The sequence below is a fragment of the Micrasema longulum genome, unplaced genomic scaffold (assembly GCF_059751315.1).
Source record: "Micrasema longulum isolate JH-2025_06_02 unplaced genomic scaffold, ASM5975131v1 h1tg000144l, whole genome shotgun sequence".
Taxonomy (NCBI): Eukaryota; Metazoa; Arthropoda; class Insecta; order Trichoptera; family Brachycentridae; genus Micrasema; species Micrasema longulum.
The window spans coordinates 10,809-154,987 of NW_028277350.1; the positions used below are offsets into that span (position 1 = coordinate 10,809).

At 31.8% G+C, this 144,179-nt stretch overlaps 2 protein-coding genes and 1 long non-coding RNA gene across 4 annotated transcripts; 1 reads left to right on the forward strand and 2 right to left on the reverse strand.

The window, feature by feature from the left end:
- Nucleotides 1-15,140: 15,140 nt before the first annotated feature.
- Nucleotides 15,141-35,665, reverse strand: LOC148284160 (spliceosome-associated protein CWC27 homolog). 2 transcript variants are annotated; one of them, XM_088242572.1, is made up of 10 exons: nt 35,426-35,665; nt 35,182-35,290; nt 32,977-33,077; nt 32,453-32,603; nt 30,531-30,723; nt 28,924-29,054; nt 27,693-27,918; nt 25,132-25,323; nt 18,401-18,544; nt 15,141-15,370 (listed from the first exon to the last, which is right to left on the reverse strand). In XM_088242572.1, exons 1-10 carry the CDS (start codon nt 35,465-35,467, stop codon nt 15,205-15,207), a joined length of 1,455 nt encoding a protein of 484 aa, XP_088098698.1. In that variant the 5' UTR covers nt 35,468-35,665; the 3' UTR covers nt 15,141-15,204. The 2 variants fall into 2 exon arrangements, with proteins under 2 accessions (XP_088098698.1, XP_088098697.1); XM_088242571.1 differs by lacking the exons at nt 15,141-15,370; nt 18,401-18,544 and adding an exon at nt 21,727-23,679.
- Nucleotides 35,666-45,346: 9,681 nt separating this feature from the next.
- Nucleotides 45,347-106,827, reverse strand: LOC148284161 (homeobox protein orthopedia-like). Its single transcript, XM_088242569.1, has 5 exons — nt 106,743-106,827; nt 100,316-100,572; nt 51,672-51,834; nt 50,835-50,990; nt 45,347-45,677 (listed from the first exon to the last, which is right to left on the reverse strand). Exons 1-5 carry the CDS (start codon nt 106,825-106,827, stop codon nt 45,472-45,474), a joined length of 867 nt encoding a protein of 288 aa, XP_088098695.1. The 3' UTR covers nt 45,347-45,471.
- On the forward strand, nt 61,042-61,833 carry LOC148284162 (uncharacterized). The gene is made up of 2 exons (XR_015825391.1): nt 61,042-61,139; nt 61,297-61,833. It is a non-coding gene; the product is annotated as an uncharacterized LOC148284162 (long non-coding RNA).
- Nucleotides 106,828-144,179: the final 37,352 nt, after the last annotated feature.

Here is a 144,179-nt window from a genome sequence, read left to right on the forward strand (position 1 = left end):
ATGAAAATATGCTAACAAACATTTTACTGTATCGTCGCTTCAGTTCGTTTTTGTCCAACAGAGCAAAACAGAAATGTACAGAAAAAGAGGTTTAAAGTTTTTTTTACGAAGTATGCATAAATAATAACCACAACATAAGACAAAATTCGTTAAAAATTAAAATTTCAAAAAATATTTTTTAAATTTGAATTTTATCAATAAAGGCTTTTTTTAAGAACTCTTGTACGCTTAACTCAATTTCGTTGAAAATGGTAAAAAAAGTCATACACGAATTGTAAAAGAACAAATAAAATAAAACATATTTAACGAAATGCAGTATCTTTAACTATGGCGCCTTATAACTTTGAAGTATAGACGCATACGGTAGTAACAACAGATTTTCTAGTATAAAGATTGTTGTAATTTCACATAAGTGCATTCAAATGTTTTTTTTTTTACGAAATTGCATGTCCCTCCTGAACATTTTGAGAAATGGTTCTTTGGCGGTATTGAAATTATATTGATGATATTTAAAAGCTTGAAGAGGCAGACAAAATGTTTTAAAAAAATCTATACCGGTTTTGAAGCAATGGAGATTCCCTCTTCTCGTCTCAATCTAGTATTATATGAAATTTACAAATAAAACCTATTGAAACGTCTATTGTTGTAACCAGTAGCTCAATCACAAATAACTATCGACATGCTTAAAAAGATGTGAGCGATCGCAACGAACAATAATGAACGTGCTTAAGTTATCGCAGTCATAAGTCAACGCGTGTGTAATCTCTAAATCAACGCTCGTGTCGGTTTATTTTTTGTTTTTCTCGTAAATAAATATAGTTAATTGGCGAAAAATCGGCGTTTACTAAAAAAAAATACAATATATTGCATTTGCAAAATAGTAAGGAGTATCTTTTACAAAAAAGTGAAAATTAAATTACAATTATTACAGCGACTGCTTTTTTTGACATTTGGCTTGCCGACCGCCGGGTTAATACAATAAATAGCATGATATATAATAAATAAACAAATTAAAATAGCAGTTTTGGAATATTTTCCATATTTACACCGGTGAAATTCAAATACGTGATTGCGCAGCAGGATTATACGTCGCGAAACGTAAATATTTTGTCATTTGATATTAGGTGTTCACGGATGTTCTATTGCGATCGCGAATGCGATAAACACCATGGTGAGAAATTGTTATCACGTCGCTTATTAGCACGTCGATAGTTATTTGTGATTGAGCTACAGCTTGATAACCTGCATGACCCGAACTGTCACCCAAAAATAATGAACTGTTTCTTACGTGAGTAAATTTAAAATCAATGCTCAACGCAACGTTGTATTTTTTTTGTAACAATAAAACGGTTAATCAGTACATTTTTTATATGCAAACATTGAACTGTGAAGATTTGTATACTGGCACAATTTTTTTATTAAATTTAAACTTATAATTACGTCACAACTGTGTCATAATTCAACGTACAGAAATAATAAAATACTAATATAAGTTTTTTTTAAATTAGGGTTTGTAGAGCCGGCTCTTAAAAAATATCAAACAAAAAAGTTCTTACGTAATCTTAGCCAATTTATAATAGAGCCGCTATTTATTTTTATATTGTGTGGTGGTTGAAGTGAGTTATTTATTTTATTTTTGGTCGAAAATTTGTTTCTTAAAAAATGCCGCAGCTTACTGCGGCATTTTAATTATGACTTATAGCTGAAGATGAAACAAAACTGACTGTTAATATAATGTACGTCATTTTAGATATTTTAATCGTATTTTATATTTTAAGAGATTGAGTGATTTTTTATGCAAATCGTACTTAATATTAATAAAAAAACATTGTTATTGTAAATTGCTTTAAAAAAAGTAATAATAATAAAAATACTTAATAGTTTTTAATTGTTATTCCACTTTTATTTAGAAATTTTTTACTATTTTTTTTACCAGTGACTGGGTTTCTTCGTGACCGACATCGTCAGACTGGTAGAAGACTAAACAAATTTCTATGTTATATACAAGTGCAAGCAGGGGTTGTAAATCATGATTTTATATAATTATGTAAATAAAAGAATTGAAATTAAAATCATTTAAGTATAAGGTAATAACAATTATAAGAATATAAGTTTCAAGTAACACACGTGCATTCTCCATTATTGTATCCATTAAAATACAAACAATGAAACTAATCGATAGGAATAAGCTGCCGGGAATTTTTGCTTTCGGAGAATCACTAAATTATCCCCCGGGCCCGGAGACATAGCTGTCGATGGAACTACCAACCAGCGGCCCCTGTTATAGTTTTAATTAAATTTAAATACATGTAATCCAAATACATTTTAATTTTAAAACATCATAAAATTATATATTTGACACCATTTTTTATTATATACATTCAAACAAAACTTATATTCTTATAATTGTTAAATGACTTAAATGATTTTAATTTTAATTCTTTTATTTACATAATTATAGAAAATCATGATTTAGAAATTTGTTTAGTCTCCCACCAGTCTGATGATGTCGGTCACGACGAAACCCGGTCACTGGTAAAAAAATTATTTAAAAAAAAATATATATAAATAAAAGTGGAATAAAACTATAAAGTATTTTTATTATTATAATTAAAATGCAGTTCCACCAAGAAATGTCAGTAGAAAAACTCAATATATTATAAAAAAATGTAAATTGTAACTTTATCAAATCGCATCTGAGGTATAATAACGACACAAGTCCAAAATTGTCGTTTTTAAATTAAGTATCCAGGAATATTATTACTTTATTCGTTATTAGTGACAGAATCCTAATAACGCCATTGTTATTTCTGAAAACATTTGATGCCAGATGGCACTTGTGTATTTTTACAACTCTAACTTGTTGGCAATTTGTTTTTGCGAATGAATGTTAGTTTGTTGATAGCGCGGGTTTATGTATAATTTTACTTCTCTCCTGTGAAAATGTTTTTTTTTTTAGATGTGTCGCTATTATTCCTAGAGTGCGAAATAAACGTTATAATAAATCGTAGAGTTTCATATTTCCCCCTATTTTACATAATCGATAAAGTTTAAACACTTTTTTTCACGCAACCGGATTTGTACAGTAATTATGATGTATGACGACAAGTAATAACACATATTTCATACTGGCGTCGTTGGAAATCAAACCCGGAACATCATACATACACGCCAATCTGAAATATTGACGATAGCCACACAATGAAAGCAGTCGAAATGCGATCTCTTAGACAAATGTGTGGAAAATCAATGTATCACAGGGTTACGAATGATGAAATCACGCGAGAGTGTGAATTTGAGGCAGGTATAATTGTCGGCCTCGTGGTGAATGGCCAGTGCGTTTGTTTTCCATGAAAGAGGTCTCAGGCTCGATTCCTGACATGGTTGATAAAAAATATTAGTTTTAAAGGGTGTTTTCACTCTAGAATATTTAATAGTCCCGGACCTGAAGCGTAAGACTGATCATCTTACCTTCATGTAACAAAAATGAACAAGATACACTGCGATTGGTGCACCAATGCAAACAAAGAGTCGCTAGGATAGTTTGATAATGTAGAACGAATGGATGACGAAATAATGATAAAACAGATATATATGGCGAGAATGAACGGTGACGTAGGACGAGGACGATCAAGGAAGACGTGGCATGATCAGATAAACAAAAATCTTCAGTCTGGTCATGCCAAAAGCAGACAGAACCGAGGGGCATGTATGACAAGGTGTATTTATGTGGACAAAGCTAGAAATGCATGCCAGGATAGACGTGTGTGGTGGTCCATTCTCTCTGCTAACCCCTACAGGGAAATGGGCGTGATGTTAATAGTAAAAGTAGTAACCATACAAAAATGTAATAAATACACATGTACATTCTTTTTTACTGAATTTAAAAGTAAGAAAATGCGTTTGGGGAATTCGGAAACTATACGATTAAAATAAAATGTATGCCAAATATTCTGTGTTATTAGATTACAATATTTTATAATGTAGAATGCTATGTTTATGTTATTATTCTGAGATTTACGTTATCAATAAAGTTTTCGATTATGAAACATGTCTTTTATTTAAAAACCCAATTTAAAGTTTTTTTATTAACTTATGTTAGTTTTAAGTTTGTTATTGTTGATATATATACAAAATATTGTCGATAAATCCACCTGGGGTGATATTCCAAACGCTCTCGTGGCCGTAGAAAACACTTTTATCTCGCGGATTAATCTATTTCATCTGCCAGCAGTTCGTACGAACTATGCCCAGAACTCTCCACTTATACGTTTTGTTAGTGAATATAATTTGAACTTTCCCCTTATTGATCCATTTGATTGTAAAAAAATAACATTTAAAATGCGCGTCTTAAAACATACTTTTTTGTCTTATACTTAGTTTCAATAATAAAGTCTTATTTTATCTTATTTTATTTTATTCTATTATATTTTATCTCTAATTCTTAATATCTTAAATACATTTACATTTTCGACACTTGACACTTGTGCAATATTTACACACATGTCCACCCTCATTCCAATATAACACCCACCCTCTCACTTACTTACACTCACACAAACACACTAGTATGTATTGTACGTGTATTTAATGTATTTCTGTGGATATCTGTCATTGGTTTTATTCTCTGTATATTTATGTGTTGTATTTTTGTTAAATGTATTACTGTTGATATCCCCAATAAATAAATAAAAAATAAAAAAAGTGTTTTTTTACGGTTGCGAGAGCGGTCCAGAATAGCACCGCTCTGAGGTGGTATTCTGGATCCTTTCTACCCCCTAGACAGTGATTAATTTGAAGCTTTTTATATTTTTCATGCGACGACACTTTGCTTCATATAATGGCCACACTGATGTTTAAATTTAAAATGCTGTACTAAACTGCTTCAAAAGCGGAAATAAAACTAATTCGGTTTGGTCAATTCAAACTAATTAAGTGTTTTGGGTAATGATTAAAGGCGCAATAATGTTCTAAATGAAAATCATCATGTTTGATCTCACGGGTTAAATTTTTTTGATGTTAAATCATTAGTGAGGCCATATATGAAGAAAAAATTAGCCGCATGGATAAAATAAATATCCCCCAAATTCACCATTCTTTGGGGCTCTAGGGGTTATAGAAGATTCATAATTGAACGTAGCTATGTAGAATGCAGCCAGTCCACAATAAAAAAAAGAGATATTGGTGGCGATATCAAGTTCAAGAAGGTCACTTCTATGTTTTTTTTAAAACAGCCAGGCCGCTTTCATACAAAAAGCCGTACATAATAATCACTAAACATTTGAACTAAATATTTCAATAACCATTTTTAAAAGTATTACCGTAAAATTTTACGAAGAAATAAAGGAAAATGTCACAAAAATTTATGTGATTTAATATTCTTGTATTTCTTTTTAAAAACGAAAAATTAAAGTTTCGCTTCAGCCACTTTCATGTTCAATTTATTATCTTTAACTCATTGCAACATATTAGTTCACGACTTAGTTTTTATATGAGAACCGTCGCCCCAAAGTTTAGTCTAAATTTGAAATAGCGTAAGCTGCCGGGCAAAAAAAAACTATATTTTAGTTACATAAAACTTATAAGTATATTTTTTAACAGAAATTAAATGAAAAAAATTATGATCGATTTTTAAAAAACATTCGTTTTAAAATGGCAAAATCGTACGATTTCCTCATTTTGCGTACGTTTTACCTAACTCCAGCCTTAATTTTTACCGTGTCTAAGAAAATATTTATTACGTACAATTTCCCGTAGTACTTCTTCATTTAATTAAATTTACGTTGTAAATTAATAATTTTGGTAATTAATCTAGTAGAAAAATAAATCTTTTTTTTTTCTTCTAAGATCATTTTATCGGTGTAAAATTGACACCATAGTGACGTTGCAAGCAGAAATAAACAGCTGAAAGTTATCAAATGAAAAACGTAAATTTATTTTATCATATTAAATTTGAAGACACCCTTTTCTAAGAAGAAAAAAACTTTTGATCCTGAAAGCAAATAGCCCTAATATCCTTGACAAAAACAACCGAGTTTAGTCCTTAATTTCTCGCTTATCAAGGGATTAAAAATTGCTCTTCCAGCGAATAAAATTACGCCCGCTATTTTCACACCCTTACAATGACTTTTCCTTATTTTATTTTATAACAAGATTTTAGAACAAGTTCAATTACACGTTGAAATAGTATACAGCGTACCTAGTACCGGATTCAATTTTTTTAATCAAATGATTTAAACAGTCACCCCATGGTGTAGTGGTCAGCACATTTGCCTGCCCTGCAAGAAAGAGGTCAGGTCTTTAACTTCACAAACATCAACAGACGAAAGAATTGAAGGAATATAAATGTTCAAATATGGGCAGAATGGTGAATATTACAGTGTGAAGCGGCCACTTAAACCAGCTTTTGACAGGTCATAAGCCCTGTAGATGCCTATGCCAATATTATGTATTGTTAACATATTACAACAGAAATGAAGAACATTTTAGAGAAGGTAATATAGAATTCCAGGCATCCACAGGGCTTATGACCTGTTATTGGCTGGTTTAAGTGGCCACTTTACACACTGTGTAACATTCACCATTCTGCCTATTTTTAATTTTAATTTTTGTTTATTCAGAAAAACAACAGCAATACAAAAAAATATACATAAAGCCAAATCAGTTTTCCACATAAATTCAATTGTAAAAATCCAGTTCAGTTAGATATAATTCATAGAAGTGCATGTGTGAGGGTTTTTTTTGTGTGAGGATGCGTGTGTAAAAAAGTGGAGTGTGGTTTTGGTAGGTATGTGAATATGAACATCTATATTTGAACATCTATATTCTTTGAATTCTATCATCTGTTGATGTTTGTAAGTTAAATAAATAAAACCCGCATAAATAAAGGTTTCAGCTTTTTAGCTTCACAAACATCAACAGATGACAGAATTGGAGGAATAAAGATGTTCACATATAGGCAGAATGGTGAATGTTACACAGTGTGTAAAGTGGCCACTTAAACCAGCCATTGACAGGTCATAAGCCCTGTAGATTCCTAGACTTCTGCATTTCCTTCTCTCATCTCTGTTGTTATATGTTAATATTATTTATGCCATTCTCAGACTAAATTTGTAATATACATAGGGCGTTGAGATATACTACACGCGAAGGTATAAGGCGGGTATAGTGGTACTGCTGCCGACTTGACTGTGCTAACACCTAGTCAATATAACAGAATAAGGGGAGTTTCTCTTAAGCCCCTTGCACCTAAATTACAAAAAACTTAAAAAGAAAGTACGAAAATCGTGAAAAGTTCACGGGTTTTGTATTTTTCTACAGGAAAAACTGGAAGAAAAAAACCGTTTTTGAGTTTTGTGCTATGCTAGTACAAATGACGAAACGTTTTTTTAATTATTGCAAATATTGAAAGTATTAACTTTGTCGTCAAACATTTTACTAAGTGTTATCAGATATTTCGTGGGCATAAAAGAGAAATTGACCAAGCGACAAAATCAATAATGTTCAGGAGAGCCATTTTAGAGTTTTCTATAGTTCACTAGATTCTCAAAGATCAGATTTTTCAAGTAGGGGGTTAGTAATTTTACATTATATGTATGTACGGTACTTTTAACGTTAATGTAAAGTAAAAACATGTTAAAAAAACTCTATTACTTTTGTATAAAAATAATAAATTGAAAAGCTTAGTCAATTTTACCTGTAAAATTTGGCATGAAATTTGGCAGATAATCATTTTTGTTTCGTTCATTGAGGGAGATAGTATTTTATTTTATTTTATTTTATAACTATAAATTATATTTTTGAGATTTTTTTATTTCAATAATCCATTTTTTTATATGTATGAAGGTTAAATAAACACAGAAATACACAATAAATAAAAAATAACAAATAGTTAAGAAATGTTACGTAATAATCTAAAGAATAAATTTTATTAATGAATATTTATTAATGGTTTTCCGTATCTGTCAAATACAAAACGTAAATTTACTTACTAACTACTAACTAAATCTAACTAACTCTTCACTGTGATATCACCTACAAGTAAAATTGACCAACTGTTACTTGGTCAATTCTTTGGATCTTAAATTTCCTGTTAAAAGTCACCATGTTTGTTGGTCAGTTTTACTTGTCAAAAATCTGTGAGCTTCTATCAAATGGTCACATATTTTACAAATTAAATTCTTTGTAGAGTGTCGGATCGACTTGGCATTTTTACCAGTCAAGCATTATGCTAATACAATGTCAATAAGTCAATAATCTCAATTTCGTCATTTTTGCAAATGGTCACTTTTACTTGTATAACCACGATTTGTATATAATCACTTAACGAACACTATAGTAAGAGTTCGCTCAACCCTTTATAAATGAGGGATTGGAAGCAAAGATGGCAAACTCCCGTTTTGGTGCTTTCGAGAAAAATAACAAAAACTGCTACACCAATGCCAAAGAAAGTCTTCGTGTTAGAAATGTTATTTTCACTGAACTTAAACTTTAAGATACTAATAAATTAGCCTTAATAGAAACACGAACTAAAAAAACTTTCTTTATATTTGTATGGCACGGCCATTTTGAAAATTTAAATCTCCAGCCTGTCATTGGTCGAATAAAATGGCTGATGGATATTGCTATGTTTGCTTGCAAATACTATTTTCAAACCATCATAAGTATGATTTCAAACTACATTTGCAACTCAACTCATGATTTTTATAAAAATAAAGTTGATAAACTAAAGAATGACATCATAACCAAAAAAATATTTTTTTTCGAGGTTGCTATCTTTGCTAATGCCCTCAAATCATGCATTTAAATAGATCTAAGATGATTTATTTATGTTAAGTTAATTCAATGTACTCGTATTATATATCATTAATGCCTATCCATTGGGGCTTTCATAATCTTGTTGATTGGCTTAAAAAAATATTTTAAAAAGCATTTTTTTTAGTTGTTGGCACAAAAAAAAAACGTTTTTCTGCAGGGTCTACTGATCATTAAAAACACACATATTTACCTTGGGTACTGTTACTTATATATTATGTTCTTCACATTCTTTAAAAAATTAAAATTAATCAGAATGAAAAATAAATGCATACTGCAAATATATACGGAATATCAGCATTATATAAGTTAGGTTTTTCTTTTCTTTTTCTTTTCTCTTCTTTTCTTTTCATGTCATATCATATTAATATGCTATAAACTTTTTAATAGTTAAAAAAGGAATGGCCCACGCTCAGACGCTGAAGTCTTTGTGGGCATTTTTTCCAATTTATGTTATAGCTTAATTTTAAGATGTATTTTTCTAAAGTGTATTTTTGTAATTATATTTCTATGTAAATAATATATGTATGGAAAAATAAACAAATAAAAAAAATAAACATCTATTTTACAATGAGGAAGTTCAGTATTTTTTGAAATTATTTTTATTTTTTAATAGACTATCAAACTAAGCCTTTTTTCTTTATATGTCGTTTTATCATCGCTATGATTATTTAAAGTTTTTAATTACTCCGGCCGTTTTGTAATTACGAGTTGTCGTCCGTGAGTTGAGCTGACATTTAAAAAGAGAACCCCAGACGTATGAAACACGTTAAATATGGTTTCACGGAAACCGGAAAACTATTTAAACACAATTGATTGGTTATTTTAAAAAGTTGTTGACCAGAACCTATGACGTTTTAAGAAAGTTCATTTTTATCAAAACTTTAAAAAAAAAACATTTTCGAGAAACTTCGCCGCATTGAATGCTCTAGTTTTTACCGCGTGTAAGAACACATTTTTGGTTTTTTTTTTCCCGTAGCACTGAAATTATTATTTTATTTTCTGGCTGCTCATTTTTATTGTCACGATTTTTTGTTCGTCCCAACGAAATTTTCTAAAAAATGCATATTTAAATTCTAAAGACTTTCACCAGCCTGGTAGAAACTTTGAAAATTACTTTTAGTAGTTACTCGTATTATGTCCAGGTGGATGAAGAATACAGTTGAGCGAGTGAAATAGAAGCAGAATCCATAGTGGTAAAATCCAGAAAAAAGAAATCGAGTGGATACAAGTCCGCCTCGTAGTTTAGAGGTTGACGCGTTCGAAGACAACTTTTGAGGTCCCGGGTCCGATTCGGCAAGGTCAAGATGAAATATTGGCTTTAAAGGTAGCTCTAGGTAAAACGTAATATTTTATTAGCTCTGAATTGAGACCCGAAGCGCTAGACTGATCACCTTATCTTAGGTAACAAATGATCGCATTTAATGTAACAATTTAGTGCCCTACGCACCATCGTGTTCGAATAGGAATATTATGATAATGGTGATTTAGATAATACAAATACGTAAGTTGTATTTTATTTTGTCGGCCTCGTGGTGTAAGGGTCAGCGCGTTTGCCTACCATGCAAAGGGTCTCGGGTTCGATTCCCGACATGGTTGATATGAAATATTTATTTAAAAGGGTGTTTTCACACAAAAATATTTTCTGACTGGTACCTGAAGCGTAAGACTGATCACCATGATTCATGTAACAAAATTGATCGAGATATGCTGCGATCAGTGTACCAATCCAGTGCCCTATGCACCATTAGGTGCGGAAATGTAATGATGACGATTTCGATAGGAGCCGGTAGAGTTTTTATTTTAATGTGTTCGTTGCCTGTCGGTGAACTGAAAAAAAAAACATTTTTGCTTGTGTAAGCTTGCACATTTTAATGATTTATATGAAAACTTTTTGTTACGCACACAAAAGCAAAGTTTATTTAAGATTTGCATGGAAACCTATCTTCGTAAATATTTTACATGTGATAAATATAACAATAAAATATTTGAGTTCGTGTACGCGAAAGGGTTAGGGGGGCGGAATAATGCGACACGAGTGGCGCACGCTGATAACAGCAGTTTCGTTAGCTTAACACCCTCTCCTCATTTCTCTCTCCCTTCGCGTTATTACCTATATCTACCATTATTCTACAGCCTCATAGCTGGGCTGGGAAAATACCTTACCCCTAGTGATGAAAATAATCAATATTATGACAGTCGAATATTTTTGCAACCGAATAATTTTTCATAATCGATTATTAGAGATATATTAAAAGTTTGTTTAGGGTAAGTTCAGACACGGCGGAAACCGCGCGATTTTCAACTGCTGCGTTTCTTATTTACACGTAACCGCGCAGTTTCCGTCGTGTCTGAACAGAGTATGTTTGGGTCTCTGAGTTTCAAACCGTGCGGTCGTAACCGCGCAGACCGAGAAAGTGGAATTTGTTGATTTAAAGAAATAACTACATTTTCCTTTACTTTTGAAGTAAATAATGCATTTTACTAAATGTTATTAAATATTTGTATCTAATCACTTACCGACTTTTCTATGTCTACCGGTTTCGAGAACGGTAAAGGTGTATAGTGGGTTTTGCATGTTGGCTTGCATGATGGTTTAATTGGTGTCCTGACGAAGAGACGGGTGCGTCTCGAAACCGGTAGACATAGAAAAGTCGGTAAGTGGTTATAAACAAACATTTAATAACATTTATTAAGCGTTTGACCACAAAGTTAAAGCTTTAAATATTAATAATAAATAATGCGTTATTTAGAAATACAAATACAAAAAAAACTTTACTTTTACACAAATAAAAACTTATAATTCTTACGCGAATGTGATCAATACGTTGTTATTTTACGCTACTTAATTCGAAATATTTATGTGCTTATTGATTCAAATAGCTGTCGATTGCTAAATTAAATTTTTGAAAATGAATAAGTCCCGGTATGCAAAAAGGCAAGTACTTATATGAATCGTGTATATTGCCAGAGACGACATATAGACTAGAAAGCACATCTGTGATACAGAAAAGTAGTTAGAAACTAAAATGCACGAAATGATTCATGGAAAAACAATTGCTCGGTGTATGTCCAAGAGACAGAAAAAGATATGATGAAATTGGCGCCGAGCCGGAGTCGTAAATATTATGTATTATCATGTATTAAACAGCAAAATTAAAATGGCGGCGGGCAGGACACTCGGCCAGAAAAAATGATGACAGGTTGGAAACCCAGATTAATGATGTGGAGACCACGGGCAAATAAGACGTGTTGGAAGGCCACAACTTTTTGTGGCCTTCTTTATGGGCCGACGACATTGCCTCGATAGCCAGTAGAATATGGATGATAAAAGTGTGGGATAGAAAAGAGTGGAAACGTTTGGAAGATGCCTTTATACAGCAGTGGAGAGAAGAAGGCTGAAGAAAAGGAAAGAAGATTGAATCAAAAGCCTTTTTTTGCATATATAAAAAAAAAAAACTAAAAACAAGATGCAGTACCTAATATCACGATCTTTATCATTCGAGAATTTTATTTTAATATTCAATTAGTAACAAGGTTATTTTGATAATAATTAACAATCTAAACCGTTCTCCATTTAATTAAAGAAACAAATAAATTATTGACAAAATTATTTTTTTCGGAATTTAAAAAAATCAGATTTTCAGCATTGCCATAATCGAATATGGAACTAGCCATTACAGATATAACAATTCGATTTTCATAATCGATAATTCTGTTCGGAAAAAAATATTCTTGTGTGAAGTATCGCAAAAGTTGCCTGTGAAATAATATTTTATTTACTAAATGTTATTAAATAGACTTTTCTATGTCTACCGGTTTCGAGACGTACCCGTCTCTTCGTCAGGACACCAATTAAACCATAGTTGTTGCACGAAAATATAAAACCAACACATGCATTTTAATAAGCACATGCACCGAGGACAAACATGCACTGATTAGATTATGAAAATATTTTATGTTGTTTGAGAAATAGTTGAAGAAAACGTTGGAAGGAGGAGCAGGAGTTTAATAGGTTTAGGGTGACCATTACAATGTAACATAGTAAAATGGGCTATATTGAAAGGCTGTTTGATTATTGATCAAAGGAACATTATTTATTAAAGCTTTCCTAATGCGATTTTATAAATATTTTGTTTAATTATTGTATTTATTTTTAAATGTTGGCAATACAGAAATTAGTACCTACCTACTTTTATATCATTTTTTTTTAGCACATACAGTGTTGCCTTTATTTTAGTTTTTCATAGTTTTAATTCATGGGATCGGTTTGCAGCAAAGAATCACAGTAGCATCAGAGATAATGTAGAACTATTGAGTAGCATTGCCAACTCTACCGTTTTGGAAGCAATCATTCGATCTACCTAATAAGACCCTCGGCGGCTCTTTTCAATTGACTATTTGATGCCTGTAAGTGACGTGCGTGCCTTTCGACTGACTGTTTGATGAAAAATACAGTTCTGTGAGTGAAATGTAACTATAGTGCTTAAAATATAACTTGATTAGAATGACAGCTGTCAAACTAATTTCATTACTGATGGGAAATTACTGATCACTGATCAAATCGATTTTATCAGTTATTTCATGCAATCATGAAACTCTGTTTCCGAAAATTCATATAAAAAACGCAAAAACAAGCCTATTATAGTGTGTTTAACACAATCATTCACCAAAAATGAGACATTTATACTTTTTTCATGAACAACGTCAAATGAATTATTTTTTTATTCAATCAATTTACATTGCTCAACTTGTCCCATCTCTTACATTTTTGCAAAGTGATGTAACCTTGTAAAAACGTCGTTAATAATTAGGTTTATTTTAGTTTTAATGCTGATTTTATATATTAATATTGATTTATGTTTCAAGCATTGTATAAAAAAAAAAAATTAACACGCCAGATACAAATGATTTTTCATGTCAATATAAATAACTTCTTTGACGTTACTACAAAGTTATGTCGTCACTTTTTCTGACAACTGTCATTATAATCATGTTACATTTTAAGGACTATAAAAATATATGTACTTAACAATAGGGCTGGGTTTCTAGAGAGCGTTGACTGAGCAGGACGTCAAACAGTAGTGCCGTCATTTACTAGTTGGTCTATGGCCGTACAAACAGTTCAGGAATGTTTTTTCTTACATAGGGGTGAACGTTTTTGAGTCTGCAGATGAGCACATATGTGATTTGGACTATAAAAAATGAACGAACATATATGAACGAAAAAATGTTCGATATAGCGAACATTGAAAAGCACACTAAGATGATTTTTAAACAACTCTCTTCTCCAAATGATAAATTTCACCTTTTGATGATTTCTAATCTTCCAAATATCATCATCGTCATCATTCCATGTCCGCTCCCTAGCTGGAGCATATGGTATCCACAAAGAACCTCCATGCATCTCTGTCGGCCGCCAACTCCTTTGCGTTCTCGTCCTGAAGTTCTAACACAAACTGCCGGTAAGCTGTCAACAGTGGACATCTAGGACGTCGAGAACCTGATGCCTTGTAAAGTAGGTAAGCTCGGTTAAGGCTCTCAGGAGGCATCCACAGTATATGGCCTAGCCAACCGTATCGCCTCCGCTTGACGACAGTTGTCACCGGAGTTTGCTGCGTCCGTTCTCTTATTACCATATTCCTCACAAAGCCAAACCATCACACACCCAAGATTCTTCCGAGACACCTATTCTCAAAACTCAGAATTTTGGGCCCTAGTGAGGTGCCACGATTCGCATCCGTAGAGGAGAATAGGTGTTATGCAGGCGTTATATAGGCGGGATTTGGTTTTCACACAGTGAATATCCAATCTCCAGACAGCCTCTATACTGTTGAATGTGGCGCATGCTACTCCTATCCTCACTCCCAGTTATTTTTGAAAGCTGCCATTTTCTGTAACATATACTCCCAGGTATTTGAAACTCTCGACCCTTTCGATGATTTGGTTGGTCTGGGGATTTTAAGCACTAAGCCACAAAGTATATCTTCCAAATATACCTAGTCCATTTTCCACAGCAGAATGTCCGTTTTAAATGAGGTCATTACAGCCGCAAGATTACAACACCGTTCTCTTTTCTTGACACCTCTGGGCTGGAATTCTAAAAGACTTCTCTACCCCATCGAATCGCACTGCTGGTCACCGTTAAGATGGCCGTCTTGTTACGTCCACCGCATCACGGCTGATAGATAACAGCACCGTTTTATTAGGAAACCATAGCTTTACTGGCTGGAGTATTTTTTTTTAGATGGAAGTTGCTTTATTTTTTGCCTTGTTTATTATGTAAAACCTAGAATAGAGTAAAAGACCCAGTAAAAAAGATAAAGTGTTGAATAAATTGTCAGTTTTATTTTCAAAAATCATACAAAATCGGACAGTAATTGACAAAAGCTATTTCTTTTTAGTTTTGGTGGACATAATGGCTTGGCTCTGTTCCCTTTTGCGTTTGTTAATGGGATTTCGTGGATCGTATATATCAAACCAGTCGTCTCCTTTAGTCGACGCGTCCTTAGCCAAAACTGCGCCCTTGTTCTCAAAATGTAACTCATGGGCCAACCTGCAAATTAAATAGAAATATGTGTAAATTGTTAAAGGGAAGAAAGAGAGAGGAAATTAGGAGAGTTAAGGAAGAAAAAGGAGATGGTTCCTTCGGGCGTGATTTCAACAAAAATACTGTGGAAACATCTTTGATAGTAGATGGGAGATGATTCCACAGTCGAGCCAAATGACGCTATGAGTTAGAGAAGGAGGAACTGTGGTTGGGAATTAAGAGGATGCTATGATAGTAAGAACGAAGAGGTAAACTGATAAGCGTTGAAATTTTTCACAAAGGCTAAATGTCGGTATCTGCTGAATTGCAAATTTTACAGGAGAATATTGTGTTATGCTTTGCTGATCAGATTTATTTTTTGTTTACAAGAAAATATCTCATATTTGAGAATCAGAAATGACTTGTTGGCTTATCAAATATGTGAGACTATTGAAAATCTATTACAAAAAAGAAAACACAATGATTTTTTTTCAGTTATGACATTTAGGCTTAGCTGGGCAGTATAGGAGCGTTAAGACTATCAAGTACAGTGAACAAAAGTAAGAACATTATACATAAAGGAAGTTCAATATTTCTGCAACTCCCATATAAAATAAAATAATACAAAAGCTGAAATACATTTTATGGTCAATTTTGTTTACTGGAATCTACTGACAGTTTACCAAAAATGTTACTTATACTGCCATCTGTTGTTGAATGTTAATACCTTTTGACATATCAGAATAGATTTATGTTTTGATGACAATAATTCTCCAGGCTTCAGTAAAATTAAAAAAATTAGTTGGAATAAATATTATTGGCACATTATTATAATATGTATTTTATTAGATTAAGATATATTTGGGGGCACTAGACGCACAATCAAATATTCCCACTAGGGAGTTAAAGAAATATTTGCAATCCAAATTTGCTTCTTATTATTATTTTTTATTTATTTAATTATAAAAGTACAGATTAATTAAAATTAAGATACATAAAAAAGAAGTACATCTAACAAATAAAAAAACCTCACCAAGCCACTTTTTGTGGCTTGTTGGTGAAGTTTACCTATTTAAATATTAATCCTACTTCAAAATAAATACCTTTACATAAACAACGAGGAATTTCAGTGTATTTTTTTATTTGTTAATAGAATATTAAACTAAGCCAATTTTTTTTTTAAACATCGTATTATCAGCGCTATGATTTTTTAAAGTTTTGTATTTCTGAAATAACTCCGCGTGCGACGTCAGAGGTTATTCTATGACAGTTCTTCCGATTGGTTCGTTTACGGTGATCAAACTGGATATCCTTCAATGCTCTCATATCATTGGATGATTCATATGAACCAGTGACGTCATTCAAAGTAGTGCGTTTTTATAAAAAAATATTTTTTTTTTTCGTACATTTTTAAGAAATTTTACCATACAAATTAATGCTCTAATTTTTACCGCGCGCAAGAAAACATTCTTTGTATCCAATTTCCCGTAGAGCTGAAGTTCCTCATTACAGTCAAAATAAGGAACTGTAGTTAGACTGTATCATTAGTAAAACACCACCATATCTGACTTAATAAATACTGTGCTGATAGTGAGATTTATTATATGCAGACTTAATGGAAACTGCTAACTTAGCAGTGTCAAGTATAATCTTAATCTGTTTTTATATAATATAAGGACGCCTTTGAAGCACACTGTCATTAACCGCTCGAATGCCAGAGTGAAGACCTCAGCTCTCAATTTTGGTACCTAATGAGTAATGAGTGCCGGAGCTAAGATCTGCGCTTCAAAATCTTCAAGTGGAATTCACATTGTTTTCCTCGTTATTGTGGACTTTAGGGCCTAAAACTAATTTTTCGTAGTACTTTTAGAATCAGCAAATCAATATCAGTCATCAAAAAATGTTGTCGATGTCATAACAGTGCCAAAAACCGCATTCAACGAGCGATTTGAAGGTTAAGTGTTTTTAAATTTAGAGAAATAAAAGTGTTTTTTTCAGAAAGATAATGATAAATGTAAGTATTTGTTCACTTTTGATGTATGATTGTTGTACATTGTTGTACATATATACATTGTTTATGCCAGTTATTAGCAAAATTTTATAAAGATTTTAGAAATATATGTAATATGATAGAATAAAATTACCATTTTTACAAACAAATTAGCACAGCGAGCAAGTAGATTGGTTCGGAAATGAACACAATAGACTAAAGATATTAATGGTGTCCAATTTATCTAGCATTTGTATAAATACCATACTGTTTTACCTCGGCCTCGTGGTGTATTGGTCAGCGCATTTGCCTGCCATGCGAGAGGTCTCGGGTTCGATTCCCGACATGGTTGATATGAAATATTTATTTAAAAGGGTGTTTTCACACCAGAATATTACATTGTCCCTGAAATGGTACCTGAACGTAAGACTGATCATCTTACCTTTATTTAACAAAAATGATCAAGATACGCTGCGATTGGTGTACCAATGCAGTGCCCTATGCACCATTAGATGTGGAAAGGAATGATGATGATGTTTTACTATATTTTCGATAGCCTGTATATCCTACATTGGTTTTTATTGAAAAAAAGTGCACAATTTTGTAATGCAGTCTTTGTTTTTTTAGTTTTTTTTTAAGACCAAGTACAACATTTTAGTTATCACTCTAAGAATGTCGTGTCACAATCTTATATAGATGTTATTGCAGAGTAAAAATCACATAAATATTCAGTTTATATAGAAGTCAACCAAAAATTGCAATCCATCAGCGATTATGTTCCGTTTTCATACAAAAATTATGATAGCAAAAAAGGCTAAAAATCAGTGCACAAGAGCAAAATGCTCGGCAGTCTGTGGTACATTTTGTGTTCCACTAGTTCAGCATTTGAGCGGTTAAGGTAGGTAGATTTTTATGTAAACTTTATTTTAGCATCAATAATTCTTTCTTCAGTATCCTCAAATACGAACCATTTATTAAAATCATAGATCTTATTTTTGAATTTTGTCATTTTAAAAACATTGGAAATGATAGCTTCCTCTTGGATAGCTCAATCATTATCAACGTACCAATTATCACTGTTGAGTTCAGCCAAATCATCCTTTTTATCATCTTCACTAGATTTTTCATCTTCCTTTAGTTCAGACCTCTTCTCTTTAGCTGTAGATAACTTCTTTTGAAATTTACTCAGTAACGCTAATGTGAATGCCTCTCTAAAATTCAAACAAACATAATTGGTCAAATAAATAAGTGAAAGTGTACAAAGTATTTTTAATTGGTAACTTTTATTGTATTATTATTTATAAGTTATTATATTATTAAAATGGAATTCCACCAAGGATTGTCAATAAATAACTTAAATTTCATTATGTATATACTCAACAATACAAATACTTTTATTTAAATGTCACGAGACTGATGGCTGATATGTAATAGGGCTTTGTATTAATACTAATTTTCTGTATACTAATTTATGGGTTCAATTTTTATCTTTACTTAATTTTAAAACACTTTCATACAATGTCATAAATATGTACATATATCATCTAGCTTTTAATAATGTCCACATTGTTATTTAAATTTATACAACTACTTTTTACGAAATTCTTTGTAAAGGAAAAAATAAACCTGCTGACACGCTGGTTTTTGCGTTTTAGCGAGTTCTTTTATTAATTAATCATGTACTTAAATATTTTGTCATTTATTTTATTTTTAATTTTAAAAAGCTGAAAATGATTTGTTTCAAGGTAAGTCATTTGTTTAAACTCAATTAACTGGAGATAACTTTGCTACATATACTATAATGTGCATCCCAAAGATTACAAGAAATTATCTAACTCTGAATATCTATGTTTATAAGGTTCTCTCTACATTTTTATAAAATTTAACTATATATAACTGATTTAAGAAACTATTCATTTTTTAGCTCATTCTACTAAATATTCTAACATTAATATTTTTATTAGCAGTTAAACTGTTAAATTCAAATGACTGCAAAGTGGTCGTATTGTACATAAATATGTTGTAGTAGCTAGTTGCACCACAATAAATCAATTTAATTGCGTGTTTATCAAAATGGGCAAAATGAGTTTTATTATCTTACATTTTTTTGATACTACATACTTTATCCATATTACCGAAAACGTGGCAATTATTTATCTTTAAAATTTATTGAATTATTTTTTCTAGTTCAACGGGCTCTTAGTCTCTCATTCGGGTAAACAAAAAAAAAACTAAATATTAATTTGAAAGACACATAATTTATTTCACATTACAAAAATACCATATTCATAACAAATTTCTTAAACCTAGGAGGTAGTACAAAACAAAAAATACAGTCTCTAATAAATTAAACTATAATGCATTCAAATAAAGCAATAGAAAAGGGTATTTTCATAAACTGGGGATATGATTTTGAATGTATTGAGTATTTAAAGAATATTTTTATGATTGCGAGCATTTTACTTTAAACATCTGAAACTAATGTTTTCATTTATAATTTCCTATTTGATGTTTGATAGCAATAAAACGGCCCGTAATTGGCCAAAAGGTTGATGACGTCACGCGTGACTTATAGATTCTACGTTCACTCAAACCCTATATTGAGATTGCCTGACGCGGGGGGCTTGTAGTGTTTTATTTGTTTTTTATAGTTAAATTTCGCCTTTTCTTTGATTTTTTTTTGTTTCCATTTATAGACTTCCATAGCATTATGACTGACATTGGTTTTTTACAAGGAAAATCCGATAACTTGCCCAAAATAGATATAATCATGGGTATTTTTTTATCATCCAATACAAACTTTTTAAGTTCCGAGTATAGAAATGTAAAGGCCGCTAAGTAAGGAAATATATAATGTTTGCTTCCAGAATGTATTCATATAAAATACATATGAATAATTGTGTTATTTGCAGGTACTATAAACATATTGTTTTGCGTACATTTAATGCAAAAGGGAAGTAACATGACTTTGACACAACATAACCAATAAAATACCATTGTTTGTAAACATCTCTGTTGCGCGAGTGCGTGTTAATGCCTTTATAAAAATTACATGTGATTTACATATTAACATATCAGCTAGGGAAAATTACGGAGACAATGCCATAGGCTACATTAAAGTAAAACGGACGGGTGATATTTGAATGGTAAAAGGTCGAGTCACCCCAGAACATAAAGTTAGAACCAAAGCGTACTCGGTGATGTCGATTTGCGATGAAGTCCAGAAAATAGTAGATTCCTGCAAGTGTGAAGAATGTCCAGCATCTCGAAACCAGTTGCCATTTTGTAAATGCAATAAATTTCACAATGCATGCAGCAATTTTTTAGTAATTTTATTAATTATTTATTTAGAAAACCAACAGTTCTACATATTTAAAAAAATATTGGGTAGGCTCAGAACCAATAATAGGTTTCCACAAATTAAAATTAGTAACAAAAGTACAGAAATATAATACAAATATAAACAATAATATTAACGTTCAAAGAATAAACTATCTGTAGTACCTGTCAAGCCGAATAAGTGCTAATTTCAGTGCTGATAGTATATTTGTATAGTCTACAATGTACATCATTAAATTTAGTATGGTGTACTGAACAAGACCTACGGAAAAAAGTACACTGGTTTGTTTTTTTTAACATCTCGTTTCATAACGTTCAAATGCGTTCAACCATTTTTTCATTAGGTACTAGGAATGGCCAAAAAAAGCATTATTTGGCGTCTTCACCATAGTGTTTGTGCACATCGGAACTAAACAGTACTTGTATCTTATAACTAAAGACATTTTATGCGCGTTAATTAGTTAAAACAGTGTAAAACAACCGATTACAATAAAAACAACACGCAGGCTATACAAATTCGTATGAACTTGTTTGAACAGTCAGTCGGAATCATAACGCGTGACGTCACAAGCCCATTCGGCATCCGAATGGTCGTTTTGGTGCCAATTCAAAGTATACGTTTTTAAATCGCTCTGAAAAATCGTGCTCGTGGACATAAAATAAAAAAAATCCTGCAGTTACCATCGTAATTTTTTTCTTTATATTTATTCTACACCCGTTTAACATATGCATATTTAGAATTAGATGAAAATGACATGTTCGCACCCTAAGACACAAACAGTACATATTTGCGTTACCACGGCATACTTGTGCCCAATGTTAGTTAAAAGCGCACTCGCCGGGCATAACGTGTGACGTTAACTGCGAGCCGTTTTATATGTACTCGTTTTTAATCCCAAAAATTATAAATGAAAACATGTTTTAATACATTGATAAGTATACCTTAAGAATTGTACAAATCCGCTCTAAATATTATATATATTTTCAACATTAATTCCGATATGTGAAAAAACCCCCTTTGTCAAGAGTCACAGACATTTTTTAATTTGGAATGTTTATTTAGAAAGATTACAAAACATGTAAGAAAATATAGAAAATTACATATACGTAATGGCATTGTTAATATTAAGTGACTAGAAGTTAAAAATATCTTGATGCATATAATATTATGATGATGGTAATTTTTTTGCAATATTATTTATGGTTTTACACATTTTTTAGTTAATTATAATATTATATCATCAATTAGCTAACAACACGGCAGAAGGCGTTTTTGCTATTTTTACAGAATGACAAAAAAACTGCTTATTTTATCAAATTGAAGAAAAATTAGACTCAAGAGTTTTTAATAGGCGATAGTTTATGGATAAACATTTAATTTTAATATATTTAAAGCAATAATTTAGTTGAGCTTTCAATAAAATAAGCAGTTTTTTCAAAATGACTCACACGGTGTTTACTTAGATAATATTTCAAATGAAAATACTTGTAAATCATCTTACCATATAATTAATATGAATGGCAAAAATATGATTTAAATGGGATAGTACAGGTTTTATTAAAGAAGTGAATAAAAATGTTGTATTTTTATTGTTATTATTACTTCTCATGGTTACAACATGCTTTTGTTATTTTTGCTCTTATGTAAGATTCTGCAAAAAGTAGACAGAAACATAACAGATATATTATATTATATCACAGTAAAATTGTTTAATTTTTACAGTAAAATTATCAAGCTCAATTATATAACGACCATATATAAGCAATAATTATGAATTTTCTGATAAAATGATTTTAAATAAGTCATTTCATGAATCAAGAAGCATCATATACAGGTTTTCGCCAGTGAAACTGATGTCATTTACTCAAATTACTTTTAATACCGATACATTCTTCAATATCATCTGAATCGTGTACCACGGCTTCATCCCACGGTCCGTAAATATTTTCTTTATATTTCTGCCAGTGGACGAACAAAAACGGGCAATGGACATTCAAGAACACAACGGAACATAGAAAAATACAAAACATTGTTTTGGAGACACTCCAGAGAGAGACAAAAGCGCACACTGTTGTGAGAGCAAATATAACGAGAGCGAATTTCGTATTCAAGACTTTGGTTATTAATATGGGGAACAGTACAAAGCACTGTACGGCCACTGTTATAAGGACGAATGCATGGTTGGATGTTCCGAGTCTCGACGCCAGACATATAGAACCAAATATAGCGGCATTTATAGAAAGTGAGTTTGAAACTACAGCTACGGATACGCCGTAATCTGAAAATATTAAATGAATAACCATCATTACAGCAGTTGTAGCAAATATTGTGTCCGTACTAACAGTGTCTGTTAATGTATGCAGAATAGGCGAAACGATGTACCCAAAAACAAGGAAAATTAAAACAGTTTTTAAATCACTCAATATTTGGTACATCACTGATCCATGTGCGTGTTTTTTCTTTTTTATTTCTTCTTTTTTAAAGCTGAATTTCTTAAGTTTTATTTCAGATACATCGTCTTTTTTTGTATGCTTCTTTAAGTATTTTTCCATAGATATTTCTAATTTTTCGTTGATGAAAGTCTCTTCGATTTTGGAGTAAAAGTAATTTTCCCCAGATCCCTTTTCTGGATTGACTTTGGGTAATTTTCCGAGTTCCACTTTATCTTTTTGCAATATTTTCTTTCTAATGGTACGGATGCGTACACACACGTAAATTAAATATCCTATGGCTGTTATTGCGCTCGACAGTGCAAACACTTGTTTCGAAGATAGCCATTGGTTGTAGAGATACGTGAACAGTACTGAGAACAGAACACAGGTTGAAAGTTTCTGCGTCACTCTAAAAGATCCGACGAAACTTTCAGCAAACGTAATATTTTGCGGGTGGACGTTTTTTCTCATTTGCTCCAAAAATTTTACATCCGTGTAGTTATCAGGATAGTGTCCAGTGTTTTCGTATAAATTCTTAACCCACGGCCTTTTTTCATTCTCCGAATGGTTTTCTCTGCAAAAGACAGTGGGTTCTTAGAATGGTTATAGCAATCAGAATACTCGGGAAATTAGAAAAGTCGCTATTTTCATTAGAAAGTTTTTTCTATTTAGCGCAACAGCAGCCACAGATATGATTTGTTGCAGTAAAAATATAAATTTCCATCGACAGACATTTGGGTCGCCCATTTCCAAAATACATCTTGACCAGTTTTTATCAAAAATAAACTTAGTTTGCTATTTTATGGCTTATCAAAGAAAACACATATCTCCAGCAAAATTTTCAAAAACCAGTCTTTTGCAGTCAGAATAATAGCTGAAAAACATCATCGAATTCCAAAACGCATCTTGTCTGTTTGCTCTCCATTTCTAAATACCCAAATCAACATCTTGTCCAAAGTTATTGAAAACATGCACGAAAGCGGTGTACTGTAAAGGAGGACTTTGCCCCACTCCGTTTTATTGAAATATTATGTATTGTTAACATATTACAACAGAGATGAACAACATTTTAGAGAGGGTAATATAGAAGGCCAGGCATCCACAGGGCTTATGACCTGTCAGTGGCTGGTTTAAGTGGTCACTTTACACACTGTGTAACATTCACCATTCTGCCTATATTTAAACATTTATATTATACTAATGTTAGAGATCCCTTCTTTATTTACATTTAAGTCAAGATTGAAATGTCACTATCTAAATATTTAAATTGTTCCTTTATCCTTCTTCTTTCCTTCCCATCCCCTCTCCTCTTTTCATAGTGTAGTGTTAATTTTTTAAAAATATATTTTTATTATGTTAATCTTTGTTTTAAAATTTTTGTATAAAATTGTAAGATTCAATATGTCCATGTATTTAAACTTTTAACGGTTTGGGTAGGTAAGAAGAAATGTCAAATAAAAATAAATAAAATATATTTCTTCAATTCTATCATCTGTTGATGTTTGTGAAGTTAAACAAATAAAACCCGCATAAATAAAGGTTTCAGATTTTTAACTTCACAAACATCAACAGATGATAGAATTGAAGGAATAAAGATGTTCAAATACAGGCAGAAAGAATGGTGAATGTTACACAGTGTGTAAAGTGGCCACTTAAACCAGCCAATGACAGGTCATAAGCCCTGTGGATGCCTGGACTTCTATATTACTTTCTCTAAAATGTTCTTCATCTCTGTTGTACTATGTCAAAAATTTGGACAAACTCAAAATATTATTTGTTATGTATTGTATCTCTTTCGATTTATTTTTGAAATGTACCTACAACTAAGATAATATTTAGTTTTATATAAATGATCCTTCACTGAATAATATTTACCAGTCTGAAAGCGCTAATTGGTCGAGTAAATAAGTGGAAATGGACCAAGTATTTTAATTGGTAACTTGTATTTAAATATAAGTTATTACATCATCATCATAAAGGTTATTTTTACACACTTTTATTAATATATATTTTTTAATGTACTCACCTTGATTGACCTTTTTTGGGTAACTCTTCATTCTTCTTTCTGTATTTTTCTTGTTCTTGTTCATAATCTTTCACCATGTCGTTCTCTGTTTCTGGTTTTGCTATACTTTCCTTTATTTCCGAAGATAATTCTTTCCCTTTTTTCCCGGACATCTCCCGTTTTAAATCTTTAATTTGTTCACGAATCTTCTCACTGTAATCATTAACATTATTTTTTTATTTGCACGTGGCTAAATTGAACTACCTTCTAAATCTATATTAAAAACGAAGAAAAGAAACATTTATTTGCGTGTTTTTTGCATGTCGCAAAAACAATTCCAAAACAGTAAGTCGTAGGAAAGTTAAATTTGGATACATCATTTCTGGCGGCAATTTTTAAGCTAACCGCGCTATTTTTAAGCCGAACACTTCTTAGTCCTCTTCACTTTAAAAACCAAACTCATTATCAGTGTGTTGTATCGACGTAAAATTTAGAAAAAAACATTTAAAATGCTATTGGCTAGTATTCTGAACGGAATTGCGCGCGAAGAGATCGCTCTGTTTGCGTTTTCTACGCGCGCTTTTGCTATCAGAATACCAACCCAGGTCAACTGTGCTGTTTTCAAGCCAAACTTGTCCCGTTGACCTTTGGTATAAAATCAAACTCATTAATGGTATGTTGAGTGACATAAAAACTAGATACAATATTTGAGATGCTACATTTAGATCGAGAATGTTATTTTTAAGTTACAATTTTCTCAGCCTTCTTCGGTATAAAATTAAAGCCACTAACTGTGAGTCACAATAACATGAAATTAAAAAGTTTTTATTAATTTTCACAATTCCTGGTTGAAATTCCATAGCAAAGTATTTTATAAAACAAAAATATCGGGACAATTTTTTTTTTAAAAGGATTAAAAATTGATCCCGAGGAAAGCCAGGTTAAAAGGCTAGTTGTACATAAAAAGTACTTTATTTAATATTTATTTATAGTTTAATGGATTAACACTAATGATGCATAATTAAAAGTTCATAAATTATTTTTGGTTAATTATGTAAATAATCAATGTAGGAATAATATCCTCTAAACACCAAATATGTTCATAAATTCTAATACTAATGTTTTCGAAGCATAATTTCCTACATAATTTAAAAGTGATAATAAATGGTTAAGTAAGATCGTAATTTCTATAATCTACTACATTTTTGTGGTAATTGTGATAATTGTTTATAAAGACACTTTTGGTCACAAAAACAAAACATCACTCATCATCACCCATTCTAAAGGCACTAGACCTAAAACAGAAGGCAAAATAAACATTCCATATGTAAAAACTTCTTTTGCCCAAAGGCATTCAATTTTTATAGGCCCTCATACATATTATATACATATAATTATGCTATAATGATTATGTTTAGCTAAAAATAAATTTAAAATTCATACGGCTTTTAAAATGGAAAGAGGGCCAGTTGGACCAGCAATAGAGTTTGCGTGTGATTCGTTATCATTTTTTTTGTCAGTGTGTCGTATTTAAAATTATTTCATTTTGTTAAATTTCATTTATTATTATATTTCACTAGATTCTACTGCTTTTCCAATTAGTTTGTACCTTCCTGGAGTTTTTTAAAAATTTATTTTTATCAGTTTCATACACATAGAATTTTTATTTTTTAGTTTCATAATTTTTGTAAGATTTCATATTTTTAAATATTATTTCATCTTTTGTAAGATTTCCATATAACATTATATGTTTCCAAAAACAAATAAATGCTCTCAACCCCAGAACAGATATTCAATATACCTATTGAGGATAGACAGCCTAATATGTTTGCTTATAATTAAATTTTACATAATTGTATTATACCTAATTTTAGTTAATTTGTACCCCTTTCACTGTTTTGCAAAAATAACATATTGTATAATTTAGTATAATAAATGCTGATTTTTGGCACTGAATTGAATAGATTTCTCTGGATTGTGTGTTCTGCGTAACTAAGTACAACCAGTTTTAAGATAGACAATTTTATATGCAGTGCAAAATCAGAATCGGGTTGTGGTCCCGTGGCTAATGTCTCAGACTCACGGCTCAAAGGTCCGAGGTTCGAATCCCACTCTACCCTAAGTTGATTCCCATCCTCTAATAGTGAGTTATTTACAACTCGTTGAAAATGGCCCTCAAAATGAAATATTTCACAAATATTTTTTTTTTACTTCATACAAAAAAAAGGAAGTTAATTCTTCTGACTTGTTTTTACCCAAACCCACTAACCATTTTATTACAAATTGAATCGGGGTAATGGTTTTAAAATGTTCAGGCAATGCAAGTAAGTTCGGGCAATAAAATGTAACAACATTAGTACAGGTACATATTAAAAAAGATAGGACTCAAAATACAATGTCACAAAAAATACAATATTTTTATTGTATTTTGTTTACATTAAGTTTTAACAGCGAATTTGATAAGAAATAATTTGAAAAAAATTTAATAAGCCGAAGTATAAAATAATTACATATTTACGGAAAAAAAAAGTGATTTCAAAGCTATTAAGCTGTATGAAATAAGACAATTATTGAAAACTTACGCTTCTTTCTTTCTCGCCTCTATTCTATCCTTTCCCAAGTAATATTCTTCAATTTCCTCATCACTTTGAACATCTTCATCTTTCTTTTCTTTATCTTTATTACTTTTACTGTCCTTTTTAGTTTTTGATTGAAGTTTGTCTCTAATACTGCTAACGGCCGCTTTAGTGCTTTCGCTCGGTTCTTCGTTTTGTTTAGAAGTTGATGCTTCATCTTCAGGGGACATATCTAAAGACAAGGTAAAATTTCAGATTTATATAACACTTTGCCTCACCACTAACTTTGTTAAACAAAATTAAATATAAGTGTTAAGCACAAAAAACATTAGGCTTATCTTTCATTAAAAGGTGTTATTTAGAAAAAATTGTTTTGGTCAAAATTCACATATTTCTCAAACAAAATATATATTTAAATGTTACAAAACTGTAAAAAACACACAAAGCATTAATTAAGAATAACATAACAGAGCAAAACAATTTTTATTTCAATAAAAGAAGCACTTACACACTTCTGGTCGAACAATGAGGAAAGGTCTCAGAAAAATGTCCATACGAGATTTTCCCAGAGCACGAATTATGTCATACCCAAAACCCGTACGACTTTTGCTCAGAGACATCTCTCATTAATCGCACCGAGAGTGTTCAATATTTTGGAAAAGCGTATTAAGCTCTCAAGGAAAAAAACTATTTTCAAGAGAGGAGTTAAGGACCGGATTTTCCTTAGTGGGAGGGATTTGCGTGGGAAACTCTTTGATGATTATCTGAATGTTTGAGTTTACTGTTTACCATATTGATGTGCCATAGATGTTTCTTTGAATTGTTACTTGTGTTTCTGATCCTATATTTGTGGGGATACAAATGGTGGCAACAATTTATAAGAAATAGTAATTATTTGTTTGTTTTTCTGTAAATAAAGTTACCGTAAAACATTATTATGGATAGTCAAATATAACGGTAAGCTCGTAATGATTGCTTCTATACACGGTTCGTCCCTGGTGATCAGTGCAATATGCAAAACTGGGTGCAAATAGGGAAATGATATGATTTTTATGGTATATCAGATATTAAGGCAATCAAATATTTATAAGAAAACATGTAATGTTTTTCGAAATGGTTTTCCATCTGAAACTTACTCTTTGGACATCATAATAACTAATGATACTCAAAGATTTTTAAATCGCTTATTAACAATTCATTCACTAGTTCTAGATACTTTTCTATATCATAGCAATACCTTTTGCAGTCATTTTACTCAATTTGGGATCGTCAAGTAGGTCGTGGGTGGATTTTGGTTTCCCTCGGAATTCTGTGGACTGATCTTCCTCCTCTTCGGCCTCCATGCCAAATGAAAGGAGTCCGAAATTTCTAAAGAATAACATTCATTCAAACAAGAGAAGAATTTGATCAAATACACAATACAATATATCGGTAGTCAGATGGCAGAAGGGACCATCTGTATGTTTGTCTATGTTGAAGTTTTCAAAAGTTTGAATTAATATTTCAGTAAATACACGCAGAAAAAAAAAAATCAGCATCATTTAGAATGGTAATTTATTATTGGAAAGCAACACTGAAATATTTTAGTTTGTGGATTAAAGTCTTGAAATTGAGACGTATTTCAGCTCTCCTAAACATTTTTGAAAATTACAAATGGTCCCTTCTGCCATCTGACTACCGATATATATATATTTTTTATGATTCCGGGTAAGTTGGATTTGTTCCGATGTTTCGCTACCATTGCAGGAGCCATCTTCAGGGTAATCTGTGTGTTTTGTAGAAAAAAAATTGTGTTTATGGGTTATTAATTTGTCCCGTGTCTCAGCCGACAGCAGGCACATTCCGTGTCATTTTTATGGTGTGTTCTGCCGGTAACCACATTGAGTTTAATTTCAGCCTGTCATCTTTGTTTATGTTATTCGGGTGTTTGTGTACTTCTTTTATTTTGCTTCTTTTATTGCTTCTTTTATTACTTTGCATAAACCTTGAAATTACGGTGCATGAATAATAAAAGAGGCAATTGAACAAACACCCAAATAACGTAAACAATGATGACGGGCCGAAATTAAACTCAACATGGTTCCCGGCACTATACTCTACAAAAATGACACGGAATGTGCCTGCTGCCGACTGCGACACGGTACAAACTACTAGTACAAAAAAACATTTCTTTTCAACAAAACACACAGTTTACTCTGAAGATTGCTGTGAAAACCTAAAAACTGTGAAAACGAACGCACTTACATGCATACTATTTTTTATTCATGATGCATAATTAACTACACACATTACAAGCGCAATGGAAACGACATTTTAACTTCTGTGCTTCCATTCTCTAATGGCCTTTCATTATGACCAGACATGATACTACGCAGAAATATGTCACGGGTGATTAAAAAATGCTTCAATAATACTGCCACCTTAAAAAAACAGAATAGATATATCGTTTCATTTGTCTACCTAATCTTTTTTTAAATTTATTAATCAAAATTGTGTAAGAAAATAACAATTAAATTACATAGGGTATGCAGATACATAATTAGTAATAACGTTTCTAATTCTCTAATAGAGTAAAAACTCGTGTTTAAAGAGGGAGTTTGTTTTACATTATTTTTATTTTCTAAACAAGTTCCTCGAAATTAGACACATATTAAATACTAATTATTACTGACGTAACTGCATAATTTCTAATACTGACGGCACTGCGACCTTTGTAGATCTATTGTGACAGGAATGTAAAAATTACACGACAGAATAAAAAAAAAAAACTAAAACGATACAGTTTGTTAAACATACTATGTGATTAACGTGTCAATAAATTGTCATTTTAAAATGTTTTCTTACTTGACTCCTGTTCGTTCTTTCTTCTTCTTTTTATCACCTTCTCCTTTATCAGTGGGAGGTTTGACTCTAGGGACAATGTCTCCAAACGGATCAACAAGAACTTGAGATTCCAGAATAGAACTGGGGTACATTGGTCGGTCATCTTTACCTGTTAATCCCTCAGCTAATTTCAGCATATTGAATATAGTTTCACCTGATAAAGAAAGAATAATAAATTGAAACAACGATGATAAGAACAAACATTTTATTCCAGAAAGCAAATAGGGGAGTGCAATACTAAACTAAAAATACTAAAATAACAGTGTACAAAACTCTGATTAAACCCATCCTGACATATACCTCCAAAGCCTGGATCATGACAAAGAATATCGAGGGAACCATTGCAGCTTTGGAAAGAAGAATCCTCAGAGTTATCTATGGCTCTGTGAGAGAAAACAACCATTGGCGTCATCGCTAGAATAGAGAGCAATAAGATATCTACCGAGCGCCCGATGTGATCAACTTTATCAAGGTGGGACGCTTGAGGTGGGCTGGCCATATAATTAGAATAAACGACAAAAACCCCATAAAACGCCTAACTCTCTCTGTGCCACAAGGACGACAAAGACCAGGAAAGCCCAAAATGAGATGGACGGACTGCATCAGCGCAGATATGACAATGTTGGAAGTAAGCAACTGGAGAGGAAGGGCAGCAGACCGGCGAGAGTGGAGGAGACTCCTGGATTCAGCCGAGGAACACCCAGGGCTGTCGAGCTTTTGATGATGAATACTATACTAAATCTTATGTTTTAAGTGTTGTGCAACAGAATTCTTTCATAAATAAATTAGCAGCAAAAAAGTTTAGGGTCCGTTTTTTTGATCATTTGCCAGCCTTGTAGTAGTGGTCGTCACATTCCCCGACCATGCTTGAGGTCCTATAATATTGGTTTTAAAGGTGGCTCTACAGAGCAATATTTTATTATTCCTGGAACTGGCACCGAAGTGAAAGACTTGTCATCTTACAAAATCGTGTAATTATTGTAAATAAAATAAAATAAATTCAGTGCTTATATACTAAACACAAACCGTAACCGTTTCACGGTAACGGTAGGCAGAGAGAATAGAACGCCACTTTAGTCTGTCTTTGCATACAGACTTTATACTTCTACATTCATACATCTTCTCATGCACGCACAATGATTATTCTAACTTGAAATGTCCATCTTCAAATATTCGTTGAATTTAATGCCATGTCTTTCTCAGTCTTTTTTGTTTTCTGCATCCACCAATGTTCCCATTGTAGATCTTTTTAGCTGATCTTTCGCTGCCCATTCACTCTATATGTGTAGGGTTCATAGTCCATAATCGATGAAACACACAAGCTAAAACATCCCACCGAAAATAGTGCAATGACCGAAGAAAGCAATGTCATAATTTTTTATAGAATCTAATACAACATATAATGCAACTCTAACGGTAGGGCACATAAAATCGGGAGCATCATTCTGCAGTACATTTACATCGTTCCTAGCATGAAGAAATGAACTACAAAGGAACGTGGCCTATAAAGAGACCACAGAACGCAATCAACGTCAGTCAGCCCAATAAGTTCAGTTCAGTCAGTCAGTCCAGCTCGACGAAGTCATTCAGTTCCAGAATGTAGTTCAGGTGCAGTTACTTCAACTCCTAATCGCCGTAACACTCGTCCGACACAATTCATTATTTAATCGCCACGTAATAAATAAATATCAAACAGCAACCTCGTGTATTCTGTCAATCTCTTACTGGGGTAGGAGCTCTAACGCTCAACAACCTAAATCCTACATATGTCTGAACCAACGAAGCACTCCTTTTTTGATATTGTTGATAATGTTGTCTCAGCCTTACACAGATCTCGACATTTGTCAATAAGTTTTCAATACAAAAAATATAATTTTACAGACCTGTGACTTTTCCAAATATGGTGTGTTTATTTTGTAGTTCTGGTGTGGCATTGAGGGTGAAAAAAAACTGCGATCCATTATCATCTTTACCTGCGTTGGCCATTGCAACCAAACCTCTTCTGTTAAAGCGAAGCCTCGAATGGAATTCATCCTAAAATGTTAACAGCTTTTATTGATTTAAAAGAAATACTAATTTATATACAAATAAATAATCCTTTCACTCAAATAGCGAATGCAGTATCAGAATAAACAATGTTGTCTCAGATTGGTTTGCTACTGCTATGCTGAAGAACATCGCTCTGGATATTGATCTGTTGCATGTATCCGAAGGGGTTTTCCGGAGCAGGATTCTCCTACTACTTGACATGAGTCTCTTTCGTGTATTTTTTTCTTTTTTATAATATGTACGTATTGAATATATGTTTGTAATGTATATGTTATATTTAAATAAATTAATTGAATCGAAAGGAGTGCAGCTAGGAATACCAGAAAAATGCTTAATTCATTAAAAATATAATGCTTACTTTAAACGTGGTGCCATATATAGATTCACCGCCTGTCCCATCTCCTTTAGGATCCCCTCCCTGTACAATAAAGTCAGGAACAACTCTGTGAAATATAGTGCCTAAAAGAATATAAAAAAAGCCAATTAGATTTGATATGAATTTATAAAACCACGCAGATTATTAATTTATTCATTTGATTATAAGAAGTTAACATCATCTTAACAAAAATTTAATTACACTTATTTGTTTATAAATTTGTATAAACCACTTAATTTTTTTAATTACACTTCGACCGGTTTCGAGGTTACAACCTCATCGTCAGGAATTTAACTAACTTATAATTACACGCGTTGCTATTTATATAATAAAATATTGTATAAAAGAGACAGAAAATTGAAAGAAAGAGAGAGAAAGAAGATAAAATAAATCATAACGGGAATAGTTTTAAAAGAGGACTCGAAGTTAAATTTAATTGATTATTTATTATTTGAAGTTTTTAAAAATGATTTTTAAAAATTCCAAGCTTTGTGAACTTAGTAAGTGCCGGTTTGGCACGTTGCTACAATTTACAGCTGCTTTAGTAGTTTATAAATGACATGCTTGTTTTGGGGGTTTCTTTAGATTTTTTTAATGTTCTATGTTTATTTCAATACACAATAAACATTACAAGTGGGTGATGTCAAATGAGTTCTAGACCAGATCAGTTAAAACTTAACCCGTGAATTATAAACATGTCTACTAACAAGAGGAAGCGTCTCTCAATTCGTGAAAAAGTGGCAATTATTCGTGAAATCAAACGTGGCGCGAAACATGTGGAATTGTGTACAAAATTTTCTCTATCTTCATCCACAGTTTCAACATTGTGGAAAAATAAGGATATTTATTTGTCTGCATTTGAAAAGAATATTACAGTCACAAAAAAATTTAGAAAGTGCGATTGCTCCAATGGTTTTGTACCCAAAGAAATGCTGGATTTTCCATCAATGTACCATATTTACTTGTTTACTTAGTGACAATGTGCAATAGCGATTGTATAAAAAAAACATTTCTCTGGTATAACGAGTAACGCTTATAACGAGCAAATTCAATCGGTCCCATCTTCCTCGTAATAACCAAGTTCAACTGTATTTGTTATCGGGTATAGTTAGGTCAATTCTATGTTCTGCTAAAAACAGCCAGACCGCTTTCATACAAAAAACTGTATTAATGATCATCATTCCCTATCCGCACCTAATGGTGCATAGGGCACTGCATTGGTACACCAATCGCAGCGTGTCTTGATCATTTTTGTTACATGAAGGTAAGATGATCAGTCTTAAACTTCAGGTACCAGTCCCGGGACAATGAAATATTCTAGTGTGAAAACACCCTTTCAAATAAATATTTCATATCAACCATGTCAGGAATCGAACCCGAGACCTCTTGCATGGCAGGGAAACGCCCCGACCATTACACCACGAGGCCGACAATTAATCACCTCCCGAAAATAGTGTCGATCACAAAAACGGTATTTCTCAATTTGCAGAAAACACTTAGAATACTATAAAAATCTTACGGTACTTTAAAAATCATTAAAACTGGTAAAATACATAATTAGATTATTGTTTCTAATACAAAAAACTCATATATTCATTGTTTTTCATTTGTTAAAGTCAAAAACATTCCAACTTTTGTGGAAAAGTGATAATTCACTCTTTTCACTAAAGTGCTATTATCTCAGTTTCACCTTTCTATGGCTGGGTGCTTTCTACATAACTACGTTTAATTATGATTCTATTTTATGTCAATTGCTATAATACTAGATGTACTTGTTAACTACACATTGTAAGAGCTTCATGGGCATTTATAAAATAAATAAATAAATTCAATTTGTAATACATAATTCTAAGTGCTTTGCTGAATTGAATACCATCAAACTGCGGTGCTGTGAAGGCCTGAAGAAGCCACTTACTCATGGTGGAAAGAATACAGAAGAAGTTTCTTCATTACCTGTAAATGAGAGTATCGATACTACCCATTGCAGAATCCATAATTGTTCCTTTTAGGTATGATCGGTATCACAAGCTTGCGGATCACGAGGATTGTCTCGCTTACGGTGTCCTTCAAACTTCTGAACGGGTTAATTTATAATAATAACATTTTGGAATTTTGCAATGCGTAGCACTCAGTACTCATTAATTCAAATAGTTAAAAGTTTTAATAGCCAAAATATAAACGTCTTACCATTGTAATAACCTTCCATACACAACTGAATAAAATTTCTGCAAGCTTTAGGTGCTTCTTTTGTCCATAATTCTAAATCAATATCACCTACGGTAGTTTTAAGCAGAACCTACAACAAAATACGGGTGTTAATTCTAAAAGATAACCCATTTTGTGCAATGACTTTGACACTATTTTAAACACAAAACGATATCGAGGGAAATATTATGTAATATTAACATGAAGAAAAACAAGTATTAGTGACCTTTCCTAAGGCCGGTGGCTCCTGAATATAAATATTACTCATGTTTTAGAAATATTTTCTCTTCCAATTTAACGTTCTAAGATTTGACAGGAAAAGAAACGCCAAAACACAATACCATAACATAAATCATAGACTAAAAACCAAATTTGGTGTGTAGACTAAGTAGACATAGTTTTTTTCACCATAGAGAACACGCACGACAGAAAAGATACGCGAGTGAGTAATTTTATCAGCTAACACAAGTTTTGATTCATTTCGCTAGATGGCATTAAACGTTGCTAATAAAACATTAACTTTTATTTTCTTTTATTCTGTGTCCCTCTACAAGAGCATCGGACATGAAATTCATTGCTATTTTTTTACCTATGTGAACATCTTTACCATAATACACTTTAAGTGCCCGGTCAAGACGTCAAGAACCATAAAATATAATTACTTTGTCGGGAATAGAACTAGTCTCACGCCTGATGCGCTATTTACTACACTACCTCCATCTATTCAATATAATATATTCATGCACATCCGCACTGTGTGCCTATATACCTACTCGATGGTGGTGTATAGGTCACTGCATTGGTATGGTACCTATACTAACTTGATTATTACAATAAAGTGTAGGTAATAATTACGTTCTAGAGGGTGTAACATATTATTTTAGATTATGGAGGTAGTGAAAAAAAACATTTATGACGACTTTGTCGGGAATCGAATGCTGTAATTTTATATATATGGCAGCAATGTTCTTTAACCTACATACCATAATGTGGGATTTTTCATAATATAGCCAAAATAAAAAAAATATTCTGCACATAATCAAACCATAGATATACTACCTACTCGTAGATATACATTGAATTACGGGAATAGGGAATAAATGACACACACACAGAACATCATTTTGTTTATTTATACGTACACATAAATTGCTTTACATTATACTATTAAAGTAGGTACCTAAAGCAAAAGTTTATGAATTATTTGTATACATTCTTATTAATTAGGTTCATCTATTAATAATGAATACATACTTAGTAAATACATACAGACATTAGAAATACTTAAGTTACTATTAATTTATTTCTATATAATACACAATAATTATAAATACATATTATATTAAATACATACATAGTACGGATACAAAATATAACGTAAAATGCCCGAAAAATTTTAATTTATGTTTTAGATTTTCGTATACAATGCTCGTATATTTTTGGTTATAGGCCAAATATTTTGGAAATAAAATGGCTACCTATTGGGTATGTAGGTATTTTTGGTTAAAATGATATACATATATGTAAATATTTCAAACGAGAATAATCTATTTTTGCTTGGTTGTAAAAATAATAAAAAAGAAGGATAATTAAAAAAAATAAAAAAATGAAGAGATAAGTTTTCGTTATTTACTTATTTAATGTTTAGTTATGGGATAATAATTATTATTGTTTGTTAATGTAATATTAAAAAGAAAATTAAAAGTGAGATTGAATTTCTGAAATAACTCCGCGTGTGACGTCAGAGGTTCTGTCCATTGGTCCATTGACGGGAAGCAAACCGGAAATCTTCCAAGACTCTCTTATCATTGGTTGATTCATATGAACTAATGACGTCGTTCAAAGTAGTTCGTTTTTATTATTATATTTTTCGTACATTTTAAGGAAACTTTGCCGTACATTTTAATACTCCAATGTTTAACGCGCGCAAGAAAACATTTATTGTTTCCAATTTCCCGTAGGGCTGAAGTTTCCCCATAATAGGCGGAAACATATGTAAAAATAATTGAAATGATAGATAAATTGTAGGTAGGGATTTTAAATTGTTTGAGTGTGGACTCTTTGCGAAACAAAATAATGGCAGGTGGACACCCAGAATAATAAAGTGGAGACCATGGGCAAACAAAAAAAGTGTTGAAAGGCCACAGAAAAGATGGGTCGACAACATTGCCTCTATTGCCGGTAAAACGTGGATGATGGAAGCGGGTGATAGGAAGGAATGGAGACGTTTGGAAGAGGCCTTTATCCAGCAGTGGAGAGAACTAGGCTGAAGAAGAAGAAATACAACCCCTACAACATATTGCGAGCGTTAATTGCATAAGAAAACTAGCACTGTAATGATCACACTTAGAAATTTATACACATATTAATTTACATTATAATATTAGTATTATTTTTAAGCCAATTCCACAATTACGTAGAAACCGTTTTATCAATGTAATAAAAAAAAATAGCGAATATCTCTGAACGTTTTTAATTGTGTTCAAAATTCGATATTCAATATTGTTCTTTGAATCCTTCAATTTAAAAAGCTGAATTAATCCAAGTTGCTTCTTCTTCAAACCTGCGGGCTGGAAGGCCGTCGATAACGATCTTTCGGCTTTATTGAAATAGGATCTCCTGGAGGCGTCTGATGATGTACACATGCTCCACTTACAAGCGGATGCGGAAAAAAGAGAATAATTAAATGAATTTCGTTGACCCAATTGAAAAAGATGTGCTGTGGCGTAGGTGTATCAACTATGTCTTAAAAATAAAATCAAACACAACTCGCATTGTTTTAAATGTAGATATGATTAATACATGATTTCAACGACCAGTTGTGCCACAAAAAAATAAGTTTAAAAAGTTTAGAGTTAAACAACTGTTGCTTTTTGGTTAAAACAGGTTGTTTTATAATATTTTTTTTGCAGCTCATTTTGCCCATTAAGCTTTTTTGGTGCAACTGGCTCAAATTGCAAATTATTTATTGTTAAGCTGATGAATGTAGTAACAATTTTCAACGCTCTATTTAACAATCTTCGGTTATGAACTGCAAACTGCTATTCAGCAGTGCGATTCTAAACGCTCTCTACTCCGTAGAACGCGTTCAGAATCGCACTGCAGGTAACATGTGCTGTGCAGTCATGAGAGAACAAATAATAATATAACGTATTGGCTTTAATATTGTATGTATTTTTTGTATACAAGAAAATGTTAATGAATTTTGCTCCTATAATAAATAATGGACAGTTATAATATTTTTGTGTAACATGAGAAAGAGAAAATAAAATATTCTGTAAAAGATTATATGGTATTTTTTTTAGTAATTAAAAAAGGAAAATAAAAAAATATTAAAAAGAACATAAAAATATTCAACAAAGGGCAACAAAATATAACATAGAAAAAAAGAGTTCATATCTTTAGTTTGAATCCAGGATAGTACGTGTTTTTTAAAAGAAGGAACATTTTGAAAGTTTGAAATCAATAAAATAGTATCAGTAAAAAAAATAAAAATTTTGGGCCTATAAAATATGTAAGTCTCTGTGCGAGCCTCGTTTAACAATGTGGTATTTCTAACACACGATTCCTTCTTTGACTTGATCTATTTGAATTACTTGTAAATAAATTTTGGTTCTTAAATATTTATTTTAAACATTGAAAACAATATATTTGTCTTAGGTCTAAAAGTTTAGCTTCTTGGAACAATTGGAAAGAGGGAAAAGTGCGATTTTTGTGAAGCATTATTTTTGATATAAATTTTTGAACAGTTTCTAATGGTTTGTTGTAAGTTCCCCCCATTCAATTATTATATAAAAGGAAACAAAATATATATCCACGGATTTGACGACCCTTTAACAAGTTTTTACATGAAGTTTAATATTTAAAACGAGTAAAAAAAAGTTTAATAATTGATTAAATTAACTCCGGTAAATCTCATCTACATGATATAGGTTTTAGCTTTCTTACTTCACAAAAGTCAACAGATTGAAGAGTTGAGGAAATATGGATGTTCAAACATAGGCAAAATGATGAATGTTACACAGGGTGTTCAGTGGTCACTTAAACCAGCCAATGACAGGTCATAAGCTCTGTAAATGCCTAGACTTCCATATTCCCTTCTCGAAATGTTTTCCCTCTCTGTTGCAATAAATTTTGATAAAAAATGGGAACTTTACAGAGATTACGCACAGAATACAGTGACGCATGTTGTAGGCAAACCAGCTAAAAGCTACCGGTCGATTAATTCGTAATCATAACGACAACTTTTTAATTTGACATCTTTAAATTAAAAATAAAACGTTTTAGAAATAACGATTTGTTTAAATTAATATTAAATACAATATATTCATCAAAGAATTATAATAGTCAAGAAAGCGCGTACGCGCATCAAACTGAAGCCGACTAAACTAATCAAAAGTGAGTAGTTTTACGTTTTGGCCATTAGTACTCTTAGTACGAAACTGCCGATTTGAACTCAATTATGCCGTGTTGTGTCGTTTGTAAGTGTAAAAATACTGCCGGGATTAAAAGGGAATAGAGTGGAATCACATTTCACGTGTGAGCAGCGAATTCACAAATAATTTTAAATAAGATTTCGATTATTTTACCGTCTGTCAGATTGTTAAATAAATCAAAGTAGACATTTTGTTTGTATTGCCAGGGTTGTCGGTTTTTTACCCGGCTTTCTATTGATAAACTTTAGTATAATATTAAATAGTATTAATTTACTTTATTAATAAATGTTTTTTTTTTCACGTTCGCCTAATAAAAGTTTTTTTATTTTATAGTCCAGTTAGAAAAATATTTTTTGTGGTAAAACATAACATAACGTTACACAAAATTATCCAATTCGGTCGTTATTATCATTATTGTTCGCGGTCTGGTAACATTACGCGGCCACTTCACGCATGCGCGCATACGGGATGTCAGACTTTTGGACACAGTGCGATGTACGCAAATATGATTCCACGCGCCTTCTGGTATATTATAATTCTATGATATTCACAATAAAATTACATTCATATTGGGTTTAACGTTATTAAAAATCCTTTTTAATGACAAAGGACTTCTACTATAAAATTAATATTCATTCCACAATTTATTACACGCTTTACACAACCTACAAAATGCAGTCTTTCTCTTTCTAACCCCTCCATCTTTACAACCAGCTCATTAAAATAAGCCGTATGATTTTTATAAGCAAGTTATGGTATAAATTAATGATAGTTTCAATAAAAAGTTTTTCACTCAGAGTAATAATGTGGAACCTATAGAGAAGCCCTATCACTATGGTTCATAGAACGCAAGCGATGTCGGTTTGTTGCTTAGCAACAAATTAGTGGCCATTTTGTTTTGTTTGACAACATTAACATAACGGTTTGGTCGGATGCTTTTGTAGCTGTGCTTGGCTTTGTTTGTAAATAACTTGAATATTTACGTTATTATAAATAATAATCCACTATGGTGAATTGCATTATGTTTGGTTGCAGCAGTAGGAGCGTCAAAGATGTTAAAGGAGACAGTTTTCACAGGTAATTGATTTAGAATATTTTCCCATGATTTACATTATTTTTGGCATTTATTGTCCCGACACGTGTATTATGTTGCTTAAAAGCTTTCCTTATATCAACATATTTACTTCAGATACTATTTTTTCTCAATTTAGGAGATACATTTGTGAATTAAAGTATGCCTACTGTTGATAATGACAGTTGATTACGGGCAATATGTCGGGGCCGCACTAGGCATTCACATAGAGTTAGAGTTTTTATCGAGTAGAGGTCGATTAAAATTTTCCTCGAAAATGGCAATGTTAACATTGAAATCGCATTTGAAATGACGTGTCTAAATTTCAGGCCGCTACGACTCGCCGTTTCGGAGATGTGACGGACAAACAAACAAACTCAACACAGTACTTTGGTTCCATGGAGTTGGGCTTTATGTCGCAATAAATGTAACATAAGTATATTGTGAATAAAATGAATAAATAAAAAAATAAAAAAATAAAAATACACACATGTATTTTCAGTTTTATAAAATAAATATAGGCGGATTATATAAACATAAATTGGAATAACCCTGCAATAATAAATACACAGGTACATATTTAAAAGTATTTACAATGCAAATTAATATCCATTTAGCAATTCTCGACCTGAGTACGGCCCGTTGTTTTGCTGCGAACTGTAGCTAACGTAATACCCAATTGTCATAGAATGGTTTTCCTACGTTTGGGCTCCTCTCTAGGTTACGCATTATTACTCTGAGGTTTTTCACCAATAAATACGTTATGTTTTCATTTCAGTACCATATCGAATGTCTTAATTTGTTTTGAGTTTAAAAACTGTTTCAAAATTTGAATACTGCACCGTCAAATAAATTCGCAGAATATCCCAAGAGATAGGAAAAAATATATGTCTAGATTTTTAACAGGGCTGTTTAACATTCACTATTCTGTCGATGTTTGAACGTCAATTTCTCTAATATTTAAAACTTTTTTGTAATATTTATGTATTGTTGAGTCCTCACGATGTCCCTTAAAACTCGTGTAGTGAGAGTGAATTATAATGAGGAAGTTCGGTGCTACGGGTAATTGGATATTAAAAATGTTTTCTTACGCGCCGTAAAAATTAAAGCACTTAAGCGTACGGCGAAGTTTCTCGAAAACGTACGAAAAAATATTATAAAATTGTTTTAATAAAAACGAATTACTTTGAATGACGTCGCGAGTGCTTGTGAATCAACCAATGATAGTGTTGTAATGGATTTCCGGTTTACGGGAAACCAATACATCAATCAGCAGAACTCACCGTAAGGATAACAGTTATCACTAAATAGAACTGTTGATGTGTTCCTACAGCAAATGCAAGCATTCAAGAAGCATGCGGTGTTATCAATTCTGACTTGAGATGACACACTTGCCACGTCTGCCTAGATCGTGCCATGACTGTATCTATTGTACATTTAAATAGATCATTATTAAGACCAATCTGTAAAGGCCAGTCCAGGGTAGAGGTTTAGCGTTGTAGCGACAGCGGACGCTAATTTCAAACTTACAAAAACGTATGGAAAACGCCTCACATGGCCATAGTGCGAGGCCTGTGGCGGGCGCGACAAATACATGTTCGAGGCCTTGTTGATTGGCATAAAAAATAAAGAACTGGTGACGTCACAGGTGGAGTAATTTTAAAATATCAAAGTGCTTATAACATGACTGGCTAAGTTTGATAGTCTATTAATAATTAAAAAATAAATAAAAAACCTCTGAACTTCTTTATAATTTTAGAAGAAATCTTCAGACGGTTGAATTACCGTATTAAAGTCTAAGATTTGGAGACACTTAACATGCATTTTCTGTTAGTTTTAAGTCTACTTTGACGCGACATCTTGAATCGAAACTACCAAGATTGAGATGGGTCGGACATGTACAGCGAATGCCTAATTCACGCGTCCTTAAAATACTAATGAGCGCCCTGGTGGACGGAGATTAGTAGAAAGACCCAGGACCCACCCCTGAGATGGGAGGATGAAACGAGAAAGAATGCAGTGCAGCTTCTCCAGGGGTGGTATTCTGAATCTTCTCTACCCCCTAGAGAGCGGTAAATTTGGTAATTTTGTTTTTTTTTATGCGACGACACTCTGCTTCATGTAATGGCCACACTGATGATGAAACGTTAAATAATGTATAAAACCGTTAAGAAACGAAAAAAAGGAACGCGGTTTGGTCAATTCAACGTAATTAAGTGTTTTAATTAACGCTTACGGTCGCAATAATGTTCTAAATGAAAATCATCACGTTTGGTTTTTAAACGTCATTTATTTGACGTTTAATTATCAGTGTGGCCAGAAATAAAGGAAAGTGTAAACGCTAGCAAAAAATAAAAATCCCCAAATTAATCACTCTTTAGGGGGTAGGGAAGATTCAGAATACCATCACAGGTGGCGAATTGGAAGACAGCGGCTGAGGACAGAGGGAGTTGGAGTCGAAAGTTGGAGGAGGCGAAAGCTCGATATGGGCTGTAGCGCCATCGGAAAGAGAAAAAATATTTTTTATGTTCATAACTATGGATTCATTTATCTTCAGACATACGCGGAATGGTGAATGTTACACAGGACATAAAACGACGAGTTATATAGTATTTGCAGTGTACCTCAGTGCCCTTTTGATTCTCAATTCTCAATGTTTGTTGGAATATTTTGATAAAAGTCTAATAATTTATCTGCCAAAAAATCATTAAATTAAAAATAGCATTAAATAATCTGTTTTAAAAGCCCATAAAATTATTGGTTGGTAAATTTCAAGCATTTTTAACTTCCCTAAATAAAAAAGAAACATCGGTAAAAATACAACGTTATTATAAATTTATATCTATTACCCCGTTATTGTTAATTTAAATATAAATAAATCTGTTTTTTTATAAATAAAATCACATTAAACATATTAAATAGCATACATCCTTACGGTATCTTATTTTATAGCTAAGAGAATTATTGTTATGACGTATACAGGAGTTAATAAGTTCTACTTTTATTATACTTATATATAATAATTAATTTAAGTACGTTAATAAAAATAATAAGTATTTTACTGATTCGATAAAGAAAATTACCCCTGAAAGTTTTATAAAAACATTTTTTCAAAAACAAAATAGGCATTTTCCAAAAAAAAGCATTTAAAATTATACAAATTCTCAATTCTTTTAATTAAAATGTAAATACCGCTTCTGAAAAATAATTAAGAATTTAATTAAATGATATGAAAACTAACATTACTAAGGAACGATCATCGGATTATTTAAAAACACTTAATGTTTATTAATAAAAGTTCTGCTGATTTCTGATTATCTTTAGACTCATCTTTCGATCTTGGCGAAATCTGAGAACTCCGTTTTCAAATAAAATTACAAGATTCAGTCTATAACATAAAACGAAGAATTCATTAATTTTTATTTGTGTCCGCCACTTATTACATTTTTATACGTTAAAAACCTCCTTCACAACTTAATTTATATCGAAACATATTATGATTACGAATATGTATTTTAAAAATGGCTCCTTATTACACTTATCCCTTTTAATTATTGGAAACGATAAACGTTTTAGTATTTTGTACATTAACATCTTTAAAAATGCACACGATTATTATTTTATTTTAGTTTTATTGCGATCAAGACATTTACTACGAAAAATCGTATCTACAGACGAATAATATTAAACTGGCTCAGTGAATTATTGATTAGCCGATGAAGAAAAACATACATTATTGATTATGTTTAATTTGAGTCATTGTTTCATGATAATAATATTATATATTAATTATTGTTTCAATGTTCTCCACTCAGTTTTATAACACTTCTTTTTATTTCTTAAATGATATTCTGTTCATATTAGCACGATTTTTAATTAACAATTTGTAATGACTTTATTAAGTTTACAAAGAGATCCAGCAGATTGCGTTAGAAATTTGCACATGAAAGTTGTCTTTCTAATTAACAAATGACTTTCGAAAATCAAAGAATATTAATGTTCAACCCTGGTAATAGTGAAGTGATCACTTAAACACCCTATGACAGGTCACAATTCTTGTAACTAGCAAATACCCAATATCCCATATTATGTTTAGCTTCAAAATTTGCCGACGATTAGATTATCGTTTGTTGTTTATTTTCTCTGGCCATTCGATTTATCGTTTGCGACAAAAACTTAAAGGGAATCAATCAAACTAGCCAGATCATAAGAATTGTAAAGATTACAAGATCTTCAAAAGTTCGGTAAATTTCTAGGTGTTCAAAAATCTTTACATAGTGACCATTCATCTCGGTATATCATCCATCCCGGCCTTCAAAAATGTTTTAATGTTTTTATCACTCGACAATTTTTTCTTTTGACGATTTCTGTTTCAGCACTTGTTACACTTAGTTTAATGTTAGCACTAAAACCAGCCATTGACAAACCGGAAAATTTAGATAGATCAAAAAATTTATGACGAAGATCTGTAAATATCATTACACTTGTATCTAGGATGTCTTTTGGGATCCGTAGACCATGTCAAAAATGTATTTAAACTATCTATCTTATCTGTGTTTGTATTTGTATCAATTTTGATCCAATCTCGTCACCAAAACGTCTATTTGTTTACAAATTTGTCACTCAGTTGCATTTTGCTCCGGTGGTTCTTGCTTTAGCACTAGTCCACAGACAGATAACAAATTGTACCTAGCAATCATCATTGTATTCGTTGCTTCTTCTTTCGAAGCAGTCTCCAAAGTTTCCTCAGGAGTACCGCTGCGGTCAGTAGACAGGGCTGTTGTGGGCGTCACAAGGAAGTTGGAGGTATGGCGGAGGCTGGGAGCTCAGCTCGGAAGCTCGTCTCCTGAGGGCGGCGATGCTGTGGCCTCGCCAGAGATCACCTTCGCCAGGAGAGTTTCCATCCCTACTCGGGGAGTTTGGAGCCTCGTTGTTGGACATGTTGTTGCAGTAAGTCATCATTGTGTCACCTGGAAAAAGCAAAAATGAAAAATGAATGGATTAAGATTTTCGGAAAAAAAAAATCGAGATATTTCTTGATGAATTACAATAACTGTCTTCAGTACCTTTTTATATACAATTGCTTAACTTCATGAAAATACCTCCCAGGTTAATGCCACCTGTTTTTGGTTAGATTTTTCCAAAGAGCTTTGTAGAAAAACAAACGCTGCATTTCACTCTTTGGGGATTCTATTTATAGATAGGATATGAGGTAGAATGTTTGGCGAACACGCTGACCAGTACATAATACGAAGCCGACATAATAATAAATAAAACCAATGAATAAAAAAGTAAATAAAATAAATAAATAAAATAAGTATTACAATAATGCTGTTTTTGATATGAGTCCCGTCCCATTGCTAATAAAAAACATTTCTCAAATGTTTATCGGTTTAAAAAGTTTTGTAAGCGCAGCCTTTTTTGTGTTCTACTCATCTACGCTTAGCGCATTCTCATCTTGACCCATACGTTTGGAGTTAGGTTTCGCGGTAAAAGCCAAATTTTGGCCACCATTAATTAGCACAGATCTGTCAGCGCCTCGCAGCACCGCTGGTCATCTGCAAGACTATTGACTCAGCAAACAGTAGCCAACTCTAGAGACAAACACAAGACAGCTTGTTTAAACTCGATCTATCGCGCTAATGGCCGTGGACGATAATTAAAAGCTTTTAAAAATGGTCTGAAATAGAGGGGAATTTGTCTCAATATCGGAAAAATGCCGCGACGTTTTGTTTGCTATTTCAATTGACGGCTCTAATGGTAATGTGCAGAGTATTGACCAACAACAAGAACTGGAAACGGTATTACATAAATATACGAGGCATAATATAGGTATTACATGAATATACGAGGCGTTTTATCTGAGAAAAAAATGGTTATCCTGAAAGTAGGAGCACGGTTTGGTTCTCGTGCTGTAAGATTTTTTTTTCCAAAAGTTGGCAACACCGGTTGGTAGTGGGGGGTCTCTTGAACACAACGAGCACCAGCGGCCTTCGTTAGTACCAAAACTTGACTTGTAGTGTTTGATTCTCTGAAAGGTGTCAATAAGAAATCCCGCCAAGTGCGAGGTGCGCGCTGTCATAAAAGCCCCGCCTCACTATGCTCCTTGCGCTGCTCATCACTATGCTCCTCGCGCTGCCACCCTCTCACCCGATGTTGCCCTCTCTACCCACAGACTGCTCTACTCACGCAATTAATCGCGACGCTCCGCACTTGTCATTTGTCTTTGAAATATAATGGACGATGAAACTGTAGCAGCGTGCGCGCTATGCGTTTTTAGTATGGCTAATTATATATATTTTTTTTATTTAAATTTCATTGATAAACCCTTACGGGTTACATACATTTAACAAAATATTTTCGCTTTTAAAATTCACATTCTACTGTGAATAATAATATTTTAAACATATTTAGTAAAGGTTGTCTGAGTCTTTTGTTTAGTTTTGTCTGGTAGTTTATTGTGTAATTTCAGTCCATGGTTTATTAGTCTCGATTGTCCTTTTCTCGTTTTAAAAGATTGTATATGATATTTTTCTGATATTCTCGTATTGTGTTCATGTTTACTACAGTTTTTTTCAAGTTTTAATTCTTCGTCTAAAATTACACCAGTGGCTAATTTATGAATAAATTTTAAAGATTCTAGTTTAAAGAGTTCAGTTACATTTAATTGTTTAGTTTGTTCAAAAAGTTCTTTAGTTGCTGTTAAATAGGGAAGGTCATATACTAACTTTAATATTTTATTTTGCTGTTTTTGTAGTCTGTTTATGTCATTTTGATTTCCTGTTCCCCATAGTAGTTGCATATAACATATTTTAGTTTTTACATAGACTTCATACACTACATTTTTTCCTTTATTGGAACAAAGTTTTTGATTTAAAAAAATAGACTCGATAAAGTCGCCACTTTGCTAATTAAATTGTTGATATGAATTGTCCATGTCAATTGTCTGTCTATTGTTAGTCCTAAGTATTGAACATGTTCGATTTCAGTTAGTCGTTCATTATTTATGTAAGCATCTACTTTGTGACATTTTTTTCTAGATTCAAAATGGATAATACTGCATTTTTTTTCATTAAGTGTAAGTAAGTTTGTGTTTGTCCATTTAGTCAACATAGTAAGGTTTTCGTTTATATCATTGTTTGTTAATACGTCTGTTTGATTTTTATAGAAAAGTCCAATGTCGTCGGCATACATAATAATTTTCCCTTTAAAATATGAATGTCATATAAAGAAATATACATTATTCACAATTGACGCATGCTTTTTGTGTGAGCGCTCGATGTGTATTGCGACCGCGCGATTGTGTGGCCGTCCACTCGCACTCATATTGCCGGTCCTTTGACTGGCGCTAAAAAAAACAAAAAATTGGAAGCGGTGGGCACGACGAGGAGTATGACGACATTTAGTTGTGGGGTTCCATAATCCACGCCTAACAACTGCTGTAATATTTTACTGCCTACCTACTACTGCCGGGTTAGTACAGAAAACATTTCAATCATATTTTTTTATTTGATATGAATTTGAGGTATCAAATATTTGAGATAATATCTGATGAACCCACCCATTCCCGTGATGTAATCGGCGTTACAAATTCCAATAAATTAATAAATATCTCGGCAATCACCATGATTTTAGCATTTTTTTCTTATATATTAAGGTTTAAGGTTTTCAAAAAAATATATCACATTAGATAATTTTAAATGAAATATTTTGTCCATCAAGTTCGCCGATAGTGAAGAAATATCAAGTACCCCGAGACAAACACATGAAATATTTATTTAAGAGAAAGACATTTAATCCTGGATTCAAACTAACGATATGAACTCTTATTTTTATGGTTTATTTTGTTGCCCTTTAATAATAAGGAATATTTTTATGTTTTTTAAAATATTTATTATTAATTTATTATAATTACTGTAAAAAAATACCATGTAATCTTTTACAGAGTAATTTATTTTCTCTTTCTCATGTTACACAAAAATATTATAACTGTCCATTTTTTATTATAGGAACAAAATTTATTAACATTTTCTTGTATACCCACGAACTGGCCATGCCTTTGTGGGATTTTTTCGTTTACTATTTTTACTTTCAATACGTATTTCATTGCTATGTAATTATGCTTTATTTTTTTTTATACTCTGTTTTATCACTTATGTTTATTGTAAAAAAACAACAAAATTAAAAATATATTTATAAATAAATGTAATTAGATCACTTAGCAAGATAAACGTATAATTTTAATAAAATGAAAAGAGACGGTGATTATCAGGCAATTATTTCCTAACCTCAGGTTACCACACAGTGACTCGAGGGAGTTTTTTCACAACTTTAAGGTGTAGACTTTGACTTCAGATATATACTGTTTCCTTCTGTTTTTACAATACTTTATTTTGAACTGTACGTATGTCTACGGTGTTCATATACTTTTTCTATTGACTCTTTCGTAGCTTCTATAAATGTGTTTCTCCCCCGTTTCTCATGAAATGTGTTTAAATTTATATGTAAATAGGTATGTGTGAATGCCATTTTAGCGTAAATAGATAAATAAAGTAAGAAGCAGATGCTTAAAAATGATAAATTCCTTTTCTGTTTACCGAGATTTTCGCAAACTAAGAACTTTTTCCCAGGAACTGTTTGTTTATCTCAGAATCAGTGACTTCATAATTTATTCACACGCATTTATTTCATGAATATATTTATATGTAAATACTTCAACTGAAATTTCCGCACTGAATCAATATGACATAAAAAAAGATTCTGTAGATTTCCACCTTGGACAAATGCCGCCATCTGCAGTCTAATATTGTTACGCTTTAGACGGGATCCTCGTCACAAAGTGTCTTCACCAACCAACTCAGTCTTTCACAAGTTACATCAAGCATCAAGCATTTTAATTCTAATTCCGCCCAATTTTCAACTTACTGTTCTTAAGAAAACAAAAATAAATTCTTTGATTATTGAAAAATATATACGAGTACATGAAAAAAAAAATATATTTATTCATTTATTTTATTTTATCTGGGAAATCAACAGTTTTACATACATATTTATAGTAAACAAACAGGCTCAAACGGCTCAAATGCTTAGCATGTTTTTAAGCACGTCGATAGTTATTTGAGATTGAGCTACAGGTAATTCAAAATATGCATATTTTGTACCTTTATTGAAAATTTATCCGGCATCGCACGAAAAAAACATGAATGCCGTTACCATCGTTGTTTTTTGATAATTTAAAATTAAACATAATAAAAAAAAGCTGAAAAGACCCTAATGCCAAGTGTTTTTATTTTACGATTTTTCACATTCAAATGGTATTATTATTTATTTTCGTGTTATGTGTGCCTTAATGTTAAGAAGAAATGCATACTTGCTTATGTATTTTTTCCGATTGATCCGTGGTATTGCGATCAACATAGGTGTAACGGAGAGTATTTTTCTTTATGTTCCTGATGACTACCTTAGACATAGGCAGCATAAGCTGTTTTATCTTCCTGCTTGCAGAACCAACCTGCCGATGGTAATGCCAGTAGGAAGAGTAATGTATTTACTCAGCCGTATCTCTTCGGATATTGACATCTTTCATATTAGTGAAAAAAAGTTCAGAGAGGATAGCATTCTTTTTCTATAATTGCTAGGTATTTTTACTTTACCACTTTTGTATAATTAAATTTTAGTATTAATTTTTTTGTTTTATGTATACATTGAACTATTTTATAATGTAAATAAACGTTTATAAAATAAATAAATTGAAAATTGAAAATATAATTTTTGTAATGCAATTAAACATATTGAATAAAACATTAGAAATTAAAAAAAAAAAAAAAAAAACTCATTTATACTCTTAGAATTGCATCAAAAATAATATGCATTTAGAATCGTATTTTATAATCCTAGGTAATAATTTCAATTGAAAGTATCAATCGATCTTTTTGGTTTTCATTGAATTATTAATTATTCATTTTCCGCACCTAATAGTGCATTTATGTGAAGATTTTCAAAACAATTTCCTTGCTTAGTGTTTGGCAAATCTACCCTACGCATTGTCCAATAGAAATTTGCTATTTTATGAAAATAAAACAAAGGGAAAAGACATATAATATTCAAACGATACTTACAAAACTCACCTAGGGAGTTGAGGCCATAGTGAGCCTGGTATACTCCCCCACCGTTCCCCGCCATAGCAGAGCTGATAGGGAGAGATGGGGTAAGAGGAGACCCTTGTCCCATTTGACCCATCTGGCCAAAGCCGCCCATCCCACTTTGGCCCAGTTGACTCAAACCTGAAGCGTTAAAAATAATTATATACCTTTCACATAATAAATATATAATAAAATAATCATAATTAGTAGCGTACAATATTTTTTTTATTGATTTGTTTAAATTTTTTACAATATTTATGTACATCATGTCATTTTTATTTTCTCACTAGTTATATGTAGTAATATGTATTTGAATGTACCAAATGCCATATATTATTTCTCACTTAATATATTTTATCTAGGTACCATACTTGTAAAAGCCCTCCGGGCGTTCATTTGAATTAAATAAAAAATATATATTATAAAACTTCTTTCCACTCCTAGTGGTTCATAGGGCACTGCATTGGTTTACCAATTGCAGCGTATCTTGATATTTTTTTTGGTAGATGAAGATAAGATGATCAGTCTTACGCTTAACCCTAACACTTAATACATATAATAAATTGTAATATAGAGCGCGTGGTGTAATGGAAAGCGCGTTTGCTTGCCATGCAAGAGGTCTCGGGTTCGATTCCCAACATGGTTGATATGAAATATTTATTTAAAAGTATAATTTTGAAGTAACGGTAGGGATTTTCGAAATCGCAAAACTTCAAAAAATCATTGCGATGGTAATACGATAAATATTTTTTTGTTGCTATAGACAAATATTTATTCTTTATAAAAACACTTAAATTTCTCGTTGTTTAGATTTTGGTTTACCTGGTCCCATGGAAGCCACTCCCCACGCGGGAGGGCAGAGTCCATCAGCTCCGGAGCCGAAAGGAGGAAGTCCATGAGATGGAAGTAAGGAGCCTGGTGCTCGGAAAACATTGCTGGACTTCTTGCGTTTCTTCCATTTGGCACGTCTGTTCTGGAACCAAACCTGTAAATAAAAATTATATTAACAGACAAATTATTTGTTTTATTACGTTAAATTAATAAATATCAAAATACGATGTAGAAGAAGCATTAATTTGAGGGTTCCTCAAAGCAGTACTGTCTTTTTTTAGAGGAATTTTACGGTATTGGTTCCCAGGTTTTTTAGTATATTGGATGCTCAAAAAAGATGTCTGACAATTGTAATGCACATAAAAAGATGGCGAGCAGGTGGATAAAAATGTAACTTTTATAGAATGCTATCGATTGCTTTCTGTCCTTTATCAATTTGATGGCTGATTTTATATTTTAAATTCGTATCTTTGTAGCTCTGTAATCTCGTGTTATTACAGTGAGAAAGGGACAAGAACACAAGGCGGGGGAGTGAGAAAGGCAGAAGGCGGATGTACTGACAGGAAGCACGGAGTGGGGGTAAACGGAAGTAAGGGGAGTTGAAATAGGAGGGGTCACTTGTTCACCGGGTAGGTGTCAAACACAGAAAGTAGGCGCCATTTTTTCTATCTCTACTTATCCTCGAAGAGACTGAAAATTTATAATTAATATTTTAATGCTTCTGCCGACTGAAAAGACGTTTATTTATTCAATGTTTCACTAGAATACTTTATATCGCACCCCGGGAACAATAGTGGCACAACTTAAAGAACTCATTTTTACAGGAGAGCAAATATATAAACACATGCGCTTTTAGTAAATTAACACAGATTCGCAAAAACAAAGGCACAACTTTAAGTTCACTCACTTTTGCCATCTTGTTTGAAATATTTTCAAAAATAACTATTTGTTTATTAATTCATTTACATTCAATTACATTTGTTAACAATTCGCTAACTTATTATTGTCGGCTTCGTGGTGTAATGGTCAGTGCATTTGCCTACCATGCAAGAGGTCTCGAGTTCGATTCCCGATATGGTTGATATGAAATGCCTATATGTACGCTAAGATACTGCACAAATCGATCTGGAAAAGCGGCGGTATAACTTTTCACTGGTAAGTAATGTTTTTATCTTAATCAATACTTGTAATAGTTTTTTTAATGTTGAAAAATGTTTTATTAATGTTACCAGTATTTATTATATATACAACGTAATTTTAAGCTATCTCCTGTCTCTATCCGGGCGTATAGTGAAACGATAAACAAAGGTGACGCGTATGCGGAAGGGAGTGACATACTGAATAGAACTTACAGTAGACCGATGTAAATAGTCCGTGTTTTTTACTGCACTACTTGTTTTGCTTGTCAAAGTCGATGTGATATGACGTGACGATACTTGCTTCCTCCGCTGGTCATTGTCTTTCCTTTGAGGGCGACTTTTTAGCTTGGAATTGTATGGAGTGTCATCTCTTTATATTATATCTCAATGGATACAATAATGAAATAATACATTTTTTAAAAGATTTCATTACAAAAAAAAAATACCCGTATATATAAATAATGGAGTGCATTGAGCCAAGTAGGTAAAAACCATAATGGTATGTAATTTTCACACCTCGATCTCACTTTTCAACGATTTTACGTTTGAATTGTGGCTTTTTTTTCTTTGACATTTTTGCAATGGTTATTAAACTTTGAACAAAAGTAAGGCTCATAATGTCTGAACACGTGTTTAAAAAAATGTGTGATCATATGCGACACTCTTGTGCTAGCGGAATAAATGCTAAACAGAGACTGACCCACTGGCGCGGAAGTCCCGGCTCGCAAGAGAGTGACGTGAAGATGGTACTTCCCCTTTCTGCGTCACTCGTTACGCAAAATGTCGCTCGTTAAGGAAGCATTTCATTAACAATCGGTTTTGCTCGTTATGAGGGGTGCTTGTTATGAAAAGTTTCACTGCAGGTGAAAACCATGATGGTATGTAATTTAAATACCTTAAAATGCATTTATTTTTAAAAAAAAAATAGTTTAATCGTGAAGCCGTATTTAAAAAAAAAAAATCAGTAATATACTATTTTAAAATATATATTTATTTAATAAAAATAGTAGTTGTGTCTTATTTGCATTGTCTTGACATCACTGGTATTTATAACACTTAGTGTCAATTATTATTTTCACACATGAATTTTTATTTAACGAATATTACCTGAGAGGTTTTCGAAAAAAACACTGAAATTGATATTTTTTTCTATATCTTTGTTTTACGAGCGACTTGATTGGAACTTATTTATAAAAGTTTCGAGGCAGGGCCTACAAAAAACATTTTGCTTAAACGCTAGAAAAACTCTTATGATATTCGGACTGTTTCTAACCAATACAAATGTATTGAAAATAATTTTCGTAGCATTCCCTAGATAACTTACTCTCTCAAGATTTCAAGAGAGCAGTAGTATAATCCGGGTAGTTAGAGAATTTTTTATATTTTTTGTGATATTTTTTTTTTGTTGTTTATTTTAATCAAAAAGTAAATGAACCGCAGCAGAAATTTATTTTTTAATTTACATTTGCTATATTTTTATTACATAATATATCACATTATTTATAGAAACAAAAAAATCATACATAATCATGGCATGTGCGTGGATTCACTAAATTTTGAATGCATTTATGAATATATTTAAAAAAAATTGTAAATTGAAAGTTTTTTTTAAAATATGATAAATGGAAAATAGGAAATAGAAAAAAATGATTTCAGGCGTTGCCTAGTATGCGGGTGAAATAATTCAATTAGATGAATCTCACTCGCATAAATAAAGGTTTCAGCTCTTTAACTTCACAAACATCAACAGATGAAAGAATTGAAGGAATATACATGTTCAAATATAGGCAGAATGGTGAATATTACACAGCGTGTAAAGTGGCCACTTAAACCAGCCATTGATAGGTCATAAGCCCTGTAGATGCCTAGACTTCCATATTACCTTCTCTTAAATGTTCTTCATTTCTGTTGTAATATGTTAATATAAACAGCTCCCCGGGGAGTTGAATCCAGTTCTTGTCTACAACAATTTGGACAAACTCAAAATATTAATGATAGAAGATGTAGAGCTAAAATGATTAAATTAAGGTTAGATAATTTCATTAGGAATATATACGAAAGCAAATAAAAAGTTTCCCTGGAAAAGAAAACATTGACATTTATATTTTTGACCCAGTTCATATATGAATTATTAGAAGAAGAGAGGCTTCAATAATAAATTTCCGTTGGATGATGATTGATTTACAAAATGGAATCTCCAACACTTGATTTCTTGTCTTACTATGGCAGTTTGACTTGTTGAACAACCGTTGACGATTTGCAAGATATTTTAGACATCGGAGACAATTTATCTGTCTGACATTTAAAAGTTTCGCTTCTTGGAATAATTGGATAAAGCAATATGTTTTATTCTAATTTGGCATAATTGTTACTATTATTTTTACTATCATCAAAGGTTTAATATGATTATTATCTGCTCCACCCCATCCAAGTACTCCGTATGATAATGTTGATTGGACAAGTGACAATACCATTTAGGCACTTTAATATATAAGTTAAATATATGTTTGTTTACATATTTACAGCTGTTTTTATTCTTTACAAGGAATGTGCTTATAATAAATTATTGTTGCAGTATTATAAATGAAATCTTCCACCAACTGATCCGTAATGTCAGTCCATAATTCATATTTTTATTTCCATTTTTATTTTTTTATTTCCTGAGCTTGTATGGCAAGTTGTTCAAGACTATCGGTCCTATGAACTCATGAACAGCTGACTTTCCTGTTGAAACTTGTTAACACTAATTCGCACTTACTTTTTTTTTATAATTCACAGCATGTTTTCAAAAACGATTATGAGACAAAAACGGCAGGTATATTTTTGGTTTAATTAAAGGGAGGTTTTTAGAGGTGTGTTGTGATAAAATCTATAAAAAAACGAATTTCACAGTGGGCGTGCTATGGCGTAGGTAGGGGAGAGAAAATAAGGTTTCAGAAACAGTTCAACGTGTTTTGTCTTGCATCCCTTTCCTTAATTTAACACCCTCTACGTAGGGGTATAAAACTAGGGGTAAAAATGTGTGAATTTGAGAGAAAATATAGGCATAGATAAATGTACATAGGAAAAATTAAATCTAATTAAAAACGTACCGAAAAACATTGTGTATTTTTGGAAAAATTATAAAACGGTAAAATAAATGGTCAAAACGTTTTTATTTTCAAAGGTATAAAAATTATAATGATCTTTCCAACGAATTAAAAACTTTTATTTTTAAATAAATTCAAAGAAACATATTTTTTTTATTTGAACTCTAGTAAAAACAGCATTCCTATTTTAATTAGTATTACCGTATTGTTTATTCTGTTTTTCTCATAATTTCACATAATTTATCATTTTTATTCTCATGTATAGTTCATATATTCAAAATTATATAACTTCAAATTACTAAATAATTATATTAGTGTAAGTAACTCTTATAAGAGCTTGTCCCTTATTTGAAAAGTTGTAGTTTTAAGATTAACTAAATAAATAAAAGTAGATTGTAATAGAAAAAAAACAATATGGATCATTTTATGTTACTACATATATCAATTAATGAAAAAAAGAACCTAAATCGATTGTAATCTGAGTCGAATAAAGGAAATCCTGAAAAAGGAAATTGAGAGGAGTTTATTTAGCACGTTTTTCCTATTGTGGTTAATATAGTTATTTATTTATTAGAGTTTTTATAATTTTGAATATACAAGTACACGAGAAAAAAATAGGATATATAAAGAAAAACAGAAAACAATAATACATTCATACTCATTAAAAATGAATGTAGTTTTAACACCGGTTTAAAAAAATTCTTTAGATTTACTTTGAATTTATTTATAGATACGAGTATATTAGTTTTAATAATTTTTAGTTCATTAGGGAGATTATTGTAATTTTTGACACCATTGAAGACAAAGCTATTTAGACCATGACTTGTGTGGAATTCGGGATTTAAATATTATTTTGGTATCTGAGTGACTGCTTCATCTCAAATTATTTTATTTTTTCTTCTTTATAAATTTGTAAAATGGAATTTATTTTATAAATAGTGCCTATTGTATGAAATTTCAATAATTTATTTGAATTTCCGTATTAAATGTTAAGGGTTTCTTTAAAATTTCTTTAATAAATTGACATATGTACCACCTCATCCAACAATACCATATTGTAACAAAGATTGTACAGTTGAGTAATAAGTTATTTTTAAATAATTGATTTAAAAAATATTCCTTGATTAAATAAATATGTATTTACATTTTCTAAAACTTTTAACTAGTTCACTAATATGGTTGAGTTTTAAAATAGTTACTTTTAATCAAAACTTTTTTAATGTTATTTTTTAATACATTTTAGAGAATCTTCCCCATACGAATAGTTTAATTTTTACCGCGCGAAAGACATCATTTTTTATATTCAATTTTACATAGACCAATACATTAAAAAAATGTATGCATCATAAAACCTTTTTATACCATTAAACTTTTTAATTTTAATTTTATTGTCATGTAAAAGCCTTTTGGGCGTATATAGATAATAAATAAATTAATCGATAATATTTAATTATTCCTATGGGCACGCACTTTTGCCGTATTTTTATTACTAACAACACCGCGCAAGACACACCGGAACTGCCCGACGTCGGCCCGATTGAAGCTCGACAGAATATCCGTGTGCCCGGTCTGCTTCGGTTCAGTTAACTTTTGCTCTTTCTCTCTCTTTAACTTACAAATACCCAAATCTTGTAAATTCGTGTCACGGTTAATTCATTCAGTGTTGTACTCAATTTAATCACATTATTGTATATCTTGTATTCATCATATTATCTATTAAATCTCAAAACAATGTAAGTAAATCTTTCATTTAATTTCACGCTACTGCAAAAACTGCAATAAGTCAAGCCAACCATTTCATATTAACAAAAGATTTTACTAAATTCTTATATTTTATACATTTTATTAGAACGAATTAGAAAATTATACAAAACGGGTGTAGAAAAGTGATTGCAAATAAAAAACAGTTATGTAAGGGGTCCCATGGAAAAATAATATTACACGTATTTTGAAAATTATATTTTAGGAAAGCGTCTTGTATGTAAAAATGGCAGATTTTATTTTATTATAAATTTATCTCATATTTCTACATATTTATAACCAGGGAATCTTTACACTATTGCATTTGAAAACTGATATAAAGTGCCCTCTGGTCAAGTTAGTCTACATATAACCTGACTCAGCCTGTTCTCAGTTGGAGAAAGAACATTTAAGGTCGAGTCTATATTTCTATCTATACCTTATCACCTATTTTTACTTTTTTTGACATTTAAAACTAGTATTTTTATTTATTATGACCATATGAATGTTATGCAGAAAGCATCCAGTCCACAATTTTGAGAATATGAGATAATGGCGTTATCGAAATCAGAAAGGTCAATTCTATGTTCTGCTAAAAACGCCAGGGCGCTTTCATACAAAAAATCTAATAATAACCTTTTGAAAATTTCGCGATGTCAAAATGCCATGAAAATGAATGATACTTCCATACATTTAAAGTTTGTACGAGGTTTCATTAAATATTAGACCTGGCTGTTATTAAAATTATTTAATCTCAACCACTCAACTCGGGACATAAATATTATTAACATTTAGAAAATAACACATATTGAGAACAACAAAGAAACAAAGCAAGTTTAGCACCTTTATAACTAAATATTACACAACAATATATACACCGAAAACCTTTTTTAAAACAAGCAAAATAAATAAAACGCTTTTAAGAATAAAAAAAAGTAGTTATTCTACTAAAGGAGATAAGGTCATTAACATCACATGCCATGCAGATGATGCTACCATAGTGATGATGAGAACATCTCCATCTCAGTTAGTAAACATGTAGATGCCTAAGAAATGTCGTATGAACACCTGATTATTGGAAACATAATTCGGATAGACAAAACGTGTGTCAGACCAAATCATGGTGTATACAACAGAGGCGAGGATAGATAGTGGTCAAGACGCTTGACTCACGCACGGAAGGTCCCGGGTTCGATTCCCGGTGAGAACCCAAAAATTGAAATGTGAATTTTCTCAAGCCTGGTTGTTCTGTAATGTAATTCACCACTGTAATTGGGCCTCCTGGCCTGTTGTGGTGCAAAAAAAAATGAAATGAAAAATGAAAAATGAAATTGTAAAATTGTAAATTGTAAATAGAGAGAAAATATAAAATACGAAAAACGTAGTAGAAAAACTCAACAGAAAAACTAAATAGAAAAACCGAATAACTGCTCAGAACGTCAGAGATGAAAGTACTAAAGGCAATCGCAGGGAAACCCAAAAGAGGCAGAATCCAGAGTCAAGTCAGATACCCATTGCATAGTAAATAGATTATGGAGAGATTACGTTAATAATTCCATTAATGGACAGCTCCAAAATCCCCTATACCATTGCTCACGATATCCCGGCCGTTTGCCGTCTGCCCGGAAGACCACCAAGGAGAGAGAAGTACAGCTGAAACTCAAAGTCTCAGGAGTTAGCTTTTAGTAGATACCAAATTAATCGATCTTAACCGAGAAGAAGCAGATTAAACTTATCTGTTTCAATTTACTATGGCTGGCTGCTTTCTGCATAACTACGTTCATATTAAACTACTTTTTTTGACGGCCTCGTGGTGTAACGGTTAGGGCGTTTGCCTACCATGCAAGAGGTCTCGGGTTCGATTCCCGAGATGATTGATGTGAAATATTAGAGTATTTCATAGCCCCTGTACCGGTACCTGAAGCGTAAGACTGATCGTATTACCTTCACGTAACAAAAATGCTCAAGATACGCTGCAATTGGTGTACCGATGCAGTGCCTTAAACACCATTAGGTGCGGAAAGGGAATGATAATGATGAAACTGAAAACAGTCACATTCATTTGAATTATTGCATAGATTATTATTTATTCAAATCGATCTGACAACAGTTATATTACTAATTGGCAATTCTTAATGGAATTCCATTTTAATTATACAATAACTTATATTAAAATATTAGTGCTAAATCCTTCCATTTCTACTTATTTATTCGTTCAATTAGCGCCTTCACCCCCTAACAGGCATTTTCAGATTGGCGGACCAAGCAACTTTAGACTGATTTAGTGGACTTTGAATTTATAACTTATATTTGAATACGAGTTGTTACATAATCGTTTATCAGTTTTAGTGCCAAAATATGGCATTTATTAAAAAAAATAGTAGATTTTATTATTTTTAATAGATTAAGTTTTTCTACTGACATTTCTTGGTGGAACTGCATTCTGACGATTCTGACTAGTCTGACGATGCTGGCCACGACGAAACCCGGTAACTGGTTAAAATTTATAAATAAAAGTGGAATAAAACTATATGCGTATTTTTATTATTAAATACGAAAGCATAAACTTGAACCAGCCAATTACACGACATAAGCTTTGTAAATGCCTAATTTTCCATGTTCCATCTCATTTTTACTGTTTCTCTGTGGCTAAAATGAGTGTGAATACAATTGAATTTCAATAACTCCCCAGGAAGAGGAATCCATCCGTGTCTACAAATATTTGAACATTCTCAAAATACTGTTGGTAAAAAACAGCAATCAAATAAAAATAAGTGCCAATAGTATAATGTTGTTAATTAACAAAATTTAGCAATGGTAAAATTATAAGGAACTCCACTTGGCACAAAAACACATGTACTGAAAGATGATCAATGTTAAAGCTTCACTTTGGTAAAAAAAATATCTCAAATTTTAATTTTATCGATGTGACTTATCTAAATGGATCTTTATAAAAATAAAAAAAAGATGTATCCAGACGAAAGCGACACATTCAACAACGCGAATCGACAGATTTTCATGCTTTCCACGTGCTGTAGTGTTATGGAAATGTTACGGGAAGGTAAGGTTCTGCTTTTTGAAAATCTCCTGAAATGTAGGATCCGTACGGAAAACGAACTTCCCGATTCTTGCAGTTCAATTACGACACATTTTGCTAGTTAATCTAAAGTGTTTGGATTTGTTAAGATCCCCCTTCTGGGTTTTTGCTGCAAAGCATTTATGACATAAGATTTAGTAAAAATATGTATATGACAAGCGTGGTATTGCACTTACCTACTTGCTTTCCTAGAATAAAATGTTATTAATGTCATTTATCTTATTATACATTGTAACGGGTTAGATTTGCTACTCGTCACAGAGAATATTGCAACCAATCTTTATGACTTTGTCTGTGGCGAACGCATCTACGAATGCGGTATTTTCTAAGCTTTCTTCGGTGACACAATGTGAACGAAACGAGTACGATTGTCTGAAAATCGCCTACCTTGAGTGTAAGTGTTTTGAATTTCTTTTATTCATGCAGATCCAATGTCTAGACATCCCATTATTCTTTAATTGAAATCCACAGAGTCCCTTTTCTTATAATTTAACAAAGTATTTATGTTTATTTTATAACCTTTTTTCTATGTGAAAATATTACACGGCCAGCTCCACGTTCTTGAAATCAGATTGATAAGTTGTAATGATTCAGGAATCAAGATTATAATGTATTACATTAAATTTATCATTGCACATTGCAACAAATGGCTTTTGTCGATCGGACAATTGAATGAATCAAGAAACTGTCACTTGGCTGATTTTCGATAACTTTCTGTCGATGAGGTCATGGCTGGGAACGGGAGCATCAATCATTGGACCTGATGATAAACCCAACCAGATGACCAGGACTTCAAATGGACTACTCCAGATTATTGAAGTAATCGTCCAAGACATTATTTAAAATAACAAATTCTACGCGTCGCCATACTTTTGTATCGATGCAAGATCTCGGTCAACTCAATGATTTTTAATATTTTAACAAAGAATAGTTTAATTAGTGTTTTTAATGAACTTAATCAGTAACATTGAACATTTCAACCAACGTTAGTAAAACAAGCGCTTTAAATGATTCTGAAGTCAGGAAGAAACTTAAATTCAAACAAATAAATGTATAAATTCTAGTATAATAAATTCACATGCTGTAAAGAAGGTGTCTTCATTTTAAACATTTTGTCCCTGATGTATTTCATGTAGTAAAAGTTTCGAGCTTAGTGATCTTGTCATACTCTAGCGTTGTAGCCTAGTTGGTGGTGATGGGTTTGTGAATAGAGGATCGCGGGTTTGAGAATGCATTTTCGGATAAACTCGTCAATCAACTCTTAAATTTTTATTTATTGATCGACCAAGAACAAAGTGTTGCAACATATATAAAATTATAACATTAGTATAAAATTAATTTGACTCTCTAACTAGGATTACTGGTAACCTTGTTCTTAGGCAGTAAAAAATACACTTTACGGACCAAAAACATACGTATTTTACATATATCATACAAACGTAAAATTATTTAAAAAAGTGTAAATAACAGAAATCTTTAAAAATCAATCGGAAAAAAAAAACAATTAAGGATCATCAATCTCTCAGACCCGCCGCGACCAATTTTACTAAGAAAAGCTCTCAGTAACTTCTTTAGCTTGAGGCTCGGATAACATTTCCACGGTTCTGGCATTTTATTAGATGTATATTTTTTGTCTATGCTAGAATATTATCTCTCTATAAAAAATGTTTAAACCATCTGTCTGAAACTTTTGAATCTATTATGCTGTACGAGTTTGTGGCTACATTATGTTACAAATCTATTTCTTAATTAAATTTTAGGGTCATTTTAACTAGTACATAAGTGTGATAGAAAACGACAGTCAATTTGTGGTAGAACGGGGATTAAACTTGAGGTATACTTGAGTCCTTAACATTACCAATAGACCACAATCTGTTTTCCGGTTCAAAAATCATTGGATTATTTTATTGTATGTAATAAAAAAAAGGTAGTTAACTTCTGACATCCGAAGCGCACGCGCATTCGGAAGTGAGTATAAAAATTAAATATTCACCGTCCAATTTAATTCTTAACAAGGGATGACTGGGGGTGAGATTCACGGAAGGGTAGAAAGTAGGTAATGCAGAGAGCATTTTTAGATAAAAATCAAGTTACGTGGAACGCAGGAAAAATTTATGTTTTAATGGTACACGGCAAAAACACTCATTGCATTATTTTCGATTTTCGAGATATTAATGCCTTTTTTTCTCTTGAATGATTTCAATAGAATGAAATATTCAAAACGAATACAATGTTGCTCCTTGTCAAATAAACTGTAGGAAAATATATAAAGCTAAAAGAACAACAGTCAAAATCCGATAATTTCTGAAATGAGGCCATGAAAGTCCACGAAGAAGTGAAGAAATTTAAGTTGCCTAGTATGGAAGTGAAATAATTCAATTAGATAAATCTCACCCGCATAAATAATGGTTTCAGCTCTTAAACTTCACAAAAATCAACAGATGTAAGAACCGAAGGAATTGAGATATTTAAATATGGGCAGAATGGTAAATATTACACAGTGTGTAAAGTGGCCACTCAAACCAGTCAATGACAGGCCATAAACCCTGTAGATGCCTAGACTTCTATATTACCTTCTCTCAAATGTTGTTCATCTCTGTTGTATGTTAATATAAATATGCTGGATTTTAAAACAAAAAATTAATATCCTTATTATGCGAAGAATAGTTACACGAATGAAAGTAATACCACAATAATTTTGTTTTTCTGTACAAGGAGAGATTTAAAATTATTATCATAATTATGTCTCATTTAAAAAGAAAAAAATCGAGCTATTGTTTTTTGTGTTTACTAGATTTTTTGTGATAATTTCCTGTTTTTTTCATATGTATTAGAAACACGCCGATAAACATATCTTTATTTTATAAATAAAAGACGAGTGATACTATAATCCACAAATTTGGAATATCCAGCTGGATCGAGGCTGTGAAAGTGAAGTGATGTTTCGAAAAATCGGGTTTTAGTCCTGTTGTTAGTGTCTCGGACTCACGGACCAATGGTCCGTGGTTCGAATCCCACTCCACTCCAACTCTATTTCCATTTTCTAATAGTGAGTTATTTACAACTCGTTGAAAATGGCCCCAAAAATTAAATATTTGGGTAAATCATAAAAACGCAAATATTTCTTTAAAAAAAAAAAAAACTTATAACCCATTTGTTCTCTCAATTATTTGAATAAATCCGTAGCAGGTGACAGCAAAATAAATTGTTTTAATTAAATTACAAATTTAAAAGATTCAATTAAATTTATTTATCTTTAGAATCGCTATGTAAAGCGCCCTTAAGGTATTATATTACAAAAATGGCGCTTTATAATTTATCTATAATGATAATTATAATAAAACAAAAGTTAATCATTACATATTTGGGTTACTAAGTTACATTTTTTTTTCAAACCTGAATTATAAAGCCTTTATATAACCTTTTTAAGATGAAATATAAAAGAATGTTAATGTCGCATTTTTCGCACACACGTCATTGTTTTACGTCACGACAAAATATGAAAGCACATTATTTAAAATGATAATTCTAGAATATTCTTCAGCCGTTTTGAAGTAAGACCAAGTCATTTAATTTGGCAACCCGAAGAAGGGAGATGCTTGTAATCCTCGCAAGGACTAAACAGGATTTAAGGAAGGATCCTGCGAATTGTAACTTTTGTCATTCGGGACACACAACAAGTGATTTCCGGGATCAAATTCACTACATCGGTTTTATGACGCGCTTTTGGGGTTAACTTTACCTGCAGTCAATTTACTTCTTTTCTTATATATTATGTGTCATTATATTTACAGTGGATTTTTGTAATTGGCTTTAGTATTGTTAAGATTTTTCTAATTATCTTGTTTATGTAATAGCTGTAAAAATCCCAAATAAAATGAAATAAATAAATAAATAAATACAATATGAAACAACGTTTTGAGAAAGTACAAATGTTTATAAACAAAATGGATTTAGCCTCAGCGGAATTTCTATGACTTGAACATATGTTGACGTGGAAACTTCGTATCCGGCCGGATGAAGAATACAATTATGTGCGTGAAATAAAACCAGAATCCTGGACGAACGGTTTTTGACTCGATGGCTGCTTTCAGGTTGAAATCCCGAAAAAAGAAAACAAGTGGAGGTAACTCCACTTCGTAATGTAGTGGTTGGTGCATTTACCTACCATAATTGAGGTTTCGGGTTGAATTCCGGGAAGGTGGACATAAAATATTGATTTCAAACGTGGTTTTACTCTGCAATATTTCTTTGTCTATGAACTGGCATCTGAAGTGTAACACTGATCACCTTATCTTCACGTAGCAGATTATCAATATGCACTACATTTTGTGTACCAATACAGTGCCCGATGCATCACATGGAATAACCCACTAAGCATCTACTTTGGAGGCTTTTCTGCAGTTGAAAAGGGAGGATTTGAAAGAAATTTATGAAAAATATACCACAACATCCAGATCAATTTAAAAAAAAAACTTGCAACTGTGGGGAATCGAACCCGCGACGCCAGTTTCACAGTTGGCCGTTCTACCAACTACGCCACGGGGCCTAATAAAGAGCACTGTATGACTTTACCGAAAGAGGTTGTTATATTTGGGACCATATAGCAGTGGCTAACGGTGACTTTTTTATGGGTAAGCTATTTTTTTTTTCATAATTTGTACCTGCCTGTACATATAAGTAATAAAGCATATATTTGGTTTCTTTTTTTATGGTTTTGTGTGAATACAACATCATCCTTCTGCTTCAGATGCTGACAACAGAAGTTGGAATATCTAGTTGTTTTCAATAAAAATAAGTATTTACAATGATACATCAATTAAATTTAAACATCAATTAGGAACTTTGCTATATATGTTGGTATGTTTTCCAATATTTTAACACAATAGATATATACAAAAGTTTTTTAAAAAAACAATGACATTCATTAGATAAATTCCCAATAATATTACAAAAATAATGTTAACACCGAGCATCGCCACGCGACCGCCACCGGCACCACCCGCTCCGATTCCTTCTAAAAATTAATATTGCCAAAAATGGTCTCACGCACCGAGCGGAGGGGCGGGCGCAAGAACTGGTGTTATATTATGTCAACTGTAAACTACCAAAGGAAAACGGTTCTCAGGAAAAAATGTTCAATATGCTATTTTTCAAATAGAGAAGCTTAAAAAATTATCAGTAATCTGCAAGCTTACTTAAGGATTAAAAAAAAGAACTGGGTTTTAAGATGTTAAAATACAGTATACATTTTGTATGAAGAAATAAGCTGAAGTAGTCAGTCAGTTTTTTCCCCCCACTGGAAACGGGCTGGGCGCTTATATAAGTTTAATTTTTTTTTGAGGAAGATATGAACGGTGACGTTAGTTTATAATAAATATAGGCGGCCTCCGTGGTGTAGCGGTGAAGACGCTTAACTCACGCACGTAAGGTTCTGGGTTCGCTTCCCGACGAGAACACTAAAATTAAATGTTATTTTTCTCAAGCCTGGGTGTTCTGTGCTGTAATTCACCACTGTTATTGGGCTTCCTGGCCTGTTGTGATGTAAAAAATAAATACAATAAATACAAATACAACTAATTATTTTATTTATTTTCCCGTATTCAAAAATACCATAAAACACTATTATCGATAGTCAAATGTGAAATCAAACCAAATCGCGGGACGTCCAATCGTGACGTAAGTCCATCATCCTTTATTTTTTAAAGCAGAACGCTCCGAAATCGGTTTTCCAACATGTTTTTATTATTATTATTATTGAATAGGTCCCACAATTCAATTCCTTGAATCCTCTTTTCCTACCACGTGAAATCACGTATAATTATATTTATTTTTACGCCTATATTACCGGATATCGTATTGTTCATTTGAAGACAGGAGTCATGCCTCATTGCATTTAGCAATTACTACCTCAAAAGAATCTTCAATAAACAAATGTCTCATTCTCAGCCCATGATGATGGAATGTTCTTGAAGATGTGAGATGGCGAATATTTGGAAGGCATTTCCGTGACACAACTTCTCCGGAAAAATATTGCTGATCTTCATGGTATTCTTGCGGATGGCGTAGCGTGTTCACCTTCAAAATTCAGAAAATAACATTAAACTCTACAGTTTGATTTCACTGTGTCGTAATGGTATTTTAAGCTAAAATGTTAAGTTCAGTGGAAGAATCTCGTCATTAAATTTTAAATTCCATTCACTTGCACGCATCCTTGCATCTGTATGAGAAAAATAGAAATTCGGTTTTGCAAAAGTTGCATAATACAGAATTATAATAGATTTTCTTTATGAAGTTGAGATATTTTGTTTTAATAATTATTTGATGCGATTTTCATGTATTTCTTCCAATAGTAAAATTATATTTTTTTGTAATATTTTATTAGTTATAATTCTACGAATTTTATTGAAATCATTAATTATAGGCGAAACGCAAGCAAGGCTAATATTTTTCAGAAGGTAGTATTATTTTACAAACTGTAGATAAAACTTATATTGTGCAATAGACTTGTGTCGTTTGGGTCTAAATTTTTATTTTTAGGCTGAAGACAATTGATTATTTTTATGGTTTTAACTTCTGCTCTACAAAATGATTTCATTTCACAAATTATCGAATGCTTGTAAATAGGATCTTGCAAATCTTAATAAAAATTTGATCTAAAAGAAGTGTTTTTCTGAATTATAGATGAATAAATGTTTTTTAGATTTCACTGGGTATCACATAGAATATAAACGTTATTTACCAAATAGAAATCTTTTATTTCATCAAATCCCGTAGGTCATGCAATTTATAATGATTGCGTATCTTAAGCTAGGGTTTCCTAAGACAGCGGTGCCCGTATTTTAACGGCCGTAGTGAACGGTGATGCAGTGGACAGCCGTCGCAACGGTGACTAGAGTGTGGTTTCCTAGGAAAACGGTGTTATCAACACTCTTTAACACCGTTTCCCTAGGAAACCACTCTCTAGTCGACGTTACGACGGCTGTCCACTGCATCACCGTTCACTACGGCCGTTAAAATACGGGCACCGCTCTCCTAGGAAACCCTAGCTTTAGCTATCTATTCAAGTGTATCGTTTAGAGCAGTGATTCCCAAAGTGGTCTATATTGACCCCCAGGGGTCTATGACAACCTGCAAGGGGTCTACGTCAACGAAAAAAAAAATGGGGGTCCAAGAAATGAAAATGGGGGTCCACGATAGTGGATCTCAACATACACTGATAGTACCTATTTACTTACATTATACTATCGTATAATATAAAGACATGTACATTATTTATAAAAGTACCAATGCAGTAAAACAAATATTATATACGTTTATAAAATTGTGTCAGTTGAGGATGTAGGCAATATAGCGGGGAAAATTTTAATTTCCTTTCCATCATCATACCTAGTGGAAAGGGGGTTCAGAGCTGTTACCAATCTCCTAACGAAAAAAAGAAACAGACTGGACATCATTGGCTGAGGAGATTTAAGATTAAACCTGACAAAAATGACGCTAAATGTTGATAATTTATTATTAAAGCATCAGGTTCATCCTTCCCACTAAAAACATTTACTTATTGCTTAGTTTATTTTATGTTACGTTTATTTTATATAACAGATACAAAATTTTATTTTTAGTAGTTTTAATTTAAATTCAATTGATAAATGTATGAAGCTTAACATTTGTTTTAACTTTAAGTTTTTAACACTAAACTTCACTACAGTCAGAAATTTATGAAAAATCAATATCAGGTAAGTAGGGGGTCTACCAAAAACCGAAAAACATGGCAAGGGGTCTGCGACACAAAAAAGTTTGGGAATCTCTGGTTTAGAGTGTTAAATTGAGTAAATCTTTTTTGAACTTGCCTACTCCTAGGCAACATTTCTTATTAGTGAGGTCTTATTTACTCTTGATTTGTGTTAGGCCGTTGAACACAAAGTAGGAATCAGCCGTCTAGTATTCTCTTGTATTTTATTTATTTATTTTTTTCTTTCCAGACTCACAAACTTAGTATTATATTTTTTTATTTTATTTTAGTCCATCCATTAGAAGACATATTTTGATTATCTGGGACCAATTTGGTATTTGTGGGTATTCTCATAGAAGCGAACCCTTATAGTTTATTCTTACTCATCTGGCCGTCTATACTGGTTGTTTTACTAAAGCTGGCGAGTTCGCAAAACTCACACAAACGCATTTAAAATGTACGGGATGTTGATTTAAAAAAATTTATATTAAATTTTAACCAAATGAGGTATCTTTATTGTTTATCAATAAGTGTGTATCTATATTTTCTCCAATATAGTTTGTACTGTGCATTTTAGTTTACTCTATAAATTATTATTATAATGAACACAAAGTATTAAATAAAAAACATGCTTGTTTAAAAATAAATAAATGTATTACATTTTCTTAAATTATCGTTTTTTTTTCGCTCTAATCCAAAAGATATTTTTTGAAACAAATAATATATTAACAAAATTTTTTAAATCAATATTCTGTACATAAAAAAATGTTTTTGTGCAAGTTTTGCGAAAGCGCCAGCACTAGACAATCGACTTCATGATTTAATTAAATGAAAATATATATTTATAAACCAGTGCTTTTAATCCATAGCTTAGTACAAATTATGATATTTTTACTATTAGGAGCCGCAGCAAAATTCAGACGAACGCAGAAGCATCCATTGTATATTTTATTACCATATCATTAGCAATTAACAAAGCAATAGTTGGCTATGTCACACTCATAAGCGCGTCCGAGCGCGAGAGAGACATAGATTATTTTCATAATGCGTATGCCGTGCGATGTCATACTATGAGCTTTTTTTACAGATACTACACAATGCGTTTTTGTATTGTATTGCGAACGCGCTAGCTTTAAAAATCCACCAGTACCATGTAGGTGATCTTATGAGCATCTATATGCGTAGAGAAGGCCAGCTTGTGTGTTACAATATTTAGCCTTTGTGATACTAGGTGGGACATATACATCATGAAATCAAAAAAAAAATAGTATTACGTTTTTCGAGAATTATGAATGTACATAATGATATTGTTTTGAAACTACAACACTAAGATTTTTATTCACACAGCGATTTGGTCATTTTATAAGTTAAACATTACATTGCAGCAAGTACTGGAAGGAGTCGTTGCATGAATGCACCCTTAGTAATTCACTGAAGGCATGTTATTGTAGCAAAATGACAACAGATCGGGGTGAATAATCTACCCTTGTTACTAAAAAGACAGCACATCCCTATGGACCATATGATAGCATAAAAAGCGTGAAATCGTAAGTGCTGATTTGTGTTATGCATTTTATGCACTTAGGGTTTGTTATCATGTTAGATTAATTATTCGGAATAATCTTTATCTGACTATTTATAAAACCTAATTCTCGAATAATCTTAGGCACTGCATTGCAGTTGGATACATAATAATATATTTTGAGTATGTCAAAATATTTGTGGACAAGTGCCTACTGAGTAAGTTCAATAAACATAAAAATATTTGCAAATTGGTATGGTAATCAGTACGACCAAATATTTGACATTTTTAATACGAATTCTTTAAATCGAAGTTGTTTAGAAAAGTAACACATTTGATTTTGGTTGTTATTATTAAAATACCTAGTCTCTTTTGATAAAAAATATTGCTTAAACAAAATATAATCATGATGGTTTCATATATTTTTTTATCGTTAGAATTAAGCCCATAATTGTGAAAATAACTAACGTTTTAAAGGTCAAGTAAATTCATCGCTTAAACAATATTATACATATTAAATTTCTCTAATCAGTTTAATCCAAAAACCTTTCCCCCTGGTTTTGTATGTACAAAAGATCCATGTTGGTTAAAATGATCAAAACAGTTTATTGAAAAAATTAGGAAAAAAGCTCATTAAATTAATACTTGAATATAAAAGTTTAACCATTATGTTGGTTGGTTCATTTCATATGCAATGTTAATTTCATACCAACTAGTAATTTATTATTTTTAACACTCCTTATTACCATTTATTTTTAAACCTAAGCTTCGTTTTTATAACTGTTGTATGTATTTTTTTAAAATTGATGTTATGTATTTTTTTTATCTTTATTTTCGACTTCGTCAACTTTTTTTTTTCTAATCTTATAATTATTTATATTAAGATTATATATAAACTGCATGTTTTCTTATATTGCGATTCAAATTTTCGTAACATTATTTTGAAAAAAGGTTCTTTATCACGCAAATAAATATCAATATTTTTGTTTCATGGTCATCATCATAATACTTATTATTTATATAAAATATCAATATTAAATTCGTAAATATAAAATAAAAAATAATAACTCCCCAGTTATTCGCATGCAGCGGCTTAAAAATCAATGCAAATATGATATAAAATTATTTAATATCTCGCCGTTGAAGATCAAGTCCTGTGTCCTGGAAAATAATAGATTACGAATTTAATGAATAATTATATTTTTACTTTCGTGTTTTTTGTCGGCCTCGTGGTTTAATGTTAAGCGCATTTGCCTATCATGCAAGAGGTCTCGGGTTAGATTCCCGACAGGGTTAATATGAAATATTTATTCAATAGGGTGTTTTCACTCTAAAATATTTCATAGTCCCTGGGCTAGTACCTGAGGCGTAAGACTGATCATCTTACCTTTATGAATCAAAAATAATCAAGATACGCTGCGATTGGTGTACCAATGCAGTGCCCTATGCACCATTAGGTGCGGATAGGGAATGATGATGATGATATTATTTTTACTTTCGTGTTTTTTATTTATTTTTTTTACAGTGATTTGAATTGTTGTATATGTTTTTGTAGCCTTATACCGCGATGTAGGTGTTTATAAATAAAGTACGTCTTGATAAATTGCATTAAAATCCGTAAGATTTATTTTAAAAAATCAACAGATATAAAGTCCTTCCAATATGTACCACCTAATATCCGAGCGACTCTGGACGTGAAAATTGATAGGGTAATGTGACTTATTTAAAAATTAATGGTGTTTGATATTGGGGTGTTTTACCCTTATGGCACGCGGTCAGCCTAATGTAACTTCTAATTCCCGAGAGAAACATCCCCTTCCCTAAATCAGAGTGAAGAGTGGGGTCTATCAAAAAGCCAACAGATTCTTCGAAATATGGGGATGGTTTGAAACTAATAGCACCGAATCCACTAACGACTACGTATTTTTAATTTTCAGTCTTGAAATAATACACAATTCCTCATTCTTATCATGTTCGAGGTATTTTATATCATTGGTAATCGCGTGTGACGAAAAAATTATTTAATTTCTTTATACCCTTGAAAAACTCAACCGTTTTGTAAAATAGTTTCATTTGTAAAATATACAAACTGGCAAACCTACCGTGTGGCAACAATACTTCGACATCATATGGTAAAAATGCAGTCATCAGTCGACTTCACTCTCTAGGCAATGAGTACCAGGACGTTGGTGACTCATTTCACATGAAATTTAGTACATGTAGAAATGCTCTTCTTCTTTATTTCATTGGTAATAGTTCTAGGTAACTATTTGTTACTATTGTTAAGAATTGTTTTAAACTTTATTAGTGTTTTTTTTTCTTTTTTCGTTTCTTTTCTTGAATTAATTTATAAGTACAAAATATTTCTCTTCTTATTTTTTTTACATCATTATTTATTTTATACATAAATATATACTATTTACCTAAACATTAGTTTTAAATAATAATACATGTATGTTTTTTTTATGTTATTCAAAACTGTCTTAGTTTTTTTAGTTTAAAGTAACTTTAATACCAAATTATTTTTTTTTATCGATAATTTTATAACTGGTAATATTTTATTCTTTTACATAGTTTATCTTTTTTAGACTTACTTAACTTGTTAATTAATAATATTGTTTTAAATGCTTTGTATTACTTATGCTTACATGCTTAGAGTATGTATATACTCTAAGTTTACATGTGTGTATATTTAATTGTATTTGTAACTAATATGTAAAAGGCACTAAGTGCCGTTTATTTCAATAAAAAAATATAAAAAAATACGCAGAAATAATAATAAGAATGCATTTTTGCAAAAAGTCTTTTTTTTCTGTAATCGATCTACATTTCCTCACTTTAAACAACCTATAAAGAAAATGCTCGAGCCCTAATTGCAAATCATATTTATAATCTTATTTAACTGGATTGAACAAAATTTACGTTTTTTTTTGTATGCTTTCATATTACATAGATTTTCTCTTGTTTGAAAGAAAAAAGGCTGATTGAAGGTCGCACCGTGCGGATTTGTTGACGAAAAAGTTTTTTTAAGACCGTTTAGACCGAAAGAAGTTTTGACCTTGTATTTATAAATAATAATAATAACGGAAAATGGCAGCTTAAAAAAAGAACTGGGAGTGCGGCTAGGAATAACAGGCGCCACATTCAACAGAGTAAAGGCTGTATTGAGATCGGATATTTACTCAGTGAAAACCAGATGTCGCCTATGTAATACCTATTCTCCTCTTTGGATGCGAATCGTGGCACCCCACTAGGGTCCAAAACAGCAAAATTCTTATTTTTGAGAATAGTGTCTCAGAAGAATCTCGATTGTCTGGTAGTTTGATTTTGTGTGGAATGAAGTAATAAGAGAACGGACGCAGTAAGTCCGGTGACAACTGTTATCAAGCGGAGGCGATACGGTTGGCTTGGCCATGTACTGCGGATGCTTCCTGAGAGCCTTGACCATGCTGGCCTTCTTTACAAGGCATCGGGTTATCGACGTCCTGGACGTCCACTGCTGACTGTTCGTCGGCAGTTCGTGACAGAACTACGGGACGTGAACCTGACTTGGGAGGATGCACAGGAGCTAGCAGCCGATATAGATGCCTGGAGGATCTTGGTGGATACCATATGCTCTAACTAGGGAGCGGACATGAAATAGTAATGATAAATAGCTACTCCCAGGAAATTATTCCAATGTTTCCTATATGTATTTGGGTTTTGTGTCGTTGTTTGATTTGTTTGTATTACTACGTTCTTTTTCCTTTCCGGGGCGGGATCTGGAGCGTGAGGCCGCGGTCTCAATTTGGAACTAGCACTGTATTCCTTCACTGTCATACTGGGAAATTAGAAAAAGGTGATTGTACTGACCATGTGTATTTGATTGATCACAAATTGACAATACTGCAGTGAGGGGTACAATGAAAGCTTTTAAAGTTTCTTTGTTTTGTTATTTCCGCGGTTTGATTGTAAAGAAATATTAAATTTTTGCTTGATTAATTTAAAAAAAAATGATATTGATATGCGAAACTGAAGAAAGACTCAAGTCTTTATGAACAGTTTCGGGAAAGGGTGGATGCTTTCATTGTACTCCCAGGAAAAAATCCGCAAAAATAAATTGAGTTCAAATTAGTACGCCTCACAGTTTACTGGTTAGTGCGTTTGATTGCCGTTAAATAAATGAAAGTATTTGTAACAGGTACAATAATAATAAATTCACCCTAAGCAATTTTATTGTGATGTGTGTTTTTTAATATTTGCATTTTAATGCACTCTTCTAAAAGGCAACATAATTTCTTACCCTTTAGTAGCAAATGCTCACTCGTACACGAATTGTTACTACTGGAGATAGGCATTTCGATTATTTAAAAGGAGTAATAGCAACAATTAGTTTCACAAATAAAACGGTTTCTAAATTACAGTTTAGATCCCCTTGACCAAAAATCTGGTACAATCAATTGCGGAAATAGTTTAAGTGACCTCTTTAAACACCGTGAAACATTCACCACCCTGCCTATAAATGATAATTTCTTCAATTCATCCATCTGTTGTTATTTGTGAAGTAAAAAAGCTGAAACCTTTATTGATGCGGGTGAGATTCATCTGATTAAATTATTTCACCTACATACTAAGCAATGTCTGGAAATATTTTTATATCTGTTCATGAACTAGGTGGATTTACAAAATATATACTTCTTGGATTAACTACCTGGTAAAAGAAGAAGTATAAAAATTGGGAAATTGTTTTCAGGCGTTGTCTAGTAGATTTGTTCAGCTGGATGAATCTCGCTCACATGATAAAGGTTTTAGCTCTTTAACTTCGCAAAAGTCAACAGATGGAAGAATTGTGGAAATTTAAATGTTTAAACATAGGCAGAATGGTAAAAGTTACGTAGTGCGTAAAGTGGTCACTTAATTCAGCCAATCACAGGCCATAAGCCGTGTAAATGCTTAGACTTCCATATTCCCTTCTTAAAAATGTTTTCTCTCTCTGTTGCAACAAATTTAAATATGAATAACTCCCTTGGGAGGAAATTCAGCCAGTCTGCAAGCATTTGGACATACTCAAAACATTGTTAAATACTTAAGCATTATAAAGTAGTATAACCGTATTAGAAAAAAACTTACTTCATTTGAACTCGTTTCACAAAACAAATTAATAAAAAAAAACTTAAATTTGTTCATTTTTTAACGTATCCGAAGGATCTAACAGGAAAAAATATAAAATAAAACGAAAAGCATTATAAGAATCGGTGTTATTTTCCTTGATTGATATCAAATGGGCCGACTGATATCACACTGCATCGCTAATGCATACCTCCCCTAAAGCTCTCTATTGTACCTATACAAATGTTTACGTAGCTCTGTGAAGGTATAAACGCGCTACTGTTAGTCACTAGTTCACTAGTCACCCCTATGGGACTCTACCACGGTGGTCCACGGGGATGTGATATAATGGAAATGCCGTGTTGTGTAAAATCAATCGACATCATTCTTTCAAATACAGTACATAAAAAAAAAGGAAATTGGAGTATTAAATAATTTTAAGATATACAAAACTAAACTTAGTTTATTTATACATATAATAATATAACATACATTTTTTGTCAACTTTGCCCAGCTAACAAGAGTACATACCCCGTTCCAAGCTAGGCAATTGCATTTTAACTCATAATAATTATTTACAAATTAAAAGAAAGAACAGACAAATAAAATATAAACTTACTAGTATACATATATTGATACATACACACATACATACATATATACATACATAGATACATACACATATATATATACATATACATACACACATACATACATATATACATATATGTAAAAACATGTATAAATACATACATACACACATATAAATACATACATACGTACATATATAAACATACACACATACCCATGCTCATACACATACAAAAAAAACTAAATATACAAAATCTAATTAATATATGCGAAACTTCATGGATTGCATTTTGTACTTTTTTTTTATTATTATTAATTTATGTATTTTATTTTCAACATCCAGTAAGAATCTACAATCCGCGGCATGCATCAACCTCTCTGACTCCCTACGACCAATGTCATGAAAGAGCGAGGTCAACAGTTTCCTCAACTTGACAACACTCCCGCTTTTCCACAATTCTGGCAAAAACTTATAATGGATCAGGGCCGCGATTATGAATGGCTATCTTCAACGGTATATACGGAAACGGTATACATAAAAGTGTATATTTGAGTGAAAGTTCAAAGTATCTTCGTCGGTAACCTGTAAATTGAATATGTTTAGAAAAAAAAATGTAAATTTGTATTTTTTTTCATACAGAAAACTTAATTTTACTTTATTAATAAAATTGCATTTATGTTTATTGTTATTTTTTTGTTCATATTTATAATTATGTTCATGTTTATATGGTAGAATTGGCTCTGCACTATATAGCCATTTTACTGGAATAAAACAAAATAAAATTAATAAATAACCAACAAAACTAATTATTCACTTAACTAATTTCTCCCTTAAACCACGTGAGCGAAGCAACAGGATTTTTTTTTCATGATTAAAAATGGAACAAACATAATGTAATTAAAAAAACTATTATAATGTGGAGCGTGTCAAAAATAGCAATCGCGATAGCGGATTACTCTCTGCAACCGTTTATGGTAGTGTAGGCCGTGGGTTCTAATCCAGATTACTACCCGGGGTACAAATTTCATTAGTTAGAAAATGTTGATACTAGATATTGGATAGATGGGGAGCGATTAGGTACATTTCATATCCAATAATACCTGACAATGATGCTAACAGGGGTCGAAAACAAGAGCTGAAAAATAAAATGCCGTTTTATTTTTTTATAAAAAGATACAACTTTTACCCACCGTACATTCACGGAGACTAGACCACTGTACAGGTGCAAACCACGAACCCACTGCGTGATATCGCATGATTGGCCCATTTCACACCACGGCAAAAATCTACACGGTATGATAAAATGCAAAACGTTGGATCGATATTGATTTATTTATTTTGTATGTAGACAATTAGTTGAATTCCATATTTAATTTGGTAATATATCCAAAATAAAACGAATTTATTGGATTATAATTCTATTTTATTTTTAATAAAATATACGAAGGGTATATTGTAAAATAAACCTGTATAAATGAATGCAATATTTTTATAATTATTATATTAATTCTAAAGTCATACCCTTACAAACATTTTTATATAATGGAAGGTTTTTACCCAATATAACCAAAATATTCCTCTAATATACTCAGTATACCCTTCTTGAATTTTAAGTACTGTACTTATTTTGGCTCGTATAGAAATCCACAAACATAAAATAGCAATTATTTTTAGTATATAAGGAAACTTTGTAAACTGTGGAAGTTAGTTTGTTTGAAAATGTCCTAACAAGACGAAACGCGTCACAATATACCCTTTGTATATTTTATAAAAAATAAAGTAGAATTATAATCCAATAAACTTGTTTTATTTTGGATACATTACCTAATTCGATATTTATTGTTTTAAAATTAATTATTTATTTAATGCTTGGCAAACACAATTACCAGTACACCATGAAACTGACTTATCTCCAGTCGACTTCCATTTGCAGGATTTTTACCTGAGTGTACTCGCTAAATTTTAATAATGATTTTTATAAAATAATCAATTCAATATCTTATTTTTTGCGATTCGAAATAATTCACAAAGACTTTCACATAAAATATTGAAAAAAGAAAGCATTTTACTTTGCTAATAAATAACAATTAATTACTCGTTGCGTGGTAAACAAATAAATATTTTGAAAGTCATATTGAATATAGTAAAGACCTTAGTATTTTTTTTAGTTCGTAAAGCAAATTGTTTAAGACGTTAATTCATGAATATTTATATAAACATATAACGGTTCTCAAAATATCTGGTGTTGAATTTTGGCATTTTATTTTTATTAAGTATCGAAATAAATACTTTAATTTGAATTCTTTTATATTCTCTTTAATGTTTGTAGAACTGAATATTACTAACAGATTTGATTAATTGTTAGTACATTAAAAAAAAAAGAGTTCTTATAAAGAATATGGAAGGTTTACTTTTTTATCAAATTAATCATTAATCTTTGCAATATTGTTACTGAATTAAAACAAATAATTTTTATTTAATTTTCAAAGTTTTATTTTCTTATTTTAAAAAGTAATAAATAGTACATTTGAGTCAATAGTACATTTAGTAGATTTGGTCAAAATGTTTGCAGACAAAGACTTTATTCCACCCCCTAGGGAGATTCCTAACAACAGAGATGTAGGACTTAAAGAAAGAAATGTGCAAATGAAAGCATTTACATTTATGATCTGTTATTGACTGGTTTGAAAAGTTTTGTCTAGAATACTTTACACACTGTAATATTCACCATCTTTCCTATGTTTAGACTTCTATATTTTTTAATTTATCCGATTGAATTATATGTATTAAATTTGTTAATACTTTTAAAAAATTTCTACTTCTTGGATCAGTGATTTCATCAAAAATACATATTTAAAACAAAGTAAAAACGCCCTATTAAAAATGAAGTGCCAACGGTTTTGGACACATGGTGTAAATTTATTTAAGTGAGACGGGGTGACTTTATTCTGTAATAAACCGCCTGATCTTTGAAACTCAATTTCGGTTACTGTGGGGTGAGAAACAGATTTGCAAATCGATGTTTATTTAGACAAATATATATTGCATATATAAGTACAAATATTTACTACCAGGGAATCTATATAAAACTAGTGAATAGAAAATGAATACGAAGCGTTCTCTGGTTAGGATAGTCCCTATCTAACATAGCTCAGCCGGTTCCAATATGAAGATTTTTTACCTTTTAAAGTATTAACAGTTCTATACTAATAAAACAATAACAAAAAAACTACTTGATTAAAAATGCATAGCTAATCAAATGTTCGAAATCAATAAGCGTTATTATATAAATATAAAGTTTATGTATGTGCTAAGAATACATAATGTTACTTAAACATAAATAATATAGTATAATATTTAATAAAAATAAATATAAAGTAATGTAATACGAGTACATAAAAAAATAAATTATATATATTATTAATATTCAAAGCATTAACTTTGTGGTCAAACATTTAGTAAATAATATGTGTACCAATTATATAAAGTTATACGTTTATTAATATATATATTTTTGGATAATTTATAGAGCGCAATTTATGTGAAAATCACCTCAAGGGTGCTGTACAATAAATAAATATCCAAGCACGTCTTTCTCGTCGATTCTAGCTCCTCGTTTCCAATTATGTTATATTACAATAAATTATGATACATAGGAGCTAGATTACAGCAGGTCTTGCAGCTACAGTGCGCATGGACAGTAATAAATCTAGCCCCTTTTTACAATTTTTGTTTTATTTTATTTGATAATAAAGTTTAGAGTTTAAGTGATATTAAAAAAAACGAAATAAACAAATTTATAAAAATAGAAGTTCTACATATATTTTTCCCAAAAATCTCTTGCTACACTATTTACATGTGCAGTTATTTTTATTTGATTTTTTTTTTTACATTTTAAGTCTCTTATATTTGCCATTAAATAATAATTTTTTTTTGGAGCAATTACATTATACCGCTTTTTACCAAAGGAAGTTGATATAAATGGGAAAATACCATTATTGTCAACATTAATCAGTCGATAAGATAATCAAATATTTAGTTACGTCATCGAAGTATTTGACCCCACAAAGTAAATACTTTAAATATTAAAAAGACTTTATTAAAGTTTAATTTCAACATCTATAATCAAAGTGTCTTCTATATCAATATGCAGTTTATCCGGTGCTTCGGTTTATATTAGCGTATGGTGGGGTTACTTTGAGCTAAATCATTGCAGGTGATGCTATAATCTGACGTTTATATGTACTATGCACCACGAAGGGGAAGAAAATCCTTTTAATATTAAAAACAGGGGTGACTTATGCGTCATTTTGGGTGCGGGTAACTTTGATGGATATACAATATGATGCTCTGATTTTTTATGTCCGCCACGTAGTCAAATGGTCAGACCGGTTGTATACCATACTCTCGTCTCGAGTTCAATTCCTGGCACGGTTGACGTGAAATATTTATTTAAACAGGTGGTTTTACATTGAAATATTTCATTGTTCTTGGTACGTGAAGCGTAATACTGACACAAAATTAAACTAGATACTGAGATTGAAGTGCAATCGCAGTTCCCCATCCACCACTGTGCGCAGATGGAGAAACGATTTTGTTAAACTGACGATTTTTTTATCAAAATCGTAAACAACAGATACACATATTGCAACAGAAATGAAGAGCATTTAAGAGAAGGCAATATAGAAGTCTAGGCATATAAAGGGTTTATGACCTGTCATTGGCTGGTTTAAGACCACTTTACACACTGTGTAATATTCACCATTTTGCCAATGGTTATGCCTGTTGGAAGGGCTATCTCTATGTTGAACAATATTACTTTGGACATTGACATTTTTGGCGTCTCTGAGGGCGTTTTTCGTCACAAGATTCTCTTACTTTTTTAACATATTATTCTCTGGATACTATTTATACTTATGTATGTGTTATTTTTATATATACCTAATTTTACCTTATCATTTTAACTATTTCCATATGTATGAATTAAGATATTCCATTTTGTAAGAACAAATATATGATTAAATTAAATTGAAACAAAAAAAAGAAATTGTTGCAGCAAAATACCTTAGAGGTATGTCCACTACTTCATTCTTAAAACTATGAATAAAGTTAAAAATAATTTAAACCATGCGCTGATTGGAGTGTAACATTTTTAATTTTTTTTAAACAAAAATCTGAACTAAACTTGATTCGTTTGAAAATCCCCTGACAAGGTGAAACAAAAATTTTTTTTTTTTAAAAACTATACTTAAATCAGTATTTAGCGAGAAAGAATCACTCGTTTTTTATTTCTATAATAAATTACAATGAACTTCCATCAAGAATTTTCACTTACAAACTTAAATGTTTTATTAAAGCAATTATATGAAAACTTATTTTTACGCACACATAAAGCAGAGAGTATTGAATAATTGAATAAACTGTACATGCCTTAAAAAAAAATCGTTTTCAAAAACTGCTAAGACGCAAAACGAACAAAAAATGCAGCTTCATAAACATTTTTCTCGAAAATAATGTTTCTTTCGTTTTCAACTTGTCGGAAATATTGTTCGTTGTACAAGGGCCGAAAGCAGAGCAATATATTACAAAACTAATTATAAGGGATGTTGTGACGTAATCCCGTGATTCCACCAGCCCGTGATTATAGGCTACTTGGGGTGCGGGTGGTTCGTAGCTTTCACCCCTTAGAAGATAAATTTCATAGCACAGACCACCATCACTTCACAGGAATATTGAACACAGACAAATTCTAATATGGTAAATATTGCGTGGTTTATAAAAATATATTAAAATATTTGTATATAACCATTTACCGACTTTTCTATGTCTACAAGTTTCGAGACGTACCTGTTTCTTCAGTGCACGTGCTTATTAAAATGCATGTCGTGTTGGTTTTTTTATTTTTATGCAATAACTATGGTGAAGGTGTATTGGGGGTTTTGCATATTAAATTGATTGGTGTTCTGACGAAGAGACGAGTACGTCTCGAAACTGGTAAACTAGATATTGTGTTTTAGTAACATAATATTATGAACATTTTTTTGAGTTTGTCCAAATTTTTGTAGACTTATTTGTAGATTTTTTGTAGACTTGTTCTTAAATGTTCTACATCTCTGTTGTAATATGTTAATATAAACAGCTCCCCAGGGATTTAAATCCAGTCCTTGTCTACAAAAATTTGGACAAACTCAAAATATTGTTGATAAATCCACCTGGTCCATGAAGAAGTATAGAAATTAAAAAAGTAACATTTTCAGGCGTTACCTAGTCAAGTATGTAGGTGAAATAATTCAATTAGATGAATCTCACCCGCATAAATAAAGGTTTCAGCTCTTTAACTTCACAAACATCAACCGATGAAATAATTGAAGGAATTTGGATGTTCAAATATGGGCAGAATGGTGATTATTACAGTGTGTAAAGTGGCCACTTAAACCAGCCATTGACAGGTCATAAGCCCTGTAGATGCCCAGACTTCTATATTACCTTCACTTAAATGTTCGTCATCTCTGTTGTAATATGTGAATACCCCACACCAAGCACAAGATCTACCAGAAATTACCCGGAAAGATGTGGCTTATTCGTTTGCCGGGGCCCCTCAAACATCGGTAATTGCTTCATCTTGCGAACAATAATATCATAATATGTGAAAACAGTGCTTTATTTATTAAATTCTTTATTGATTACTTTTTATTATGAACACTTGACTAACTTACTACTCTGCTAATGTGTGTTTTTTTATTTGAATAATTTATTTTATTTATTTATTCATATTTTTTGTTACTCTTATATGTGTATATATTGTATATGTTTATAAAGTGTCAAAAATAAAATATGGTAATTATTTTGAGGATAACGGTGATATATTTGTTTCTAGACTTAATAGTTGTAAAACAAGTTAGATTTTTTTTCTCGCAATTTAATTTTTAATATTATCTCTTTTTGAAAACATTTTTACCATACCAAAATTGTGTATATTCTTTGTTGTATTTTTAGTAACTTATGTATATTTTTAGTAACTTATGTGTATTTTTATATATTTCTCGCTATAGTAACGAGAGAACACTTTTAATACTCTGTCATCGCTCTAATTTTCTTGCCTCCTCTTTTACAGTAGTAGCCGCTCGATTGTGGAATAATCTACCCGCTAATGTTAGAGACGCCCCTTCTTTATTTACATTTGGTTCAAACTTATATAATTTTTGCAAGGCGTTAGCTGAAATTACCGGTTGTTTCGCTAAACTACTATAGATGCTAGTCTGATTTTTTTGTTCAGTGATTTTCGTACACCAGAAACTCTTATAATTGGTTGATTCGAATGAACTAATGACGTCATTCAAAGTAGTGTGTTTTCATTATTTTTCTTATACATTTTCAAGAAACTTCGCCGTTCAATTTAGTGTTAAATTTTTTTCCGCGCGTAACAATATATATTTTCCCGTAGGGCTGAACTTCACAATTTCCTTTTTCAGGATTTTTACCTAAGATAAGCATTCAATTGAAAAAAATACGTTCTTATTAAACACAGAACTGTGTCTTCATCCGCGTGGCTCTACATTGAAACATTTCAGCCATTATTCAGGATTTATCTTGAGAGTAGGAATCAAGTCAAAAACTAGTCCAGGATGCTAGTTCTATTTTGCATACAGACAGATGACGTCATGAAAGTATTCCAAAATAATCAAATTGACAAATGCATGCTTAATTAGTCTGACTAGTTCTTGCGATTACTTATGATTATATCGATATATATATGATTACTTAGTTGCATTCATTCGTTCATTGTCGCGCTACGGTCGAGGTTGTATTTTGAGTTTAAAGAAATTATTTTTGTTCAGGAGAATGGCGATTACTTTGAAAGATATGTAGAGAATATTTTTATCATATTTTACTTTGAAACATGGTAGGTGCATGTAAAGGTTCATGTAAAAAAATAGTAAATTCGGTCATTTTATAGTTCATATTTTTTTGTTTATAACTTCTCTAGAGTTTTTGTCGAAAACTGCAAAAGATGTTTTTTTGTTTTTTGTAACGTACATACGTCAACTAATGTTTAATTTGCAAAACCAAGCATTCTGTTTCAGACACTCCACACTCTACGTAGTGGCGCATTTTTTCTCAATTAATCTGGGTGTTGCAATGTTTTTTTTACAAACTTCTTCCATATCCTCTCTAACCTACCTGTTAACAAACCCCTAAAATAGAAACTTTTCGGTGTACACCTATTTGTGTTATACAGGGTGTTCTTTAAACCCTGTCACATCCGAAACCACGATAATAAGTATGGGCGAGAAGACATATTGGCACATTAAAATGAATTTTTAGAACAAATCAAATTTTAAAATAAAATATATTAAAAAAACAAATATTGCTTACTTCTGCAGGGGAGAAGCGAGAGGGGCACGGCCGCGCTGTTGGTGGTGTATCAGACTCCCCCCTTTCCCCTCCCGTTTCTCCTTGAAGAAGTAAGCAACCATTTGTTTTTTTAATATTAAAAAAAAAAATTCATTCTAAAAATTAATTTTAATGTGCCAATATGTCTTCTTGCTCATACTGATCATCATGGTTTCGGATGGGACAGGGTTTAAATAACACCTGTATATCTACCCAAAATGAAAAGTTCATTTTTGTTTTAGGTATTAAATAATTTTCTGCTTCTCTTTTAATCCTGTATTTACTTTTGCCGAATTGATTTGCCAGATTGAAATAAATTTGATGGATTTATATGAAGAGATGCATCTCTTCCTTCACTCCGCTTGGTCTTCAGCGATCTTCTTCAGCCCATTTTAGGAGGTACAGTTAACATCATGATATATTTGCTTCAGATACTCACGGCGAGGATGCCTTCTACCAATCGATCCCCCAGTCATTCCCTCTATCGTTTACCCCATATAATGACGATTGGTAAAAATATTTTTTAAAGGGTGTATATAAAAACACCTGGTTGATTACCTGCCGATTACTCTGACCACGAAATACCACCTGGAGAAGTTATTTAACTTATGTATGCTTCCAATCACAGTAATGCCTACCTTTATAGCAGTATATTATCATTCATCCTCGAAACATCTGCTAAAAATCAAATAATCTAGACTCCACCAATCAAAATGAGTAATTATTGAGTGATTTGAATTTTATTTCTACACATATCAAATCATCACCACAGTTCCCCTATCCGCAAGGGTGTATAAAGCTCTGTTTTTTTTTTATTGAAAAAAGTATTGCATTCCATTTTCAATGGAATATATTTGTACCTCGGAGGCAAATGGATGCAAATCCAAACGTGAAATTTTCAACACAAGCCTAAAGAATCTACTTTTTCTAAGTGATTTCTGATAATTTATAACATTAATTTGTATTTTTAGTGCCTCAATACATTGGTTCTTTTATAATAAGACGTGCATTTCTTCAAAATTAATGGACATGGTCATAAACTGGATACGAAAATTGAAATGTCATTTCATCAAATTCTGGATTTGCATCCGTCTGCCTCTGAGGTAAAGATATATACTTATTTATTATTTATTTATTTTTATTTATTTATTTATTTAATCCAATATAAAATACAAATACATAGTTGACAAAAATGTTTATACAATAGGTAGGTACATTCCATTTATATTTTTTTTTTTATGGATATAGCCACTCCACTGGCCCGCAGGCACGTTCCGGAGTGTCAGTGTATTATTTATTTATACATAATAGTACATAATTTCACATCAATTGTGTACTAATTCAAAATAAATAAAAAAATTAAAAAATTAAAACATACCAACATCAATAAAACGAAAAAGGATTTTCAAGAAACTAAAATTACATTCCTATATATGAAACATATTTCTCAGTTTCCTGTCTAGTCTTTTTAGCAATCCATTTATGTACTCTAGCTTTGAAAATATTGTTTTTCATTTTGTTCGCCAATATGTCTTTGCTTAAAAAGTTGTATAGCTTAGGGGCCAGAAAAGTATAATGCCTTTGTCCATAATTTGTTTTTTTCTTTGGGAGCAGAAGTATTGTCTTTTGTCTTTGCCTAGTGTCGTAAATTTGTTGTCCGTCATTATGTCTGTCAGGATTTTGAGGGAAATGTCTTAAAATTGTCTTTATGTATATTCGTCTTATGTCTAGTACTGGAAATTCTGTAAAAAGTCTATCTGTAGAGTATTGGTAAGGCTTTTTGCTAGCTACTCTTACTAAGGCTTTATATACATTACAATATTTTACATGAAAACGTAGTGGCCTCTGGCTACGTTGGTCTCCATCTAACATGGTTCAGCCAGTTTTAAGGAGTAGTTTTTTTCATGAATTAATTATAAGCGGCTTCCACGGCGTAGTGGCCAAGAATCTTGACTCACGCATGGAAGGTTCCGGGTTCGATTCCCGGTGAGAACACAAAAATTTAATGTGAGTTTTCTCAAGTCTGAGTATTGTGTCGTAATTCACTACTGTAATTGGGCCTCCAGGCCTGTTGTGGTGCAAAAAAGAATGCAATAAATGTGTTAAACAAGAAATTTTATAATTATTATTTAAAAAACAAGAAACACTAAATTTTAGCAACATTACGAATTGAATTTAATAATTATTATTAGCGGAAAATAGAATAGATATTTATAAATAGCTTGCGGACCGGATCTAAACTATCCAGGATCCCACTCAAATACGTTTAGGAGGAGTGCAGTGACATACAGGTGATCAGAAGAATTATATATATAACCAGATTAATAAACAAATAAGAACACACGTTATTTATTTTTGCCTTTTTTAAGCTGTTTACACATTCGTAATAAGGTTAGTTTTTCGTTTAATCTCCTCATGTGATAGGCTTAAAGTCTTTGTCGTGCTCAAATCAAAATCGTGAAAAAATCACTGCTCTACTGCCATAATTATGCAAGAAAATTACTGGAATATATGTTAATGAAGCAAAGTCAGACCAAGTTTTACGCTGAGCCTTCTAAAATTATGACACTCAACTCATGTCCAACGCAAATTTAGTAATTCTTTAACCGCTAGTCGGATTTTGACACGAGCTTGACATTTAATTCGAAACCATAAGAAATGAAAAGAAAAACTGCTTAAAACTGTCCGGATTAAAGGAAAAAGAATTTTCAGTGATAAGTAGATATCTAGGTAGTCTAGGTAGGTACTTATTTATGATTGAATTTCAAAACTAAAAATAATTAATATTTAAATATTTAATATAAGTAGGTACCTAGGTACTTGTTTATAGTTGAATTCCAAAACATAAAAAAAATATTTTTTAAATGTATAATTATTTTTGCAAATGTCAAACTCGGCTCTTCTCACCAACAGGGGTGCATATTCAAAAACAAACCTTTTTAAACACAAAAAAACGACATCCTTCCGTTTTTTTGAAAATCCATTCTCGTCGAATGCAACCCTGGTAGGTGATGGAAAAAAGATTTATGTTTTTAACTTTTTTTTTACAGATCTAAATTATAATATCTACAAACACGCGCAGCGCTAAGATGTACATTTTGCTGAAAACCGCACGTAAATCGGTTAAGCCGTTTAGGAGAAGTTCAGTGTCATTACATGTACAGAAGAATAATTATATTTGTGAAGACGTATCAAGAATAAAGTCATGATCACGAGCATTAATAATGAACGAAGAAGGTAGGTAATAAATTTATATGATGGAAATATTTTTTATTCCGCTAAAAAGGATGAACAGTGCAGATATATGTACGAGTAGAATTTATAATTCCTAAGCCTTACCCTCAAAAGTATACTGTCTGAGTTTTAAAAGTACGAGCTTGAGGAAAATATAAGCCATGAAGTGGTTCAATTTAATAAGTAACATTGTAGTCAAAGAACGGACGCAGCAGTCTCTTTTAATAAGCATTTTGAATATTTGGCGGAGGACTTGCGCTGTGGATGACTCAGAAGAGCCACTCAAGTTGCCTCTCCTTCACGTCTACGGGCTCCCGCCGTCCAGGAAGGCCGTCGACGACAATCATTCGGCTTTATTCAGTGGAACTACTGAGGGATGCGGGATTGACGTGGAAGGAAGCGAGAGTGCTGGCTGGCGATAAGGTCTCCTGTAGCTCAATCACAAATAACTATCGATGTGCTAATAAGCGAAGTGATAACAATTTCTCACCATTGTTGTTTATCGTATTCGCGATCGCAATGCAACATCCGTGAACACCTAATATTAAATGTCAAAATATTTACGTTTCGCGACGTATAATCCAGCTGCGCAATCACATATTTGAATTTCACTGGCGTAAATATGGAAAATATTCCAAAACTGCTATTTTTATTTATTGTTTATTATTTATCACGCTATTCATTGCATTTAGCCGGCGCGGTGGTTGTCAAGACAAGCGGTCGCCATAGTAATTTAAATTTAATTTTTATTTTTTTGTATCAGATACTCCTTACTATTTTGCAAATGCAATAAATTGTATTATGTTTTATAGTAAACGCCGATTTTTCGCCAGTGAACGGTATTTATTTACAAGGAAAACAAAAAACAAACCAACACGAGCGTTGACTTAGAGATTATACACGCGTTGACTTATGCCGGCGGTAACTTAAGCATGTTCATTGTGATCGCGATCGCTCAAACGCTTTACATGTTTTTAAGCACATCGATAGTTATTTGCGATTGAGCTACTGGAGGCTTCTGGTGATGTCCACCTGCTCCACTTAGGAGCGCATGTGGAGAAAGAAAAAAAATATTCAACCTAATGAGACAAGGTTATACTAGAATGACGCAAACATTTTGTGGTGTAACATACATAAGTGAAATATCACAAACCTGAATTTTGACCAAACTGGGATTGAACCAAGCACACGCATGTTAGCTAAACGTAAATGCGTGTTAAATAAATAAATTAAATGCCATCGAAAATAAATAAATGACTTTTTAAAATGTTCTTCTCGCAAACAGATCACAAAAAACATACTTACCTAGTGCCAGTAAAAATCTGTATTGTTATATAATATGTATGTTGACATTAACACTTTGAGCCATGACACGGTTCATTTAGACGAAAAAAAATTTTGATGTGTTTTTATTCGTGTTTTTAATTTTCAACATATTATTTATTTGTTTTTATTTAAAATTTCAAGTGCAAAGAATAAGTACTTTGGCGGACTTATTGCTTATAACAATATTCAGCCTTCCAGTCAGCCAAAAAACAGACTGGTCGAAAGAAGAGTTGGTCGAATTGTTTTACTAAAAAAACATAAACATATATGAAAAGATATATACAAAACATATAAATAACCGAATTATTTGAAACTAACAGCTGTTTTTTAACTGAGAGATAAGGCTTGTACATATAAACTTTTTTTTAAAGTAGATTATGTTATTTTTTATTTTATATATTTATTAACGGACATTTAAAGGGTTTAAATATTACAATTAAATAATAGTTTTAAACATTTAAAAAAAGAAAAAAATAAGCATTGACAAACAAAGGGGACATATATATATATATATATGGACAATTTATTTAGTGCTCGTTTAAATCGTTGTAAACTTAATCCAAAAAAGTAAAATTATGTTATACGTATTAAATGATGAGGAATGTGGAATCGGGTAATGAGTTTGGAAGGAGAGAGAAAGAGGAACCAAGGAAAGAAAAGGGGATAAAAATATATGTTAAAAAAAAAAAAAACAGTTGAATTCAAAGAATTCCGGATTCTGGGGATAGGTCTGTAATAATTTTTTAGGCGTTTCTTGAAGGTGGCTAGAGAAGGTGCATGGTTAGCGTATTTTGGTAAGTACGAGGTTCTCTTTTCGAATGTCAAACAAAGTCACCGACATAAACTCGCGACGTCACGGGCGGTGTAGTTTCAAAATTCCAAAAAAACAAAGCGTCGATAATGCGATAAATATTTTTTTTCTTTATTTTCGTCCAATAGTCTATTAAAAAATAGACTATAACACTCAAATAAAGAAAAAAAATAGTTAAATGGTCTATTAACAAATTAAAATAACGGAACGTTTTGTCTATTTCGTTTTCTATATAAATTTTGCATAATTTCACTTATAAGTTTCCAATGCCAATATATTCAAAAAAGTTTTTTTTGTTTTTAAATTGTCATAATAAAAAGCTTGAGAAAATGGATAAAAAAAGATTGGATTTTAATTTGTATTAAAGCGTACAAAATGTCATATTTATATCCCTAACAATTGAAAAATATTCAAGACCCCTTTATAAAAGTAGCGAAAAACAATTAAGCTCTCATGTAAAATAATTATTTATTTATTCATTTAAAGATACATATTACAAAATATAATTATAACATATCCCTAACTCAATGAGGCCAGGAACAAAATAAAAATTTATTTAATTAAATATTTTTGCACCATGGCGCAGTCGCACAGATGGTCCACTGTGAAACTGGCATTGTGTCTATTTATCATAACGGGTTTTTTTATTATTCGTCAACGCTAGCAGTTTTTTTGGACTTCTTATATAAAAAACTTCGTACAATTTGACTCTGTTTTCTCATTTACTAGTTTTTATAAATAAGGAATCTGACTAAAAACCGTCATTGCGGTTCACAGTAAGATTACAAAACACAGTCAATTCAAACAGTCAATATAAAAAAGTGAGCCTTGTTTTATGGGTTAGCAGTATTAAACAAACAACGGCATTTCAATTGAAAACTTAATCCAACAATGTTTGAGTATGTCCAAATGCTTGCAGACTGGCTGGATTTCCTCCCTAAGAAGTTATTTATATTTACATTTATTGCATATTTAAATTTATTGCAATAAATTAATTGCCCTGTAAATGCCTCGACTTCCATATTCCCTTCTCAATAATGTTTTCCCTTTCTGTTGCAATAAATGTAAAAATAAATAACTTCCTCGGGCGGAAATCCAGCCAGTCTGCAAGTATTTGGACACACTCAAACATTGTTGAATTAACAACCTGGTAAAAGAAGAAGTATAAAAAATTAGAAAATTGTTTTCAGGCGCTGCCTAGTAGGTGATTTGGTTCAACCGGATGAATCTCACCCGCATGATAAAGATTTTAGCTCTTTACTTCACAAAAAGTCAACAGATAGAAGAGTTGGGGAAATGTGGATGTTTAAACATGGGCAGAATGGTGAATGTAACACAGTGTGTAAAGTGGCCACTTAAACCAGCCAATGACAGGTCATAAGCCCTGTAAATGGCTAGACTTCTATATTCCCTTCTCAGTAATGTTTTTCCTCTGTGTTGCAATAAATTTACATATGAAAACTTAATCATTTATAAACATTTTTGAGTAATTCGAAAAGGAAAAAGCAAGAATACAGCAATATTTTGATTTACTAAACTATTTTTACTGTCGGTATCCAAAGTGTTTTGGCCGTTTTAACACGTGTTGGTCAAATCTCACACAGCTCTGTTTAATCTTTAACAAAACTTTACAGGCCTCATCAAGTAGATAAATTAATTTAATTTCCGTAAATTCATCTGTTAAAATAACATTATTTACAGGAAAAACATGCATTTAAACACTAGTTAAATCAAACTTATTGACTTTTCGGTAGAATTTTTTTAAAATTTTCAACCGATATCTTTAGACCGTACCAGTCTGACGCTATCGTTCGTGGTTTGGGTCCGAACGGATGAAGAATACAGTTATATGTGAGAAATAGAATCAGAATTCATGTCTAGTATTTCGACTCGATTACGAAGTCTATTTTGTAGTGTAGTCATTATTATTATGGATAACTTACAGAGCACCTTTTTCGTCATATAATACCTCAAGGGCGCTTTACAAAATGATTCGGGTTGTGGTCTCGTGGCTAGTGTTGCGGGTTCACGGATCAGAGGTCTGAGGTTCGAATCCCACTCTACCCCAACTTGATTCCCATTTTCTAATAGTGAGTTATTTAAAACTCGTTGAAAATGCCCTCAAATATCGAACTATTTGGGTAAACAATAAGAACGCAAATATATATATTTTTTTAATTTGTAATTTGAGTAAATCAGTTTACTCTGTTATTACATGCTACGGATTTATTCAAATTATTTTTTTAAAGAGTCGGTTTTTTACTTTTTTCCTAAACTTTACATCACTTTCACAGTTTCGCACTTCTGCTGCGAGATGCGAGAGCATTCTATGCCATAGGACCTTCAACCGCAAATGCGCGATTACCGAATTTAGTGCGCTGTTTGCGTAGAGGTATAATAACTTTTCTTCTCGCCGTAGAAGTAGCTTAACTAAGCGTAAAACGTCTGTCAGCTAGTTCACGTGGAATGCAGAGTTCCCTTAGATATTCCGGAAAACGTAGCCAGAATAATTGCCTATTCGCCTATCTCGCTTGAGGTCCCTGGATTCGATTCCTGAGAGGGTCAACATAGTATAATTGTTTATGATGCGGTTATTTTTTTTTTCTATATTATGAAATCGAACTCTACCGAAAAATGAAAGAAGTTGTTTATTTTTATGAATTAAATAAAATATTGTAAATGTTACCACTTTTTCTTTGATTTTGTTGTAAAGACATTTTTTTTATATATTACGTAATTTATTTTTACTTCTACTATTAGATTATTTACTTTTATTTTTTATGCTATTAGCCACTTTACTGGAATAAAAATTACTCGCATGTTGCAGTAATGCAAAATGCTAGAAAATTCGACCCTTCGGGCCTCAGTTTTTTAATTAGAAAATCAGACACTGAAATTTTACCCCTTTGAGCTTTATAATTATTTTTAATCAATCCATGCATAATAATGGACCGGGTCGTGGTCCCGTGGCTAGTGTCGCGGATCCCGGGATCAGAGGTCCGAGCTTCGCACCCAGCTCTACCACATCTTGGTTCCTATTTTCTAATTGTTAAATATTTTTGCAAAATAGTTGGAAATAACCCTCAAAAATTGAAATATTTGGATAAATCATAAGAACACCAATATTTATTAAAAAAAATATATTAAAAAAAGAATATCACTCAGAATAACGCTACTTAAACAACACAGTTATAACATTATATTCAATACCCCTGCAGCCGTTCGTGGTGTAGTGGCTAAGACGCTTGTTTCGAGTTTGTTCAATTTTTTATAGATAAGAACTGGATTTAACCTCCTTGACGTCTAGATGTCTAGACTTCTATATTCTCCTCTGTAAAATGTTCTCCATGTCTGTTATAATACGTTAATATTAACAGCTCCCTAGGGGGTTGAATCCAGTCCTCGTCTACAAAAAAATGGACAAACTCAAAACATTGTTGCGAACTTTTTTATTTAATTTCTATTCATTTAAATTTTAAATAATTTTAAGGTGGCCACTTTTTTTTATAAAATACGAAACAGAAATACTTCAATTTTAATTGAGCATTGAACGCAGAGTAAAGTTTCAGCGTCATCTACTCGTTGCATTTGAACTCGAATTAGTAACGGCACACGTGTCCGATCATATAGCGTAATAAATGACATGGCAATGGCAAAACTTTGGAAGAAATATTGCCATTATGAAAAATTTATACTACCACTTCATTTTTGTTTTAATTGATAGTACCTATCTTATCTTTCTAAAAATACTTATCGTCTCGGTACGTACCTATGAATAAAGCGTTTGTAATCCCGGTTTCGGATATAAATACTTCGTAGGTTAAAAATAATTTACAAAATATATATATTACACACTATAAACAAAAATTTATGACCAAGAATATAAATAAAGGCAAATTAAAATCAAAATATTAGAAGCGTTTTGAAAAAAATATATTTAAAGTCATTTATTAGTGCTATGGTTTAAAACCTCTGCTGAAGTTCTCACCTTTAGTAATGAAACAACTTTTAGTTTCCACGGCTTGGGAAGCAATATTGTGAGCATGAACTTTCATGGTGTTTTCAATATCATTCATTACTAATCGTTGAACCATCGACTACTATTTCATTCACAAACCCCATCATTAAAAAAAGTTACAAGTATACCCCACGGTATTTCTATGTAAAATAATAAATCGCATAATCAAAAGTCCAAAATTACTTCAACAAATTATATTATTTTTGCACGTATGCCAACATGCATTAAGAGACCTTAAGATACCAAATAAGAAATGAGGAGATAAGACGCCGTACAAAGGTGACCGATATCGCAGAGAGAGAGCAAACGAATCACTTTTAGCGGATCTCCGAGAGCAACTGGCGTTTTGTGGTGGTAAAATTACTTCTGAAGCTCATGAATATATCTGTAAGACTGTTTGAGACAATTGTATATTCCCTATTTTTTTACGTCATTGCCGCGACAATGACACACTGAGAAGCTTTTGATTGTATAAGTGATTAATTTCCAATTTTCGATAAAATGCTTTTTATGTACCCAATAAGTATTTGTTAGTTAATAATAAATTATCTCATTATAAATGTTTAATGAAGGAATACCGAAAATCCTAACCCAGTATTTATTACATTTATAGAGATACAAAATTTATTACATACAATGTGTATCAGCTACACATTGGGAAGTGAGAGTTAAAGGTAAATCTTATAATAAATGATTCAAAATGATTTCACTAAAAAACTTTTTACGCCTCCTGAAATTCAAACTAAAATTAGGTTCATTGGCATTAATGTATTTGAATGATTTTAAGAGTAAAAATAAACATAAACCTGAATTTGTATTTTTTAATTATGTAAACGTGCAAAACATATTGATTAAATCGCTCCGTGATCGTACACTCCTTAAAGAGAACCACACGCAGTTTACTGATTTTAATTATTGTTTTTGAATAATATTTTAAAATATTGCTTCTGTTACGTTTTGAATATTTTTATGTCCTGCATATTATGCCAACCAGATTTAGTCCGTTTCATCTCTACTTAAAATCTTGGTTTATTAAACAGTCATTTTCATTAAATTTAATTTTATTTTTTTCGGGATTTTTACAGCTCTTACATAAAAAATAAGTATACAAATATTAACAATACTAAAATCTTTTTTAAAAATCCACTGTTAATCAAGTAATACATAACTATTTAGCAGGGGCGAATCGTCAAAGTAAGCGATTATGCACAGCTTACCATTATATTTGACTTTAAATAATAATACAATATAGTAACTATGTTTATGGGAAAAAAATAAAGTAATTGTCATTTATTATAAATCACCGTTTATATCTTTCTAAAAAAAATATCTATGAAGCGCGCCCAGAGCCAGCGCCCAGCATATTCTTACTGAACGATGAAACTAGCCGATTACCTCAGCTTATTCTTCCATACAAAAAAGTACACTGTATTTTTCGTCTTTAACCCAAGTCGGCTTTTTTAGTACTAAAACAAACTTGCAGATTACAAATATTTTTAGAAGATTCTCTATTTGGAAACTAGTATTTCGAACATTTTTTCCGAAGGACTATTTTTCTTTGATGGGATACCGTTGACAAATTATGTATCACATTGGACAAGTGGCGTTCGCAGTGGCCGTTTTAGGCATTATTCATTTAAAAAGAAATCGGCCAGTGCTCAAGTCTTGACAGTACTGTCAATGACATATCATAATGGAAATATCTGCGGAATGTCATTATGGTATTTGTTAATAAACTTTTGTGCAAGTATTGTATTAAAATAGTGTAGAATAAAACTACGTTTATCGCGTGGTTAATAATAATTGTTGTTTGATTTGATTTTCACAGAATTACAAAAAAATAGTCATTTATAATTACATTACTTACATGTTATGTAAGTACTTATATGTAGTACAAATTAATGAACATTTTTAATAGATTATCTATAAAATAAATCACGGCTTGCCACTGCTATTTAGTAGCTATACTTTATTTTTTGTAATTGTAATATTAGTACAGAAATACTCACAATCTCAATTTTAACAGGCTGAGCCATGTTAGATGGAGACTATCCAAACCAGAAGACGCTCCGTATTCATTTTCTAATTCACTAGTTTTCTCTAGATTTCCTAGTAGTAAACATGTATTCCTAGTTAAGCAATAAATTTATAAAAATATTTTTTTTAAATATTTGAAAATAGTTTACAAAATGGTATGTGTACGACATTTGTATTCACGTGTGGGTATATGCATGATGGTGTATGTGCGTGTGCGAATGAATGTGTGTAAAGGTGCGTGTGTGAGGGTGAGTAAGTAAAACTTATGTAATTTGAAACGTTTATTTATGTAGAAGTATAATATGGTTTAATGACATAAAAAAGGTTTTTTTGTATGAGCAAACCCTATACGTAGACTCTCGGTCTTCAAAACGCTTTCGGGTATGTAGACGGAGTGCAGTCCTTGCAATATTTTATCATCTATAGACTGGTATCTGAAGCGTAGGACTGACCACCTTGCCTTCACGCAACAGACGGATGTGGAAAAGATATTTTCCTCGCGTTACAAAACAAGCCACGTATTCTATTCGCGTTCTTCGCCGATAGAAAACCGATTTCTCTGATTTTCTGGCAATTTTCTTTTATATGTCTTTTATCGTCTTTTTTATGGAAAGTCCGTAAAAGAAAGAAAATCCTTTCATGGTCTTCAAATGTTAGGGGAGCATTTTATGGGAAAGGGATCCTTATGCCAAAGATGGTCTTCTGCAAGGTGGTGCAAAAGTTATCACCCGATGTTCTTTGACTGTAATTTTTTTTGTGAATGCAAAATTTTGATTCTGCTTTTGAATTGTGTTTATTTGATAACTTCAATTTTTTTCCATTAAGTTAAGAAAATGATATCGGCCAAGGGGCCGCTGACAGAATTGATGACTATATAAGCCTGATTTATGGCATTTTCTTACACTCTTTCCAGAACTTCCAGCGCTAGGTTCTCGCATTCTTGACGGATATTCTCTTTGAGGGCTTCAAGAGTCTGAGATTTGTTGACATAGACTCTTGACTTCAAGAAACCCCACAAAAAAGTCAGGAACTTCTTGCCGGCCAGTGCTCTCTAAATCACTAAAACGAGAGATTTAGCGACCCGGAAATACTGCCATCAGAATATTGGTTGTGGCTCTTGCAGTGGGCGCCTATGGTCCATCCTGTTGGAACCACATGTTCTCCATTCCCAAAATTCTCTGTAAAGAGAGTCGATTGATGCTCAATTACGTGGCACGTCGTCTGTTTGATACTCCAGGATCCTCTGCGACATTTTTAGCCACAGCCGGGATATTCTGAGCAAAACGGCTGCTCCGGGACCGGCCAGACCTGGCAGCATCTCATGTTGTCCCATACACTTCTAGTAGCCGTAGATCATTTTTTCCGCGTTCTTTGAGAAGTATAGAAATTCATGTTTTGTAGACATATATTTTGTATCTGTTTACTTTGCAAATGTCAAAGCATAACTAACATTTGCCACCATTTGCAAAAGTTATGGCATCTTCCGATAGGGTGATGACTTTTGCGCCACCTTATATAAACATTCAATTTTATTATTTAAACTATTTAAACCTTAATTTATATTTAAAGCATTAATAACCTTATGTTTAACCAACTGCTTTTGTCAATTTATAAGCATCAACCGTTGTGCCAAAAACATCTACGCGTTACGGTGCTGTGCAGTCATTACTTATGCAAAATTGAGAGATTTTAAATCAGAAAAATCAAATACTCAAAAACATTTACTTCAAAAATTTATAGTTGAAGTCAAAAGTGATAATATTTTAAATTTTATTACTAAAAATACGAAAAAACTATTAGCTGACGCTCGCAGAGGACCGCCCTTAACAAAACTCGGAAAGCTACTGACATCTGAAAATGCAGTGTACAGGCTCTTTGTTATTGCTAAAATTGTCTCTCTCGCTCGTGAATATACCTGTTGCATCGAGAGTGAGACTTAACTAGTGTGTGAGACATTCGTTGTTTGGTACTCTTTTACTTCATACGCCGTGGATTGCGACACATTTGTTGTATTGGTGATTTATCCCCAAATTCTGATATTCAATGTTTTGTCTGTCCCCATTATGTATGTGTCCCGTGTATGTGGGCACCACCAAGGAGACTTATGTCCTCAGATGTGATGTGCGGTATGTGGTGGGCAAGCTGTCTCCATTAAGTAAATATTATTTTATAATAAACTATTTTTATCTATACGTAGATGTACTATTTATTAGATTTATAGATATTAAAGTTATTTGAGAAGGGACGGTTAAGATTGACGAATTCTGTACAATTTAATTTTAAAAGCTTACTGACCTGTTTTTGGCGAGATAATTAACAATACATCTGTTTTTCTGTTTATTTTCTGTGGTTTTGCTAGAATTATTATAAGTAATTCTTATTTATAACATTTCGATTACTCCAAATAAATAATAAACTGTGGAGCCCAAGGGGGCGATAATTTAAGGTGTCCGAGAATCTAATCAACCGAGGCCCGAAGAGCCGATCGCCTGTTGGGCAGATGAAACGTAGCCCGGAGGGCCAATTAAATGTACCCGAATGCCCGAATTATGTAGCATGTAACCGTCGTTACACATTCATTAACCTATTTTGTCAGTTTAGTCTGTTCCCGTGTAAAGCCACTCGTTAAAAACAAATTGGCCATTCAAATTTGTTTTTGTGACCAATTTACATATCTACTTTGTAGCATTCACCATTCAGCCTATGTTTGAGCATCGACTTTTCTCAAACTTTTCCATCTATGTCGACGTAGCATCGTTATTCTGTTCCAATATTAAGGAACTTTCCCACTGAGAATTTTTCCGAGGGAGTGAGATATTTTTCGGTCCTTTCGTTGCGACGTGAAATAAACACACACAAACAAACGCATTTTCGCATTTCATGGATTCAATATTTAAAACTAAGATTTGAAAAAATAAGGTTTTTATTATAATGGGAATTATTGTATTATAGTAGGGAAAATTTATTCCACAGACGAGTCATACCTGAAGTCGGGCGTGATCATGATCCTCAGACATGAGGCACGGATTAATGAGAGAGCGATAATACGATCAAAAAACTTTTGTATTTAATAATTAGGTTAAATTAGAATAATGCGCTTGTAACGTGTCTGGGGCTCAAATTTTGGTAGGGCCGCGGTGGTGCATATCTTGCTGGAAAATATGTACCTATAAAATGCCGTGTAATTCCGCAGTTGCATTCCATCAGCAACACTACCAATAGTCCTACTCCCTAGCGTCCATGAGTGGTCTCTTTGGCCCCGCAAGCCCTGGGCAATGTGGCCACTGGCATTAACATCAGTGCCATAGCAGATAGGGAGAGGATGAATGGCGAGTGTCCGGCGCCACAAAACGGGACCCCTCCAGCTAAGGGTAGGTAACTCCGACAGAAAATTCCACCGAAGAAGGCAACGGGAAACCACTTTGGTCAATAATTACCAGGATATCACTATGAAGAGACACCAAACAATGGCCCCGAGTCCCGGGCAGTCCTTAAATGGACCAGGGGTGCGAAGAATCTCCCGGCTCGACATAGAACTGTGGAGGATCTGTTTCGCACTGCTCAGGACAGGGAAGCTTTCTCCCAAGTGATTGTCAACGTCGGGGGGACCCGACATGACACGTGAAGAAGAAGAACGTGTCTAATGAATTACTCGTCATTGCATTTCACATATTTTTATCCTGCCTATTCACCTATCTGCATGTAGATATTATGTATATGGACATAGGTGAGACCTACGTCAACGAACAGGTAGCACAAACCTGGGAGGTATTTTAGCACGTTCATTAGGTGATTGTATCGGCAGCTACGGTACGGTATAAATACTATCGTAAAAGTTTTAAAATATTACAAAAGGTATCTTTGTAAGTCCGTTACTGATAACGTGGTATTTTTCTCATTCTGACGTCGAAACAAATGGGTTTTTTGTTATGTTTTATTACTCTTTTACGAAATACGGATGTCGGTTGTAAAATTTAAATAAAACATTTATTTTTCACCAAATTGAGGTTCATGGAGGTATTTTTGTACAGGTGAAATATTCATTTTGTATGTAAATTATTATTTCTTCATCATCATAGTTTCCCAGTGATGCATATGCCACTCTATCGGTAAACAATATGCATAGTTTTTTCGATCATGTATTACATTAAAGTAAGGTGATCAGTCTTACACTTTATTTACTACTCTAGGTCCAAAAAAAGGATAACGCATTCCGCGAACCAGGATTTCGAGCGTTCATCGGCTTATAAGCAAGTAGCGCGATCAGCAAAAACGCAACATGTTTGGCCTTGACAATTGCGACGTCAAGATTCGTGACGATATTCTATTGAAATTCAAACGGTCACAAACATAGTTTAATTATAAGCACGAAATTTAATCGAATCCCCTCGTATAAGGAACGTAGCCAACGCAATGAACCGTTTTCGAGGGAAATAAAAGTTATTATCTTTTTTTGAAAAAAAGAAATATTCGCGTTCTTATAATTTACACAAATATTTATTTTTGAAGGCCATTTTCAACGAGTTGTAAATAACTCACTATTAGAAAATGGAAATCAAGTTGGGGTAGTGTGGGATTCGAACCACGGATCTTTGATCCGTGAGTCCGAGACTCTAGCCACGGGACCACAACTCGATTCTCATTCTACAAATATAAAAATATTTTTTATGCTACTATATGTACAAAAAAAATTTTTTTACTACTTACTAATATTTCATAGACCCTTATTAATTTATAATTGTAAAAAAAAGTCATATTTCCCTATTGTGATAGTAATTTGAACAACATTGATTTTTCAAATTTAAAGTTTTCTTACCTGCACTCTTGACTCCGTGAGGCCTATCCGCATGGCTATCTCCTCCCTCATGAAGATGTCAGGATAGTGCGTTTTGGAGAAGCATCTCTCCAGTTCGTTGAGTTGAGCGGGCGTGAAGCGGGTGCGGTGCCTCTTCTGTTTGCTGGGCTTCCCATCATCAGGGTGCTGCGGTTGCTGTGGTGGGAGCTGGTGGAGGTGAGAGGGAAGCTGGGGCATGATCTCATGGTGGCGCTTCACGTCGTCGCAGTCTTTATGCCCTGAAACAGGGAGATATGTTAGCAAAATGCAAACAGGGTGAATTGAGATTTGACGTATATTACAATAGAGATATAAGGAAATATGAGTTAAACATTTATTATTTAACAATATTTTGACTGCATCCAAATATTTTTAGACATGGCTTTATTTGTAAACAGCCCTTTTCACACACATTTGGATATACTCGAAATATTGTTGATTCTAGTAACTGGTATAAAAAGAAAAATAAAAAAAATTCTGGCATCGCCTAGTAGGTGAAGTAATTCAGCCAGATGGATCTAACCCACATTAATAAAGGTTTCAGATCTTTTACTTCTTTTACTCTTTACTGCAACATCGTTTGCTGAGAAAAGTATCATGGATGATTGGCCTCGTGGGGAGACTATGCTTACGGAGAAATGGACTCAATGTTAAAAATCTCAAGTCTACAAAAACGTAGAAATAACATTGACCACATAATTATGTTTAATTTACCAAATGGCTTAATTTTTTTTTAAATTGAAAATTTTTACATAAGCATTCTTTTGAACAGTTTTCAATTCCCGCCAAACTGCAAAAGCATTTTTCTTGCAGGGATTTTTCTCTTTAAATATTTTGGTAACACAATATAATAATGTTTACATAAAAATCTAAGTATAAAAAACAAAAGTAAAATAAAATTACAAAACAAGTAAATCAAGTCTTTTTTGATACCGAAATTTACAAAAAAATAGTAAGCAAAGACTTTTTTTAACATTCAATGTTCCGATCCGCCAGTTGCGAAATAGTAATGTGCTGTTCCTTGATCAACACAGCACAAACTATGGCTTGCGTGCACCGATTGTGTCGTACTGTAAACTCAAGACAAGATTATGGTTTTTTTTTATATTTTAATATCACAATAGTAGAACGAATGGGTGACAAAAGAATGTATTTATGTAACCTATGTATTGTAGAAGTATATTTTTTATTTTGTTTATATTTCTTTATTTGCACCACAACAGGCTAGGAGGCCCATTACAGTGGTGAATTTATTTATTTATTTATTCACACTCTTTATCAAAATACAATTCCATGTTCACTTTGCCCAGCCAACAACGGTACACACCCCGTTCCAAGCTAGGCAATAAGATTCTCCGATCCGTGGCATGCATCAACTTTTCTGACTCCCTACGACCAATGTCATGAAAGAGCGAGGTCAACACCTTCCGTAACCTGACAACACTCCCGTCTTTCCACGATTCTGGCAAAAGGTTATGGACCTTTTTGCCTACGTAATAGTGTTGTCTCGATGCCAGAACAGTATTGACCCCTTCACTTAGGATTAGATCCCTATTAGAGTATCTTGTATTATGGTTGCGGTTGATGCTTGGGTAAATGTCTCTATCACAGAATTACATCACAGAACTCCCAGGCTTGAGAAAAATACCTTTTTTTTGTGTTCTCATCGGGTATCGAACCCGGAACCTACCGTTCGTGAGTCAAGGGTCTTGACCACTACAGCACGGAGGCCATCTGATCTGTTTTGTTCATATACATTTACATTCAAAAGTATATATACGCCTGTGTATATGAATTAATGATATTTATAATTTTTCAACATTTTTTATTGTTTATTTTTTATTTACCATGCATTGCAGTTTTTATTTTACATTATTTTGTACGCTTGCCACACACTGTCTGACTCTTTTTGGCAAGTTCAACCTGAGTTGTTGTTTTTTTATTTCATTGTGTATGTTTTCATGTTAAATAAAGGTTACATAACATTAAATATACAAAAAATCAGATATATTTGACGAAAATGAATGGAAACGTAGGACGTGGACATCCAAAAAAATGTGACATGATCTGATAAATCAAGATCTCGAGTCTAGTCATGTCAAAAGCAGACACAATCGAAGGGCACGTATGAATGTAGATGTAGCTAGGAATGTATGTCTGGATGGACGTGTGTGACGTCCATATACACAGCATCCTCTCTGTCTACTTCTACGGGGAAATGACTTGATGGTAGTAGTAGTAGTAGTAGTATTGCTACGATGAAGCGACAAACATATTTTTTAATTTAGACCACTATCCTGGATTTTCATTTTTTCATTTATTAGTTTATACATACAATGTTACAAAATGGCACAAAAAACCCTCTGGCAAATTCTGCTAGTACTAGGAGTAGGCTCAGTATATGAAGGGTCGGCAAGCCAGAAATATTAATACGCCTAATGTTGCAATGGTTCCTATATGGGCAAATGCCTGTTCTAAGAAACCGATTTGTTGCGGCAAATATGGTTTACGAATATGTTTCCTATAAATAAAAAACAATATTGAAGAAGAAAGAAAAAATTCAAACTAAAGATATTAACTCTATTTTTCTATGATATATTTTGTTACCCTTTGATAATTAGGATTTTTTTTTTCATTTCATATTTTAATTACTTTAAAATATAAAATACCTTCTAATCATTTACAGAATATTTTATTTTCTCTTTAATTAATTATACAAAAATATTATATCTGTCTATTTATTTTAGGAGCGAAAAATTCATAAACATTTCTTATATACTTGCTACCTAGATGGGTTCATGCTCATTCGGTTGTACATAGGACTTACGTACTACTGACTTTGCAACAATAACCAATGAACCGGAGATTCAGTCTGTTTGTATAATAAACTCATATAAATGTCTATTTATTTTTCTTTTTGCTGAATTTTTGTGCCTAACAATGTCTATTTATTTTTATTTTTGCTGAATTTTTGTGCCTAACAATATGTGCCTATGTAAGATTTACAAACCTAAAATACAAATCTTTTTTGCAACTTTTCTTCTATACTTCACTCTTTTACTGTAAATCTTTTATTCTTTGTTTTACTATACATTACTTTTACTGAGTTTAACCATAACAATTAACTATGTTTTCTTTATATTATTAACTTTGTATTTCACTTTAATTTTGTACAAATTGGCTACGGCCGTTAGTTATAATAATAATTTTAAAAAAAGTATACCCACGAACAGGCCATGCCTTTGTAGGATTTTATTTGTTTTTTATTCTAACTGTTAATGTGTATTTCACTGCTATGTCATTATTCTTTTTTAATATACTGTTTTACCTCTTATATATATTGTAAAAAAAATAAAAAATTACAATAATAGATAAACTAAATTTTTTTTTTAAATCTTTATTTTTTGTCGTGCAAAAAGCCTGTGCAGTTAATTTATTTGTGAAAAATGTACGTTACATTTTCTTGTACATAAAATAAACTTAAGTATCACAACCTTAAAGTCGTGCAGAAAATAATATTAGTAAATACTCGGAATCGTGTCGGTAGCCATTGCGCATACATTTGACTTGGACGTGAAATGAATTCTGGTGCCATTACATAGCGAATACTGTAGCTTAAAACAAATAACTATCGACGTGCTAATAAGCGACGTTATAACAAATTCTCACTATGGATGTTTATCGTATTCGCTATCACAATGGACCATCTGTGAACAACTAAAAATAAATGTCAAAATATTTGAGTTTCGCGACGTGTAATCCTGCGGCGCAATCACATATTGGAATTTCACCGGTGCAAATATGAAAATATTCCAAAACTGCTATTTTTATTTATTTATTTATTATTTTTCACGCTATTTATTGCATTTAGCCGGCAGTTGGCAAGCCAAATGTCAACAAAACCAGTCGCCATACTAATTGTTATTAATTTTTCCCTTTTGTATTACATACTCCTTACTATTTTGCTAGTGCAATATATCGTATTATTTTTTATTAGTAAACGCTGATTTTTTGCCAATGAACTGTATTTATTTACGAAGAAAACAATAAACAAGCCGACACGAGCGTTGACTTAGAGATTACACACGCGTTGACTTATGCATGTTCATTATTGTTCATTGTGATCGCTCAAATGCTTGGCATATTTTTAAGAACGTCGATAGTTATTTGTGATTGAGCTTCTGGTGCCATTTATTACACGAAGTATGTTGTTAACTTCATGCAGTTTGCACTCACATAAAATACACCAAAATATGTTGTCAAATAATTAAACGTGGTTATGCAGAGAGCATCCAGTCCAAACTTTTGAAAAAAAATAATATTGGGGTTATCAAGTACAGGAAGAACAATTCTATATTCTGCTTAAAACAGCCAAGCCGCTTTAATACACAAAAACTGAAATAATCACCTCCTGAAAATTCCACGATGTCAAAATGTAATGAAAATGAATTTCGGCTCATACATTCTAAGTTTATGTGAGGTTTTATTCTATATTAGAATATTTAATATTGAATTATTATCAATTAATACTATTTTTTATTTTATTTATTTAGTATTTGTTTTATTTAAGAAAGTAAAAGTAATGAACAGAAAATATAAAATAATGAAACCCGCTTAACCGCGAAACCGGCTTGTCAGCTTATTTTTCCTGTACAAAGAAAAAAAAATACATAAATTTAAAAAGTTTTATAAATAAACTAAAAAATAAATTAAGAACTAAAGGCACACGTATTTTTCACACAAAATGTTTTTGTCCATAATTGTTTAAAAACCTCGAAAAAAAATAAATGATTTAATTAATTTATTATTTATTATTATAACCTCAAATTCATATTATTATTGGCTGTTTTCTGCAAAATGCATATTTGACGGTTGTGTAGTCAGCCAGACTTTAAAAAATTACCGAAATTCCTGTAAAACATATTGAAATTATATCTAAAGTTATTATAAAAAATTAATTTAGTGATTCTTTACAATTGAGTACCCTAAAATAAACAAGAAATAATATATAATGATGTAACACACATCAACATTTTATTAAGGTTGGCTATTTTTTGAAAAATGCAAGTATAAAAATCATTTACTCTTGTCATAAACGTAATAAAATTATTTTTGTGTTATAAAAAAACGAATGCATGCTTTTTTTATCATTTGTCAAAGTAAAAAAACATTCCAACTGTTGTGTTGTGGAGATTCGATCATTTACCCTTTTCACGAAGTGCTATTATCTCAGTTTCACTAGTACGATTTAAAAACATATATTGAATTTAATATCATTTTAGTATTATCAGAAATCTGGTAAAATGAAATAAATGGGTAGAAATTATAAGGAATTTAAAGAAAGAATCTGATTGAGACCCACAAAAAACAAATGCTGTTTATAAACATTCAAAAACAAACTTTTTTTGTACACAAAAAAAACAACATCGTTCAATTTTTTTGTAAATGCATTCTCCTCGAATGTAACCCTGGTAGATCGATGAATAAAACATTCATGTTCCTTCCTTTTTTTTACATATTAGATTGAAGATTTTAATATCTACGAACACGCACAGCGCAAAGATTACTTACCTTGAATATATCTTCTCTTCAAGACCGTCGAAATAAATCCGACCTTATAGTCCTATTTAAAATTCTCAACTCACTCTTTGATGCGCCTGAACTACTGACTCAATAAAATTAAATATCCCAACTAGAAAGCTCAGATAAAACTTACTCTTTCATACCGATAACCATAGAACTAACTATGATTTTCATTCCCCTATGCCCAGAATTCTTGGGTCTGCCAACAAACATATTAGTCTTGATTTATTTGAAACAAGTTGTCTTCTTTTAAACGATCACTGAACCAAATTCAATTATAAACACCTCTCATCCGCTTCCACTCCCACAAAGTCTACTATAAACCATTGAGTCTTTTTACTTTTTTTATAATAATTTTCCATGTATAAATGTGTCCATAAAAATGCCCATTGGGCGTATTTATAAATAAATCCATATTATTTCTCTGAAAACGGGACGTAAATCGGTTAAGCTGTTTAGGAAGAGTTCAGTGACATCACACGTACAGAGGAATAATATATATATATATATATATATATAAAGATGGACTGTGTATGTATACAACTACAAACGATTGCAAAACGCCGCGATTAAAGTACAGATGCAGTTCCCTATGCCCCTTTGCGTGCAAGTAAGAGAAATTATCACGATAATTTACCTTGCAACGCTTTGAACCAGCATCCGTCCATACCGTGACTGTGTCCCGTGGCTGTATGACTAAGAAATTAGCACCTCTAGTTCGGTACCTGGTCGGACTAAAAGGTGGACAAACATGGCTATCACGACGTCCTACGACCCAAACGATACGTCTCTCTACGTCAACAAAACACATTCGCTGCGGACAAACATCGATCGTCCAGTTCGAGTGTAAGACGCCGGCTTAACTCGGACATTTGAAGACGGCTGGATATGGCAGAGTTGCCAACCTCCATCTAGCCGAAATCGATGGATCTACATTTGTTACAACAGAGGAAAATCATATTTAAATTTATTTCAACAGAGGGAAAACATTTTTGAGAAGGGAATATGGAAGTCTAGGCATTTGCAGGGCTTATGACCTGTCATTGGCTGGTTTTAGTTTCAGTGCTGCGAAGCAGCGTTTATTTTATAATTAAAAAATACATACAAGAATTTGTTACCCACTAAGTCTAAAAACTTTTCGGTGGGACACATTTTTTTTATGACAGGTTTATATTACATTTATTTTATTTATATTTTACACCTTTATTAATAAACAGACACCATAAAGTATGTAGAAGATATTTCTTTAGTTCTTTTTTTTCATTTGAAGTTAATGATGGTTTGTGGGAGATCATTGAACAATCTTGGAACAATGCAATTTAATTTTCGCTCTCCGAAGTAATTTGTAATTCGGGGAACAAACAGGGAGCCCTTGGTTTTTAATCTATTGTTGTGAGTGTGGGAAACTCCTTTTTTATATTCCGGATCAACAATGTGATCTACAATCAATCTGTAGTCATTAAGTTGTTTTACCGGCAGGACATTACAGAATTTCAAAAAAATATATACACCTTCGCCCATATGTTTCGCCTCACGGATTATGCTATCCGGTACAATCCCCCTCAACAGTCTCACCCGAATTTCATAAATTTTACCCAGGTGAGACTGGAGTAAGTGGCCACTTTACACACTGTGTAGCATTCACCATTCTGCCTATGTTTGAATATCCATATTTCTTCAACTCTTCCATCTGTTGACTTTTGTGAAGTCAAAGAGCATGTATTTTTTAATTATAAAATAAACGCCACTCTGCATCACTGAAACTAAAACCAGCCAATGACAGGTCATAAGCCCTGTAAATGCCTAGACTTTGATATTCCCTTCTCAAAAATGTTTTTAACCTCTGTTGAAATAAATTTAAATATGAATAATTCCCTAGGGAGGAAATCCAGCCAGTCTGCAAGCATTTGGACATGCTCAAACATTGTAGAGGAAAATCATTTTTGGGATGGGGATATGGAAGTCTAGGAAGGCTGGTTACTTCAGAAAAATCAACAGATGGAGTTGAGGAAATGTGAATGTTTAAACATAGGCAGAATGTGAATGTCACACAGCGTGTAAAGTGGCCACTTAAACCAGCCCATGACAGGCCATAAGTAAATGCCTAGACTTCCATATTCCCCTTTAAAAAATATTTTCTCTCTCTGTTGCAACAAATTTCGATCTAAGTAATTCCTTAGGGAGAAAATCCAGCCAGTCTGCAAACATTTGGACATACTCAAAACGTTGTTGAATTAGCTAACGGGTAAAAGAAGAAGTATGAAAATTGATCAATTGTTTTCAGGCGTTGCCTAGTAGGTGAATTGGTTCAGCCGGATGACACTCACACGATAAAGATATCAGCTCTTTTACTTCACAAAAGTCAACAGATAAAAGAGTTGCGGAAATGTGGATGTTTAAACATAGGCAGAATGTGAGTGTTATACAGTGTGTAAAGTGGCCAGTTAAACCAGCCAATGACAGGTCATAAGCCCTGTAAATTTCCAGGGTAACATATTACCTTTTCAAAAATGTTTTCCCTTTCTGTGGCAACTAATTAAGATCTAAATATCTCCCTAGGGAGAATCCAGCAAGTCAAACATTTGGACATACCCAAAACATTGTTAAAATCGATAGATTCAGAAAAAAAATTGATAGATTTCTGTAGATTTATTATGAGTATCAGCTGAAACAGTTTCCCAAAAATAATTAAACTGTTAAATCTGAAATTGTTATTTAAGAAACTGTTTCATTTGCATGTAGGGGATTCGGCTACGACACTCCTCTAAAAACAGTTTGTTGAGAACAAAATTTCGCATATCACAAACAGTTCGGAAACCGTATGAAGTGGCGGTGCAAAGAGATGGCTGCCGCTATGTCTTAAAAATGGCATAAAATATTAAAAAATCGGTAGAATTTCCACCGAATTCGCTAGATCGGTAGATTGCTCCCAAAATCGGTAAATTACGCAACGCTGATGACAGATTGCATTAGACATAACCATAGACAAACATATTAGTTGATCTTTTATACATTCCATGAATATACTACCGAAGGAATAAACAATATTATCTCGAAGATTTTTGACCCCTGGCAATTAATGATCCCGGATTTTCAATCATAATATATTTAGAGAATTTACGATATTTACGTACAAAATTACAAATTTACGTACAGTACAGTTGGCTTCGCCTTAAATTTCTTATAAAAGAAATACACTATCACAAATTTGTCCCTGAGGAGCGCCTGCTAATGTCACTTAACAAAAACATCCTCGTTTTTGTTACAGTATCTTAGCCACGCCATAAATGTCTTATTAAGCAATTTCGTAAATAGATTAACCATATTATAAAAAAAACTCAAATCACTAACTGAAACTAGTGACCGACTAATTGACATTATGAAATAAATATTTTTTTGTAATTAATTCATCGTCATTTCCTTTCCACGCCAAATGGTGCATAGGACACTGCATTGGTAGACGAATAGCAGTGTATCTTGATCATTTTTGTTACATAAAGGTAAGATGATTAGATTTTCGCTTCAGAGCCGCGATCCTGTAACTATGTTCCTTAACTTAAGGCGACTATTAAGGATCAAATCCTTAGTTAAAGATGTTTGCAATTCTCGATCAAAAATTCGACAGATGAATTCCTTCCGCGAAGGCCAAAGTCCTTAAAACTTTCCTTAACTTAAGGCGGTGATTTTACTCGACGCTAATGCTAAGGATTTTGTGCAATTTTGTTTTGAACAGAAAAGTATTCTAAATACATAGTTCATTTCCCTTATAAACGTAAATTAACATTGTTTGTTACTTTATTCTGTATTTTTGTCATTATTAATTACTATCTACGTAAAATAATTACTATGTTTAATGCTTTTGTCAAACTTTGTTTTTCAAATATTATTATTTTTTTATTTTTATATATTTTTTATTTCATTTTTTAATAACCATAAAAAAGGATCTTTTACGGGATATTTTCTTTTATCTTTCTTATTTTACATAAAAATATAATAACTGTCTATTTATTATATGAGCAAAATTCATAAACATTTCTTGTATACCCACGAACAGGCCATACCTTTGTGAGATTTTTTTGTTTACTATTTTTACTGTTAATATGTAGTTCGTTTCATTGCTGTGTAAGTATTCTTTACTTTTTTAATACTCTGTTTAAAAAAAAAAACAAAAAAAAAATAAACAAAAAAAATGTTGATAAAAGAACCCATGTAATTAATACCTCATAAAATTGATTAATTGTAGATGTTTACTTTACATCGAGTTTACTTAATGATCGCTTACGTATTTAAATGATTGTTTTCTTACAAATATTTTTTACCAAAGAAATGAACTATATTCTAATAATGTCAACCACATCGAAGTTCGCATACAATTAAAGGTATTTGACATACGGCAGTGTCATGTTTTTATTAAAGTTGCATTGTTCTTTCATTCTAGGATTAAAGATAAAAAATATTTATATAATGGCTGCAGGATATTTAGAAGGAAGCAAATTCTTTGAGGCCCCAATATAGGCTGTAAAGAGATGGTCAAAACCCTTTAGAGTTGGAGGAACAACAGTTGCAAAATTTATTTAGAATATCTAGGGCCACAATTACTACAATTTTGACATTTGAGCGTTTATTTCTTACTTCTATGGCTAAAAAATAAAACCATAGACAATAAACGCGGTATTTCCAGTAGCCAAATATAATATTAACGATTTATCCTTATCACAAATTGTAGGGATCTTTCCTTATCAACAGTAGATCGAGAATCATAATTTTTTTCAAAGACATATTTTACAAGGGATAAAATCCCTACTTGAGGATTCCTTAAAAACGGTAAGGAAAGTTACAGAATCGCGGTTCTGGTGTCAATTCGGGGACAATGAAATATTTTAGTATTGAACACGTATTTTAATAAATGTTTCATGTCAACCATGTCGAAAATCAAACCCGAGACATCTTGCGTGCTAGGCAAACGCGCTGACCACTGCACAACGAAGCCGACTAATTATTAGTAAATAAACAGGGTGTTAAAAGCCTTACAAATAATATTATTTATTTCTTCAGGAATATATCAATATGATGTTTAAAATATCAACTGTTATGAGTAGGTTTGTCTTTGGTCATGTCCACTGAAATCTTTCATACATAACTTTAGCGCTCATACACTCAAGTTAAGCTTAGACACCTCAAAAAATTTACGTGTTTTGAGATCAACAAAATTCCCACCTCCCGGGTTTATTGATGTTACCATATAACAACAAAAATGGAGAACAACAGAAAATCAACCAATGAGAGATCATAAAAGAACTTTTAAAAATATATTACGCAATAACTCAATCAGTTTTGGAATATGGGATAATTGGATGGGGATGTGCAACTGACACACTTATCAAGCAAATAAAAATTGCACAAAAAGCTTCAATAAAAATTATCTTAAGAGTCCCGATCAGAACTAGCTCCCTCGGTATATTTGAAAATCTTAATGTAAAATCTATAAAACAACTTTATGTAAAGGATTTGTTACTATACGCACGTAAACATTATTCTCTACCTTCCGTTACAAATACAAGCGTTACTAGATACTCCACTTCGATGCTGCAAAAAATTTAAATAATAAATACAACCGTCGGTCAAAGAGGATTGGCCAACTACTCGGTTAAAGTGTATAATCTACTTCTATTGTCCATAAGGACAATTAGTTAGTTCTCAGAATGTAAAATTGCTATTGGGAAATAGATAGTGGAGGTGGTTGCACACGGATCGATGAGTGGATCAAGCCAAATAGGTAAAATGTGTGTACTGTTTATGAAATTTGTTCTGTTGGTCTATATATATTGGTTAGGTTTTTTATGATTATTTTAGTTTTATATTGTTTATTATGTTAATGATAATTAGGTTAATTGGATTAATTACTTTTTTTATTGTTATTATTATGTTTACTTTGTTAAAAAGCTAATCTAAGGCATGTTTTACATTTGTAAAATGTTTCTTTCGGCACGGAACACCCCATTGAGGGAACATTATTGTGTAGAAAAAAAAATACAAACAATGTTAAAGTATGAATAAATAAATAAGTCCTGTAAATACCTAGATTTCCATCTTTTCTCATCTGAAATGTTCTATTGTTGAATAAATCAATTCAATATTGTTGATTCGCCTTTGTGCTGCTGCGGATATCCTAATCAGTCTTTTAAACACATCCTATGGTCTTGTCCCTTACCGAATGGAGCTTCTCGCTACTTTCCGTGGCTCTGTTACAGATCTGGTGGCTTCCATAAATAATTTCAAGGCTTTTAAAAACTTTTGGAATAATTTCGGCGAATCGATCACGTCCAGTCAATTTAATCCCAGTCAGGGAAAAATTCACTTACCTCTTTTCTTAATCCCACGAAGACCATATTATGTACTTCCGGATTTTTTATTATTTTTAAATTTATTTTTTAAATTTATTTATTTTTTTATTTGTTTATTTTTCCATACATATATTATTTACATAGAAATATAATTACAAAAATACACTTTAGAAAAATACATCTTAAAATTACGCTATAACATAAATTGGAAAAAATGCCCCCAAAGACTTCATTATCTGAGCGTGGGCCATTCAATAAATAAAAATGGTATCACATGACCATGAAAATAAACAAAAAATAAAAGAAAAACCAAATTAACATGTACTGATATTACGAAAACATGATTTATTTGCAGTGTGCATTTATTTTTCAATTTAATAAATTTTTTTATTTAAAGAATTTGTCTATCTGTTCCTCCCATGCTAATCAAAAACCTCAAACCTACTTTAAACTGTACTAGTGATTTAATGTTTTGTAGTTCCTCAGTTAGAAGATTGAAGGATCTTAGACCAATATGTAAGGAGTGCCTCTGTGCGAACCTAGTTCTGCATCCTGGAACTGACAGTACACTATCGGATCTACTACTAATACGATTTAAATTATTACTTAACAATTTCCTATTCAAGTAAACATATTTCAGGCACTGAAATAAATATAAATGTCTAAAACTAAGGAGACCACTCTCTACGTATAATTTATAACTAGATTACCTTCTTTCAGCACAAAAATGCTAAGGCTACCAGATTACAGACAGCTCCTTCGGGCGGCTTTTCTCGTTCGGTAACGAGCAACTTTTTCGTGTATGTGGTCACCGCCAAGGGGACTTATGTCCTCAGATGCGGTGTGCAGTATGAGATAGGCAAGCTGTTAATTAAATCAACTGGTCCAAGAAGAAGTATAAAATTTAAAAAATGTTTTCAAGCGTTGGCTAGTAGATAAAATTACTTAGTAAAAATAATCTCACCCACATCAATAAAGGTTTTGGCTCATTTATTTCACAAAAATCAACAGATGGACGAATTGAAAAGTATTTGAATTGTCACCTTAAATCTTATACTAATGTAATTTTTTTTCGATGTTTTTTATATATTTTTATTTTCAACACCAATGTGAATTACAGCACAGAAAACCCATGCTTGAGAAAAATCACATATTGTTGTTTGTGTTCTCATCAGGAATCGAAAATCGAAAAAAATATAAATAAACCAGAGTTTTTAATCCAAAGATAAACATTGAATTTATATCATTAATTTTTTTTCTTCTTCTTCCTCCTCTTCTTGTCCTCAGTAGCCATTTTCCAATTTGCAACTTTTAGACGCTTTGTTAAATCTCTTTTATTTTTATATATATATTTTTCATTTATTTTATTCCAGTAAAATAACTATATAGTGCAGAGCCAATTCTACCATATAAACATAAACATAAAGATAAAACAAAATTTTATATTTGTAGCACTTATGGTGGTCTCAGCATATCCTGCCATCGCTCGAACAACGGTGAATGGATCCACCCTGTAGTGGCTTAGAGAGGCGCATTATTAGAGCTTTTCAGGCGTTCTCATGGGCTCCAGACTCTTTGGCGAAGTAGGGCAGCGAAGGTGTTTACCCGCCCAGCTGCAAACATTTTGTAGGCACTGCAGTACCTATGCAGTCCGAATAATTGCCTGTATGAATTATTATACGTGATCCTTAATTTGGTCCATGCTGCTTGCGTATAATTGTTCCATAGTTCCGCTGTATTCGTGGACGTCAAATACGAAGTAAATATGTTTTTCTTCACCTTTTTACTACATTGAAAGAAGCGTCTTGCCAGCAAAGAGGCTCTGACGTTGATGGCTTTTCTCTGTCTCGCTATGTTTTTATCATCTTTACAATCGTCAGTCAGTAAGTGCCCTAGATACTTGACTTTTGCAGTTACCGTTAAACTATTGTTATTTATATATATTATATTACTATAAAAAAATGCAGATAAATTCAGATGAACGCAGAAGCATCCTGTGTATATTTTATTGTCATATCATTAGCAACTAACAAAGCAATAGTAGTCTATGTCCCGCTCATCAGCGCATCTGAGGGCGAGAGAGACAGAGATTATTTTCACAATGCGTATGCCGTGCGCTGTCGTACCATGAGCTTATTCACAGATACTACACAACGCGTTTGTGTAAGTATTGCAAACGCGCCAGCTTAAAAAAATCCACCAGTATATCGTCCTTGTAAGTGGGCGTAAATATAAATAAATGAATAATAACTTACCACCAATTGCGTTGGCCACAGCTGTGAGGTTATTCAACATGGCGCCGGGCGCGCCGGGGCGCAACCCAAATTGTGACAGAATCTTGCGGCCTTCTTCTACACGGGCCTAAATGACACAGCTGTCACGTGACATATTCGCATGTCAGTTGGAGCGTCTAGCTGTCATGTGCGAACATTGTGTCCACCGCGAACAAACCGGCACTGCGTCATCAAATCGTTCACTTAACAGCAGAAAAAAAACTCACTTCCGTAACATTAAGAATCTGGCGACTGTTTTAGTTCTCACAAACCGTAAAATTAATATAAATGTTTTTTTTTCGTTTTATTTGACGTCATTATTATAAAGTTTTGTAAACTAAAAAGAAAGTTATTTATTTGATTACACTGGACTACAAAGAAAAAATATTTTGTCTTAGTGTTGAAAAAATGAGAAAACAATTGAACTGGATAGGAATAAAGAAAAGACTATTGTATAATGTATTTGTATTTATATATAAAGTGTTTAATAATCTCATGCCAAAGTATTTATAAGTGAAATTATATTAAATAGAAATGTACATAAATATAGGACAAGAAATAGAAATAGGATAAGACTACCACTTAAGAAAAAAACAAAATCACAAAATAGCTTAATGTATAAAGGGTTAAAACTGTATGATGAGATGCCTGAAAGTATGAAGAATGAAAGAAAACTTACGGATTTAAAAAAAAATGTTATGTTTATTGTAATAATGTAGTTACGTAAGAAATAGTTAATAAGTATTTGTTATAATTGTAAATATATTAGTTAATATACAATGTAATATTAACTAACTTAAGTAAATAAATAAATAAAGAAAGAAAAAAACATGATTCCTATAGTATTTTTTCTCTTAAATTCAAATATAATCAATTTTTCTGGCAAAACCCCATATTCATGATAGATAAGATAAGTGGGAATGTATCATAGCGTATTAGACGGCAAAAAAAACGGGATGAGGAAGCAAGCCACGAAGTCTGCAATACGCCAGTTACGGGTGCTATTATTGATTTTACATGTTCAAATTGGTAGCTCCATGAAAGTTTGGAGTCAATAAAAAGTCCCAAGTATTTTGTAATGTTGGTCTTTTCAATATGGGTAGCCAGTTTCAAGAGAAATATTGATATTTAGGTCCTGTTTGTTTCCAAAAATCCCATACGATGTTTTTTTTAACATTCAGGCTTAATTTATTTAATCTTATCCAGTTAGCTAGACAATTGAAATCTGTCTTCAAAACATTCGTCACTGACGGAAGTACGGCCACGACGAAATTCTACAAATCAGTGGCAAAACATTCTTCAATGACGGAAGTACGGCCACGATGAAATTCTACAAATCAGTGGCAAAACATTTGTCACTGACTGAAGTACGGCCACGACGAAATTCTACAAATCAGTGGCAAACCATTGATATGGCACCAGTCGTGTGTTCCGCGCAACATAAGTTCCGGAACCTGACTTGCCTTGTCAGTAAACGTGAAGCAGTGAAAAAGGCGCGACATCCAGCTTTGAATTAGTAGTGAACTGGCATAGTTGGTTAGTTGGTCCTAGTCTTTTTTACTCTACTACGCGTTTTGTACGGTAATGTTCACATTAAAACGCTATTTTTTTAGAGACATTATTTAAAAGCATCGTTCTATGAAGCATCACCCCTGTTTAATTAAACTTCAATCAAAATACAGAGAGTAAAAAAGTCAGATAAGACCCACTATTTAAAAGTTGCTTCTTAGGCATGTTTTGTATTTTTTAAAATATTATTCCACTATCAAATTGTTTTCTGATTAAATAAAAATACGTGTCGTAGAAATTCGACCGATTTTTCGTAATATTGTTAAATTATATTCCAAAATATCCGAGAACACAGAAATTACTTTGTACATAATCAATATTTTTTAATACTTCTGGGTTTAATCGGACCCATCTCTGGTTAAATTAACTACGATCATCGACAGCGAAACATGTTTTATTATTCAGAAGAAAAAAAAACTTAAAATGATTTAATTATTATATTTTTCCAACGAGCAAGTTCTGGTTAGCATAGCATAGCTATGGCGGACATACCATTTTCTAAGAGTAGGCTAAACCTGCCCTGGCATACCCTTAGCTACGGCCCTGGCTTTATCTAGTTGTATGTCATTGAGTATGATTGTTTCGTTATCATATAAATATATTTAAAAATGCGGTTCCGCTTTTTTTTCATTGAAATTCATTAAGTGTGTTTTAAAGCACTTACTAATTTATGTTTTGTTTTAATTATCACATAATTTTAAAACAGTTTCATAATACAGCATTTGCTCATTCATGACAAATAAATCAACAAAAGTTCGTATTTATCACTACTTATTATAAATTTCTTATCCCGGACCCAGTGGTGAAAAAGGCACTGAATTGGTACTTCGGTTGCAGTGTTTTTAGTTTTTTTTTATTTACATAAAAAGTCAGGTAGTCAATATTGCGCTTAAGGTGCTAATCTAGAAACACCTTTAAAATCGATATTTTATTTCCAATTTATAATTCGATAGGTCAAGAATAATAATTAGCGACAACAGGAATTGTTCGTAAAAATAATGGGGAAAAAATGACAAAACCTAGCATGTGCCTGTAGCGATTTCGTAACCCCATAAGTGAATATTAGTTACCCGGTTTTATTTTTGCTTTGACACACTTTTTTTTGAAGTTTCTATCGAGGAATGGAATGTTCCTCGATACATTTCAACCGAATGACAGTTGTCAGCAAAAATGACGACATAACTTTGTAGTAACGTCTAAGAAGTGATTTATATTGACACACGAAAAATTATTCGTATCTATTCGTACAGTGCTTGACATATAAATCAACATAAATATATGAAATTAGCTTTAAAACTAAAAAAAAACTATTAAAAAAAAACTAAAATAAACCTAATTATTAACTACGTTCTTACAAGGTTACATCATTTTTCAAAAACGTTAGAGATGGGACAAATTGATCAATGTAAATTGATCGAATAAAAAAATTGTTCATTTGATTTTGTTCATGAAAAAAGTATAAATGTCTTATTTTTTGGTTAGTAATTGTCTTAAACACAGTATAATAGGCTTGGTTTTGCGTTTTTATATCAATTTTCCGAAACAGAGTTTCGTATTTGCATGAAAAAACTGATAAAATCGATTTGATCGATACATGATCAGTGATCAGTAATTTTCCATCACTATTGACATTAGTTTGGTAGCTGTCATTTTAATCAAGCTATATTTTAAGAACTATAGTACAATGACGTTCAAATGTCTAGAAATCCCACCTTCTTTAAAAAAACACAGTAATTTGGTGTAATTATTCATTGAGATATTATTTTTGAAGATATTATATGCTACAAGAATCAAGAATATTCGTTTCCATATTGTTAAACTTAATTGAGTGCTAAACCCTTTGAGTAATAATTTTCTAGAGAAGCCCTTACGCCTTTTTGCATGGTTCAAAAGCGTTCCAAATTTTAGGATTGGATTTAGTTTGGTTTAACAAACGTGTAATGGATGGTTTTGGTTTGCGTTTCCAATTCTCAACTAAATTAACTACGGCCCGTTGTATTGCTTTAATATGTAGCTAACTTCGTGGTCAATAATTATAGAATGTTTTTTCTCCGTATGGGCGACTCTATTAGGTTATTACTCTAAGGCTAAATCTAATAAGCCCTTAACTCAATATTGATAAAACAACCCAATTGACAACCAATTATATCTATTTTGACTAATGAAGCCGGAATAATCCAAAATTAGGTTTTATAAAAATATAAATAAAGAAGTTTTCTTATAATGAAAACATTACTTATATAAATTATTGGTATATCGTTGAAATAAATCGTTAAAATCATTAAAAATAATAGTCTCCAGACATTTGAACATCATTGTAACTATGGAATAGTAAAAACATGGATTTTTACAAATTTGTACCTTACTAGGTTTTAAAAAATACGCAGGCAGTAGATAAATAAATATTTTTTGAGATTGAATAATTAAATGAGCGTTGATGTCACCCAAAAAATGTTAACACTTTTTTATCTAAGAATATTTATAAAACTTCACTTTTTCTCACAGATATGTTATTTTTTATAACTAATAGCACGAGTCACATTGTAATTTAACAAATTAACATCGAATTAATGTCTTTATCGATAAAAAATTGAATTAAAATTATGACATATTGAAATTGTCTTTTACTAATGAAATCTTCAAACTGACTGATCCGATCCAATACTGCCTCCCCTCCCTGCCGGCTTAGAGCGAGACGGAACACTGAAAAGGAAAGAACACCCGATATCGCTCTATTCCTTTCGCACCCGAGAAAGCTCCGCAAAGAAAAGTAGGGAAAACCAAAAACGTACGCGCGGTATAAATTCGTTGATCATTGCATATTATTTACTGTCTTTTTTGTACGCGGTTAAACGTCGTGAGAGCGAGAGAGACGCGAGGATTCAAAAACTGAAGTAGGATTTTTGGTCCTTTTTACTCTTTCGCTGAATTGGTTCGCTATTTCATCCAAATCACAAAGGAAGTAGTGCATTGGATCTTGCATTTCGTTTGCACTTTAGTTCTCTTTGTGTTTTCGTCTCTTTCTCGCAGGTGATGGAATGTTTCGGCCGACCAATGGGGGCGAAGGTAAATCAATTCCGCTCGAGTTCCGAATTCGAATTGTGGGTGGGGCTTTGAGTGGGCGTGGCCACCTTTATTGGAACAAAGGAGTATAATATTGCACATTGAAGTGGTTATATGAAATGCTTTGCAAATGGAATTCGTGAAATTTTCTCTTTCGGAAAATGACGTAGGGTGGGGGATGCTTGTGAAATTTTTATATTGTTATTTCGCCATCAGGGATCTTTTTCACTTTAAAGACATGGACTAGGAAACATAGATAACAAATCAAACATCAACAAATGTATTCCCTGCTTCGTTCCAAATGGAGCTTTGGGCACTGGATTGGTTTATTCGGGTGGGAATAGGACAAAACTGTTAGATCGGTCTCTTTGTGACTTAGAAAAAAAAGGTTTCGTGTCAGTACAAAAGCGACGGTATTAGTGTTGCGTTTATATTGCATATTGCTGTGTGAAGGACGCAACGCAGACAAACATATAGTGACCGAATGCCAGTTGAGTAGATTTTATTCCGATACAAATGGCAACTTTACTTTATTTTTTAAACATTAAAACGACCAATTTAGCTTTGTGATTGTTTCGTACCGACTTACCGATAATCATAGTTACTTATTTGAGTTTAAGTCTTTTCGTGAAGAAATAAAAACATGTGTTTGGTGACCTGCTCTAACCTAATAAAAATGATGTCATTATTATATTTCTCAAAGCGCATTTGTTTGTTTGTTTTTTTTTTCCAATCTAATAATAACTTATTAAGTAAATATCTTGTTTAAACTTATTTTAATTTATTTTTGTTATGCTTTTTTTAAATAGATTCATAGCTGAATGACTTCGGCATAATTTTTTAGTAAAAAATTTGCTGCTTACTTCGAAAAACAATCGACGAAAGAATACGAAAGTGTCACAATTTACATTCTACTTTTGCAGTTTCCCAAAAAGTAATTTTTTTAAGTTCAGTCGTTTTTGTCCTAAAGGTGCGATTTCTGGTTTGTAGGTATTTATAAATTTGCAATGTGCTAAGAAAAGTAGCATGGATGATTGGCCTCGAGATGGGAGACTACACTTACGGAGAAATGGAGTCAATGTTAAAAATCTCAAGTCTACAAAAACGTAGAAATAACATTGACTCCATATTTACGTTTAATTTGCCAAATGGCTTTATTGATGTACCATCGTTGCTGGAACAAGTGGCATTCAATGTTCCGATCCGCCGGTTGTGAAATAATAATGTGCTGTTTCTCGATCAACACAACACAAACTATGGCTTGCATGCACCAATGCCCCGATTGTTTCGTATTGTAAACTCAAGACAATATCTGGACTTTTTTGTTGTAAGTCTTTATAGATTTAAAAATTCACTAAGATAGACCGGATCTTGTCTTGAGGTAGTAATTTATTTATTTTTTGTCCTAGCTTTAATTTTATTTCATTGTATTTTAATTTATTAGTGCTTGTATTTATTATAAGAAATTGTATTTACCATTGTTAGAATCCGTCAAATAAATAAACGAATGTCACATTAATTAACTCACTAGTATAACACTATAAAATAATTAAAATAAATATGTGTACTCGTAACCCAGGGTGACAGCGTCACAATGAGCTATGATCGCGAATATTGAAAAATCCTACCAAATCTATCGAGAATAAAAAAAAAACACTCATAATATTTGAATGAAAGAGAAATATAAGTAGGTATTTCACATTCATTAAGTAAAAACCAAAAATATACATTCAGAAAAAGAAACAGAAAAACTCAAAATTTGAAGGAAAGTATCCTATGTGAAAATCAAGCAAAACTCATTTGCGTGTTTGTTTATGTATGATTATAAGGGTTCAGATGTGTGTGTGTATGTATATAGAGATATATAAATAAACACATAACCCATTATATGTATTTTAGTCTGCCTTAGCATGGGTCTTCTCCTACAATGCCTTACTATCAATATGAATATATTTATAAGTAACGTTTAGGGGCAAAAGTGAGCATATGTAAGAACGTCATTGCAATAATACTATTCAAAGACAAATGTTACGTTGGCACATTACCATAGATAACTAACAGCGGTAAAAAATATTTTCCCTAATATTTATTGTTCAGACGTAAAATTATTCGTAAAGTATACCAGGCAGGCGCAAAGTCACCCCGGTTTACAGCAGGGGCGAACCGTGTATGGAAGCGATTATGCGCAGATTACCATTATATTTACCTAACCATAATAATGTTTTATTGTAACTTTATTTACAGAAAAACAAATAACAAATTAACATTTATTATAAATCATTTCTACCGTTAGCATTTTTATCCTAATATAAATATATTTTAATAAAGCGCGCCCAGCGCCTGCGGTGAGCCAAGAAACTAGCTGATTATTCCAGCTTATTTTTTCATACAATTAAGTATTTTATATTTTGAATGTATAAACCCCAGTGCGGGTTTTTTCTCCTAGATTAAACTTGCAGATTACACAAATTATTTGAATATTCTTGATCTGGAAAACAGTATTTCAAACATTGTTTCTTAAGAATTATTTTTCTTTGAGATGGTACTTTTGACACAAGACCATAATTACTTTCATGTGTCATATTGCAGGACATATGGCGCTAGACGCGGCCGTTTTAGGCACTATTAATTGCTTTAAAAATTCGGCCAGTTGTCATTTTAATTAAATAACTAATATCGAATGAATTCATAGTGGTATTTTTATTAATTTTTTAATGAATTATGTAATGAAGTAATGAATAATATATCTATATAATATAATATATCACGAAGTTACATAGTTTGAGTTGATTTCATAAATAAGAGTTGTTGTATCACACAGAACCACAAAAAATATCAATTTATAGTATATATTACTTACATTATGTTATGTACCTCCTATGTAGGTACAAATATATGATATTTTTTTATAGCTTACCTGTAAATAAAATCACAATTCGCCACTGGTTTACAGTCACTAAAATTTATCAATAATTCTACATAGCAAACCTTCATATTTTTTATCCTTATTGTAGGTACACACAAGGCATTTCGATTGAAAAGTTAAGACGCTTAAAGCTACCCTGATATTTTCTGGCAACTCTCATTTTAATTATTTTTTTGTCTTAAAATATTTATATATATATTTTTTTTTTTTTTTTTTTTATTTATTTATTCACACTTATTATCAAAATACAATTCCATATTCACTTTGCCCAGCTAACAAGGGTACATACCCCGTTCCAAGCTAGGCAATTACATTTTAATATATTATAATACTTAACAAATTAATATAGAGCACAGACAAACAAAATATAAACTTATTCGGATACACATTTTGATTCATATACATACAGACATACACATATATACACACATGTATATATAAATATACACATATATACATATGTACATACACACACACGTTCATACACGCATGCGCATACACATACATACATTCATAAAAACATAGACAATTTATTTATGCGAAACTTCATGGTTGTCATCTATAAATATATATTTTTTAAATTATTCTTTATTTTTTATATTTTATTTTTGACATCCAGTAAGGTTCTCCAATCCGTGGCATGCATCAACTTTTCTGACTCCCTACGACCAATGTCATGAAAGAGCGAGGTCAACACCTTCCGTAACTTGACAACACTCCCGTCTATTTATTTATTTTTTTGTTCAAAATGTTGTTTGTACATTGGCGGGCTTATTGTCAAATGGCAATTTCTTCAAATCAACCAATAAAATATTAGTTTTATTTTTATAATTCACGTTACAGAACATATTCAATGGAAAATAAAGATTAAAAAGCTAAAGATATATAAAAATAGAAATAAACGTATTTGTTTATAAATTGCCTTAAATTAAAACTATTACTCAAAGGGAAAAGGGGAAAAAGAGGAAAGAGGAAAGGGAGAGAGATTGAGGAAGAGAAAGGAGATGTTTCTTCAGACGTGATTTAAACAGAGATAATTTAGTAACATCATTGATGGTGAATGGGAGATGATTCTACAGCCGAGCCGCATAGACACTGTGAGTTTTATTTATTTATTGACACTTTATATACATATACAATAAATATACATATAAGGGCGGGCATATTGCCTTAAGGCAATTTCTTCCTACCTACCCAAACCGTTCAGTTTGAGAAAATTATAAATACATTTATGAGTTAGAGAGGAAAGAGGAATTGTGGATAGGTAATAGTAGGTACAAACATAAGAATAATTATATGAAAGTCCTAATATTAACTTATTTCTAATTATCATTAAATTATATAATAATTATTAACATTTCCAAACTATAAATATAAATACTTACACTAAACATACATTTTATCATAACACAATAGTTAAAATAGTTATTCCCACGTACCTAATATAAATAGTGTAGTTTATTGTTCCTATAGAACAAACCTTTTGAACTTTTTCAAAGATGGTGATTGGTAATTATATTGATTAATTCATGCATTTCATAACATAAACAGTTTTTTGTTCACTTTGTCCAGCTGTATGAAACAGTACTTATGATTTTCTTGTTGTATTACTGTAGAATGTTTTATTATTTAATTTTGTTTTTTACATTTATTCTTGAATTATTTAAACTTTTTTCTGAATATGCTGTATAATTTTTAGGTTATTTTTTAAATATAAACCTTGTACAATTTTTAGGTTAATTTTTTTTTATAAATCTTGGGTATAAGAAAATTATACCCAAGATTTATAAAAAAAAAAATATTAAGTCAAATATGTTATAATATTTTTTTGTAAAAGGCAGATTAGCCGTTTATGTTAATAAAATAAATAAATAAATAACTCTAAAGTTATAGTAAAATTTATAAAATATTTGTATTTCACCACTTACCGACTTTTCTATGTCTACCGGTTTCGAGATGTACTCGTCTCTTTGTCAGGAAACCAATTAAACCAACATGCAAAACCCACTATACACCTTCACCATAGTTGTGGGAGTTGATATATATTTTGTAATCTTCATACGGACATTTTTACGCCGGATTTGGTGTATAACTCTGATGGATTTTAATGCAAAAAATATTTTTCCTTGCTACGCGAAAATTGAATGTGAAACCACAGCAATAAATGTGTTAAGAGAGAGCGAAGATGATACTCATAACAAGGATGACAGAGACGCTGAAAACAAATAATTTGTTATGAACTCTTGTGTGGCTGTGATGTTACACTAGTCGACATACGATACAAGACTTGATATATCTTTCTTATTTTTTAAAATAATTAAGTCGTATATTTTGTAATCTTTAAATGGACATTTTCACACCGGATTTGGAAAGTAAAATTTGTATAACTATGTTGGATGTTCATACAAACAAATATTTATCCTTGCTACGCGAAGAATGAATGTCTGCTATTTCAGCAACACATCTGTATAAGAGAGAGCACGAAGATAAAACTCATGACAAGAATTACAGAGACTCTGATCTGTGGTGGGTGTTGTGTAAAATAGATTTAGTCGGTCTATGACAGTGATGGGGGACGCACGCGCGTAATATGAGCGGCGTATTTATGATTTTTAATTTATTTTGCTAAAACGGCTAAATTATATGTTTTTTTGCGTAAATTATGAAAAAGGAATTATAAAACAGTATACTTATCCCCATGTTTTTTTTTTCAAATGTCTGAACTTTAGAATAAGCAGTCTTTTATTAGTGATAAGACGATGTTACATCACCGTGCGCAAAGATATTATGGAGACCAGAGAGTGAGAGACGAGGATGTGTCGTTGTCTATAGCCGCAGTGCCCAATGGACCTATATAAGTGCGCGTAACACGTCACACGCCCTTCTCTGTCTTCACCAGTATTCAAATTCCCTCTAAAATATTATTTGTGTAATCTTTGTATTTTCGTGTGTAATAAACCAAAAATTATACGTAACTTAATTATTTTATTTATTTATTCCTTAAGGTTAAATCTGTTAATCCATTCAATCCATTCAATTATATATTTTACATGAACTAACAAATAGCTACTGTAGAGTATAATAAAGTTTATCTACAAAATGGTGACCCCGACGTGATTATTTACCACAGTTTTTTAAGAGTTAAATACTCGTATACCACGACCTGATAATAATTGCGTAGTCCAGTAACTAAGAATAACCCAAGAAGATTTTAAGCGCTGACATATTAAATTGATGTACACAAATATTTTTTTCACAAAGCTAATGCGTTAAATATTAATTTAATCTAATTTATATAGTTTAACTGGGCCGGCCCTGGGCGTCCATTTTGTTGGATTTAAATTTCATAGTCGTTAGAATTGGCAAGCTATTTTTATATTGTATTTTGAAATGTTTGAAAATGGTTCCATAGAGTTTCCACCTCCGAAATTCATTTCCTATTTCGTACAATAAATGTTCCAACATGGAACCTACCTACCCACCGTTTCTATTTTTTCTACTTCAATATACCTATCTGGTACCCCATGCAACTCGGTACATTAGATACCCACCCATTGCAACATATTATTTATTTTTTCAAACAGTGAACGAATTATTTTTGCAATATTCGAGTTTGTCCAAATGTTTGTAGATAAAAGACTGGATTTCTTCCCCTCGGGAGTCATTAAGATCAAAAAATTACAACAGGGATGGAGAATACCTTAAATAAGGGGATATGAAAGGGAATGTTTAAGTGGCTAAAAGTAGTTAAAAGTATAAATACATATATAAACCGTCTACTTTTCCCACGGTTCAATTATTTAAAAAAAATAAGGTTTTAGTTATAAAATTTCTATATAAAAAGAATTGTTTGCTTCAAATACATAAAGATAAAATAAATAGTAGTATTTCTAGGTCTCAAAACGTAAGTATGCGACCTAGAACAGGTGGTAATATCTTAATTCCTAAATTAAAAACAGCTACTGAACAACATCATTATACTTACAGAGGAATATTTTTCTTTAATGAAATGAACAGGAAATGTCAGGAATACAATATATTTAAGAGAGAAGTAAAAAATTACATCTATAATTCTTTTTTATGTAAAACTGATTGAAAACATCGTTTATAGCTTTTTTGTAATTTATTTATGTTGTTCTAAAAACATTATTGATTAAAATAAAATAATCTATTGTAAGACGTCACTTCCCATTATGTACACAAGAATTATTTATTCCTTTTACGTAATGGGAAACTTTAATGTAAATATATGTATTTGATTAATGTAAAATTGTATTAAGTTGTAATATTGTATTTTAATTTGTTATTTATAAAAATAAAAAAAACCAATAATGTTATTTTCAAGTCAATTGAACCTGCTGACGAGTTGTATGTATGTAACTCAGCAGGACTTTAATTTAAGACTATTTTGTAAATATTTTTGAAAAATAAATATTAAAAAAAAAAATGTGTTCTCACCGGGAACCGAACCCAGAACCAGAACCTTCCGTGCGTGTGTCAAGCGTCTTCACCGCTACACCACGGAGGCCGCAAATAATGATGACCATAAGATAGTAAAACAGATAAATAATAATATCTTAATCCATACATAATATTTGATTTAAATTATTCATTGTCAATTTTGGATGGAATTCCATTGTAATGATGTAATAACTTGTATTAACATATGTAGGACGAAGCGGGAGAGCAATTGAATAAAGACTGAAGGAACATTTAGCTTCACATAAATTAAATAAAGATATATCAAACTATGCATCACATAAAAATGAGTTAAAACATCAAAAAATCATAAAAAATTTACATGAAGGAGATAAAGTTCAAAAGTTAGATAGATTAGAAATTTTAGAAATAAATAGGATAAAAAATAATAGCGATAGAATTTTAATAAATCAGCAGATAGAATTCAAAAACTTACCCTTATTAGCCCCCTTAGTTGGACCCTGTACATTGTAATAAAGCAATAAATGTTTATTTAAATAATTGTTTATTTAATGCACAAAATACACAATTTTTTCACAGAGAACAATTATATTTTTTTATGTTCCGACTTGTGAGAAAATTCCGTGTTAAGTCAGGAAAATCAAAAACACTTATTAACATATTAAACAATATACAAAATAATCAAAACAATTTACAAAATAATACTAGAAAAATTTAAATAATAAAAATTTATACATGTTGAAAAATGGAATTCAGAAAAGTTATATAATAAAACATGGCAATATGTTATTAATAATTTATTGTAATTTTATAATTCAATTTCGTAATTAATTGATGGTAAAAATAAATACAATAGATTAATAATATTAACACATTTAGACATGAGGGTACTATTTGCAAACCCGGCAAAATCCACCATTCTTTATTTTGAGCAAATCACAAAAAACTGATACAATTCTAACTTCATTTTTTTTTAAACTTCAATTTTTTATTGTAATCAGTAATTATTTTATACGTAAACAATGACGACATAAGCATGATTATGTCAAGAAACAGTAGGGAAATAATAAATTAAATTTTATACATTCCAACTTTGCAATACTCCAGCAGAGGTTGCCATGTTTGCAACAAACACGATAATTTGAAAGTCAAGTTATTACAAATAAAGCCGTATTTTTAACTGAAAATGTAATAATTATTATAAAAAATGTATTCTGAATAAGTTTCAATTTATATCTCATTTTTTTTATATTCTGGATTTTGCCGGGTTCGCAACTAGTAGGGGAAGGGCGTACAAAATGACATAGATTTTTTTGTAAAATTAAAAAAAAATTAATTGGTAACACATTTAGTAAAAAATCTCTTTATTTCAAAATTAACACTATTTTTTAACATCTTAGCACTGCTGTTGTAGGAAAAAATACAAATCTATCAAATAAAAATACAAAAATAAAAACATACTGCAAAAACCCATTTTGCCCCAACGAGTGTACAAAATGACATACGATATATATTTTGATAGGATGATTATTCAACACTTTTTAAAATCAGAATATTAAAGAATTAAAATACTAAATGCACACTTCACAAACAAATATCTTGGTTTTTTTATTTAAACCATCACATTTTGCATGAACCCAGTTTCCACACTTTATGCATTTTAACCATGTTTCACCTGGCTTTGATCTCGTATATAACTCATTACAATAAATGCATGAGCAGTCATCTTCATCGTCTGCAAGTAGAAGGTCTTCAGTGTCTGAATCAAAAATCTATTTTTTACATAAACCTTGTGTACACTTTTCCAGGATATGTTTTTTGGAACCTTTAGCTTTAGCCTCTGATATATTTGGAGTTGTATTCAAATGTCACGTTTGACGAACATAATTGCGAAGCATTATTATTCTTTTAAAGAAGTAAAAGTATTAAGGGGGAAAAATGACATAGCATGTCATTTTACCCTACCGGTATATATGTCGTTTTGCCCCACTACGTGAGTTTTTAAAAACATTAAAAAATATCACATTGCACTTAGTAAGTTTTAACAAAATTATAGTTTTACATGAAGATTAACAATGACACAACATATCCTTTTAGTTTGTGTTGTAGAATAATACAAATAAAATAACAATAATACCTTCGGTGTCCGCGCAACAAAAATCGTTTTATTTCACAAAGTAACCCGCAACACGTCCTCCTAGGGCGGTCGCCATAAGCGTCCTAAATATTGGTGTATTTATGTATTTATGTGTCGTACCAGTGCTCATTCTTGTGCGGGTTCAAACATGACCAAGAGTTTGGTTTCTGAGTTATGATTACTATGTCATTTTACCCGCCTATGTCAATTTGTACACCCTTCCCCTACCCTCATATATGGTAGAATATGTAATTTAATAAACATAATAATTAGGTTAAAATATATATTTACAAATAATAATGCATCATTATTAAGTTTGTTCAAAGATGATATACATGTTTAATATTTACGTAAATAGATAATAATGAAGACAGCATCGATATTACATATTTATTCTCGAAGCAACAGTACACTGCCAATACATGTTTCTATAATTTGTTCCACTCTATTCTATTGAAATTTTGCGTATTGTATATCTTAAAACTTATTTTTTAAATGTACCTACGCTTAAGATAATATCTAGTTTTATATAAATTTTCCTTACACTGTATAATATTCACCAGTCTGAAGATGCCTATAGAGGTCAAACAAATACGTGGAATTGTACTGACTATTTTTAAATTTACAACTTATATGTAAATACAAGTTATTACACAATACATAATGGTTATATTGGTAGTACCTTCTGCAGTGTAAAAAAACTTTTTAAAAACCGGAAATTCCAAAATAAGAAAAACCTAGACACTTTTTTGCACATAGAACTCTGGCCTTTATTCGCCTATTCCAGAATTGCGTTTTAAAGTCTTTGTCCTGAGCTCAGTCGATATGATAACAATAATGTAGGTAAATGTAGACTTTTGCAGTAGGTAATCCTTCTAAGTCGGCTGCCAAATTGTCTCACAGTTTTGGAAGCACTGAACGACGTGACTTTTCACTTAGCATCCATCACAGAGTTGATATCTCCATTCCATTCTTTTATGCGCCGAGATGCATTCTAGGCTTCTCAATCTTATCGCGTATAAATTAATTTTAAAAAATGTTACTAAGCCGAAAATAATTTAATAAACGCAAAGTTGAACTCACTTAAAAGATCGAATCCTTTATTGCATTATTTTTTTCAACGTATTTTTTCTTTACATTTTACAATAAATATACACATTTTACAAAAAATATAAAATTCACTAGTACCTACATAAACTTTTAAAAAATCAATAGAACCGTAATGTTTGTAAAATTATATTATTCCGCTAAATCTGAAAAGTATCTCTCCACCACCTCCAGGGGTGATATTCCAAACGCTCTCGTGGCCGTAGAAAATAAATTTATTTCACGTAATTTTTATGTAAATAAACGAGATAAAAGTGTTTTCTTCGGCCGCGAGAGAGGTTCAGAGTAGCCCTACCGGAGTAATCTAAAGTATGGATCATGCATAAGGTCTGTCATTAACTCTGAATTCGTAAAAAAAAATTGTTAAGGTTTTTGGGTCCTAAGATATTCAATACAAATAAATATTCTTATTAAAATGCGTGTCGTGTTGGTTTTATATTTTTGTGCAACAACTATGGTGAAGGTGTATAGTGGGTTTTGCATGTTGGTTTGCATGTTGGTTAAATTGGTGTCCTGGCGAAGAGACGGGTACGTCTCGAAACCGGTAGACATAGAAAAGTCGGTAAGTGGTTATTTACAAATATTTAATAACATTTAGTCAAATGTTTGACCACACAGTTAATGCTTTAAATATTATTGATAAATTATTATACAGTTATATAATTTTAATTTTCCTTTTTATTATTTATGAATGTATTTTAACAAATGTTCTGGCTTTTCTCTACCCAAACCCAGTAGGTAACCATTTTTTTGCACAAAAAGATAAAGTAACATGGCTATCAGCTGTCCAAGAAACCTTGCTCTTGTTGTAAAACCCTTAATTTATCTTCTTTTGATGGCTTTTTTCACCAGTCCACTGGGGTAAAAATCCCTTCTTAACAATTTATTAAATTAACTTAGTCATTTTAAAATACATAAAAAAATAAAGTTAACTATTTAAGAGGCGCCGTAGTGCAGTTGGTAAGATGGCCAACTATGAAACTGGCGTCACGGGTTCGATACCTGCCAGTTGCAAGAAAAAATCCAAAAAAGTTTTGTTCTCAATTGGTCGGGGTGTTGTGGTGTATTTTTCATTACCTCCTTCTATATCCCCTCAATCTCACCTGCTAACAAGCCTCTAAATAAAGGTTTAGCGGGTTATTCCTTTAAAAAAAACTTTTTTCTTTCCACACCGGGTAGTGCATAAGGTACTGAATTTGAATTACAGTGTTTACGGATATTTTTTGTTACATGGATGATAGGGTTCGGGTTTCAGGTACCTGAGGAGCAATAAAATATTGCAGTATAGCGCTACTTTAATTAATAATGTTCATGTCCACCCTGGCGAGAATCGAACCTAGCACCTAAAATATGGTAGGCAAACTCGCCAACCAGTACCTACACTACGGAGGACCATTCTCTACGTACTCTGTCTCTTTTTTCAGGATTTTTACGTGAGAGCAGCCATCGAGTCGATTGATTTATATGTATTGATTTTTTGCACCACGACTGACTAGGGCCCCGATTACAATGGAAAGTTTACATTTATCTACAATTTTATCTAGATTAGATTAAATTTATTTATTTATAAAAATATACAAGGTTTTAAAACTTTACATATTACATAACATTGCATATTTTATTTGTACGAAACATTCCCTAATCAGCAAAAGTGCTGGTATAATAATAATAATAATTTTTGATAACTTATATAGCGCCATTTTCGTAATATAATACCGCAAGGGCGCTTTACAAAGTGATTATATAAACATATAAATTTAATTTTAACTTTAACTTTTTAATTTAAGAAAAATAATGTACTTTTTCATACTACTTTTCCACCACATGCTAAGAATTTATTCAAATGATTTAGAGAGCAAGTGGGTTTTAAGTTTTTTCCGAAACATCACTTCACTCTCACAGTTTCGGATTTCTGCTGGGAGAGCATTCCATGCCGTAGGGCCTGCGACTGCAAATGCACGTCCGCCGAATTTTGTGCACTGTTTGCGTAGAGGTATAATAACTTTTCCTTTCGACGTAGATGTAGCTGATCTAAGCGTAAGACGTCTGTCAGCTAGTTCACCTGGAATGCTGAGTTCCCTTTGATATTCTGGAGCAAAGTTGTGCAGTGACTTATACGTAAGCCAACAGAGTTTGTATTCCACCCTCTGTTGAAAACGTAGCCAGTGCAATTCCCGAAGTAGTGAAGTGATACGACTGAATTTAAAGATTCCAAAAATAAGTCACGCTGCGGCATTTAATACAGCCTGTAGGCGAGTCATTTTATTCATCGGTAGACCTGCGTAGATACCATTACAATAATCGACTTTAGACACTACAAACGAATTTTAAATTGACGGGCGGCATCAACTGGCAAATTTTTGCGCATGCATCTAATCTGTCTCAGCTAGTAAAAGCATGAACTTATCGTTCTACTAATTTGAGCGTCAAGAGAAAGGTCAGAATTAAGGATGACTCCCAGTAGTTTAACGGTGGGTAAAGCGGTACTCCTCACATCGGGTAGTGCCGTATACTGAATCAAATTCTGTCGTCTGGCTGAAGCCATCCATAGTTGTTCCGTTTTAGATGGATTAAGTGTTAGTCTATTTTCAGCCATCCAGTTTCTTATTTTCTCAAAGCATCCATCAATCAAATCAACAAGCACATTTTCCTCGAGTTTGAGAATTTTTGTAATTATATATAAATCTGTGGTTCTAGTATATTTATTAAAATTAATTGTTACTTTAAGTGCTTTATTACTTGTTATTTGTATTGATTCTTGCAGTTACAAAGTAAAATTAAGTTTTCTGTATGAAAATCAGAATACGCATACATTTTTTTCTTTAAAACATGTTCAATTATAGGTTACCGATGAAGATACCTTAAAAGTTCATGCGAATATACTCATTTTCGTACACAAATATCGATTTTTCTTTATAGACAGTCGAAGATAACTCTGTTAACTTCCCATTGTAATTAGGGCCCAGGAGACTATATTACAGAACACCCAGGCTTGAGGGAATTCACATTTGTTTATTATGATCTCATCAGGAATCTAATCCGGAACCCCGTCAGGCAAGCATCTTAGCCATTACACCACAGGTGTCGCCAATATTCATCCGGGTTCTTGTTATATTATTTATTTACTTATTCATATTTTACTCCTACAAACTTTAATCAATAATAAAAATAATGTGACCACACTGGGGTTACACGTGCCGAGGACACTTAACAATATCATCATCATTTCCTTTCCGCACCTAATGGTGCATAGAGCACTGGATTGGTACACCAATCGTAGCATATCTCGATCAATTTTGTTACATGAAGGTAGGGTGATCAGTCTTACGCTTCAGGTACCAGTCCAGGGACAGTGAAATACTCTAGTGTAAAAACACCCTTTAAATAAAAAAATTATATCAACTATGTCAGGAATCGAACCCGAGACCTTCCGCTTGGTAGGCAAACGCGCTGAGCATTACACCACGAGGCCGACAAACAATATACTTTTTTGAAATGCTCTTACTTTTGATAATAAACAAAGAAGACTGACTTAATAAACAGAGATAATTAAGAAAACATTCAGACAGTTTTAGAAACTAGGTATATATGTAAATCCATATTATTTATATTGCAAAACGCACAATGAAAATAACAAAAACCTAACATAAGCTATATTCTTGTGGAGCAGTTGATTCAATATTGGATTTCGGTGAATGAGACAATCCATTTTACTTCTCCCTAGCTCCACTATCCATTTTTTTACAGCCTTTTTAAACATTTTCTCGTTACTGATTGTTTTAGTAGAGAATTATGCACTCATAACAGTATTTTTCACCCACCCGGACACAGAAAATGCAAATAATCAGAAGTATAAGATATTTTTTGGTAAAATAATCTTAATTAAAAAAAAATAGAGCACTAGTTTAAGAAGCGTGGAATCCTCTCGTACAAAGCGTTCAGGACCAGGGAGAACTCTCCCCATCTACCCATTTCCTCTTACCACTTACCCTCCATTGCCACCCCTTCCAACAGTGGCCGGGGTAGGTACTTTCTTGTTCGGGGTTGGATATTAATTTCAATATAGACGTCAAGTGGCATCTTACAAGAATGGAAGAAAGCTTCCAACGAACAAATACTCTTCCATTCTATTGGTGTACTCGTTTATTTATTCCATCTGGAAGAATTTGGATTGATTAAATTCGAGAAATAAAAATAATTAGTTATTTCACAAAGGAATCGGATATATTTTATTTATACATTATTCCGTTCGCCCTGTGGTCAATTGTTTGGCGCGTTAGCCTACCTGGGTCGATTTCCGACATGGTTGAATATAATAAATATTTCAGTCACTGGACTGGCACCTTCTGAGGATGCAGGATCTGATTTTTCTCATAAAAACGCATTCCCCTATTTTTTCCTGGATTATAGCTTAAAGGCGACACGCTATTTATATCCACCATTGGCGTGTTCTTATCGTTTGTTATTTGTGATAAATTGTCTTTTATTTCAGCCAGGACCATCCGAAAACCCATAAAAACGTCCAGTTTTATTTGCCGTTTTATTTTTTGAAAAAAGGAAAAACCTACAGACATTTATGATATTCTGTCTTTCAAAAAATTTAAATCGGTTTTATTTTGGGGAAAGGATAACGGAAATACAAGACCTCGATTTTCTCGATTTCAGCTAAGATAATCAGTTCGTCATGCAATAGTGGCGATCGGTGATTTTGTTTAGAGGTAAGCTACAAAAAATGTTCAAAGATTTGTACCTACAAGTACATAGCACATGTCAGCCCCGTGGTGTAACCAATATTAGTGTATTTTTCATTTGTATCTACATTTAAAACGAATGATAATATATTTTGTATTATTTGGGTTTTTGGAGATGATTGCAACAGAGAGGAAAAACATTTTCAGAACGGAATACAGAAGTCAAGGCATTTACAGGGCTTATGACCTGTCATTGGCTGATTTCTGCCATCACTTTTTTAGTAATGTGTAATACTTAAATTAATCATTGATAGGTAGTTAACCCTGTAAATGCTAAATCTTTCATTTTTCCTTCTCTGTTAAAAAAATTATTTTTTTTGTTTTTTCTTAAACTTTTTGCAAATGAGGAGGTTAAAAATTCATTATGATCGCTATGTTTTTTATATGTATTTATACTTTTGCAATGTTTGTATTATATTTTTAATGTAGAATAATGTTCCCTCACTGGGGGGTGTCCCGTGCCGAGGGAAACATTTTACAATAAGTGAAACATGCCTTAAATTTGTTATTTAACATAGTTAAAATAATAAGAAAATGAAAACGTAATTAATCTAATCAACCTTATTATCATCTTTAACATAATAAGAAATATAAACTAAAATAATCATAAAAAACATAACAAATTCGTATAGATTTGTGGCCAAATTTCATAAACAAGACACAAATTTTTACCTATTTGGCTTGATCCACTCATCGATCCCTGCGCAAGCTACCTCCACAATCCATTTCTTTAGAGCAATTTTATATTGTGAGTACTTACTAATTGTCCTTATGGACAATGGAAGTAGATTGTACACTTGAACTGAGTTGTAGGCCAATCCTCTTTGACCGAAGGTTGTATTAAATTGTAATTGTTTTTGCAGCATCAGGGTGGAGTATCTAGTAACTCTTGTATTTGTGAAATGAGTTATGGAAGGTAGAGAATAATGTTTGTGTGCGTATAGTAACACAGATTTGACATAAAGTTGTTTCATAGATGTTACATTAAGATTTACGAATATACCGAGGGAGCTAGTTCTGATTGGGACTATTTTTATTAAAGCTTTTTGTGAAATTATTATTTATTTTATCAATATGTCACATCCCCATCCAATTATTCTATATTGCAAAACTGATTGATTTATTGCGTAATATATTTTTACAAGTTCTTTTAGGCTAATGATATTTTTTATATTTTTAAAAAAGTAAATTAGTTTTTCAAATTATTTTTAACATGTTCGATATGATTAATCATTTTAAATTCCCATCTATATAAATGGATAGATATTTAATTGAATCTACTTGGTTTTGGAATTTCTCTTCGGTAGATTCTGCTGATTGGCGTAAACCGGAAAATCGGTTGATTGGAAAGAACTAGTGACGTCGTTCAAATAATTCAATTTTTTTTTTCATACATTTTCAAGGTCGTGCAATGTTATTCTTTAATCTTTACCGCGCATAAGAAAATATTTTTTATATTCAATATCCCGCAGCACTAAACTTTATCATTGGATCTCCCCACTCTTCATGCAAGGTCCTAAATTGATTGGCGAAGAAGGAAAATTACACGTGTTTCATTGTCTACTTTTTAATAATACATTTCCTAATTGTACATAGTTTCGTTTGATTTAATCAAGCCCAACCATATTGAGTCCTTTGAGCGTATTGTAGTAGTAGATATGCCGACATTACTTAACCAGGTATGTATTTAGAGTACCTTATTGGGAACGTGCTTGCCTTTGACAATTATGAGTTGTATCCAATATGGCCAATCAGCCACGATGTGTCGCATCGCTTCTCCTATTACGAGTAATTGCTAATATTGCGCGGCGAATGTGCTTACGTTGCTGTTAATTGTAATATCTACATATAAACTCTTGTAATTGCATCGCACGTAAGAGCATTTTTACGTTTTTGATCGAAACTGTATGAGTCACACGGAAATCAATTCTAAGTGTCAAATCCTCCTATCGTATTAAGGACAGTGCAGAAACAAGATCACAAATTTCCTGTATGTAGAGCTATCGCCACATAACATTCTGTCCAATTCTTGACTATCTTAAGTCCACAATATCAAGTTTATTTGTAGCTGCTCGTCAAACTATTATTGACAATTCAATTCCACAAATTAAAAAAATACTTACTTGTTTATTTTTAGTAACTTATACTCGTTTTTTTTTTTTTACTATTATGTCAAATTGCATTGTAGTATTGGCAAATACGCATTTCATAGATACATATTTTTATTTCTTATTTTTTTCGTGATAATATATGCTTGCTTGTTTATTAATTTAACTTAATAATGTCTTTCTTGCTTACCGTAACACTTTGCTTATTGTTTTCTTTACAAAATTTATTTCATAAGCTTATATCTTTACATTTTTTGTTTATATGCTTATTTTTTTTTCTTGCATACCTTTGTGATTATTTTTTTTTTTTTACTTTGTAAAACTTTTTATTATACCTTTTTTAACTTATTTCACATATTTTTTCTGTATATTCTGTGTTTATTATTTAGTATGTTAGCATGTATGTCATTTTTATTTTTTGTAAATGCCTTTTGGGCGTTAATGAACAAAATAAATAAATAAATAACCTTTCCAATTCTGAATAGGTTGATCACGGTGTAAGAATATAAATATTTTAGAATTTATTTTTATTATTATTTACTTGAAATTTTAATTTAAACATACATATATGCACCGGGATAAACAAGCAGCAATGTAATATATGTCTGATTTTAAGTCTGAGATATGCGTTTAATATAAAAACGCAGACGATATAAGTATCAATTCAAGGCAAGGGAACATTAAAACAAAAAAACCGCATTACAAAAGAGACTAAGAATATTATAGAAAAGGAAATGTAGAAGTCTAGGCATCTACAGGGCTTATGAGATGTCATTGACTGGTTTAAGTGGCCACTTTACACATTGAGTAACATTCACCATTCTTCCCACATTTTATCATCTTTTTTTCCTTCGATTCTTTCATCTGTTGATATCACAACGAGAAAAATGTATCAACCATAATATGTCGTAAAAAAAAAAAAAAAACGTTTTGAAAATAATGCAGTATAAAAAAAACAGTAAAAAAATGTCACAATGTGAAAAAAAGTATAAAACATATATACAGTTGATGTAGCGAAAATATAGCATAGGAAGAAAAATTTAAGTGAAAAAATATATTTATTTATTTTTAACACGGATATAATAACTACAACTATTCTTTAAAATATTAACTAGTTTAAATCGGGTTGTGGTTCTGTGGCCAGTGTCTCGGATTCACGGACCGAAGGTCCGTGGTTCGAATCTCTCTCTACCACAGCTCGATTCCATTTTCTAATAGTGAGTTATTTACAACTCGTTGAAAATGGCCCTCAAAATTAAATAATTGGGTAAATCATAAGAACGCAAATATTTATTGGTTCAAAAAAAAAATCTCAATCCGATGTGGCATCACTTTCATTGTTATACATTAATTTCGCATAAAAACTCGAAGAGCGCACATCGCACATCGCAAGCACGACAATATTTTGGGCAATGGAAGCCATCTTGAAAAAAGGCTACGATCTGATTCGCTCAAACGGATATGAACACGTTTGATTTAAAAAAATTCAATAAACATTAGGGTCGGCCGATGATTTTTTATTCCGAATTTTGAAATGAAAGGGGTCTAAAAAGTTGCCTTTTGGATTACTCAGAATGCAAAAAATATCAAAAAAAATATTCGATACTACTTTTGGCCTTAAACCAGAGCTTGAAGTTTTCGAAAAAGTCGATTTTTTGGAGTAAACCGGCTGTCATTTCGTATTTAAGTAAGAAAATCTGTGTAACTAAATGTTATCATGCGCATTAAATCTTATTAAATAAGCATCTAAGGGCGTGAGTTGCAATTTGTTTTGTAAGAAATGGGTAGCATTGTTTTAATAGGCCATTGTTTTTGTCAATATTAGCCAGGCGCTCGACGGAATTAGTTTCGCGGAGTGTAAACTTTTTCCATTTCGGTAGTTTTAAAGCGCGTTCGAATTTGAAATGTGATTAGGTAATTTCTTTACTAACACAAAATAATTTTATCAATGTAGATAATTAACAAAATGTTCAGACAGTGATAAACTTCAAACCTCGGTCGAGGGCCAAAAGTAGTATGGAATATTTTTTTAAATAATTTTTACGTTCAATGTGATTAAAAATGCAACTTTTTAGACCCCTTTCACTTTGATGTATAAAAAATAAAAAACCTCTTACATCATCGGCCCACTCTAATGGACATAGCTACGTTTGAAAAAAAAACGAAGTTTAAATGGTTTTTTTAGCGAAAATAAAAGAGAGTGAGTTGTTTAAATTTAATATTACTATGTAAACCAACATAAGCATTGATATTAACCAAAAATCTCAAAAATCATGGTTACTGGAGATGGCCACGTTTGTTTTTTAGCATCACAATTAGGTTTTTAACAACTTTAAAGAGGAAGCTCATATCCATCATGATACCCCGAGTTGCGAGATTTTGAATTTTATGAATATAAGCGGACTCAGTCCTACTTGAAAACATAACATGATGTATAAGTATATGTGAATAAGCGCATGGCATGACATTGCCCGGCATACGTATAATGAAAATAATATCTCTCTTTCTCGTGCTCAGACATGCTTATGAGCGTGACAAAGACAACTATTACTTTGTTTGTTGCTAATGATATGGTATTTAAATACACAGGATGCTCCTTCATTCATTCGTCCGCATTTTGCTGCGATTATTAAAAGTAAAAATTTAATAATACAGGATGTTCTTTAAGCCCGTCACATCCTAAACCACACTGATCAGTATGAGCAAGAAGGGATATTGGCACATTAAAATAAATTTTTAGAACGACTAAATTCTTGAAAAATAAAATATAGAAAAAAAACAAATGGTTACTTACTTCTGCAGAGAAGAAACGAGGAGAGGTAGGAGGAGTCTGATACACCGTCAACCGCACGGCCGCGCCCCCCTCGCTTCTCTTCTGCAAAAGTAAGCAACCATTTAAAAAAAAAATATATTTAAAAAAAAATTCTTCGTTATAATTTTTTTTTTAAATATGCTAATATGTCTTTTTACCTATAATAATCATCGTGGTTTAGTTTGTGACAGGGTTTAAAGAACATCCTGTATATACTCAATGTAAGGGTAAAAACACTGGTATATAAATATACTTACCCATTTTATCGGTCGATTCTAGTCGATTATCTAGTGCTGGCGTGTTCGCAAAACACAAGGCATTTTGAATGAACTGAATGTTGATTTAAAAAACCTTAGTATTAAATATAAGTCGAATTTGATATGCTTTAAAAAAACATTTAGATTAAAAGGTTGTGTATATGAAATAAAACTATCAGTTAAGAAAATGACACAATTTCATTTATTTTTTAATAGCGGGAAGTATGAAACTGTCACAGTTGCTTCTCAAAAATATCGTTTTTATTAAAACACTGATACAGATTATTTTTTGTGAAACTGTTTTAGATTTTTTTGAAAAACAACTGTTTTAAAATAACAGTTTTTTTATCACCTCTAATGGGAACAAGAATATTAAACATAACGTACAGTTCACCAGAAATAAAAGGAAATGGAAAGAGAAAATGGAATGGGAAAATAAGGGAGGAAGAGAGAATGAAAAAAGTTGAGCGAGGTAGCAAATATAAAATAAGATAAAAAAAATAATTAACGGAGGAGATTAAATGAAGGAATAAGCTGAGGTAATCAGCTAGTTTCACGTACACTGAGAAAGGGCTGAGAACACTTCATAGATATTTTTTTGTAGGAAGATATAAACGGTTGTGGTGATTTTTAATAAATAAAAAATATTTTATTTATTTTCGCATAAAGATATTCGATATGAAACATTATTTTTGTAAGTCAAATATAATGGTAAGCTGTTCATAATCGCTTATTTTGACGATCGGCCCCTGGAACGTAGAGGAAGCGAAGTCTGTATTCAAATATGTATGTATGTTTGGTAATAAAATACTGTGTTTAGTTTTATCCCGTTTTTATTTGTAATTTTCATCAGCGGCTGGGTTTCGTAGTGACCTCGAGAATTTTAAATTGGTGACTGAACTATCTGAAATTCAGAATTGTGCGCGGAATACATTTCAGTAATCGCACTGAAGCTTCTCTTATTCCTGAATTCATCCCTTATGCCATGATAGGATTATGAAGGGTAAATTTATTACTCGAAGGGTGTAAAGTATAAATACGCAAAACAGAATAGGCTTTGAAGCTTTGTACTACGAATTCGGCTAAATAGTAAGTCTATACTATTTATGCGACTAATCGGGCAATGATAGTTGATTGATTTAGATTAACATATTATTTCGCTTAACAAGTTTATTTGATTTATTTATTATTATTTTAATACATACGTCACAAAAACAATTGACGTATTCAGTAATAAACATTTCAAATTTAATACACTAACATGCATTTTTTTAAATAAGGAAGTTCGTAATAATCTTTATATTTATAATTCTTCTGTACGTGTGATGTCACTGAACTCCTCCTAAACGGCTCAACTGATTTTCGTGCGGTTTTCAGCGAAATGTAGATCTTTGCGCTGCGCGTGTTAGTAGACATTGAAATTTTTAATCAAATCTGTAAAAAAAAGTTAGAAGCATAAATCTTTTTTTCATCGACCTATTAGGGTTGCATTCGACGAAAATCGCAAATACAAACAAAATGGATGGATGTTGTTTTTTTCGCGTTAAAAAAAGTTTGTTTTTGAATGTTTACAAACAACATTCACTTTTAATGGATCCCAATCAGATTCTTTTCTTACATTCCTTACGATATCTTCCCATTTATTTCTTTTAACTGGATTTTCGGTAATACTAAAATAATATTAACTGACATTCAACACATTTTTGAAAATCGCATTCGTGAATAAAGTGCACCCCTGTTGGTGAGAAGAGCTGAGTTTGACATTCGCAAAAAGAATTTTTTATTTGAAAATAATTTATTTTATGTTTTGAAATTTAACCATAAATAAGTACCTAGGTACCCACTTAAATTCAATTTTTAGTTTTAGAATTTAATCATAAACAATTACCTAGGTACCTACATATCAATGAAAATAAGTTTTCCAAGCTAATAGCAGGCAAGTCAACGTTCGGGCAGAACAACGTCTGTCGGGTCCGCTAGTTATATGAATACATTACGAGTCGAGTTAAACTCAGTTCCCCGAATTTGGAATAGCCAGTAAACATAATATATGACGACTAGACAATATACTTACTACATCTCGAGTAAAATGAAAAAAAATATATGTTTACAAAAATATTATGATATCAATTTTAAATCTTTATCTCAACATTGTTGTGTAAAAAACGATTTATTATTTCAAAAGTGAAGATTTTTTTTATATGCCTAATTATTTAAACATAAAATAATTATATTCATAAGACAATTTTCAGATAATCCTGTCCTTAGACAGTCAAAAATATAATGGTTAAGTAGCCGAAAATGCAAAGTTATATTTATATGGATATTGTAGATTTTTATATATTTTTTTATTAATTTCAAAATAAGTTAAAGAGTCCTCTTCACTTGGAAAACTTGTTTTAAAGAGTAAGATACAATGGTCAAATAAAAAAAAAACATGTATATTTTACATGTCATTATTTTTTTAAATTTATTTATTTATTTTTTATATTGACAGTTATGTTGTTTCTTTTCCCTGTTTCATTGTAATTATTATTGTGGATAGTTTATATACCGTTATTTTCGTGAAAATTACCTCAAAGACGCTGTTTAATAAATACAAGGTACAATAGAACAATAAAAAATGTAAGACTAATTACAGATTTCACACTAGTTTATTATGAATGCAGGAGGAGAGGAGAAAAAGTCATTACATTTAAATTAAAATGTACATAAAAGTATAAATATTAAATAAAAAGTACATATAAGGGAGAAGGCATTGCATAGCTCCAACTATACTTTCCTCTCCTCTCTCTCTGCTTGCATGAACATTTATATTTCTTAGTAAAAATTCACAACCAACAATAATTAATTAGATGCAAGTAGTAGATGTTCATATGAATAAGTAAAAATTAAGAGTTGGAATTAAAAGTTAAAATTAAAAGATAAAATATAACTTGCAATTACATAATGCATGGACGGTTGAGATTCTAGTTCCTCATTTTCTGAAGATTAATTATACGTGTAAGTAAAAAAATTATTCGATTTTATTAGATGATTAATAACAATAAAATTGCATGGCCATCAGAAAAACGAAATAAAATACGGGTTATAATCAATTTAATAATTTCTAAAGTTTAATCAAGGAAAACTTTTCTTTGACGCAATAAAAATAAGGTTTTAAGATTTGCAAATTCCAATATTTACTAAAATTAGTGCCTTGAAGAGATTAAAACCATTTTGCTGAAAAATTCATATTTAAATAAATAGTTAATTATTTTCAAACAAAGGATGAATTTACATCAAAATACTAGTGTATTGCACAATACAATACTTTCATTGTGATTAAAGTATACTACTTAAGTATAAAAAAATTCACCATTTACTTGTGGTTTTTTAAAATTTGAAATACTTTGTATTATAACGAGAATGATTTAAATGCTCTAAATAATTCTAGATACATCTTCAAGAAGTTAACTTTAAATCTCAATCATCTTCAAGCTAAATTAAAGATATTTTTTTTTGTCATGGTCTTGAGTTTAGTTTTAAAAGGCTAGAAAGTTTGCAGCGTCGAGAATTTGTAAAGACTCGTCCCTCCAATGATTTTTTATTGATTATCCTTCATCCTGGGTGGATTTGGAGGTGATAATTTTCGTCAGAATCCTTGGATCGTCGCGTCATTCTTGTTTTCTGGCGATGGTCACCATGCGGGCAATTTTTAACGCCCGCAGTAACCTTAAAGCAACCGCATTTTAATCCTACAAATTTCGTCATTATTTAACCCATGACAATTTAGGATGGTAAATATACAAACCTGTAAGTACTCTATATTAAATTAATGCATAAGATTTGGTGGAAAATTGATACAAAAGGGGTTATTTAAAAGGATTACTCTTAAGACTAGGGACAAAGCGCTGAAAATATTATTACCTCACATCAGTAAATTCGAATCTTCTAAAAAATGATTAACATAGAATTAAGTCTTAAAGCAAACTTTGCCAAATTACTAGTATTTTTTTTTACCGCGTTTTCGGCTAATCTTTTCCAACAAAAGAGAAAACCGGCCCGTTTTGTTGCCTAATCCTGATCCCCTTTTGCAGTTCGGAAACATTGCAAGCGTGCGAGACGACTCAGTGGCACAACACCTACTCGAGGAATTAAATTCATTACAATACATAATAACCGTATATTTAGAAAACGTTTTATGTAATAAAAATGAAAAAGTACTCAATTTATTTCAATTTTCATGTAAAAGGAATAAGTACTCTGGCGGACTTATTGCTTAAAGCAATAACCTCCAGCCAACCTCATCAAATGAAGAGTTAGTCAAACATTTTGACCAAAGAATACAATATTATACCAAAATATATTCACATGAAAAAACTGAATTAATTAAAAACCAGATCTTTATTTCAATGGGGAGATAAGGCTTGCACATATAAACTGAATAAAAGTACATTAAGTTATACATATTAAATAACGAAGCATATGGAATAA

Coding starts and splice junctions, on each gene's coding strand:
- LOC148284160 (XM_088242571.1), bottom strand. CDS start 35,467: ATGAGTAATATTTATATTCAGGAGCCACCGGCCTTAGGAAAG. Junction 29,055..30,530: donor AAAGAACGAACAGGAGTCAA/GTAAGAAAACAT, acceptor GTTATTCTTTAG/AAATTTCGGACTCCTTTCAT. Junction 25,324..27,692: donor GAGGCGAGAAAGAAAGAAGC/GTAAGTTTTCAA, acceptor TAATGATTACAG/TGAGAAGATTCGTGAACAAA.
- LOC148284161 (XM_088242569.1), bottom strand. CDS start 106,827: ATGGAGGTTGGCAACTCTGCCATATCCAGCCGTCTTCAAATGTCCGAG. Junction 100,573..106,742: donor ACTCGAACTGGACGATCGAT/GTTTGTCCGCAG, acceptor TCCCTGTTTCAG/GGCATAAAGACTGCGACGAC. Junction 50,991..51,671: donor AGTGGCTTCCATGGGACCAG/GTAAACCAAAAT, acceptor TTAACGCTTCAG/GTTTGAGTCAACTGGGCCAA.